The sequence below is a fragment of the Borostomias antarcticus genome (assembly GCF_949987555.1).
Source record: "Borostomias antarcticus genome assembly, chromosome: 16".
Lineage (NCBI taxonomy): Eukaryota > Metazoa > Chordata > Actinopteri > Stomiiformes > Stomiidae > Borostomias > Borostomias antarcticus.
In genome coordinates, this window is record NC_140249.1 from 4936561 (window position 1) to 5080739 (window position 144179).

The following is a 144179-nucleotide window of genomic DNA, read 5'->3' on the forward strand; positions in this document are numbered from 1 at the left end:
AATGGTGGTCTGACAGATGAAGATGGAGCTGTGTCAGTTGGAGCTGTGTCAGGTGGAGCTGTGCCAGATGGAACTGTGACAGACAAGTCTGTGACAGCTTCTCTCTTCATCATAGAGTCCGAAGTGGAAGTGGTCGATCCTTGAAAGTCTTCTTCCCACTTCTTGCGAAAATGCCTCCGATGGAGACGCACCACCAGATCACGCTTCCAGTGGCCTTCGGGTGATTGTGAAACGTCCGGCTCAGATCGGCCCTCTGAACTTTGGCCCTTGTGTGCAGAGAACACAACACCGACACCACTGGACAACATGTGGGTGGTTAGGCAGCTAGCGGGACTGTCTCCTTTATTGGTCCTGGTCATGGAGAATGGTGGTCTGACAGATGGAGCTGTGTCAGGTAGACCTGTGTCAGATGGAGCTGTGTCAGGTGGAGCTGCCCTCTTCATCAGAGAGTCCGAACTGGAAGTGGTCGTCCCTTGACAGACTCCTTCCCACTTCCCGCAAAAATTCCTCTGATGGAGACCCCGCTTCCAGTGGCCCTCGGGTGATCGTGAAACATCAGGCTCAGATCGTATCTTTGAACTTTGGCCCTTGTGTGCAGAGAGCGCAACACCGACACCACTGGACACCATGGGGGTGGTTAGGTAGCTAGTGCGGCTGTGTCCTCTACTCATCTGAGACCCGGCTGACGGCATGTCACCTCCACAGTCCGTCGGACCACAGTTGTTGCACGGGGTCGAGGCTCTGTCCAGCTGTGCACTTTTGAGATAAAATAAAATAAAAACTAAAATGACTTTTGATGATTTCGATACATTTAAATGTATAATCGAAATGCAGTTCTAGAACTAGGCCTACCTCAGTACTATATCTAGGCCTACTTCAGTAGTAGAACTAAGCCTACTTCAGTATTAGAACAAGGCTTATTTCAGTGCTAGAACTAGGCCACGATAAAAAATAATAAAATCGACAATGTCATCTTCATTGCAATTGCCAATTACGAATAAGGCCTGCAAATGTAACAACATAGAAGCTATACCTTCATACCGTTTCACAAAAATAAATTTGAAATAGTTAACGTTTAAACAACTTTCTGATAAGGCCGTCTGAGATCTCCATGTTAGCCTTTCCGCCTGAAATAATACACTGAAGGAGGTTTCATTCTAGTACTAGAGCAGGCCTAGTTCTAGGACTGAATGAGGCCTAGTTATAGGACTGGGGGAGGCCTAGTTCTAGTACTGAAGTAGGCCTAGTTCTAGCTCTGAAGGAGGTTTAATTCTAGTACTGAAGAAGGCCTAGCTCTAGTACTGAAGGAGGCCTAGTTCTATTACTGAAGTAGGCCTTGTTCTAGTACTGAAGTAGGCCTTGTTCTAAAACTGAAGTAGGCCTAGTTGAGTAGGCCTAGCTCTAGTACTGAAGTAAGCCTAGTTTTAGTACTGAAGTAGGCCTAGTTCTAGCACTGAAGTAGGCCCAGTTGAGTAGGCCTAGTTCTAGTACTGAAGTAGACCTAGGCTACTTGTAGGCTACCTTCCGTTGCAAGTGAAATTACTTACACACTCTACTGAGATTACTTGTACAAATGCATGTGAAACACTCCCACTCTCACATGTAAGAGCATACATACACATACACTTGCCAGGCCGCCTTTCTAAATAAGAACTTGTTCTTAAATGCTTGCCTGGTTAAATTAAGGTTAAATAAAAAATAAAAACATAACTGAAAAATGTGTGTGAGTAGTGTGTATGTGAGAGTGTCTCAGTAGTGTATGTATGTATGTATGTATGTATGTATGTATGTATGTATGTATGTATGTATGTATGTATGTATATGTGTGAGTGTCTCAGTAGTGTGTATGTATGTGTGAGTGTTTCAATAGTATGTGAATGTCTCAGTAGTATGTATGTACAGTGAATGTAAGAGTGTCTCAATATTTAAGTCCTACACGGACCCTCATAATCATGCCACACATTATACACAAACACACCTCACACAAACACACACACACACACACACTGTTATGGATACACTGAAAAATGCATTATAAACTTACCAATCAATGTCTTCATAGTTTTCATCCTGTATAAAGGAAATACCAGACGGATGTTGAGGTCATTAAGGCTTCACAAAGACAGAGCAGCTTCATTAATCGTTGAATTGTGAATTATTAAAGTACAATGAAACGTTGATTACCAACCTTGGTGTTTCCTTTAAGAATTCTCAATTGCCATAATAGCCAAGATATGATGAGGACCCGAGAGAGAGCAATCACAACTGTCCCGCAGATGAGTGTCACATGAAGATCCTGGGACAGCCTATTTGGCTCATTCAGGAGCGTCGCCTGACGATCATCGACCCTCTCTTGGGTTCTAAAAAACATCATTACTTGCACTAACCTACATATTGTAAGATCCACATCTTCATCAACATGTTAATCTGTCGCAGAAAATCACAGCACTGACGCTTATGCCCACTTGTTACATCTGACAACCTGCCGTTGTACGTGTAATTTCTACGTCATAATGCGAACACCCGTGATGTCAAAGACCGGATAGGACAGCTGTGGCTAGTCCAAGCGGCTAATTACAATAAATGTATGGCTAGGTTTAAATAGATTTGAGCTATTTTCTTTTAGCTTATTACAATTAACAGACTCAATCACGATCGTTTCGCGAACATTAAGGCAACGTGACCTATGGTAGCCTATACATATGTGACAAATATAAATAGCCACTCTCTAAGCGTGAGGGTTATCCCCAAAACATGTAATATATCACTCAACAGCAGTGACCCCCCCCCCCCCCACCCATGCCATATTAAATGAGGATAATCGATCTCTATGAATCATTCATATTATATATTACATATTATATTAAATATTTGAAACGAGCTCGAGACTAAGCGCTCCACTGCGCTCCTGACCCCGAGCACCCGAGTGCATAGCCCATGATCCGGTGAGAGATAAGCTATAAGATGTCACCGTGTGGCCTATTAAAGTGCCCCCCCGCCCCCCAGTTTGCGGAGGTGGCCCTGGGCTTCCAGCTGGCCATGCGCGTCATCGCTATGAGGATCCTGCACACACACAACAACTACCTCCCACCTGAGAGGCCACACCCCCAGCCGCAGAACTGCGAGAGAGGGAATGAGTGAATGCATTGTGGATTGAATAGTCAGGTTTGTGCTGTGCGTAAATAAATACCATCCGGCTTAATGTAACTAATTTCATGACTACATGCCATCATGCATTTGAGGTCTATTGCCAGTAGAGGGGGCGGTTGTGACACATCAGTTCTCCCAGGACAGGTACAAGAATATAACCTTTTATTCGCCATATAAAACCAGGTACAGGTACTCTACATTGGAATTCTTGTTATTGCTTGTTCTTACAATATCTTTTCAGCACTAATCAATTCCTCATTCCAGTTCCTATAGGTACAAAACCAGACATAAGGTTCTCAACCTGGCAATTTATTATCTGTAGTCTAGCAGTCTATCAAATTGACCCGCATCTACTGTACTTATTCCATCCAATCATGGATGACTGTGAGTGTAATATACCCAGAGAAGTAGTGTAGAGGGGGGGGGGGGGGGGGGGGGGGAGGAGAGGACCCAGGACAGACCCTTGTGGAACCCCCGTAGTCAGACTACATGGTTCCGACATCAAACCTCTCCATGTCACCTGATAGGAGCGGCCAGTCAGGTAAGATGCAAACAGGCAGCGTGCAGACCCAATGACACACAACAAAACTTTGTTTCCCCTTCACTAATAATGAGGCAGAAACTGTATTGGTATGCATCACTGTATGGATACATAAAACAGTTCTGTGCGTGTAAACGTAGGAGCAATAAATAAATCGAGATGTGTATTTTGACCAAACCACATCAATTCTGGTTGAGTAGAAATGACAGAATAACAACTTCTTCATTCTTAAAGCCATTTTATTGACCATTGAACATCCTTAAAATCTCAGATTCCACTTCCCTCAAGTTTTGAGATGGGACATAGGCTACAGTATTCCTCACTTCATAAGCCCACTTTTGCACTATATGAAACAAGATGCACCCAGTGCAAAATAATCCCAATTCACCAATCGTAACATAAACGTTGAAACTGTAGTTAATTCCCAAAGAAAACAAGAGAAAGAAAAGTAGAACGTCCGAATACTTGCAATCTTTGTTCACTTCAAAAATCCTTTTGATCACAAGCTCATTGATAAAGGGGCCCATGGTGACGCTTGCTCCGCTCCTCTGTCCACAGTAGCAGGTTGAGAGGAGCAGAGATCTAAAATCCCAGCAGCTCTTCAGGTGCACCCTCCAGGTCTGAGGGTCTGCCCTCTGGTCTGTTCTAGTTCAAGTCTCTGAAAGTTTGTTCTTTTGTGTGCAGATAAGATCATGCTCGTCATAATTAAAACACATTTACTGAGGAAATGAAGAGCAAAGAAACAGAGAAAAGCAGCAGTGAGATCACAGTACCTGCTAATACGACCAGAGGAATGATGACATGAAACAATGCTGTGTGCTTTTTTTTGTTTTGTTTAAAGCGGTGCAACCACTTCTGTACGTGACGTGTGTCCGTGTGTGTGTCCCCGTGTGTGTGTCCGTTCATAGCATGAGATATACCGATGCACACCAGCAGAGGGCAGTAGAGATTGCTCATAAACCTGCGTCGCTTACTTCACCACGTGGGTGTGATTTTGTTTGCTTTCCTGCTCAAAAGGCATGTGCAACCCAACCCAATCTCCTCGTCTTCCTCCTAGTCAATATATGTTCATTGGTCAAGTTAAAACAATGATGGAGAATGCCACTGTTGCAGCACTGACACCCTCCGACATCGAGACTAAAATAAAAAGATTGCTTGTTTTGTTTCTAAATGTTCAAGTATCCCAAGTGGAATAGAATAGCCCTGAAGGAAAATGTTTGATCTTAAATCTTCCTGTCCCCTCTCTCCTTCTCTTTCCACTAGTACACCCAATATATATAAGGGGTTTGTTTAAAAAGATAATAGTATTAAAGTGCCAATCACATTCATGGGGAATTCTCCCATTCACATATTAATTTATCAAACACCACCTAGCTTAGCCATAGTGGACATTCATTTGTAGCTGGTGGTGGTGGATCATACACAGGGTTGTAACGACTGAGCTCCTAACCTCACCATTGTGGAAGCAACTCTTCGGACAAACCCTCATCCTTACTGAATGTCTTTAAAGGTTACATTAGAGAAAGGTGTAGTTGTGCTTTCGGTTTTGTAGGTGTGAGAGTCTCAGGAGCAGAGAGAGAAGGGACAAATATCCTGTGGCCTACACCAGCCCCTACTTCCAACCCCCCCTAGACACTAGATCTGAGATGACGATGGGCCTAAGCAAGATGGTTTCATCTCCACCTTGCCCTCTAACAGGCAAGGGTGGAATCGCCTGCCATATTGCTTAGACCTATCGCATGCAGTCAGATCTACATTAGTGTCTAGACAGAGTGGGAGGCTAGGAGAACCAGGAGAGCCTCCCCAGAATGGCAACAAGCAGAGCGTCTTGCCACACCAGGCCAGAGTGGGGGAGGGTCTCCTGGGCAGAGCTGGGGGTTGCTGTGGGGGTCAGGAGCTAAGTGGCCCAGGCAGCTGGTCGCTTTTCAGACGTCACTTGATGTGACATAGGTTCTAGAATCAGTCGTGTTGGTTGTATTCAGTGCAAAAGTGCGACATCTAGTGGTAAATAGTGGTAATGTCAAACTCGCTGAGCAGTTCCGTTAATGTACTACCGCAAATAACAAAAGGTGGAGAAGAGGAGGGGCAAAGGGGAGAAGGCAAGGAAGATGTTATAAACAACTACAGGAGGAGAGGAGAGAAGGAGTGATACATAGATATAATAGAGAAAGCAATAGATGGGGAGAGATAGACGAACAGAGAAAGACTGAGAGAGATGAAGGAGACAGAAACACTTCATCCCCTCAGGGTTGAAGGCGTCTCCTGATTCGTCCTTCTGGCTGGAAGGGTGTGGCCCCAGGCTTTGCCCTCCCCACCTTCCACCACGATCTGTCTGTTTGACCCTGTCTGTCAGTCTACACCCTGTCAATCTATGCCCCTATCTGTCAGTCTACCCCTCTTTCTGTCAGTCACCCCCCTGACTGTCAGTCTACTCCTGATGGGAACACATTTCTGTACAGTGCAGCAGTTCAGTGGAATAAATTAGCCATGAATCTGAATGTTTCACTCAGCACATTCAAAAGGGTCTTAAAGACTTGGCTGCAAAATAACATGTCTTTTTTTATTACTTACCTCTAAGATTAGAAATGAACGGCCCTGCCACCTGTTACTTTCTATGTTGTTTGTATTGTCTTAGTTCGCTGTCCTGTTGATGCGTTCAGTTTAATTATTGAGCTATTTATTCATATTCATTTGTGATGTATCTTGTGTTAAGTGTTATGTTTAACCCAGACGACCACAATGGATATAAGCTTTAGGGCTTTATTGTTTTTTTTATTCTCGATTTTTAACAATTTCTGTATGTATTTAGTTTGTGTGCACGGTGTGAATCACCAAATAAAGTAAATCAATCAATCAATCAATCAATCAAACCCATGTCTGTCAATCTACGGCTGTATGGTATATAAAATTGTGCCCATGGTAAATGTATGACACAATGACCTCAATACAGGCCAGCTACAAACCTTGGCTGGTCATTAGCTGGTCTTGCTGGATTTACCCACTCTGTCTGGTCAGTCTCACCCTGTCAGTCTTAAGGGGGTGTAAACATAGGACTTTGTCTCATTGCTGCTTGCGGCTTTAATTTGATTTTTATTACACATTTTATTGCACAAATTCTCTCAGTCCACACAGCTCACTGAGAACAGCAGTGGGAGGGGCTCTGATTATCGTGTATCAGGATACAATGGAGATAAGACCCAAACACAGGCAAATAATGTTCAGAGACTTTATTCTCAAATGAAATCAGTACAAACAAACACAAGACATAATAACCTCACACTGAACAAACCTAATGTGGAGGCTACTGGGGTAGATAACAGGTGATGTAGATGATGGGTAGATGGTCTAGATGACTTTGTTTGTCATATGGAATCCCTAGATGCCATGGGGGTGGATAGGTGGTTAGCGGGGCTGTCTCCTCTACTGGTCCTGGTCATTAAGAGTGTTGGTTTGACAGGTGGAGCTGTGCCAGCTTGTCTCTTCACCAGAGACTCAGAGGTGGAAGTGGTCGCTCCTCGATAGACTCCTTCCAACTTCTCGCGAAAGAGCCTGCGATCACGAGACAGCTCTGGTCCCCGCTTCCAGTGGGCCTCAGGCGATCGTGGAATATTCAGTTCGGACTGTGCCTTTACCGCCAGACCACTAGACGCCATGGGGGTGGATAGGTGGCTAGCGGGGCTGTCTCCTCTACTGGTCCTGGTCACGGAGAGAGGTGGTTTGACAGGTGGAGCTGTGTCAGATGGCGCTCTGCCAGCTTGCCTCTTCACCAGAGAGTCCAAAGTGGAAGTGGTCGCTCCTCGATAGACTCCTTCCAACTTCTCGCGAAAGAGCCTCCGATCAAGAGACAGCTCTGGTCCCCGCTTCCAGTGGGCCTCGGGTGATCGTGGGACGTTCAGCTCGGACTGTGCCTTTACCGCCACAACCCTAGACGCCATTGGGGTGGATAGGTGGCTAGTGGAGCTGTCTCCTCTACTGGTCCTGGTCATGGAGAGTGGTGGTCTGACAGATGGAGCTCTGTCGGATGGAGCTGTGTCGGATGGAGCTGTGACAGGTTGATCTGTGACAGCTGCCCTCTTCATCATAGAGTCCGAGGTGGAAGTGGTCGTCCCTTGATAGACTCTTTCCCACTTCCCGCGAAAATGCCTCCACTGGACACGCACCGCCAGATCACACTTCAAGTGGCCCTCGGGTGATCGTGAAACGTCCGGCTCAGATTGGCCCTTTGAACTTTGGCCCTTGTGTGCAGAGAACGCAACACCGACACCACTGGACACCATGGGGGTGGTTAGATAGCTAGCGGGACTGTCTCCTGTTCTGGTCCTGGTCATGGAGAATGGTGGTCTGACAGATGAAGATGGAGCTGTGTCAGTTGGAGCTGTGTCAGGTGGAGCTGTGCCAGATGGAACTGTGACAGACAAGGCTGTGACAGCTTCTCTCTTCATCATAGAGTCCGAAGTGGAAGTGGTCGATCCTTGAAAGTCTTCTTCCCACTTCTTGCGAAAATGCCTCCGATGGAGACGCACCACCAGATCACGCTTCCAGTGGCCTTCGGGTGATTGTGAAACGTCCGGCTCAGATCGGCCCTCTGAACTTTGGCCCTTGTGTGCAGAGAACACAACACCGACACCACTGGACAACATGTGGGTGGTTAGGCAGCTAGCGGGACTGTCTCCTTTATTGGTCCTGGTCATGGAGAATGGTGGTCTGACAGATGGAGCTGTGTCAGGTAGACCTGTGTCAGATGGAGCTGTGTCAGGTGGAGCTGCCCTCTTCATCAGAGAGTCCGAACTGGAAGTGGTCGTCCCTTGACAGACTCCTTCCCACTTCCCGCAAAAATTCCTCTGATGGAGACCCCGCTTCCAGTGGCCCTCGGGTGATCGTGAAACATCAGGCTCAGATCGTATCTTTGAACTTTGGCCCTTGTGTGCAGAGAGCGCAACACCGACACCACTGGACACCATGGGGGTGGTTAGGTAGCTAGTGCGGCTGTGTCCTCTACTCATCTGAGACCCGGCTGACGGCATGTCACCTCCACAGTCCGTCGGACCACAGTTGTTGCACGGGGTCGAGGCTCTGTCCAGCTGTGCACTTTTGAGATAAAATAAAATAAAAACTAAAATGACTTTTGATGATTTCAATACATTTAAATGTATAATCGAAATGCAGTTCTAGAACTAGGCCTACCTCAGTACTATATCTAGGCCTACTTCAGTAGTAGAACTAAGCCTACTTCAGTATTAGAACAAGGCTTATTTCAGTGCTAGAACTAGGCCACGATAAAAAATAATAAAATCGACAATGTCATCTTCATTGCAATTGCCAATTACGAATAAGGCCTGCAAATGTAACAACATAGAAGCTATACCTTCATACCGTTTCACAAAAATAAATTTGAAATAGTTAACGTTTAAACAACTTTCTGATAAGGCCGCCTGAAATCTCCATGTTAGCCTTTCCGCCTGAAATAATACACTGAAGGAGGTTTCATTCTAGTACTAGAGCAGGCCTAGTTCTAGGACTGAATGAGGCCTAGTTATAGGACTGGGGGAGGCCTAGTTCTAGTACTGAAGTAGGCCTAGTTCTAGCTCTGAAGGAGGTTTAATTCTAGTACTGAAGAAGGCCTAGCTCTAGTACTGAAGGAGGCCTAGTTCTATTACTGAAGTAGGCCTTGTTCTAGTACTGAAGTAGGCCTTGTTCTAAAACTGAAGTAGGCCTAGTTGAGTAGGCCTAGTTCTAGTACTGAAGTAAGCCTAGTTTTAGTACTGAAGTAGGCCTAGTTCTAGCACTGAAGTAGGCCCAGTTGAGTAGGCCTAGTTCTAGTACTGAAGTAGACCTAGGCTACTTGTACCTTCCGTTGCAAGTGAAATTACTTACACACTCTACTGAGATTACTTGTACAAATGCATGTGAAACACTCCCACTCTCACATGTAAGAGCATACATACACATACACTTGCCAGGCCGCCTTTCTAAATAAGAACTTGTTCTTAAATGCTTGCCTGGTTAAATTAAGGTTAAATAAAAAATAAAAACATAACTGAAAAATGTGTGTGAGTAGTGTGTATGTGAGAGTGTCTCAGTAGTGTATGTATGTATGTATGTATGTATGTATGTATGTATGTATGTATGTATGTATGTATGTATGTATGTATGTATGTATGTATGTATATGTGTGAGTGTCTCAGTAGTGTGTATGTATGTGTGAGTGTTTCAATAGTATGTGAATGTCTCAGTAGTATGTATGTACAGTGAATGTAAGAGTGTCTCAATATTTAAGTCCTACACGGACCCTCATAATCATGCCACACATTATACACAAACACACCTCACACAAACACACACACACACACACACACTGTTATGGATACACTGAAAAATGCATTATAAACTTACCAATCAATGTCTTCATAGTTTTCATCCTGTATAAAGGAAATACCAGACGGATGTTGAGGTCATTAAGGCTTCACAAAGACAGAGCAGCTTCATTAATCGTTGAATTGTGAATTATTAAAGTACAATGAAACGTTGATTACCAACCTTGGTGTTTCCTTTAAGAATTCTCAATTGCCATAATAGCCAAGATATGATGAGGACCAGAGAGAGAGCAATCACAACTGTCCCGCAGATGAGTGTCACATGAAGATCCTGGGACAGCCTATTTGGCTCATTCAGGAGCGTCGCCTGACGATCATCGACCCTCTCTTGGGTTCTAAAAAACATCATTACTTGCACTAACCTACATATTGTAAGATCCACATCTTCATCAACATGTTAATCTGTCGCAGAAAATCACAGCACTGACGCTTATGCCCACTTGTTACATCTGACAACCTGCCGTTGTACGTGTAATTTCTACGTCATAATGCGAACACCCGTGATGTCAAAGACCGGATAGGACAGCTGTGGCTAGTCCAAGCGGCTAATTAAAATAAATGTATGGCTAGGTTTAAATAGATTTCAGCTATTTTCTTTTAGCTTATTACAATTAACAGACTCAATCACGATCGTTTCGCGAACATTAAGGCAACGTGACCTATGGTAGCCTATACATATGTGACAAATATAAATAGCCACTCTCTAAGCGTGAGGGTTATCCCCAAAACATGTAATATATCACTCAACAGCAGTGACCCCCCCCCCCACCCATGCCATATTAAATGAGGATAATCGATCTCTATGAATCATTCATATTATATATTACATATTATATTAAATATTTGAAACGAGCTCGAGACTAAGCGCTCCACTGCGCTCCTGACCCCGAGCACCCGAGTGCATAGCCCATGATCCGGTGAGAGATAAGCTATAAGATGTCACCGTGTGGCCTATTAAAGTGCCCCCCCGCCCCCCAGTTTGCGGAGGTGGCCCTGGGCTTCCAGCTGGCCATGCGCGTCATCGCTATGAGGATCCTGCACACACACAACTACCTCCCACCTGAGAGGCCACACCCCCAGCCGCAGAACTGCGAGAGAGGGAGTGAGTGAATGCATTGTGGATTGAATAGTCAGGTTTGTGCTGTGCGTAAATAAATACCATCCGGCTTAATGTAACTAATTTCATGACTACATGCCATCATGCATTTGAGGTATATTGCCAGTAGAGGGGGCGGTTGTGACACATCAGTTCTCCCAGGACAGGTACAAGAATATAACCTTTTATTCGCCATATAAAACCAGGTACAGGTACTCTACATTGGAATTCTTGTTATTGCTTGTTCTTACAATATCTTTTCAGCACTAATCAATTCCTCATTCCAGTTCCTATAGGTACAAAACCAGACATAAGGTTCTCAACCTGGCAATTTATTATCTGTAGTCTAGCAGTCTATCAAATTGACCCGCATCTACTGTACTTATTCCATCCAATCATGGATGACTGTGAGTGTAATATACCCAGAGAAGTAGTGTAGAGGGGGGGGAGGGGGAGGACCCAGGACAGACCCTTGTGGAACCCCCGTAGTCAGACTACATGGTTCCGACATCAAACCTCTCCATGTCACCTGATAGGAGCGGCCAGTCAGGTAAGATGCAAACAGGCAGCGTGCAGACCCAATGACACACAACAAAACTTTGTTTCCCCTTCACTAATAATGAGGCAGAAACTGTATTGGTATGCATCACTGTATGGATACATAAAACAGTTCTGTGCGTGTAAACGTAGGAGCAATAAATAAATCGAGATGTGTATTTTGACCAAACCACATAAATTCTGGTTGAGTAGAAATGACAGAATAACAACTTCTTCATTCTTAAAGCCATTTTATTGACCATTGAACATCCTTAAAATCTCAGATTCCACTTCCCTCAAGTTTTGAGATGGGACATAGGCTACAGTATTCCTCACTTCATAAGCCCACTTTTGCACTATATGAAACAAGATGCACCCAGTGCAAAATAATCCCAATTCACCAATCGTAACATAAACATTGAAACTGTAGTTAATTCCCAAAGAAAACAAGAGAAAGAAAAGTAGAACGTCCGAATACTTGCAATCTTTGTTCACTTCAAAAATCCTTTTGATCACAAGCTCATTGATAAAGGGGCCCATGGTGACGCTTGCTCCGCTCCTCTGTCCACAGTAGCAGGTTGAGAGGAGCAGAGATCTAAAATCCCAGCAGCTCTTCAGGTGCACCCTCCAGGTCTGAGGGTCTGCCCTCTGGTCTGTTCTAGTTCAAGTCTCTGAAAGTTTGTTCTTTTGTGTGCAGATAAGATCATGCTCGTCATAATTAAAACACATTTACTGAGGAAATGAAGAGCAAAGAAACAGAGAAAAGCAGCAGTGAGATCACAGTACCTGCTAATACGACCAGAGGAATGATGACATGAAACAATGCTGTGTGCTTTTTTTTGTTTTGTTTAAAGCGGTGCAACCACTTCTGTACGTGACGTGTGTCCGTGTGTGTGTCCCCGTGTGTGTGTCCGTTCATAGCATGAGATATACCGATGCACACCAGCAGAGGGCAGTAGAGATTGCTCATAAACCTGCGTCGCTTACTTCACCACGTGGGTGTGATTTTGTTTGCTTTCCTGCTCAAAAGGCATGTGCAACCCAACCCAATCTCCTCGTCTTCCTCCTAGTCAATATATGTTCATTGGTCAAGTTAAAACAATGATGGAGAATGCCACTGTTGCAGCACTGACACCCTCCGACATCGAGACTAAAATAAAAAGATTGCTTGTTTTGTTTCTAAATGTTCAAGTATCCCAAGTGGAATAGAATAGCCCTGAAGGAAAATGTTTGATCTTAAATCTTCCTGTCCCCTCTCTCCTTCTCTTTCCACTAGTACACCCAATATATATAAGGGGTTTGTTTAAAAAGATAATAGTATTAAAGTGCCAATCACATTCATGGGGAATTCTCCCATTCACATATTAATTTATCAAACACCACCTAGCTTAGCCATAGTGGACATTCATTTGTAGCTGGTGGTGGTGGTGGTGGATCATACACAGGGTTGTAACGACTGAGCTCCTAACCTCACCATTGTGGAAGCAACTCTTCGGACAAACCCTCATCCTTACTGAATGTCTTTAAAGGTTACATTAGAGAAAGGTGTAGTTGTGCTTTCGGTTTTGTAGGTGTGAGAGTCTCAGGAGCAGAGAGAGAAGGGACAAATATCCTGTGGCCTACACCAGCCCCTACTTCCAACCCCCCCTAGACACTAGATCTGAGATGACGATGGGCCTAAGCAAGATGGTTTCATCTCCACCTTGCCCTCTAACAGGCAAGGGTGGAATCGCCTGCCATATTGCTTAGACCTATCGCATGCAGTCAGATCTACATTAGTGTCTAGACAGAGTGGGAGGCTAGGAGAACCAGGAGAGCCTCCCCAGAATGGCAACAAGCAGAGCGTCTTGCCACACCAGGCCAGAGTGGGGGAGGGTCTCCTGGGCAGAGCTGGGGGTTGCTGTGGGGGTCAGGAGCTAAGTGGCCCAGGCAGCTGGTCGCTTTTCAGACGTCACTTGATGTGACATAGGTTCTAGAATCAGTCGTGTTGGTTGTATTCAGTGCAAAAGTGCGACATCTAGTGGTAAATAGTGGTAATGTCAAACTCGCTGAGCAGTTCCGTTAATGTACTACCGCAAATAACAAAAGGTGGAGAAGAGGAGGGGCAAAGGGGAGAAGGCAAGGAAGATGTTATAAACAACTACAGGAGGAGAGGAGAGAAGGAGTGATACATAGATATAATAGAGAAAGCAATAGATGGGGAGAGATAGACGAACAGAGAAAGACTGAGAGAGATGAAGGAGACAGAAACACTTCATCCCCTCAGGGTTGAAGGCGTCTCCTGATTCGTCCTTCTGGCTGGAAGGGTGTGGCCCCAGGCTTTGCCCTCCCCACCTTCCACCACGATCTGTCTGTTTGACCCTGTCTGTCAGTCTACACCCTGTCAATCTATGCCCCTATCTGTCAGTCTACCCCTCTTTCTGTCAGTCACCCCCCTGACGTTCAGTCTACTCCTGATGGGAACACATTTCTGTACAGTGCAGCAGTTCAGTGGAATAAATTAGCCATGAATCTGAATGTTTCACTCACCACATTCAAAAGGGTCTTAAAGACTTGGCTGCAAAATAACATGTCTTTTTTTATTACTTACCTCTAAGATTAGAAATGAACGGCCCTGCCACCTGTTACTTTCTATGTTGTTTGTATTGTCTTAGTTCGCTGTCCTGTTGATGCGTTCAGTTTAATTATTGAGCTATTTATTCATATTCATTTGTGATGTATCTTGTGTTAAGTGTTATGTTTAACCCAGACGACCACAATGGATATAAGCTTTAGGGCTTTATTGTTTTTTTTATCCTCGATTTTTAACAATTTCTGTACGTATTTAGTTTGTGTGCACGGTGTGAATCACCAAATAAAGTAAATCAATCAATCAATCAATCAATCAAACCCATGTCTGTCAATCTACGGCTGTATGGTATATAAAATTGTGCCCATGGTAAATGTATGACACAATGACCTCAATACAGGCCAGCTACAAACCTTGGCTGGTCATTAGCTGGTCTTGCTGGATTTACCCACTCTGTCTGGTCAGTCTCACCCTGTCAGTCTTAAGGGGGTGTAAACATAGGACTTTGTCTCATTGCTGCTTGCGGCTTTAATTTGATTTTTATTACACATTTTATTGCACAAATTCTCTCAGTCCACACAGCTCACTGAGAACAGCAGTGGGAGGGGCTCTGATTATCGTGTATCAGGATACAATGGAGATAAGACCCAAACACAGGCAAATAATGTTCAGAGACTTTATTCTCAAATGAAATCAGTACAAACAAACACAAGACATAATAACCTCACACTGAACAAACCTAATGTGGAGGCTACTGGGGTAGATAACAGGTGATGTAGATGATGGGTAGATGGTCTAGATGACTTTGTTTGTCATATGGAATCCCTAGACGCCATGGGGGTGGATAGGTGGTTAGCGGGGCTGTCTCCTCTACTGGTCCTGGTCATTAAGAGTGTTGGTTTGACAGGTGGAGCTGTGCCAGCTTGTCTCTTCACCAGAGACTCAGAGGTGGAAGTGGTCGCTCCTCGATAGACTCCTTCCAACTTCTCGCGAAAGAGCCTGCGATCAAGAGACAGCTCTGGTCCCCGCTTCCAGTGGGCCTCAGGCGATCGTGGAATATTCAGTTCGGACTGTGCCTTTACCGCCAGACCACTAGACGCCATGGGGGTGGATAGGTGGCTAGCGGGGCTGTCTCCTCTACTGGTCCTGGTCACGGAGAGAGGTGGTTTGACAGGTGGAGCTGTGTCAGATGGCGCTCTGCCAGCTTGCCTCTTCACCAGAGAGTCCAAAGTGGAAGTGGTCGCTCCTCGATAGACTCCTTCCAACTTCTCGCGAAAGAGCCTCCGATCAAGAGACAGCTCTGGTCCCCGCTTCCAGTGGGCCTCGGGTGATCGTGGGACGTTCAGCTCGGACTGTGCCTTTACCGCCAAAACCCTAGACGCCATTGGGGTGGATAGGTGGCTAGTGGAGCTGTCTCCTCTACTGGTCCTGGTCATGGAGAGTGGTGGTCTGACAGATGGAGCTCTGTCGGATGGAGCTGTGTCGGATGGAGCTGTGACAGGTTGATCTGTGACAGCTGCCCTCTTCATCATAGAGTCCGAGGTGGAAGTGGTCGTCCCTTGATAGACTCTTTCCCACTTCCCGCGAAAATGCCTCCACTGGACACGCACCGCCAGATCACACTTCAAGTGGCCCTCGGGTGATCGTGAAACGTCCGGCTCAGATTGGCCCTTTGAACTTTGGCCCTTGTGTGCAGAGAACGCAACACCGACACCACTGGACACCATGGGGGTGGTTAGATAGCTAGCGGGACTGTCTCCTGTTCTGGTCCTGGTCATGGAGAATGGTGGTCTGACAGATGAAGATGGAGCTGTGTCAGTTGGAGCTGTGTCAGGTGGAGCTGTGCCAGATGGAACTGTGACAGACAAGGCTGTGACAGCTTCTCTCTTCATCATAGAGTCCGAAGTGGAAGTGGTCGATCCTTGAAAGTCTTCTTCCCACTTCTTGCGAAAATGCCTCCGATGGAGACGCACCACCAGATCACGCTTCCAGTGGCCTTCGGGTGATTGTGAAACGTCCGGCTCAGATCGGCCCTCTGAACTTTGGCCCTTGTGTGCAGAGAACACAACACCGACACCACTGGACAACATGTGGGTGGTTAGGCAGCTAGCGGGACTGTCTCCTTTATTGGTCCTGGTCATGGAGAATGGTGGTCTGACAGATGGAGCTGTGTCAGGTAGACCTGTGTCAGATGGAGCTGTGTCAGGTGGAGCTGCCCTCTTCATCAGAGAGTCCAAACTGGAAGTGGTCGTCCCTTGACAGACTCCTTCCCACTTCCCGCAAAAATTCCTCTGATGGAGACCCCGCTTCCAGTGGCCCTCGGGTGATCGTGAAACATCAGGCTCAGATCGTATCTTTGAACTTTGGCCCTTGTGTGCAGAGAGCGCAACACCGACACCACTGGACACCATGGGGGTGGTTAGGTAGCTAGTGCGGCTGTGTCCTCTACTCATCTGAGACCCGGCTGACGGCATGTCACCTCCACAGTCCGTCGGACCACAGTTGTTGCACGGGGTCGAGGCTCTGTCCAGCTGTGCACTTTTGAGATAAAATAAAATAAAAACTAAAATGACTTTTGATGATTTCAATACATTTAAATGTATAATCGAAATGCAGTTCTAGAACTAGGCCTACCTCAGTACTATATCTAGGCCTACTTCAGTAGTAGAACTAAGCCTACTTCAGTATTAGAACAAGGCTTATTTCAGTGCTAGAACTAGGCCACGATAAAAAATAATAAAATCGACAATGTCATCTTCATTGCAATTGCCAATTACGAATAAGGCCTGCAAATGTAACAACATAGAAGCTATACCTTCATACCGTTTCACAAAAATACATTTGAAATAGTTAACGTTTAAACAACTTTCTGATAAGGCCGTCTGAAATCTCCATGTTAGCCTTTCCGCCTGAAATAATACACTGAAGGAGGTTTCATTCTAGTACTAGAGCAGGCCTAGTTCTAGGACTGAATGAGGCCTAGTTATAGGACTGGGGGAGGCCTAGTTCTAGTACTGAAGTAGGCCTAGTTCTAGCTCTGAAGGAGGTTTAATTCTAGTACTGAAGAAGGCCTAGCTCTAGTACTGAAGGAGGCCTAGTTCTATTACTGAAGTAGGCCTTGTTCTAGTACTGAAGTAGGCCTTGTTCTAAAACTGAAGTAGGCCTAGTTGAGTAGGCCTAGTTCTAGTACTGAAGTAAGCCTAGTTTTAGTACTGAAGTAGGCCTAGTTCTAGCACTGAAGTAGGCCCAGTTGAGTAGGCCTAGTTCTAGTACTGAAGTAGACCTAGGCTACTTGTACCTTCCGTTGCAAGTGAAATTACTTACACACTCTACTGAGATTATTTGTACAAATGCATGTGAAACACTCCCACTCTCACATGTAAGAGCATACATACACATACACTTGCCAGGCCGCCTTTCTAAATAAGAACTTGTTCTTAAATGCTTGCCTGGTTAAATTAAGGTTAAATAAAAAATAAAAACATAACTGAAAAATGTGTGTGAGTAGTGTGTATGTGAGAGTGTCTCAGTAGTGTATGTATGTATGTATGTATGTATGTATGTATGTATGTATGTATGTATGTATGTATGTATATGTGTGAGTGTCTCAGTAGTGTGTATGTATGTGTGAGTGTTTCAATAGTATGTGAATGTCTCAGTAGTATGTATGTACAGTGAATGTAAGAGTGTCTCAATATTTAAGTCCTACACGGACCCTCATAATCATGCCACACATTACACACAAACACACCTCACACAAACACACACACACACACACTGTTATGGATACACTGAAAAATGCATTATAAACTTACCAATCAATGTCTTCATAGTTTTCATCCTGTATAAAGGAAATACCAGACGGATGTTGAGGTCATTAAGGCTTCACAAAGACAGAGCAGCTTCATTAATCGTTGAATTGTGAATTATTAAAGTACAATGAAACGTTGATTACCAACCTTGGTGTTTCCTTTAAGAATTCTCAATTGCCATAATAGCCAAGATATGATGAGGACCAGAGAGAGAGCAATCACAACTGTCCCGCAGATGAGTGTCACATGAAGATCCTGGGACAGCCTATTTGGCTCATTCAGGAGCGTCGCCTGACGATCATCGACCCTCTCTTGGGTTCTAAAAAACATCATTACTTGCACTAACCTACATTTTGTAAGATCCACATCTTCATCAACATGTTAATCTGTCGCAGAAAATCACAGCACTGACGCTTATGCCCACTTGTTACATCTGACAACCTGCCGTTGTACGTGTAATTTCTACGTCATAATGCGAACACCCGTGATGTCAAAGACCGGATAGGACAGCTGTGGCTAGTCCAAGCGGCTAATTACAATAAATGTATGGCTAGGTTTAAATAGATTTGAGCTATTTTCTTTTAGCTTATTACAATTAACAGACTCAATCACGATCGTTTCGCGAACATTAAGGCAACGTGACCTATGGTAGCCTATACATATGTGACAAATATAAATAGCCACTCTCTAAGCGTGAGGGTTATCCCCAAAACATGTAATATATCACTCAACAGCAGTGACCCCCCCCCCACCCATGCCATATTAAATGAGGATAATCGATCTCTATGAATCATTCATATTATATATTACATATTATATTAAATATTTGAAACGAGCTCGAGACTAAGCGCTCCACTGCGCTCCTGACCCCGAGCACCCGAGTGCATAGCCCATGATCCGGTGAGAGATAAGCTATAAGATGTCACCGTGTGGCCTATTAAAGTGCCCCCCCGCCCCCCAGTTTGCGGAGGTGGCCCTGGGCTTCCAGCTGGCCATGCGCGTCATCGCTATGAGGATCCTGCACACACACAACTACCTCCCACCTGAGAGGCCACACCCCCAGCCGCAGAACTGCGAGAGAGGGAGTGAGTGAATGCATTGTGGATTGAATAGTCAGGTTTGTGCTGTGCGTAAATAAATACCATCCGGCTTAATGTAACTAATTTCATGACTACATGCCATCATGCATTTGAGGTATATTGCCAGTAGAGGGGGCGGTTGTGACACATCAGTTCTCCCAGGACAGGTACAAGAATATAACCTTTTATTCGCCATATAAAACCAGGTACAGGTACTCTACATTGGAATTCTTGTTATTGCTTGTTCTTACAATATCTTTTCAGCACTAATCAATTCCTCATTCCAGTTCCTATAGGTACAAAACCAGACATAAGGTTCTCAACCTGGCAATTTATTATCTGTAGTCTAGCAGTCTATCAAATTGACCCGCATCTACTGTACTTATTCCATCCAATCATGGATGACTGTGAGTGTAATATACCCAGAGAAGTAGTGTAGAGGGGGGGGAGGGGGAGGACCCAGGACAGACCCTTGTGGAACCCCCGTAGTCAGACTACATGGTTCCGACATCAAACCTCTCCATGTCACCTGATAGGAGCGGCCAGTCAGGTAAGATGTGATGTGATGGGTGTGATTTTGTTTGCTTTCCTGCTCAAAAGGCATGTGCAACCCAACCCAATCTCCTCGTCTTCCTCCTAGTCAATATATGTTCATTGGTCAAGTTAAAACAATGATGGAGAATGCCACTGTTGCAGCACTGACACCCTCCGACATCGAGACTAAAATAAAAAGATTGCTTGTTTTGTTTCTAAATGTTCAAGTATCCCAAGTGGAATAGAATAGCCCTGAAGGAAAATGTTTGATCTTAAATCTTCCTGTCCCCTCTCTCCTTCTCTTTCCACTAGTACACCCAATATATATAAGGGGTTTGTTTAAAAAGATAATAGTATTAAAGTGCCAATCACATTCATGGGGAATTCTCCCATTCACATATTAATTTATCAAACACCACCTAGCTTAGCCATAGTGGACATTCATTTGTAGCTGGTGGTGGTGGTGGTGGATCATACACAGGGTTGTAACGACTGAGCTCCTAACCTCACCATTGTGGAAGCAACTCTTCGGACAAACCCTCATCCTTACTGAATGTCTTTAAAGGTTACATTAGAGAAAGGTGTAGTTGTGCTTTCGGTTTTGTAGGTGTGAGAGTCTCAGGAGCAGAGAGAGAAGGGACAAATATCCTGTGGCCTACACCAGCCCCTACTTCCAACCCCCCCTAGACACTAGATCTGAGATGACGATGGGCCTAAGCAAGATGGTTTCATCTCCACCTTGCCCTCTAACAGGCAAGGGTGGAATCGCCTGCCATATTGCTTAGACCTATCGCATGCAGTCAGATCTACATTAGTGTCTAGACAGAGTGGGAGGCTAGGAGAACCAGGAGAGCCTCCCCAGAATGGCAACAAGCAGAGCGTCTTGCCACACCAGGCCAGAGTGGGGGAGGGTCTCCTGGGCAGAGCTGGGGGTTGCTGTGGGGGTTAGGAGCTAAGTGGCCCAGGCAGCTGGTCGCTTTTCAGACGTCACTTGATGTGACATAGGTTCTAGAATCAGTCGTGTTGGTTGTATTCAGTGCAAAAGTGCGACATCTAGTGGTAAATAGTGGTAATGTCAAACTCGCTGAGCAGTTCCGTTAATGTACTACCGCAAATAACAAAAGGTGGAGAAGAGGAGGGGCAAAGGGGAGAAGGCAAGGAAGATGTTATAAACAACTACAGGAGGAGAGGAGAGAAGGAGTGATACATAGATATAATAGAGAAAGCAATAGATGGGGAGAGATAGACGAACAGAGAAAGACTGAGAGAGATGAAGGAGACAGAAACACTTCATCCCCTCAGGGTTGAAGGCGTCTCCTGATTCGTCCTTCTGGCTGGAAGGGTGTGGCCCCAGGCTTTGCCCTCCCCACCTTCCACCACGATCTGTCTGTTTGACCCTGTCTGTCAGTCTACACCCTGTCAATCTATGCCCCTATCTGTCAGTCTACCCCTCTTTCTGTCAGTCACCCCCCTGACGTTCAGTCTACTCCTGATGGGAACACATTTCTGTACAGTGCAGCAGTTCAGTGGAATAAATTAGCCATGAATCTGAATGTTTCACTCACCACATTCAAAAGGGTCTTAAAGACTTGGCTGCAAAATAACATGTCTTTTTTTATTACTTACCTCTAAGATTAGAAATGAACGGCCCTGCCACCTGTTACTTTCTATGTTGTTTGTATTGTCTTAGTTCGCTGTCCTGTTGATGCGTTCAGTTTAATTATTGAGCTATTTATTCATATTCATTTGTGATGTATCTTGTGTTAAGTGTTATGTTTAACCCAGACGACCACAATGGATATAAGCTTTAGGGCTTTATTGTTTTTTTTATCCTCGATTTTTAACAATTTCTGTACGTATTTAGTTTGTGTGCACGGTGTGAATCACCAAATAAAGTAAATCAATCAATCAATCAATCAATCAATCAAACCCATGTCTGTCAATCTACGGCTGTATGGTATATAAAATTGTGCCCATGGTAAATGTATGACACAATGACCTCAATACAGGCCAGCTACAAACCTTGGCTGGTCATTAGCTGGTCTTGCTGGATTTACCCACTCTGTCTGGTCAGTCTCACCCTGTCAGTCTTAAGGGGGTGTAAACATAGGACTTTGTCTCATTGCTGCTTGCGGCTTTAATTTGATTTTTATTACACATTTTATTGCACAAATTCTCTCAGTCCACACAGCTCACTGAGAACAGCAGTGGGAGGGGCTCTGATTATCGTGTATCAGGATACAATGGAGATAAGACCCAAACACAGGCAAATAATGTTCAGAGACTTTATTCTCAAATGAAATCAGTACAAACAAACACAAGACATAATAACCTCACACTGAACAAACCTAATGTGGAGGCTACTGGGGTAGATAACAGGTGATGTAGATGATGGGTAGATGGTCTAGATTACTTTGTTTGTCATATGGAATCCCTAGACGCCATGGGGGTGGATAGGTGGTTAGCGGGGCTGTCTCCTCTACTGGTCCTGGTCATTAAGAGTGTTGGTTTGACAGGTGGAGCTGTGCCAGCTTGTCTCTTCACCAGAGACTCAGAGGTGGAAGTGGTCGCTCCTCGATAGACTCCTTCCAACTTCTCGCGAAAGAGCCTGCGATCAAGAGACAGCTCTGGTCCCCGCTTCCAGTGGGCCTCAGGCGATCGTGGAATATTCAGTTCGGACTGTGCCTTTACCGCCAGACCACTAGACGCCATGGGGGTGGATAGGTGGCTAGCGGGGCTGTCTCCTCTACTGGTCCTGGTCACGGAGAGAGGTGGTTTGACAGGTGGAGCTGTGTCAGATGGCGCTCTGCCAGCTTGCCTCTTCACCAGAGAGTCCAAAGTGGAAGTGGTCGCTCCTCGATAGACTCCTTCCAACTTCTCGCGAAAGAGCCTCCGATCAAGAGACAGCTCTGGTCCCCGCTTCCAGTGGGCCTCGGGTGATCGTGGGACGTTCAGCTCGGACTGTGCCTTTACCGCCAAAACCCTAGACGCCATTGGGGTGGATAGGTGGCTAGTGGAGCTGTCTCCTCTACTGGTCCTGGTCATGGAGAGTGGTGGTCTGACAGATGGAGCTCTGTCGGATGGAGCTGTGTCGGATGGAGCTGTGACAGGTTGATCTGTGACAGCTGCCCTCTTCATCATAGAGTCCGAGGTGGAAGTGGTCGTCCCTTGATAGACTCTTTCCCACTTCCCGCGAAAATGCCTCCACTGGACACGCACCGCCAGATCACACTTCAAGTGGCCCTCGGGTGATCGTGAAACGTCCGGCTCAGATTGGCCCTTTGAACTTTGGCCCTTGTGTGCAGAGAACGCAACACCGACACCACTGGACACCATGGGGGTGGTTAGATAGCTAGCGGGACTGTCTCCTGTTCTGGTCCTGGTCATGGAGAATGGTGGTCTGACAGATGAAGATGGAGCTGTGTCAGTTGGAGCTGTGTCAGGTGGAGCTGTGCCAGATGGAACTGTGACAGACAAGGCTGTGACAGCTTCTCTCTTCATCATAGAGTCCGAAGTGGAAGTGGTCGATCCTTGAAAGTCTTCTTCCCACTTCTTGCGAAAATGCCTCCGATGGAGACGCACCACCAGATCACGCTTCCAGTGGCCTTCGGGTGATTGTGAAACGTCCGGCTCAGATCGGCCCTCTGAACTTTGGCCCTTGTGTGCAGAGAACACAACACCGACACCACTGGACAACATGTGGGTGGTTAGGCAGCTAGCGGGACTGTCTCCTTTATTGGTCCTGGTCATGGAGAATGGTGGTCTGACAGATGGAGCTGTGTCAGGTAGACCTGTGTCAGATGGAGCTGTGTCAGGTGGAGCTGCCCTCTTCATCAGAGAGTCCGAACTGGAAGTGGTCGTCCCTTGACAGACTCCTTCCCACTTCCCGCAAAAATTCCTCTGATGGAGACCCCGCTTCCAGTGGCCCTCGGGTGATCGTGAAACATCAGGCTCAGATCGTATCTTTGAACTTTGGCCCTTGTGTGCAGAGAGCGCAACACCGACACCACTGGACACCATGGGGGTGGTTAGGTAGCTAGTGCGGCTGTGTCCTCTACTCATCTGAGACCCGGCTGACGGCATGTCACCTCCACAGTCCGTCGGACCACAGTTGTTGCACGGGGTCGAGGCTCTGTCCAGCTGTGCACTTTTGAGATAAAATAAAATAAAAACTAAAATGACTTTTGATGATTTCAATACATTTAAATGTATAATCGAAATGCAGTTCTAGAACTAGGCCTACCTCAGTACTATATCTAGGCCTACTTCAGTAGTAGAACTAAGCCTACTTCAGTATTAGAACAAGGCTTATTTCAGTGCTAGAACTAGGCCACGATAAAAAATAATAAAATCGACAATGTCATCTTCATTGCAATTGCCAATTACGAATAAGGCCTGCAAATGTAACAACATAGAAGCTATACCTTCATACCGTTTCACAAAAATACATTTGAAATAGTTAACGTTTAAACAACTTTCTGATAAGGCCGTCTGAAATCTCCATGTTAGCCTTTCCGCCTGAAATAATACACTGAAGGAGGTTTCATTCTAGTACTAGAGCAGGCCTAGTTCTAGGACTGAATGAGGCCTAGTTATAGGACTGGGGGAGGCCTAGTTCTAGTACTGAAGTAGGCCTAGTTCTAGCTCTGAAGGAGGTTTAATTCCAGTACTGAAGAAGGCCTAGCTCTAGTACTGAAGGAGGCCTAGTTCTATTACTGAAGTAGGCCTTGTTCTAGTACTGAAGTAGGCCTTGTTCTAAAACTGAAGTAGGCCTAGTTGAGTAGGCCTAGTTCTAGTACTGAAGTAAGCCTAGTTTTAGTACTGAAGTAGGCCTAGTTCTAGCACTGAAGTAGGCCCAGTTGAGTAGGCCTAGTTCTAGTACTGAAGTAGACCTAGGCTACTTGTACCTTCCGTTGCAAGTGAAATTACTTACACACTCTACTGAGATTATTTGTACAAATGCATGTGAAACACTCCCACTCTCACATGTAAGAGCATACATACACATACACTTGCCAGGCCGCCTTTCTAAATAAGAACTTGTTCTTAAATGCTTGCCTGGTTAAATTAAGGTTAAATAAAAAATAAAAACATAACTGAAAAATGTGTGTGAGTACACTCTTAGCCCGAATTAGTTGACATTACTAGAAAATTGCGTGGAAACCCGTTGCCTTAAACCACTTTAGTTTTTACACAAGGCAAAACTAAACAGGTTAAGTTGTATTAACATATAACCTTAATTGGATGCTGTTGACATATCATGTGAGTTTAAGTTTAATAAACTAACTACTTTAAGTTAAACATACTACATAAACTTATTTATCATTACTTAAAGTCATTTGTTAATATAATTAATGTATTTTCTTCTAATTTAATTATACTTTTTTGATTTTGAAGATTGCCTGAAATACATTATGCTTTAATAAAAATAACAAATCAAACAATCCATTTAAATGTTACACAATATATTTTATTTGACAATTTGAATTTGACATTGCAACCATCTAAAACTTTGCCACACATGACACAAATGACACAGCTGCATGAAAACTGGCAAGCCTCGAAAATGTGTGTGTCTGTGTTTGTGTGAGGATGCGTGTGTGAACTGTGTGTGTGAACATACACTTCTATTCCACTGCTATTAAATGCATTCTGCAATTAAATCAAATCTGCAAAGGATTGCAACAATCTAAAACTTTTCCAGACAACAGATGTGAATGACACATACAGAGCTTCATTAAAACTGGCAAGCCTCTAAAAACGTATGTGTGTATGCGTGTGTGTTTGTGTGAACTGTGTGTGAACATACAAAGTGTATCTCTTTACTGTACTAACTCTACATCTACATTTCTGTACTCTACATCTTTGTGACCTGACCACTTCATACGTGTACTTATCTATAATCAAACTGTAATTGCGGCCAATCTCTTTACGTACTGTACTCTACATCTACATTCTCTTTCACAATCTTTGTGACCTGACCACTTCATATATACATGTACTTATCTATAATCAAACTGACTGCGGTTGCACGGCGCGCCGCTGGAAAAACAAAACAAAAGCAGCCATGGCTTCTTACAGTAGACTTGACAGCATTTCTTTACATTGCAAGCTGGTTTTTCAATGTTTGTAACTTAGGTTTTAGTTCGCTGTGGCCCAGCGTGAGGAGTACCTGTTGGATGAACTGGAATGTGAGCTTCATCAACTTGGGGTAGATGAGATGCAGTGCGTATGCAAGTCCAAACAGAAGGCACATAGCTTTCGGCAGGTCTTCGATGTTGTCCACCACAACTGCTCCCTCAATGATGATCTTTACCGAGGCTGGACTGAGATGCAGGGATGAGAGTGCAGCACCTTCACGCTCAACGAGGAGGATTCCAATCCATGTGGCGGTATGAGTCATCATCATCAGAGTCCTTCATGAGGGCAAAATTATGAGATTTCTCATTAAATAACTATCAAGCAATATAGCCTAGTCATGGGACAGTCAGACAAATCACACAGAAATGAACTAGTTAGACAGATTATATGAGTGATAAGTGGAGCAACATCCTTATTCTGTGTGACTATGCTCAGAGTTTGCACACAGGGTTTATCAAAGACCGAAACTATCAATGTTGAAAATTCACGATTATGCCGTCATGGTCCTTTTAGATACTCTGAGAAAATAAGAGGTTACTTACAAAGCCAGCTTTGTAGAAGTCTGTGGTGTCCTCACCAAGGATAAGAGGAAGCCCTCTGAGCACCAGTGTCCGGATATCAGTTGGCCCTGTAGTCTTTTGGGGAGTAAAATGACCACATAAGTTAAATAGCTAGAATGACAGAAAATGAATGGTCTCTAAGAAAGCTGAACAACCAACCACAATTTTGATTGTATTGCACAACTTTTACAGTAGTACTTTCTGTGACGTTGTCATTATATAAGCTGTGAAAAACAATGCAAGTGCATAATGGGTATGGAGTGTGGACCAACCCTGGTCTGTTGTGTAAGCTCTGTCAACAGCTTCCCAACTTTCCCTCTCTTAGACTGGAATATCTCGACCAGACGAGGACTGTGCTGATCGATGCCTTCGTAGAACTCCTGCTTGAGGTTCTTGCCAGCAATCCTGTTGAACTCCATGTACACCTGAAAAATACACAAAAGGCAGAATCCACAATCCAGTATTACATTTAAAGACTAAAGAGAGCTGAAAAAAAAAATGAACTTTTTGTATTTGAAATGTCTTTAGTCTATTAATTAGACTCCTTGTTCCATCCCCAACCAACTACAACTGACCAATATCCCGCTCACCTAAATTCAGAAAAGATGACAAAAGGATATCCAGACATCAAATAATGGCATCAAATAATGATAACGATAAATGGATAAGGAAAAACATTTGAATCATCTCTCTCTTCAACATACCTGATCTTCTGTGAAAAGAGCAGGCCAGCATTCCGCCATCTTGCTTATGGCAGGTCTAGACTCCACCACCTCTTTTCTTCTCAATGCAAAAGTCAGGTCCATCTTCACAAGAACCTGTAAAACAGAACATAAAAAACGCTTTAGCTCAACAACTCAGTAAAATTAACTCCATTGTAAAATGTTACTTCTTTTTGAAAGTTACTACTATTGCATGCAACAAATCACTTATGTAATGTCAGGCTACAACTTAAACAAACACCATCGTGAATTTATATGAAAACGTTAGCTAGTCACACGCCCATGCATGCAACATGTGCTAGACAGAAGAGGCAGTTGGGTCTAGCTAACGTGTTTAGATAGCTAACTTTAAAAATGCAAAATGCTAGCTAGCCTCTTCTAATGACCAACTAATGACCCGGTCCTTTGAAATGTTCGCTAAATTATGCTTAAATGCAACAAAGCCCTCACGTGCAACTTTAACAGACACTCATTTGAATCTGTACATTTACCATTTGAACAGAGGTTAGCTAGTGGCTGGCTAGCTAGCTAGCTAATGCCAGCCTGGCTAATGCACATGGTGGCATGCAACAACATGTTATAGTAAACTGAATCGACAGGGGAAAACTAATGCCAGCAACACTAAGCTAACTTTAGCACTGAAAAACATTAACCAACCTCTTCTAATGACCAACTAATGACCTGGTCTTTTGTTTGACAAGTTAGGTTATTAGCCAAGTTAATGTCAACTGCTTTAAGCTCAGATCATCCAACAAGACGCGGTAACCTTATAACATAGCATAAGCTAACGTTACTTGTTGTCATCGGAGCGGCCTTTTTTCTAATCAATTTCCCCAGAAAGATATGTATGTATTTACACACTCACCATTCCATTTGGTGTAAAAGTAAGCTAATGTCGTCGTTCAAAAGGCCACAGCTTTCTAGCGCAGCAGAAGCAGGTGGAGAGTGACTCTTCAGGGCTCGTGCTCTTGCCCCTCCCGCCCCTTACAGAAACTTAACATACTAAGTTATCTCTGCTTAACATGACCATTGCACTGCATATTTCAGCTGACTATTACAAACAACTAACTTGATTTAGTAATGAGAACTTTTTTTTACAAAACATGAAAAAATAAGTAATGACCACTCAAAAGGTTAATTAAAATCAAATCCGGGTTTAGAGTGTAGTGTGTATGTGAGAGTGTCTCAGTAGTGTATGTATGTATGTATGTATGTATGTATGTATGTATGTATGTATGTATATGTGTGAGTGTCTCAGTAGTGTGTATGTATGTGTGAGTGTTTCAATAGTATGTGAATGTCTCAGTAGTATGTATGTACAGTGAATGTAAGAGTGTCTCAATATTTAAGTCCTACACGGACCCTCATAATCATGCCACACATTACACACAAACACACCTCACACAAACACACACACACACACACTGTTATGGATACACTGAAAAATGCATTATAAACTTACCAATCAATGTCTTCATAGTTTTCATCCTGTATAAAGGAAATACCAGACGGATGTTGAGGTCATTAAGGCTTCACAAAGACAGAGCAGCTTCATTAATCGTTGAATTGTGAATTATTAAAGTACAATGAAACGTTGATTACCAACCTTGGTGTTTCCTTTAAGAATTCTCAATTGCCATAATAGCCAAGATATGATGAGGACCAGAGAGAGAGCAATCACAACTGTCCCGCAGATGAGTGTCACATGAAGATCCTGGGACAGCCTATTTGGCTCATTCAGGAGCGTCGCCTGACGATCATCGACCCTCTCTTGGGTTCTAAAAAACATCATTACTTGCACTAACCTACATTTTGTAAGATCCACATCTTCATCAACATGTTAATCTGTCGCAGAAAATCACAGCACTGACGCTTATGCCCACTTGTTACATCTGACAACCTGCCGTTGTACGTGTAATTTCTACGTCATAATGCGAACACCCGTGATGTCAAAGACCGGATAGGACAGCTGTGGCTAGTCCAAGCGGCTAATTACAATAAATGTATGGCTAGGTTTAAATAGATTTGAGCTATTTTCTTTTAGCTTATTACAATTAACAGACTCAATCACGATCGTTTCGCGAACATTAAGGCAACGTGACCTATGGTAGCCTATACATATGTGACAAATATAAATAGCCACTCTCTAAGCGTGAGGGTTATCCCCAAAACATGTAATATATCACTCAACAGCAGTGACCCCCCCCCCACCCATGCCATATTAAATGAGGATAATCGATCTCTATGAATCATTCATATTATATATTACATATTATATTAAATATTTGAAACGAGCTCGAGACTAAGCGCTCCACTGCGCTCCTGACCCCGAGCACCCGAGTGCATAGCCCATGATCCGGTGAGAGATAAGCTATAAGATGTCACCGTGTGGCCTATTAAAGTGCCCCCCCGCCCCCCAGTTTGCGGAGGTGGCCCTGGGCTTCCAGCTGGCCATGCGCGTCATCGCTATGAGGATCCTGCACACACACAACTACCTCCCACCTGAGAGGCCACACCCCCAGCCGCAGAACTGCGAGAGAGGGAGTGAGTGAATGCATTGTGGATTGAATAGTCAGGTTTGTGCTGTGCGTAAATAAATACCATCCGGCTTAATGTAACTAATTTCATGACTACATGCCATCATGCATTTGAGGTATATTGCCAGTAGAGGGGGCGGTTGTGACACATCAGTTCTCCCAGGACAGGTACAAGAATATAACCTTTTATTCGCCATATAAAACCAGGTACAGGTACTCTACATTGGAATTCTTGTTATTGCTTGTTCTTACAATATCTTTTCAGCACTAATCAATTCCTCATTCCAGTTCCTATAGGTACAAAACCAGACATAAGGTTCTCAACCTGGCAATTTATTATCTGTAGTCTAGCAGTCTATCAAATTGACCCGCATCTACTGTACTTATTCCATCCAATCATGGATGACTGTGAGTGTAATATACCCAGAGAAGTAGTGTAGAGGGGGGGGAGGGGGAGGACCCAGGACAGACCCTTGTGGAACCCCCGTAGTCAGACTACATGGTTCCGACATCAAACCTCTCCATGTCACCTGATAGGAGCGGCCAGTCAGGTAAGATGTGATGTGATGGGTGTGATTTTGTTTGCTTTCCTGCTCAAAAGGCATGTGCAACCCAACCCAATCTCCTCGTCTTCCTCCTAGTCAATATATGTTCATTGGTCAAGTTAAAACAATGATGGAGAATGCCACTGTTGCAGCACTGACACCCTCCGACATCGAGACTAAAATAAAAAGATTGCTTGTTTTGTTTCTAAATGTTCAAGTATCCCAAGTGGAATAGAATAGCCCTGAAGGAAAATGTTTGATCTTAAATCTTCCTGTCCCCTCTCTCCTTCTCTTTCCACTAGTACACCCAATATATATAAGGGGTTTGTTTAAAAAGATAATAGTATTAAAGTGCCAATCACATTCATGGGGAATTCTCCCATTCACATATTAATTTATCAAACACCACCTAGCTTAGCCATAGTGGACATTCATTTGTAGCTGGTGGTGGTGGTGGTGGATCATACACAGGGTTGTAACGACTGAGCTCCTAACCTCACCATTGTGGAAGCAACTCTTCGGACAAACCCTCATCCTTACTGAATGTCTTTAAAGGTTACATTAGAGAAAGGTGTAGTTGTGCTTTCGGTTTTGTAGGTGTGAGAGTCTCAGGAGCAGAGAGAGAAGGGACAAATATCCTGTGGCCTACACCAGCCCCTACTTCCAACCCCCCCTAGACACTAGATCTGAGATGACGATGGGCCTAAGCAAGATGGTTTCATCTCCACCTTGCCCTCTAACAGGCAAGGGTGGAATCGCCTGCCATATTGCTTAGACCTATCGCATGCAGTCAGATCTACATTAGTGTCTAGACAGAGTGGGAGGCTAGGAGAACCAGGAGAGCCTCCCCAGAATGGCAACAAGCAGAGCGTCTTGCCACACCAGGCCAGAGTGGGGGAGGGTCTCCTGGGCAGAGCTGGGGGTTGCTGTGGGGGTTAGGAGCTAAGTGGCCCAGGCAGCTGGTCGCTTTTCAGACGTCACTTGATGTGACATAGGTTCTAGAATCAGTCGTGTTGGTTGTATTCAGTGCAAAAGTGCGACATCTAGTGGTAAATAGTGGTAATGTCAAACTCGCTGAGCAGTTCCGTTAATGTACTACCGCAAATAACAAAAGGTGGAGAAGAGGAGGGGCAAAGGGGAGAAGGCAAGGAAGATGTTATAAACAACTACAGGAGGAGAGGAGAGAAGGAGTGATACATAGATATAATAGAGAAAGCAATAGATGGGGAGAGATAGACGAACAGAGAAAGACTGAGAGAGATGAAGGAGACAGAAACACTTCATCCCCTCAGGGTTGAAGGCGTCTCCTGATTCGTCCTTCTGGCTGGAAGGGTGTGGCCCCAGGCTTTGCCCTCCCCACCTTCCACCACGATCTGTCTGTTTGACCCTGTCTGTCAGTCTACACCCTGTCAATCTATGCCCCTATCTGTCAGTCTACCCCTCTTTCTGTCAGTCACCCCCCTGACGTTCAGTCTACTCCTGATGGGAACACATTTCTGTACAGTGCAGCAGTTCAGTGGAATAAATTAGCCATGAATCTGAATGTTTCACTCACCACATTCAAAAGGGTCTTAAAGACTTGGCTGCAAAATAACATGTCTTTTTTTATTACTTACCTCTAAGATTAGAAATGAACGGCCCTGCCACCTGTTACTTTCTATGTTGTTTGTATTGTCTTAGTTCGCTGTCCTGTTGATGCGTTCAGTTTAATTATTGAGCTATTTATTCATATTCATTTGTGATGTATCTTGTGTTAAGTGTTATGTTTAACCCAGACGACCACAATGGATATAAGCTTTAGGGCTTTATTGTTTTTTTTATCCTCGATTTTTAACAATTTCTGTACGTATTTAGTTTGTGTGCACGGTGTGAATCACCAAATAAAGTAAATCAATCAATCAATCAATCAATCAAACCCATGTCTGTCAATCTACGGCTGTATGGTATATAAAATTGTGCCCATGGTAAATGTATGACACAATGACCTCAATACAGGCCAGCTACAAACCTTGGCTGGTCATTAGCTGGTCTTGCTGGATTTACCCACTCTGTCTGGTCAGTCTCACCCTGTCAGTCTTAAGGGGGTGTAAACATAGGACTTTGTCTCATTGCTGCTTGCGGCTTTAATTTGATTTTTATTACACATTTTATTGCACAAATTCTCTCAGTCCACACAGCTCACTGAGAACAGCAGTGGGAGGGGCTCTGATTATCGTGTATCAGGATACAATGGAGATAAGACCCAAACACAGGCAAATAATGTTCAGAGACTTTATTCTCAAATGAAATCAGTACAAACAAACACAAGACATAATAACCTCACACTGAACAAACCTAATGTGGAGGCTACTGGGGTAGATAACAGGTGATGTAGATGATGGGTAGATGGTCTAGATGACTTTGTTTGTCATATGGAATCCCTAGACGCCATGGGGGTGGATAGGTGGTTAGCGGGGCTGTCTCCTCTACTGGTCCTGGTCATTAAGAGTGTTGGTTTGACAGGTGGAGCTGTGCCAGCTTGTCTCTTCACCAGAGACTCAGAGGTGGAAGTGGTCGCTCCTCGATAGACTCCTTCCAACTTCTCGCGAAAGAGCCTGCGATCAAGAGACAGCTCTGGTCCCCGCTTCCAGTGGGCCTCAGGCGATCGTGGAATATTCAGTTCGGACTGTGCCTTTACCGCCAGACCACTAGACGCCATGGGGGTGGATAGGTGGCTAGCGGGGCTGTCTCCTCTACTGGTCCTGGTCACGGAGAGAGGTGGTTTGACAGGTGGAGCTGTGTCAGATGGCGCTCTGCCAGCTTGCCTCTTCACCAGAGAGTCCAAAGTGGAAGTGGTCGCTCCTCGATAGACTCCTTCCAACTTCTCGCGAAAGAGCCTCCGATCAAGAGACAGCTCTGGTCCCCGCTTCCAGTGGGCCTCGGGTGATCGTGGGACGTTCAGCTCGGACTGTGCCTTTACCGCCAAAACCCTAGACGCCATTGGGGTGGATAGGTGGCTAGTGGAGCTGTCTCCTCTACTGGTCCTGGTCATGGAGAGTGGTGGTCTGACAGATGGAGCTCTGTCGGATGGAGCTGTGTCGGATGGAGCTGTGACAGGTTGATCTGTGACAGCTGCCCTCTTCATCATAGAGTCCGAGGTGGAAGTGGTCGTCCCTTGATAGACTCTTTCCCACTTCCCGCGAAAATGCCTCCACTGGACACGCACCGCCAGATCACACTTCAAGTGGCCCTCGGGTGATCGTGAAACGTCCGGCTCAGATTGGCCCTTTGAACTTTGGCCCTTGTGTACAGAGAACGCAACACCGACACCACTGGACACCATGGGGGTGGTTAGATAGCTAGCGGGACTGTCTCCTGTTCTGGTCCTGGTCATGGAGAATGGTGGTCTGACAGATGAAGATGGAGCTGTGTCAGTTGGAGCTGTGTCAGGTGGAGCTGTGCCAGATGGAACTGTGACAGACAAGGCTGTGACAGCTTCTCTCTTCATCATAGAGTCCGAAGTGGAAGTGGTCGATCCTTGAAAGTCTTCTTCCCACTTCTTGCGAAAATGCCTCCGATGGAGACGCACCACCAGATCACGCTTCCAGTGGCCTTCGGGTGATTGTGAAACGTCCGGCTCAGATCGGCCCTCTGAACTTTGGCCCTTGTGTGCAGAGAACACAACACCGACACCACTGGACAACATGTGGGTGGTTAGGCAGCTAGCGGGACTGTCTCCTTTATTGGTCCTGGTCATGGAGAATGGTGGTCTGACAGATGGAGCTGTGTCAGGTAGACCTGTGTCAGATGGAGCTGTGTGAGGTGGAGCTGCCCTCTTCATCAGAGAGTCCGAACTGGAAGTGGTCGTCCCTTGACAGACTCCTTCCCACTTCCCGCAAAAATTCCTCTGATGGAGACCCCGCTTCCAGTGGCCCTCGGGTGATCGTGAAACATCAGGCTCAGATCGTATCTTTGAACTTTGGCCCTTGTGTGCAGAGAGCGCAACACCGACACCACTGGACACCATGGGGGTGGTTAGGTAGCTAGTGCGGCTGTGTCCTCTACTCATCTGAGACCCGGCTGACGGCATGTCACCTCCACAGTCCGTCGGACCACAGTTGTTGCACGGGGTCGAGGCTCTGTCCAGCTGTGCACTTTTGAGATAAAATAAAATAAAAACTAAAATGACTTTTGATGATTTCAATACATTTAAATGTATAATCGAAATGCAGTTCTAGAACTAGGCCTACCTCAGTACTATATCTAGGCCTACTTCAGTAGTAGAACTAAGCCTACTTCAGTATTAGAACAAGGCTTATTTCAGTGCTAGAACTAGGCCACGATAAAAAATAATAAAATCGACAATGTCATCTTCATTGCAATTGCCAATTACGAATAAGGCCTGCAAATGTAACAACATAGAAGCTATACCTTCATACCGTTTCACAAAAATACATTTGAAATAGTTAACGTTTAAACAACTTTCTGATAAGGCCGTCTGAAATCTCCATGTTAGCCTTTCCGCCTGAAATAATACACTGAAGGAGGTTTCATTCTAGTACTAGAGCAGGCCTAGTTCTAGGACTGAATGAGGCCTAGTTATAGGACTGGGGGAGGCCTAGTTCTAGTACTGAAGTAGGCCTAGTTCTAGCTCTGAAGGAGGTTTAATTCTAGTACTGAAGAAGGCCTAGCTCTAGTACTGAAGGAGGCCTAGTTCTATTACTGAAGTAGGCCTTGTTCTAGTACTGAAGTAGGCCTTGTTCTAAAACTGAAGTAGGCCTAGTTGAGTAGGCCTAGTTCTAGTACTGAAGTAAGCCTAGTTTTAGTACTGAAGTAGGCCTAGTTCTAGCACTGAAGTAGGCCCAGTTGAGTAGGCCTAGTTCTAGTACTGAAGTAGACCTAGGCTACTTGTACCTTCCGTTGCAAGTGAAATTACTTACACACTCTACTGAGATTATTTGTACAAATGCATGTGAAACACTCCCACTCTCACATGTAAGAGCATACATACACATACACTTGCCAGGCCGCCTTTCTAAATAAGAACTTGTTCTTAAATGCTTGCCTGGTTAAATTAAGGTTAAATAAAAAATAAAAACATAACTGAAAAATGTGTGTGAGTAGTGTGTATGTGAGAGTGTCTCAGTAGTGTATGTATGTATGTATGTATGTATGTATGTATGTATGTATGTATGTATGTATGTATGTATGTATGTATATGTGTGAGTGTCTCAGTAGTGTGTATGTATGTGTGAGTGTTTCAATAGTATGTGAATGTCTCAGTAGTATGTATGTACAGTGAATGTAAGAGTGTCTCAATATTTAAGTCCTACACGGACCCTCATAATCATGCCACACATTACACACAAACACACCTCACACAAACACACACACACACACACTGTTATGGATACACTGAAAAATGCATTATAAACTTACCAATCAATGTCTTCATAGTTTTCATCCTGTATAAAGGAAATACCAGACGGATGTTGAGGTCATTAAGGCTTCACAAAGACAGAGCAGCTTCATTAATCGTTGAATTGTGAATTATTAAAGTACAATGAAACGTTGATTACCAACCTTGGTGTTTCCTTTAAGAATTCTCAATTGCCATAATAGCCAAGATATGATGAGGACCAGAGAGAGAGCAATCACAACTGTCCCGCAGATGAGTGTCACATGAAGATCCTGGGACAGCCTATTTGGCTCATTCAGGAGCGTCGCCTGACGATCATCGACCCTCTCTTGGGTTCTAAAAAACATCATTACTTGCACTAACCTACATTTTGTAAGATCCACATCTTCATCAACATGTTAATCTGTCGCAGAAAATCACAGCACTGACGCTTATGCCCACTTGTTACATCTGACAACCTGCCGTTGTACGTGTAATTTCTACGTCATAATGCGAACACCCGTGATGTCAAAGACCGGATAGGACAGCTGTGGCTAGTCCAAGCGGCTAATTACAATAAATGTATGGCTAGGTTTAAATAGATTTGAGCTATTTTCTTTTAGCTTATTACAATTAACAGACTCAATCACGATCGTTTCGCGAACATTAAGGCAACGTGACCTATGGTAGCCTATACATATGTGACAAATATAAATAGCCACTCTCTAAGCGTGAGGGTTATCCCCAAAACATGTAATATATCACTCAACAGCAGTGACCCCCCCCCCACCCATGCCATATTAAATGAGGATAATCGATCTCTATGAATCATTCATATTATATATTACATATTATATTAAATATTTGAAACGAGCTCGAGACTAAGCGCTCCACTGCGCTCCTGACCCCGAGCACCCGAGTGCATAGCCCATGATCCGGTGAGAGATAAGCTATAAGATGTCACCGTGTGGCCTATTAAAGTGCCCCCCCGCCCCCCAGTTTGCGGAGGTGGCCCTGGGCTTCCAGCTGGCCATGCGCGTCATCGCTATGAGGATCCTGCACACACACAACTACCTCCCACCTGAGAGGCCACACCCCCAGCCGCAGAACTGCGAGAGAGGGAGTGAGTGAATGCATTGTGGATTGAATAGTCAGGTTTGTGCTGTGCGTAAATAAATACCATCCGGCTTAATGTAACTAATTTCATGACTACATGCCATCATGCATTTGAGGTATATTGCCAGTAGAGGGGGCGGTTGTGACACATCAGTTCTCCCAGGACAGGTACAAGAATATAACCTTTTATTCGCCATATAAAACCAGGTACAGGTACTCTACATTGGAATTCTTGTTATTGCTTGTTCTTACAATATCTTTTCAGCACTAATCAATTCCTCATTCCAGTTCCTATAGGTACAAAACCAGACATAAGGTTCTCAACCTGGCAATTTATTATCTGTAGTCTAGCAGTCTATCAAATTGACCCGCATCTACTGTACTTATTCCATCCAATCATGGATGACTGTGAGTGTAATATACCCAGAGAAGTAGTGTAGAGGGGGGGGAGGGGGAGGACCCAGGACAGACCCTTGTGGAACCCCCGTAGTCAGACTACATGGTTCCGACATCAAACCTCTCCATGTCACCTGATAGGAGCGGCCAGTCAGGTAAGATGTGATGTGATGGGTGTGATTTTGTTTGCTTTCCTGCTCAAAAGGCATGTGCAACCCAACCCAATCTCCTCGTCTTCCTCCTAGTCAATATATGTTCATTGGTCAAGTTAAAACAATGATGGAGAATGCCACTGTTGCAGCACTGACACCCTCCGACATCGAGACTAAAATAAAAAGATTGCTTGTTTTGTTTCTAAATGTTCAAGTATCCCAAGTGGAATAGAATAGCCCTGAAGGAAAATGTTTGATCTTAAATCTTCCTGTCCCCTCTCTCCTTCTCTTTCCACTAGTACACCCAATATATATAAGGGGTTTGTTTAAAAAGATAATAGTATTAAAGTGCCAATCACATTCATGGGGAATTCTCCCATTCACATATTAATTTATCAAACACCACCTAGCTTAGCCATAGTGGACATTCATTTGTAGCTGGTGGTGGTGGTGGTGGATCATACACAGGGTTGTAACGACTGAGCTCCTAACCTCACCATTGTGGAAGCAACTCTTCGGACAAACCCTCATCCTTACTGAATGTCTTTAAAGGTTACAGTAGAGAAAGGTGTAGTTGTGCTTTCGGTTTTGTAGGTGTGAGAGTCTCAGGAGCAGAGAGAGAAGGGACAAATATCCTGTGGCCTACACCAGCCCCTACTTCCAACCCCCCCTAGACACTAGATCTGAGATGACGATGGGCCTAAGCAAGATGGTTTCATCTCCACCTTGCCCTCTAACAGGCAAGGGTGGAATCGCCTGCCATATTGCTTAGACCTATCGCATGCAGTCAGATCTACATTAGTGTCTAGACAGAGTGGGAGGCTAGGAGAACCAGGAGAGCCTCCCCAGAATGGCAACAAGCAGAGCGTCTTGCCACACCAGGCCAGAGTGGGGGAGGGTCTCCTGGGCAGAGCTGGGGGTTGCTGTGGGGGTCAGGAGCTAAGTGGCCCAGGCAGCTGGTCGCTTTTCAGACGTCACTTGATGTGACATAGGTTCTAGAATCAGTCGTGTTGGTTGTATTCAGTGCAAAAGTGCGACATCTAGTGGTAAATAGTGGTAATGTCAAACTCGCTGAGCAGTTCCGTTAATGTACTACCGCAAATAACAAAAGGTGGAGAAGAGGAGGGGCAAAGGGGAGAAGGCAAGGAAGATGTTATAAACAACTACAGGAGGAGAGGAGAGAAGGAGTGATACATAGATATAATAGAGAAAGCAATAGATGGGGAGAGATAGACGAACAGAGAAAGACTGAGAGAGATGAAGGAGACAGAAACACTTCATCCCCTCAGGGTTGAAGGCGTCTCCTGATTCGTCCTTCTGGCTGGAAGGGTGTGGCCCCAGGCTTTGCCCTCCCCACCTTCCACCACGATCTGTCTGTTTGACCCTGTCTGTCAGTCTACACCCTGTCAATCTATGCCCCTATCTGTCAGTCTACCCCTCTTTCTGTCAGTCACCCCCCTGACGTTCAGTCTACTCCTGATGGGAACACATTTCTGTACAGTGCAGCAGTTCAGTGGAATAAATTAGCCATGAATCTGAATGTTTCACTCACCACATTCAAAAGGGTCTTAAAGACTTGGCTGCAAAATAACATGTCTTTTTTTATTACTTACCTCTAAGATTAGAAATGAACGGCCCTGCCACCTGTTACTTTCTATGTTGTTTGTATTGTCTTAGTTCGCTGTCCTGTTGATGCGTTCAGTTTAATTATTGAGCTATTTATTCATATTCATTTGTGATGTATCTTGTGTTAAGTGTTATGTTTAACCCAGACGACCACAATGGATATAAGCTTTAGGGCTTTATTGTTTTTTTTATCCTCGATTTTTAACAATTTCTGTACGTATTTAGTTTGTGTGCACGGTGTGAATCACCAAATAAAGTCAATCAATCAATCAATCAAACCCATGTCTGTCAATCTACGGCTGTATGGTATATAAAATTGTGCCCATGGTAAATGTATGACACAATGACCTCAATACAGGCCAGCTACAAACCTTGGCTGGTCATTAGCTGGTCTTGCTGGATTTACCCACTCTGTCTGGTCAGTCTCACCCTGTCAGTCTTAAGGGGGTGTAAACATAGGACTTTGTCTCATTGCTGCTTGCGGCTTTAATTTGATTTTTATTACACATTTTATTGCACAAATTCTCTCAGTCCACACAGCTCACTGAGAACAGCAGTGGGAGGGGCTCTGATTATCGTGTATCAGGATACAATGGAGATAAGACCCAAACACAGGCAAATAATGTTCAGAGACTTTATTCTCAAATGAAATCAGTACAAACAAACACAAGACATAATAACCTCACACTGAACAAACCTAATGTGGAGGCTACTGGGGTAGATAACAGGTGATGTAGATGATGGGTAGATGGTCTAGATGACTTTGTTTGTCATATGGAATCCCTAGACGCCATGGGGGTGGATAGGTGGTTAGCGGGGCTGTCTCCTCTACTGGTCCTGGTCATTAAGAGTGTTGGTTTGACAGGTGGAGCTGTGCCAGCTTGTCTCTTCACCAGAGACTCAGAGGTGGAAGTGGTCGCTCCTCGATAGACTCCTTCCAACTTCTCGCGAAAGAGCCTGCGATCAAGAGACAGCTCTGGTCCCCGCTTCCAGTGGGCCTCAGGCGATCGTGGAATACTCAGTTCGGACTGTGCCTTTACCGCCAGACCACTAGACGCCATGGGGGTGGACAGGTGGCTAGCGGGGCTGTCTCCTCTACTGGTCCTGGTCACGGAGAGAGGTGGTTTGACAGGTGGAGCTGTGTCAGATGGCGCTCTGCCAGCTTGCCTCTTCACCAGAGAGTCCAAAGTGGAAGTGGTCGCTCCTCGATAGACTCCTTCCAACTTCTCGCGAAAGAGCCTCCGATCAAGAGACAGCTCTGGTCCCCGCTTCCAGTGGGCCTCGGGTGATCGTGGGACGTTCAGCTCGGACTGTGCCTTTACCGCCAAAACCCTAGACGCCATTGGGGTGGATAGGTGGCTAGTGGAGCTGTCTCCTCTACTGGTCCTGGTCATGGAGAGTGGTGGTCTGACAGATGGAGCTCTGTCGGATGGAGCTGTGTCGGATGGAGCTGTGACAGGTTGATCTGTGACAGCTGCCCTCTTCATCATAGAGTCCGAGGTGGAAGTGGTCGTCCCTTGATAGACTCTTTCCCACTTCCCGCGAAAATGCCTCCACTGGACACGCACCGCCAGATCACACTTCAAGTGGCCCTCGGGTGATCGTGAAACGTCCGGCTCAGATTGGCCCTTTGAACTTTGGCCCTTGTGTGCAGAGAACGCAACACCGACACCACTGGACACCATGGGGGTGGTTAGATAGCTAGCGGGACTGTCTCCTGTTCTGGTCCTGGTCATGGAGAATGGTGGTCTGACAGATGAAGATGGAGCTGTGTCAGTTGGAGCTGTGTCAGGTGGAGCTGTGCCAGATGGAACTGTGACAGACAAGGCTGTGACAGCTTCTCTCTTCATCATAGAGTCCGAAGTGGAAGTGGTCGATCCTTGAAAGTCTTCTTCCCACTTCTTGCGAAAATGCCTCCGATGGAGACGCACCACCAGATCACGCTTCCAGTGGCCTTCGGGTGATTGTGAAACGTCCGGCTCAGATCGGCCCTCTGAACTTTGGCCCTTGTGTGCAGAGAACACAACACCGACACCACTGGACAACATGTGGGTGGTTAGGCAGCTAGCGGGACTGTCTCCTTTATTGGTCCTGGTCATGGAGAATGGTGGTCTGACAGATGGAGCTGTGTCAGGTAGACCTGTGTCAGATGGAGCTGTGTCAGGTGGAGCTGCCCTCTTCATCAGAGAGTCCGAACTGGAAGTGGTCGTCCCTTGACAGACTCCTTCCCACTTCCCGCAAAAATTCCTCTGATGGAGACCCCGCTTCCAGTGGCCCTCGGGTGATCGTGAAACATCAGGCTCAGATCGTATCTTTGAACTTTGGCCCTTGTGTGCAGAGAGCGCAACACCGACACCACTGGACACCATGGGGGTGGTTAGGTAGCTAGTGCGGCTGTGTCCTCTACTCATCTGAGACCCGGCTGACGGCATGTCACCTCCACAGTCCGTCGGACCACAGTTGTTGCACGGGGTCGAGGCTCTGTCCAGCTGTGCACTTTTGAGATAAAATAAAATGAAAACTAAAATGACTTTTGATGATTTCGATACATTTAAATGTATAATCGAAATGCAGTTCTAGAACTAGGCCTACCTCAGTACTATATCTAGGCCTACTTCAGTAGTAGAACTAAGCCTACTTCAGTATTAGAACAAGGCTTATTTCAGTGCTAGAACTAGGCCACGATAAAAAATAATAAAATCGACAATGTCATCTTCATTGCAATTGCCAATTACGAATAAGGCCTGCAAATGTAACAACATAGAAGCTATACCTTCATACCGTTTCACAAAAATACATTTGAAATAGTTAACGTTTAAACAACTTTCTGATAAGGCCGTCTGAAATCTCCATGTTAGCCTTTCCGCCTGAAATAATACACTGAAGGAGGTTTCATTCTAGTACTAGAGCAGGCCTAGTTCTAGGACTGAATGAGGCCTAGTTATAGGACTGGGGGAGGCCTAGTTCTAGTACTGAAGTAGGCCTAGTTCTAGCTCTGAAGGAGGTTTAATTCTAGTACTGAAGAAGGCCTAGCTCTAGTACTGAAGGAGGCCTAGTTCTATTACTGAAGTAGGCCTTGTTCTAGTACTGAAGTAGGCCTTGTTCTAAAACTGAAGTAGGCCTAGTTGAGTAGGCCTAGTTCTAGTACTGAAGTAAGCCTAGTTTTAGTACTGAAGTAGGCCTAGTTCTAGCACTGAAGTAGGCCCAGTTGAGTAGGCCTAGTTCTAGTACTGAAGTAGACCTAGGCTACTTGTACCTTCCGTTGCAAGTGAAATTACTTACACACTCTACTGAGATTACTTGTACAAATGCATGTGAAACACTCCCACTCTCACATGTAAGAGCATACATACACATACACTTGCCAGGCCGCCTTTCTAAATAAGAACTTGTTCTTAAATGCTTGCCTGGTTAAATTAAGGTTAAATAAAAAATAAAAACATAACTGAAAAATGTGTGTGAGTAGTGTGTATGTGAGAGTGTCTCAGTAGTGTATGTATGTATGTATGTATGTATGTATGTATGTATGTATGTATGTATGTATGTATGTATATGTGTGAGTGTCTCAGTAGTGTGTATGTATGTGTGAGTGTTTCAATAGTATGTGAATGTCTCAGTAGTATATATGTACAGTGAATGTAAGAGTGTCTCAATATTTAAGTCCTACACGGACCCTCATAATCATGCCACACATTATACACAAACACACCTCACACAAACACACACACACACACACACTGTTATGGATACACTGAAAAATGCATTATAAACTTACCAATCAATGTCTTCATAGTTTTCATCCTGTATAAAGGAAATACCAGACGGATGTTGAGGTCATTAAGGCTTCACAAAGACAGAGCAGCTTCATTAATCGTTGAATTGTGAATTATTAAAGTACAATGAAACGTTGATTACCAACCTTGGTGTTTCCTTTAAGAATTCTCAATTGCCATAATAGCCAAGATATGATGAGGACCAGAGAGAGAGCAATCACAACTGTCCCGCAGATGAGTGTCACATGAAGATCCTGGGACAGCCTATTTGGCTCATTCAGGAGCGTCGCCTGACGATCATCGACCCTCTCTTGGGTTCTAAAAAACATCATTACTTGCACTAACCTACATATTGTAAGATCCACATCTTCATCAACATGTTAATCTGTCGCAGAAAATCACAGCACTGACGCTTATGCCCACTTGTTACATCTGACAACCTGCCGTTGTACGTGTAATTTCTACGTCATAATGCGAACACCCGTGATGTCAAAGACCGGATAGGACAGCTGTGGCTAGTCCAAGCGGCTAATTAAAATAAATGTATGGCTAGGTTTAAATAGATTTGAGCTATTTTCTTTTAGCTTATTACAACAGACTCAATCACGATCGTTTCGCGAACATTAAGGCAACGTGACCTATGGTAGCCTATACATATGTGACATAAATAGCCACTCTCAGCTCAGCCGTATATCATGACTTTTCGTTCTGAGGAAAACGAAATATAAATCTATGGAAACGTTCTGCACAGAACGATTTTCTTCAAAAATTCGTCAAAACTAGCTGGCGAAACTAGCAAGCAACAACGTTTTACAAGCAACTAGCAAACATTACTACTAGCTTACGGTCATTATTATTAACTAGCAAACAACACTACTAGCTTACGGTCATTATTATTAGCTAGCATTAGCTAGCTCGTATTCTAACGCTAGCTAACGCAAGGATGCTAGCTAGCTAGCTATTCACAGTGTACACAAGCAACATCCACATCAACACAGGGGATAGACGTGGACACAGGGATCAGGCTAATTTACGAAACTGGACCCAGGAGTGGAGCTAACTGGACCCAGGAGTGGAGCTAACTGGACCCAGGAGTGGAGCTAACTGGACCCAGGAGTGGAGCTAACTGGACCCAGGAGTGGAGCTACTCGGACGGCGCTTTGTGGGCGCGCTCCGCATATCACTATACCCCTGCGCGGGCACCACGCCTCTATGCTCGCTGGCACCCCAAAGTCGCTTACGTGCATTATACCTGCCTTGTACAGTCGCCTCACAGCTGGACTTTGCATGTTCTCCTGAAAAAAATAGATGCTCTTCACTCCGTCCGGTCCCTGACCAGGACTTGGTCCTCGGGCGCCATGAACGATGGCTGCCCCTGGAGGATGGAACACTTCTTCTCGCAAGCCATCCGACACCTGAATGACTCAATCTAGAGCATCCCGTGTACATAACATAAGCACAAATGCAAACGTCAATCCCTCGGGATTATTTATTATAGCTGTAGCATGTACATAACACGCCCCATGCCCTCCGTGGCAGAGGTCTAGGGAGAACATACGCGGACGTCGCGGGAATGAACGAAGTGGCGCGAAGGGGTTCGCATGGTTATCGGTAGGCTACGTTCAAGCACTGAGCGCAGATCTCGGCGTCTCCCCGTAACGGGGCCGGCTGCGGCTGATAGAAGTGGCTGATTTCCGATGGAAAACAGAGGAGCTCGGGGCGCGGCTTGGGGCGAAACTCCAACACAGATCATATATGGTAAAAGAGAAGAAACAGTAAAAACATTAAAAGGGAGTATAAAATAAACACATTTTAGTTAAAACAGGTAAAACTACATGATACAAACGAGATTGTAAAGGTAGGCTATGTCTTAAGATCTCGCTTAAAAGTTCCCACAGTTTCAGCCATTCTTATGCCTTAAATTCTGGGAGGGTATTCCAGGGCCTGGGGGCATAAAAACTGAAGGCAGCCTCCCCATGTCTTGGTCCTGGCTCCAGGAACCGTTAATAGTTCAGTGCCAGAGGATCTCAGGGACCTACTTGGTGTATGCCGTACAAGCATGCATTCAGGTGCATGACTATGGAGAGCATTAAAATAGCCTAATCTTAAAATCTATTCTAAAACTAACCTCAGCCAGTGTAGCGATTGTAAGACTGGCGTGATGTGTGCCCTCCTGGTCTTAGTGAGGACACGTGCTGTAGCATTTTGTATCGTTTGGTGTTGACTGATAGCTTTGTTTGGTAGACCAAACAACTTCTACTGATAAAAGTATGCATTAGTCTTTCAGTGTCAGCTTGGGAGAGAAAAGGTTTGACATTAGCAATGTTTCTCAGGTGATAAAAAGATGTCCTTGTCACATTCTTAATATGGGCCTCAAAATTAAGATCAGAATCAAACATGACACCAAGGTTACTGACTTGGCATTTGGTGTTCAGTGTCAGTATTTTTAAGCGCCCAGATAGTCTTTCAAGTAACCTTTCAACTTTACATCACCAATGGTCAACACATCTGTTTTGTTGTGGTTTAACTGAAGGCAATTCTGTGACATCCATGCATTTATATCAGCAATGCATTCTACCAAGTGGTCAACTGAGCTGTAGTCATCGGGCGTCACATAAATATAGAGCTGGGTGTCATCTGCATGGTAGCTAATATTGTGCCTCCTAATGATGTCACGTAGGGGAGCATACTGTGTACAGACTGAAGAGTAAGAGCCCTAGAATTGATCCTTGTGGGAGCCCACATGTCACTGACATGTCTTTCGAACTGTGATCCCCAAGGGCGACAAAAAACCAACCCAGTTCTCAAGTCTTCCAATAAGGATGTCATCATCAACATTGTCAAAATCTGCACTCTGGTCCAGAAGGACAAGGACAGAGAGCTTTTTGTCATCAGCGTTGATTCTGAGGTCGTTTACAACCTTGACCTGTGCTATGATGAGGCCGAAAAACCAGACTGAAAAGTACCAAGGATACAATTTGCATCTAATAAGTCATGTAACTGTTTGAATTTTTTTTTCTTCTAGAATTTTACCTTAGAACGTGAGGTTGGATATCGGTCTAAAATTACTGAGGACTGATGAGTCTAGGTTATTTTTCTTTAAAAGGGGTTTTACCAGGGCAGTTTTAAAAGCCGATGGGAAAAAGCCTGTACTGAGGGAGCAGTTAACAATGGTTAAAGTGTTCTCAGACACAGGGCTAAAAATAGTCTTAAAAAACTTGGTCTGAATAGGATTGAGAGGGCATGTAGGTGACTTAAGCTGTGACACCACTTTGCTCGGTATCTCTGTGTCAACCGCTGCAAACAAGCTCATACCACTGCTCCGTGGAGCAGAAGGGGGGTCAGCAAGCAGAATATTTGGTCTTGCCTGGGTGATATTCATCCTAATGTCGGTTATCTTATCTCTAAAATATGCTACATATTCCTCAAACTTGGAAGTAGAGAGCATGTTGACAGGATGTGTAGGGTGTGGGACTTGTCACGCTGTCAATCGTTGAGAAAAACACCCTGTAATTCTTATGATTTCTGGAGATCAATTTCAAGAAGTGATCTCTCCTAGCATCCTGTAATACCTTATTAAAGGCATAGAGATGTTCTTTGAGAATGTCATGGTGAACCTGCAGCTTTGTCTTCCTTCCTGTGCTCTCAGCTCTTCTGCATGTTCTCTTAAGTTGATTGATCTCCTCATTCCTCCATGGAGCTTTCTGTTTGGCCGCAAGCTTTTTCAGTTTCAAAGGTGCTAGAGTCAATGGCAGCATTCAATTTGGTATGAAAAGTGGCCACTAGATTATTGAGATGTGAAAGCCCCACTTCCAGGGTTGTTACACTATTTGAGTTCATCAATATTTGCTGCTACCGAGTTTGGAAAGCGTTGTGTGCTAATCTCATCTTTGGCAATCGGTGCTGTGAAGAAAATGCAAAAGTACTCTGAAACGCCAAGGTCACTGATAGAAGATACCACAGTCGTCAGACCCCTTTGTGATCACAAGGTAAAGGGTGTGACCTCAGTTGTGAGTGGGTCCAGTAACGTGTTGACTAAAGTCCATATGAATGACTAAAGTCCATTCATATCCATATATAGCATGTACATAATCCATCCAGACCGGTATCTATCCATCTTACCCCTTTTATACTGTATAGAAATTTTATATATATATAATTGTATTTGTATTTACTGTGTTATTTGTACATTTGTAACTTACACATTTGTAAATTGAGTATTGCAGTGTATCTGTTATTGAGCATCATCTTGGAGTCGGCAGCAACATTTCACTGTGACTGTACACGTAGGCCTACGTTACATGTGACAAATAAAGGAATCTTGCATCTTGATTCTAGGGCAATCACATTAGGGGTGTAACAATATATCGTGCCACAATATATCGCGATACAGAAAGGTCACAATACGTATCGTCAAGGTGAAAACAATATCGTGATATGTTTATTGTATATCAGTGAACACTGGCTACACAACGCTGGTAACAAACACGTCTTTTGTCTCTAGGCCTATCCATGATATTACAACAGTTAAGCTCTTAATTCAAAGTGTATTTGAGTAGAAATGTGGAGAAGTGCACTATTGGTGTGAACAGCAGCACTACTGCAACGCTTCACACCTGCCCTTAGTGTATCGTATCGTATTGTTATCGTCAACCCAATATCGTGTATCGTATTGTGATCACTTGGTTTCAGTAGATAAGTTTACAGTACACACCAAGGACTTGGTCAAGCATGATCTTATTGAAATAACGAAAACAACAAATACGAGCAAGCCGTTTGGTCATTGTTGTCATAGTTTTTCAGGAGAGAAACTAACCATGTAGTTTCCCAATATGTAGTGAGTTTCAAAATAACAGCTTCCGAGTTCACTTCCAGGGTCTGCCAGCTTGTCCGATCGAGTGTGCTTGCATCAAGCACCATGAATTGTTTGATTACGCATGCAGTAGGCTACTATACTGCAGTTGGGAGACCAAATGAACCCTGTCACATCACATCCCGCAATACAACTCGCAATGAATGTACTGCAACTAATGTTACGATTATTCCTGTATTGTTAGCTGTATCAAAATAGCTAAGGGACGTGAATCATCATTGTCATGTTAGCTAAACCACCGACAACTACCGTTATGTTATGGAAGCTGCTGCTAGTTGTTGGAGTCTTATTGTGTTGAAGCATTGGAACCGTTGTGACCAGATGACAAGACCTGCTAATACCAGTTACAGTGCATCGGGAAAGTATTTATATCCCTTCACTTTTTCCACATTTTGTTATGTTACAGCCGTATTCCAAGATGGATTACATTCTTTTTTACCCTCAAAATTCTACACACTACCCCATAATGACAAAGTGAGAAAAGCTTTAGAAATTTTTGCAAATGTATTACTTTAACTTAAAACGTTACAATACTTTGATGAAGAACCTTTGTCAGCAATTACACCCTCAAATCTTCTTGAGTATGATGCTACAAGCTTAGCACACCTATTTTTGGGCAGTTTCTCCCATTCTTCTTTGCAGATCCTCTCAAGCTCCATCGGGTTGGATGGGGAGCGTCGGTGCACAGCCAATTGCAGATCTCTCCAGATATGTTCAATCGGGTTCAAGTCTGGGCTCTGGCTGGGCCACTCAAGGACCTTCACAGACTTGTCCCGAAGCCACTTCTTTGTTATCTTGGCTGTGTGCCTAGGGTTGTTGTCCTGTTTGAAGGTGAACCTGGGTGTGGAGGGGTGTGTGGAGACTGTCTCTCAGGACGGTGGAGATGAACCAGCAGTCAGAAGCTTTCAAATACAGAGTCTCTCCCTGCTGCTGTTCTGACAGATCCACAGAGGAGGAGCAGGAGAGCTCCAGCCTGAGCTGCAGAGCCCTGAGCAGCTCTGCTGATAATGCTGCTGCCCCCTGCTGGTCAAGAGAGGCAGCGCAGCAGTGGAGTAACCTCAGCAGCAGCTTCCTGTCAACACTGGTAGACAACAGGAGACAGACAGAGAGGTACCAGGTGCCTTGGTCACAACAGCTTTATGGGTAATACAACACTATACTTCACTAACATTAGCAACATTAAAGCTGCAATAAGTGATTTTATTCACGTCAAAACTAATTAAGACCAACTGATATCAGATGGTTTCATTCACGCAAAATACAGACAAGTATGTGAACAACGCCGCTAGCGACGCAGCCGCTTGTCTACCCGTACGCGTTGTTAAAAAGCAAGTATATTGCTGTCTTTACCTCTTCATAACCAGCCTGTGCAGGATAGGAAGAAGATCTGAGCTTGTTCTTCCTGAGGTCCACCTGTGCAGGGTTGTTCTGTGTCGACTGCGGCAGGAGGTAGTATAGGAGAACCTCCCAGTCCAGAGAGCAGGAGGTCAGGTCTCCGACAAGCTTCTCCAGGAACGACTGAGTCAACTCCTCGTCCTGAGCTTCAAACACAACTACAGCCAGCTGCTGCACAGCCTCGGAACACAGTCTGAGGAAGACAGAAATGACGCAACATATATTTAAAAGAATATAAAGAAAGTATGGGTGACATTTTCAGTGCATTAGGCAAAGAAGAAATAACAAACCTAATATGTGAGAGAGAGAGAGAGAGAGAGAGAGAGAGAGAGATCTTGCTGGGTGTGAGAGTGAGGTCCACTCTGGAGGCACAGAAGCTCAGGACGCTCCCCACAGACCAGCAGGATTGTCTGGGTAACTCTCCTCTCAGCACATGGGTAAAGCCCTAGACCTGGAGGAGAGGGACCAACTGGTGGGCCTCCTCTCTGGATCTCACAGGGACGGACCCACACACACTTTGGAAAAACCCAGCTTCACAGTTGAAATGCATAACAACATTGGGGACATCATCAATCAGAACCTCAGATACTCTATGTTCAGTCACTAGCCTTACTTAATTTGAATACGTTCATCAGATGCACTCACCTGAGCTTTCAGATCAAGAGCAGGCACTTAAGGGAGCTTCTCACTTCACTCTCTTCACCTGACCAGGCCTTTAGCAATACTGGTTTCTTCTCTGGTTGGAGTTCCAGCACTTCTAGGAGGAGGGAGGCCTTTCTCTCTGAGAGGTCTATGAACCAGACTGCAGGAGCTGCTACCTGGTAAACTGGCTGTAAAGCTGGAAGGACACTCCTGCATGTTTGAATCTCACAGTCCTTCACATGGGAGCACAGGTCCAACAGGAAATCACATTGGTACTGTTACTCCACATCCCCATTATCCCAGTCATGGAGGGGGGAAGCTCTGTAACTGAACACTGATGACAGCAGCTTCAGAGCCTTCTCTCCTGTCTGCTCCTCCCACCCACTCTGCTGCTAGAGACAGGAGATCCACCAGGAACATGATCTGCTTTGAGCACTGTCTTGATAGAAACTGTAACAAAAACATACATTAAAGAACAATTTTACTTGTATATTTCACATTTAAACACATTCTAAATCTAGTGGTTATAACACTCCACTGGTTCTGAACATATGTTACCTAAGAGAGTAGGAGGAAAACAATGGGGTTGCTTGAGTTACATTTGCCTCTTACAATCTGAATGTTCAGAGCCAATCACTTGAGCCGTGTGCTATAGGGCAGACACTGAAGGAAACTCCTCACTGCACTCTCTTCATCTGACCAGAACCTTTTTGACGTGGTATTAAAGATGTTTTCAAAAGATGTTATCATTGCAGATTTTTTGTGTGCCCTTTCAGTAGTAATTCTGGCTTGGTCTTGCCCCTATCGGTTCAATTCTAACTGATTAACTGTTAAATTTCATTGAATGAAATACGCAGCCTTGCCGATGGTGTGGTAGCCTACCGCTCCACGTGAATGTTTTTTTTTATTTTTTATTTAATGAAAAGAGGCCAGGAAAAGGCTGAAATTGAGCAGCATCTTACTAAGAATGATTTCTTAAGTGTATTTCACTCAGAAAAGTATGGAACGTATGACTTGGAGAATACACAATCCTGAGTTGGTGGGGGACGGGGCAGTCATAATAATTCAGGATTGCTAAGGCTGGAGTAGGAGGAGAGAGGTCGGGGCACGCGTGTGCGAGACGGCTGGTGCTGGTGGACACTCAACGCTGGTTCTGCCAGACATGCGGGCCTCATTACAGAAACCTGCTGTCTGAAAGCCTGTCTTATCTCAGTTTAGGACCACATTTAGGATTTTTGCTATTACAGAAACCTGTTTACAATAACAATGTGCCCATTAGCAATGTTTATCGTTGCTAAGCAACCTCATACCAGCTGATAGTTAAGCACAGGTGCAACAGAAAGCTAGCTTTATTAACTAACACTATAGGATATATAATGTTACATTGTTCTGTTCTTGTGTTTCTTTGACAGAAGAAACAACAACTGACGAGTTGTAATCAGACCAATCGAAAGTCCACTGTGAGCAGTGATGCTTTCACAGATGTACAGATATAAATGATCATCTGAAAACAAAAAAACGGACTACCAGGCCGTCTGTACACCCCACTAATGTTTGGCGCATTGCATGCAATCCTTCCGCCGCTGCAGGATTCCCACCCTCCCAAACCTACCTGCAGCTTTTCGCGGAAGGAGAGGAGAGGCAATGCCTTAACTTCACCCAACAGTAGCTGTACTCGTGACCTGGTAATCACAAGTACATTAGCTCAACTCAGCTGTATTTATACCACACATATAGCAACGCAATTATGGGTCACGGTTGGTAGTAATAATTGTCATTTTTACTCATGAATCAAATAAAAGCCATTACATTCTTTTGAAATGCAGCATTGCATAAATAATTGTTTTATCTGAACGAGTGAATTGGATGAATTTGAACTTTATAATCGGCAAACGAAATGGATGCCGGGTAATTAAACGTCGTCATCATAATCATAATCATAACTTATTAACGATGCTGATTTTTCGTAGGCTTGATCTTAATCAATGGCAACAGACAGGTGGCCACTTTATATTCAACACCTGTCTAAAACGTTACACTAGCTAGCTAGATAACTAACAACAAACACCAACACTTGACTGCGTTAAGAAGTTATCTGACAGTGTCAAACAGTCAAACGTTAGATGGCTAGCTAGCTAAAGCTAACATGCCCATGGCTACCTAACGTTACATAAAACACGTGCTAGCTAGTTGGCGTAACGTTAACAATATCTCGTATTTATGTGCTTGCGCTGCTAAAGAAAAGATTTAGCTATAAATCGTCCGACATGTAGGCCCACATGATTGATATGGAGTGATTGCCGGGGCGGCACATAGGGCCTAGCTCGGGAGGTAGAGCGGCCGGTTGGGGATCGCAAAGTCCCCGGTTCGTTTGGAAGTGTCCTTGAGCGAGACACTGAACCCCAAAGTCGCTTACGTGCATTATACCTGCCTTGTACAGTCGCCTCACAGCTGGACTTTGCATGTTCTCCTGAAAAAAATAGATGCTCTTCACTCCGTCCGGTCCCTGACCAGGACTTGGTCCTCGGGCGCCATGAACGATGGCTGCCCCTGGAGGATGGAACACTTCTTCTCGCAAGCCATCCGACACCTGAATGACTCAATCTAGAGCATCCAGTGTACATAACATAAGCACAAATGCAAACGTCAATCCCTCGGGATTATTTATTATAGCTGTAGCATGTACATAACACGCCCCATGCCCTCCGTGGCAGAGGTCCAGGGAGAACATACGCGGACGTCGCGGGAATGAACGAAGTGGCGCGAAGGGGTTCGCATGGTTATCGGTAGGCTACGTTCAAGCACTGAGCGCAGATCTCGGCGTCTCCCCGTAACGGGGCCGGCTGCGGCTGATAGAAGTGGCTGATTTCCGATGGAAAACAGAGGAGCTCGGGGCGCGGCTTGGGGCGAAACTCCAACACAGATCATATATGGTAAAAGAGAAGAAACAGTAAAAACATTAAAAGGGAGTATAAAATAAACACATTTTAGTTAAAACAGGTAAAACTACATGATAAAAACGAGATTGTAAAGGTAGGCTATGTCTTAAGATCTCGCTTAAAAGTTCCCACAGTTTCAGCCATTCTTATGCCTTAAATTCTGGGAGGGTATTCCAGGGCCTGGGGGCATAAAAACTGAAGGCTGCCTCCCCATGTCTTGGTCCTGGCTCCAGGAACCGTTAATAGTTCAGTGCCAGAGGATCTCAGGGACCTACTTGGTGTATGCCGTACAAGCATGCATTCAGGTGCATGACTATGGAGAGCATTAAAATAGCCTAATCTTAAAATCTATTCTAAAACTAACCTCAGCCAGTGTAGCGATTGTAAGACTGGCGTGATGTGTGCCCTCCTGGTCTTAGTGAGGACACGTGCTGTAGCATTTTGTATCGTTTGGTGTTGACTGATAGCTTTGTTTGGTAGACCAAACAACTTCTACTGATAAAAGTATGCATTAGTCTTTCAGTGTCAGCTTGGGAGAGAAAAGGTTTGACATTAGCAATGTTTCTCAGGTGATAAAAAGATGTCCTTGTCACATTCTTAATATGGGCCTCAAAATTAAGATCAGAATCAAACATGACACCAAGGTTACTGACTTGGCATTTGGTGTTCAGTGTCAGTATTTTTAAGCGCCCAGATAGTCTTTCAAGTAACCTTTCAACTTTACATCACCAATGGTCAACACATCTGTTTTGTTGTGGTTTAACTGAAGGCAATTCTGTGACATCCATGCATTTATATCAGCAATGCATTCTACCAAGTGGTCAACTGAGCTGTAGTCATCGGGCGTCACATAAATATAGAGCTGGGTGTCATCTGCATGGTAGCTAATATTGTGCCTCCTAATGATGTCACGTAGGGGAGCATTCTGTGTACAGACTGAAGAGTAAGAGCCCTAGAATTGATCCTTGTGGGAGCCCACATGTCACTGACATGTCTTTCGAACTGTGATCCCCAAGGGCGACAAAAAACTCTCGGCCAATTAGGTAGGTCCTGAACCAATCAAGGACTGGACCGGAGAGGCCGACCCAGTTCTCAAGTCTTCCAATAAGGATGTCATCATCAACATTGTCAAAATCTGCGCTCTGGTCCAGAAGGACAAGGACAGAGAGCTTTTTGTCATCAGCGTTGATTCTGAGGTCGTTTACAACCTTGACCTGTGCTATGATGAGGCCGAAAAACCAGACTGAAAAGTACCAAGGATACAATTTGCATCTAATAAGTCATTTAACTGTTTGAATTTTTTATTCTTCTAGAATTTTACCTTAGAACGTGAGGTTGGATATCGGTCTAAAATTACTGAGGACTGATGAGTCTAGGTTATTTTTCTTTAAAAGGGGTTTTACCAGGGCAGTTTTAAAAGCCGATGGGAAAAAGCCTGTACTGAGGGAGCAGTTAACAATGGTTAAAGTGTTCTCAGACACAGAGCTAAAAATAGTCTTAACAAACTTGGTCTGAATAGGATTGAGAGGGCATGTAGGTGACTTAAGCTGTGACACCACTTTGCTCGGTATCTCTGTGTCAACCGCTGCAAACAAGCTCATACCACTGCTCCGTGGAGCAGAAGGGGGGTCAGCAAGCGGAATATTTGGTCTTGCCTTGGCCGCAAGCTTTTTCAGTTTCAAAGGTGCTACAGAGTCAATGGCAGCATTCAATTTGGTATGAAAAGTGGCCACTAGATTATTGAGATGTGAAAGCCCCACTTCCAGGGTTGTTACACTATTTGAGTTCATCAATATTTGCTGCTACTGAGTTTGGAAAGCGTTGTGTGCTAATCTCATCTTTGGCAATCGGGGCTGTGAAGAAAATGCAAAAGTACTCTGAAACGCCAAGGTCACTGATAGAAGATACCACAGTCGTCAGACCCCTTTGTGATCACAAGGTAAAGGGTGTGACCTCAGTTGTGAGTGGGTCCAGTAACGTGTTGACTAAAGTCCATATGAATGACTAAAGTCCATTCATATCCATATATAGCATGTACATAATCCATCCAGACCGGTATCTATCCATCTTACCCCTTTTATACTGTATAGAAATTGTATTTACTGTGTTATTTGTACATTTGTAACTTACACATTTGTAAATTGAGTATTGCAGTGTATCTGTTATTGAGCATCATCTTGGAGTCGGCAGCAACATTTCACTGTGACTGTACACGTAGGCCTACGTTACATGTGACAAATAAAGGAATCTTGCATCTTGATTCTAGGGCAATCACATTAGGGGTGTAACAATATATCGTGCCACAATATATCGCGATACAGAAAGGTCACAATACGTATCGTCAAGGTGAAAACAATATTGTGATATGTTTATTGTATATCAGTGAACACTGGCTACACAACGCTGGTAACAAACACGTCTTTTGTCTCTAGGCCTATCCATGATATTACAACAGTTAAGCTCTTAATTCAAAGTGTATTTGAGTAGAAATGTGGAGAAGTGCACTATTGGTGTGAACAGCAGCACTACTGCAACGCTTCACACCTGCCCTTAGTGTATCGTATCGTATTGTTATCGTCAACCCAATATCGTGTATCGTATTGTGATCACTTGGTTTCAGTAGATAAGTTTACAGTACACACCAAGGACTTGGTCAAGCATGATCTTATTGAAATAACGAAAGCAACAAACACCAGCAAGCCGTCTAGTCATTGTTGTCATAGTTTTTCAGGAGAGAAACTAACCATGTAGTTTCCCAATATGTAGTGAGTTTCAAAATAACAGCTTCCGAGTTCACTTCCAGGGTCTGCCAGCTTGTCCGATCGAGTGTGCTTGCATCAAGCACCATGAATTGTTTGATTACGCATGCAGTAGGCTACTATACTGCAGTTGGGAGACCAAATGAACCCTGTCACATCACATCCCGCAATACAACTCGCAATGAATGTACTGCAACTAATGTTACGATTATTCCTGTATTGTTAGCTGTATCAAAATAGCTAAGGGACGTGAATCATCATTGTCATGTTAGCTAAACCACCGACAGCTACCGTTATGTTATGGAAGCTGCTGCTAGTTGTTGCAGTCTTATTGTGTTGAAGCATTGGAACCGTTGTGACCAGATGACAAGACCTGCTAATACCAGTTACAGTGCATCGGGAAAGTATTTATATCCCTTCACTTTTTCCACATTTTGTTATGTTACAGCCGTATTCCAAGATGGATTACATTCTTTTTTACCCTCAAAATTCTACACACTACCCCATAATGACAAAGTGAGAAAAGCTTTAGAAATTTTTGCAAATGTATTACTTTAACTTAAAACTTTACAATACTTTGATGAAGAACCTTTGTCAGCAATTACACCCTCAAATCTTCTTGAGTATGATGCTACAAGCTTAGCACACCTATTTTTGGGCAGTTTCTCCCATTCTTCTTTGCAGATCCTCTCAAGCTCCATTGGGTTGGATGGGGAGCGTCGGTGCACAGCCAATTGCAGATCTCTCCAGATATGTTCAATCGGGTTCAAGTCTGGGCTCTGGCTGGGCCACTCAAGGACCTTCACAGACTTGTTCCCGAAGCCACTTCTTTGTTATCTTGGCTGTGTGCCTAGGGTTGTTGTCCTGTTTGAAGGTGAACCTGGGTGTGGAGGGGTGTGTGGAGACTGTCTCTCAGGACGGTGGAGATGAACCAGCAGTCAGAAGCTTTCAAATACAGAGTCTCTCCCTGCTGCTGTTCTGACAGATCCACAGAGGAGCAGGAGAGCTCCAGCCTGAGCTGCAGAGCCCTGAGCAGCTCTGCTGATAATGCTGCTGCCCCCTGCTGGTCAAGAGAGGCAGCGCAGCAGTGGAGTAACCTCAGCAGCAGCTTCCTGTCAACACTGGTAGACAACAGGAGACAGATAGAGAGGTACCAGGTGCCTTGGTCACAACAGCTTTATGGGTAATACAACACTATACTTCACTAACATTAGCAACATTAAAGCTGCAATAAGTGATTTTATTCACGTCAAAACTAATTAAGACCAACTGATATCAGATGGTTTCATTCACGCAAAATACAGACAAGTATGTGAACAACGCCGCTAGCGACGCAGCCGCTTGTCTACCCGTACGCGTTGTTAAAAAGCAAGTATATTGCTGTCTTTACCTCTTCATAACCAGCCTGTGCAGGATAGGAAGAAGATCTGAGCTTGTTCTTCCTGAGGTCCACCTGTGCAGGGTTGTTCTGTGTCGACTGCGGCAGGAGGTAGTATAGGAGAACCTCCCAGTCCAGAGAGCAGGAGGTCAGGTCTCCGACAAGCTTCTCCAGGAACGACTGAGTCAACTCCTGGTCCTGAGCTTCAAACACAACTACAGCCAGCTGCTGCACAGCCTCGGAACACAGTCTGAGGAAGACAGAAATGACGCAACATATATTTAAAAGAATATAAAGAAAGTATGGGTGACATTTTCAGTGCATTAGGCAAAGAAGAAATAACAAACCTAATATGAGAGAGAGAGAGAGAGAGAGAGAGAGAGAGAGAGAGAGAGAGATCTTGCTGGGTGTGAGAGTGAGGTCCACTCTGGAGGCGCAGAAGCTCAGGACGCTCCCCACAGACCAGCAGGATTGTCTGGGTAACTCTCCTCTCAGCACACGGGTGAAGCCCTAGACCTGGAGGAGAGGGACCAACTGGTGGGCCTCCTCTCTGGATCTCACAGGGACGGACCCACACACACTTTGGAAAAACCCAGCTTCACAGTTGAAATGCATAACAACATTGGGGACATCATCAATCAGAACCTCAGATACTCTATGTTCAGTCACTAGCCTTACTTAATTTGAATACGTTCATCAGATGCACTCACCTGAGCTTTCAGATCAAGAGCAGGCACTTAAGGGAGCTTCTCACTTCACTCTCTTCACCTGACCAGGCCTTTAGCAATACTGGTTTCTTCTCTGGTTGGAGTTCCAGCACTTCTAGGAGGAGGGAGGCCTTTCTCTCTGAGAGGTCTATGAACCAGACTGCAGGAGCTGCTACCTGGTAAACTGGCTGTAAAGCTGGAAGGACACTCCTGCCTGTTTGAATCTCACAGTCCTTCACATGGGAGCACAGGTCCAACAGGAAATCACATTGGTACTGTTACTCCACATCACCATTATCCCAGTCATGGAGGGGGGAAGCTCTGTAACTGAACACTGATGACAGCAGCTTCAGAGCCTTCTCTCCTGTCTGCTCCTCCCACCCACTCTGCTGCTAGAGACAGGAGATCCACCAGGAACATGATCTGCTTTGAGCACTGTCTTGATAGAAACTGTAACAAAAACATACATTAAAGAACAATTTTACTTGTATATTTCACATTTAAACACATTCTAAATCTAGTGGTTATAACACTCCACTGGTTCTGAACATATGTTACCTAAGAGAGTAGGAGGAAAACAATGGGGTTGCTTGAGTTACATTTGCCTCTTACAATCTGAATGTTCAGAGCCAATCACTTGAGCCGTGTGCTATAGGGCAGACACTGAAGGAAACTCCTCACTGCACTCTCTTCATCTGACCAGAACCTTTTTGACGTGGTATTAAAGATGTTTTCAAAAGATGTTATCATTGCAGATTTTTTGTGTGCCCTTTCAGTAGTAATTCTGGCTTGGTCTTGCCCCTATCGGTTCAATTCTAACTATCTGAATGAAATACGCAGCTTTGCCGATGGTGTGGAAGCCTACCGCTCCACGTTAATGTTTTTTTAATTTATTTTTTGAATGAAAAGAGGCCAGGAAAAGGCTGAAATTGAGGTTGAGATAGTCACCCTCAGTTCTGAGGGGATATCCCTGGATGGCCAGTAGAGGGAGCACAGAGCCCCTGTAATCATCAGACAAATGGGTTTGGAGTAGATAGCACGTCTATGAGCTGGTAATTGATAACTTGCTAGATTCTGACCGTGTGCCTGTGAGACAGGAATATGACATTTACTCTACATTAAACACGCTGCCCCGATGATGATAGTAGGCTACAGCATCTTACTAAGAATGATTTCTTAAGTGTATTTCACTCAGAAAAGTATGGAACGTATGACTTGGAGAATACACAATCCTGAGTTGGTGGGGGACGGGGCAGTCATAATAATTCAGGATTGCTAAGGCTGGAGTAGGAGGAGAGAGGTCGGGGCACGCGTGTGGGAGACGGCTGGTGCTGGTGGAAACTCCACACTGGTTCTGCCAGACTCATTACAGAAACCTGCTGTCTGAAAGCCTGTCTTATCTCAGTTTAGGACCACATTTAGGATTTTTGCTATTATAGAAACCTGTTTACAATAACAATGTGCCGAATAGCAATGTTTATCGTTGCTAAGCAACCTCATACCAGCTGATAGTGAAGCACAGGTGCAACAGAAAGCTAGCAGCTAACTTTATTAACTAACACTACATAGGATATATAACGTTACATTGTTCTGTAATTGTGTTTCTTTGACAGAAGAAAAAACAACTGACGAGTTGTAATCAGACCAATCGAAAGTCCACTGTGAGCAGTGATGCTTTTACAGATGTTGTATAATAAATGATCATCTGAAAACACAAAAAAAGACTACCAGGCCGTCTGTACACCCCACTAATGTTTGGCGCATTGCATCCAATCCTTCCGCTGCCCTAATACCTGAGGTGTCAAACAGTCAAACGTTAGATGGCTAGCTAGCTAAAGCTAACATGCCCATGGCTACCTAACATTACATAAAACACGTGCTAGCTAGTTGGCGTAACGTTAACAATATCTCGTATTTATGTGCTTGCGGTGCTAAAGAAAAGATTTAGCTATAAATCGTCCGACATGTAGGCCCACATGATTGATATGGAGTGATTGCCGGGGCGGCACATAGGGCCTAGCTCGGGAGGTAGAGCGGCCGGTTGGGGATCGCAAAGTCCCCGGTTCGCTCGGAAGTGTCCTTGAGCAAGACACTGAACCCCAAAGTCGCTTACGTGCATTATACCTGCCTTGTACTGTCGCCTCACAGCAGGTCTCCGGGCCTTTCTCTTTGGACTTTGCATGTTCTCCTGAAAAGAACAGACGCTCTTCACTCCGTCCGGTCCCTGACCAGGACTTGGTCCTCGGGCGCCATGAACGATGGCTTCCCCTTGAGGATGGGATAAACACTTCTTCTCGCAAGCCATCCGACACCTGAATGACTCAATCTAGAGCATCCAGTGTACATAACATAAGCACAAATGCAAACGTCAATCCCTCGTGATTATTTATTATAGCTGTAGCATGTACATAACACGCCCATGCCCTCCGTGGCAGAGGTCCAGGGAGAACAAACGCGGACGTCGCGGGAATGAACGAAGAGGCGCGAAGGGGTTCGCATGGTTATCGGTAGGCTACGTTCAAGCACTGAGCGCAGATCTCGGCGTCTCCCCGTAACGGGGCCGGCTGCGGCTGATAGAAGTAATTGTCCGTTAATTCAAACTTGCAATTTCTAACTTAGTATAAAAGCTATTTGGCAAAAGTTTGCTGAACGCTGATTGGCTGAAGGTGTTTTTCTGTCAAGGCAAGTACACCCACCCACGAAATCGCTCTCTATGGGGCGGAGGCCAGACCGATATTGCGGACCCAAGCAGTGAGCTCGCTAGATCGGGATGGTCATACCAGGCTAGCAGCAGGCTATAAAGTAGGTGTTATTTATTTTATATATTTTTTATATATAGATATATAGTTTTTAATGTTTTGTCTATACCTGGCCTGGACATTTACTGTGAGCTTAGTGAAGGGTATGGATTGTCACTGACCTTTAAATCCTGTGAGACACACTTACAGTAGGCTACCTGTCCTTCATGCCTTTGTAGGTTCAACTTTATTAGACTCCTGCAGCAGCTGCACTACACTGGTGAGATGTACATTTAGCAGTCATCAATAAGATAAGAACACGCTTGGTTCAGTAACCATCAGTTATATTTATTTTTGCATTACATAATAATAAACTTTTCAAATGTCGGCACAGACAAACAAGTATCGGTAAATCCATTATAGTGAAAATTGTGATGTGTATGAAAATAAGTGCATGCATTTTGGATAATTATATTACTTGGGTTGTTAATAAGAATCTCATATATGTGATCAGCGTTAAGTGACAAATGTGGAAAAAAAACATCTATTCTATTTCAAATCATAGCCAGGTGCTCTCTCCCTACTCTTCTGTGTGCATCTCATCCAGCCCGTCCTTAACGGACGAGGACGACATGGGCGTGTCCCACTCTAATAGGATGCTCCTCTTCCTGAGGGCGTGACTTAGCCGGTCCCTCCCCTGGGCTGTCAGGGTCCACCGCTGCATGCCCAGACGAGCCAGCGCCGCGAGGCGTGGCAGAGCGCAGAGCAGCGAGGGGAGCCAGGTCGTAGCGGGGGCAGAGGCCAGAGGTCGTAGGCTGAGGTCGAGCTCCTCCAGTGACCCCAGGCCCCCGCCTGCCCCGAACAGCGCCGCCCAGCCCTCGTCCCTCACCTTGCCGTTATAGGAGAGGTCCAACACGCGGAGGGAGGAGAGACAGCCCCGCCTACCCACGGCCGCTGCAGAGACAGGAGGAAGATGGGAGGTGGAGAGACACGCGAGATTAGAGTAGCGGAGACTAGAACGAATGTTGAAGAGTGTGTGTGACTGGGTGTGTGCGTTGTTGAGGAGTGTGTGTGACTGGGTGTGTGCGTTGTTGAGGAGTGTGTGTGACTGGGTGTGTTCGTTGTTGAGGAGTGTGTGTGACTGGGTGTGTGCGTTGTTGAGGAGTGTGTGTGACTGGGTGTGTGCGTTGTTGAGGAGTGTGTGTGACGGTGTGTTCGTTGTTGAGGAGTGTGTGTGACTGGGTGTGTTCGTTGTTAAGGTGTGTGTGTGACTGGGTGTGTGCGTTGTTGAGGAGTTTGTGTGACTGGGTGTGTGCGTTGTTGAGGAGTGTGTGTGACTGGGTGTGTGCGTTGTTGAGGAGTGTGTGTGACTGGGTGTGTTCGTTGTTGAGGAGTGTGTGTGACTGGGTGTGTGCGTTGTTGAGGAGTGTGTGTGACTGGGTGTGTGCGTTGTTGAGGAGTGTGTGTGACTGGGTGTGTTCGTTGTTAAGGTGTGTGTGTGACTGGGTGTGTGCGTTGTTGAGGAGTGTGTGTGACTGGGTGTGTGCATTGTTGAGGAGTGTGTGTGACTGGGTGTGTTCGTTGTTGAGGAGTGTGTGTGACTGGGTATGTTCGTTGTTGAGGAGTGTGTGTGACTGGGTGTGTGCGTTGTTGAGGAGTGTGTGTGACTGGGTGTGTTCGTGTCACCTAGCTGATGCAGGTCGCTGGTGGTGAGGTCACAGCTGCTGAGGCCTAGCTCCTGGATGACCGACGGTTGCAGGGAGCCCAACAGCAGCGCGAGGCGTCCCCCCACCACCTTACACCAAGAAACATCCACCGCTCGCAGATGTGGTACTGCCAAGGCTGTCACACACACACACACACACACACACACACACACACACACACACACTGATATGAGATCTGAAGAATATGTATGTTGTTGAGACACATCTGTAGCATATTACGTAAATCCAGGTGCTTGGAGATCTTTGAATAAGTCTGAAAATAATTCAGACATTGCTAGGTGAGTACCGAGTGCGGTGAAGGAATCCTCGTTTAGGCAGCAGCTGTTGTGTGGGAGGCGTCTCATCTGTAACAGCGGTAGGGTGGAGACCAGAGTGGACCGCCCCTCCGACCTCCTTATTGGACGACACATCCAGCTCTGTCAACTCTGAGAGAGAGGGGAGCACCTGGACTACAGACCAAAACAATAGGCTTGCTCACATATGAGTGTTCATTCGAAGGGGGAAGTTTTGGTACATACACATACAGACTTTCTCTTTCACAGAGGCGCACAAGCGCACACACACACACACACACACAAACACAAGCGCACACACACACAAACACACAAACCAGACTCACTTAGGGAACCCAGGTCTGCGTTTGTGAGACAGCAGAGGTGTAGGTTGAGGCTCTCAAGGTGTGTGAGGTGCGCCAGGTGAGGGGTAAGAAGTGACAACCCTCCTGCCAGGTACTTGTTACTGGACAGGTCCAACTCCCGCAGGGAGGGGAGGCAGTGGAGCGAACCACCTTTGTGAAAGTGGGGCAAACAACATCCGTCACAGCATTTTAGGATTACTGAGGCTTTCCTATCTATACATTTATAATATAAGAGGATTCATTCATACTCTCAAACACAGAATAACTGGCCCCTTACCCAGAAAGTTTAAGGTGTTTGGTGTCAGGCCACAAGCGTGTAATCGCAGAGTTGTGAGCGAGTGAGAGTGAGAGAGGAAGGAGGCGAGCCCCCCCACACCCCAGCATCTCCGTCCTCTGTCTCAACCAGTAGAGGGTTACAGGACACGTCTAACACACACAGGTCGGGAAAACCACTTCCCATACCACCTAGATCAGGAAGAGAGAGAGAGAGAGAGAGAACGGTTGATACTAGATATACATTATAGAGATCATTAACCATACAGCTTGAGAAAGAAGAGCAATGTCCTGTGCTGGTCCTTACAGGTGATACACAGTAGATAACGCTCTTATATAGACAATCATAAATTCAAAAAATTAATTAATTTATAAAAACTCTAACAAGACTAGTATTAGGAAACATGATCGCTCCCGACACAGAGATACCGTGTGGGTACCAACGGTGTAACACTATTGGCTAACAAGCCTTGTATCTCAGACAGATAAACACAACATTCATACTGGACCTGTCCATTTTTTTTAAATGATTAATAGTCAAGCATTTCTTGGGGGGGGAAAGCAATACTTTTATTCCAATTCTTTCTAAATGCTCTATTCTCTAAAAGCTCTGTGGATTAAAGAAAATCTATATTTATATATATTTTTTAATGATTAGTCTACATAAAAATGTTATCTATATCACATTTAAAGCAATGTGACATTTTGGCTTTCATGTATATACCCAAGTAGGTTCGGGTCTCCTACCCAGTGCTGTTGTGTCAGCTGCAGTGAGTTGGCAGGCCACCAGATGGAGCTCTCTCAGAGATGGGGGGAGTTTACCCAATAAGCCTGGCAAAGTCCCGCCCCCAACACCAATGTTCCAGGATAGGTCCACAGCCTCCAATAAAGGGACATATTCCAGAGCATCCCCTACACACAGGCGCACACACGCGTGCACACAGACACACACGTGGGTTTATCCACATGCAAAGACAATTTTATGCCGTCAATTAAACATGTTATGTAAAAGTGTGATCAGAGTTTTTAGCCCCACCCAGAGCACTGATGTCATCATCATTCAGCCTACAGCTGCAAAGCCTCAGCGTTCTGAGCCCGCCCACACTCTGGAGGTGAGAGGTCACGGCCCGCAGTGAACCTCCAACCAGTTCATTCCAGGACAGGTCCATCTCTTCCAGCTGAGGCAAGAACTGGAGTAGCGTAGCTGAGAGAGGAGGAGGAAACAGAGCACAAATGATGAGTAAAGTCTGGCTAGAAAACTTTATTTGAAGACTGTCATGACACTGTCATAACCATGACATGACCCATGTAGGAATCTTCTGATATGGAAATATGCACGAAAACAGCCACGATCATTGTGCAATCGCGTTTTTTACTTGCACACTCTTGCATGTGCAACCATTATGGTCACAGTCTCAAGCCCTGTTGTGGGCATGAATCGTTCATGTGCACGGTTTGCCTCACGCACGCGCACAAAAAAAGTGTCATATCAGTCTTATGCACACACCTTCAAATAAAGAGTTATCGAAAACATATTAACGCGTGAAACTAATGTATGACTCTTGTCCTGTATGTATATGTGTGTGTGTGTGTGTGTACATAACTCACCCAGCTCCAGTGTGTCCGTAGCAGTGAGGTCACAGTGAGCCAGACTCAGACTCCCGCTGTCAGCTTTCTTCCCCAGCCTCTGGACAAACACACAGACACGCCCCCATCCTCTGGCGTAAACACTCTCCTGTGAGTCCGCCTCGTCCGGAGAGACACCTGGGACACATGGACGAAATATGACTGATTGTCGTGTATAATCAGAGCTTGTATGATAATCCCATAATTCAGGACACTATCACTTCTCCCTTCTCTCCTCCTCCCTCCTCCTCTCACCTGTCCCCTCTCCTCGTTCTTTCTCCTCCGCGTCCTCAGGAAGCGCTCCGCCCTCCGCCAGGCGGGACAGGAAGCGGCCGGAGGAGGAGGGCGTCTTCCTGTCAGAGCTGGGGCGCTTGCGGCGGATCTGGTTCACGATGAGGTCGAAGGGAGAACGCTTCTGGCCCGCCTCCTTCCCTCGCTGCCCATCTGACCAGTTAGACGAGCCCATCACAAATCACGTGACTGACCTTGACAACGGCACAGACCCTGAGGTGATGGGGGTGTATGGAAGCAGTTGCTTTTGAGTCCGTTTTTCCACACTATGAATTTGGAATGATTATGATGACGTAGACAGTTGTCTAAGAGCAAAGAGAGAGCACTCGTTATCCATGGAGGGAGGTGCTGGTCAAAGCAAGCACAAATCAAAATATGAAGACTTAAATCTTCATAATATTCATAGCACAAGGAAGGTTTAACTCTTCTTATTTTTGAAGAGTTCAACATACCTGCAGACTCCATTCTCCAACCTCCACCTTGGCAGCGCCCTGCAGCGACAACACCAGCATTTGAATCTCTCACTGTAGCCTAGGCTACAGAATGTTTAAAAGTGTAGTGACAATATTGAGAGCATCTGCACACAAACCAGGAATTAAAAGGTCATAAAAAACATCAGAGACCAGTAGTCAGCTGAACCTGTTTCGCTGTTTCTTCGGTACTCGTGCAAATCGGACTTTGATGCCGTAACCGCGCACGCCTGCACTGAGCCCAGTAACAGCCAAGTCGGATAAGACAAAACTAGCGTCAAATAGCCTATAATGCATGAATCAAGTACCTCCACGGGTGAATTGAGCGTGCAATTTTTTCCAAATATGGACAAGATGATCAGCGGTAACGTTAGTATCAAAGAGCGAACAGAGCTTCTTCACCAGTGACGTCGGCCCGTCTCGTGCTCCTCAGGTGTATCCTCCCGGAAGTGTTCAAACTTCTCAACTCCTTTGGTAAACAACCATGGCGGTATGTAAATAACGGGACCACCTCACGAATATGATTGTCAAAATAAAGAAAAATATATTTTATAGACGATTCACAGAGCTGGACAGACCACAAAGACAGACATTTCTTCCAAATGTATTTTATTAGATTCCACTGAAAGCTGTAGACAGCACAGCATAAAGAGCACTGGTTCCCCTCTCGTCTGTGTTAAGTAGAAACCAGACCATAGGCCTACACTGGTGGGTGCAATGTTACAGAACATTTGGATAGAAATGCAGCATAATAGTAGAACCGATACAATTCTCATGCAGAATAAATGGTGAATAATATAGGCCCTATAAGCTGCATTTCGGTCCAATGATGTGAGCGTTGCTTCCAACAGAGTAGGCCCAAGCACTGCTTTGGGAGATACTCCTCCTAAAAACCCAGGACCTGCCATACACCCCCCTCCTGAGGGAACATCTCAATAGTCGTGGGTGGCCTCCTCAATTTGTCTACTCCTTCCTGGACTTGTCCGAAAACACAGGACAAGTGAAAGCAACCTAGCCTAGAGTCGGCGGAATTGATTCCGAGCCAGTCTGTGATGCTTCAAGCCTGATGCAGGAATGGAGACAAAGCGAGGAAACCGCTGTAGACTACTGAGAAAGACCCTCGCGTTTCCGCCCTCCCTCCCCCCTACGTCCGTCGGCAGCAAGAATGAAGAGTGTGAAGATGGGTGTGTCATTCCGTTGAAAGGTGCGTCGCCATGGTGACACAAACTCCCTGATTGGCTACTCAGTCATCGTCCACTGTGGGTGTGATGGTCACGTCCCTCCTGATCTGGCCCCAGCCAATCAGACTAGAGAGTGAGGAGAGGGCCAATGAGACACAAGCATGAAAAGGACTCAGGATACTTCTATAAAAATTGTGTCTATACATCAGTGTGTGTGTGTGTGTGTGTACAACATTGTGCCCAAGTTGAATTGTATGAAGAGGCCTCTCCCTCTTAGACTCACAGCCAATGTTTCTCCACACGGCGGCTGAGGGCGATCTTCTCGCCCACCTCGGTGCAGACCGGGTTGGTCAGTACGATCTTGCCGAGGTCGGCCTTCACGGCACTGACGCGGCCGCCTGTTGACAGTGAGCCGATGTTCACCATCAGCACCTCGTTTTTAGACAGCTTCTGGACCTGCAGGGGCACACGCGCACACGCACACACAGTGAGAGCTGCTCAGCCTCTCAATCCCTCTCTACATCCATCTGCCTCATTCAGAAACCAGAAGAACCACTCACAAAACCCCCAAATTGTACTCCTTCTCCTTTTCAGAGAAATCAGAGTATACATGCACATCTCTTTTCCAGGTGCCGAGTCAAAAAAGGCAACTGATGTCATGCAGGAAGTCTCGCAACGATGTTGGCAGCTCCCAATTTTTTTTTGTTTAATTCTAACATTTCGAAAAATATGTTTGGAGGCCTCGCAGGCTCTTCTTCATGTGCTTCAAGCCCTCACAGGCTCATCAATCAAACGACTTCAGATCCCAGGATGCACCGCTCACCTTGGCGGCCTTTTTGTCCCCCTCCGTGCGGACTCCCAGCAGCCTCCTGAGCAGGAAGTACGAGATCTCCAGCTCGGTGAATATCTCTGGCAGCGCCCCGACCGCGCCCAGCACCTGGCCCACCATGCGGTCCGCTCGGCACAGCGTCGGGTCGATCTTGGTGCCCACGCCTGGAACACACACAGCGACTTAGAAGTACACATCCACGCAACTGAACCTGGCATCCCACCAGAGCATACACACGGGAATCACAACCCCGCAGAACGGCAATCAGCAGAAAAATCCCAGACTGCACCCAGAGATGCACCTGTCATGCGTAATGATCAGACAGACAGACAGACAGAGAAAAGACAGACAGACAGAGAACTCGTACCGATGAGTCCCCCTGGTGCAGCGTACTGCAGGTCGTTGTGCTCGGCAAACAGAGAGACGATCTTGGAGAAGATGGGTTTACACATGAGCTTCCCCTTGTGGTCTTTGGACACGATGCCGGGACGCACCTCCAACTCCTGACCCACCTGGGGGACACCGAGACAGAGAGGCAAGTTTAAATAAAATAAAAAATGTTTTTTTAAAAGGGTGCCTGAAATGAAATCCCTACTTTTGTGACTGTCCAGGGGAAGAGTGATCTCACCTTCAACACACCCTTCAGAATACTGCCTCCTGCCACGCCCCCTTTCAGGTCATCCACCTCACATCCCGGCTTGTTCACGTCAAACGATCTGATCACTACAACACACGCATTCCATAAGCTTCCAAGACACGCAGTAGTGCAACAAAGTACTACAACAATCCTCCCACCTAAGCACTTATTATATTATATTGCACTGTACTTTAGATTGTGATTCTTGCACTTTGCCTTCAGCACTAGATTATGCTCTTAGTCACTTGTTTGTTTTAGAAAGAAGATGCACTTGTGAGTTCTGGCAAGTAGTAGTACATTGGCTCTTCCTACGTTAAATGCAATTATTGTTAGTCGCTTTGGATAAAAGCGTCTGCTAAATGACTGTAATGTAATGTAATGTAACAAAACATGCTTCATAAATACATTTTGATTTGATTTAGTAGACGGGTACTCGGCTGACTGCGCGCGCACACACACAGGTTCTTACCGATGAGTCTGGGCTCGGAGGTGAAGTCTCTGATGGGCACTGGGATCTTTTTGACGATGTACTCGCACACCACCTCGATGTTGTATTTGAGCTGGGCGGAGATGGGAATGATAGGAGCGCCCTCCGCCACGGTCCCTGCGGAGAGAGTAGACGGAGGTGACGGGTTACACGCGTGCGCAGACGAGCGCGGCGGCGGCGGTTTCGGTGCGGCCGCCCTCCCCCCGGGGACCTGCGGTTGGCGCCCCGGTCTCGCCAGATCCGAGTGTGGCCGCTCCCTGGGGATGGTTAGTCTGACCTCGGCTCGAGGGGTTGGCTGCGCTACGGCGACCCTGTCTGGTGGTGGAATCACATGAGCTGAAAGAGTCGTCTCTCTCCTTCGCATCCCCGACACCAACAACAGTTAGTAGTGGGGGGAGGATTGTCAGGGTCAATCGGCTAGAAAATTGGGTGAACATGGGATAAACAAAGCATGGCAGAGAGGAGGCATGCACACAAAGAGCAGTGTTTCAATGAGAAAGGCCTGGAGTGAGGGGGCAAGCATACTCAAAGGTAGGGATGGCAAGCATACTCAAAGGTAGGGATGGCAAGCATACTCAAAGGTAGGGATGTTAAAGGTTACATTAGAGAAAGGTGTAGTTGTGCTTTCGGTTTTGTAGGTGTGAGAGTCTCAGGAGCAGAGAGAGAAGGGACAAATATCCTGTGGCCTACACCAGCCCCTACTTCCAACCCCCCCTAGACACTAGATCTGAGATGACGATGGGCCTAAGCAAGATGGTTTCATCTCCACCTTGCCCTCTAACAGGCAAGGGTGGAATCGCCTGCCATATTGCTTAGACCTATCGCATGCAGTCAGATCTACATTAGTGTCTAGACAGAGTGGGAGGCTAGGAGAACCAGGAGAGCCTCCCCAGAATGGCAACAAGCAGAGCGTCTTGCCACACCAGGCCAGAGTGGGGGAGGGTCTCCTGGGCAGAGCTGGGGGTTGCTGTGGGGGTCAGGAGCTAAGTGGCCCAGGTAGCTGGTCGCTTTTCAGACGTCCTTGATGTGACATAGGTTCTAGAATCAGTCGTGTTGGTTGTATTCAGTGCAAAAGTGCGACATCTAGTGGTAAATAGTGGTAATGTCAAACTCGCTGAGCAGTTCCGTTAATGTACTACCGCAAATAACAAAAGGTGGAGAAGAGGAGGGGCAAAGGGGAGAAGGCAAGGAAGATGTTATAAACAACTACAGGAGGAGAGGAGAGAAGGAGTGATACATAGATATAATAGAGAAAGCAATAGATGGGGAGAGATAGACGAACAGAGAAAGACTGAGAGAGATGAAGGAGACAGAAACACTTCATCCCCTCAGGGTTGAAGGCGTCTCCTGATTCGTCCTTCTGGCTGGAAGGGTGTGGCCCCAGGCTTTGCCCTCCCCACCTTCCACCACGATCTGTCTGTTTGACCCTGTCTGTCAGTCTACACCCTGTCAATCTATGCCCCTATCTGTCAGTCTACCCCTCTTTCTGTCAGTCACCCACCTGACTGTCAGTCTACTCCTGATGGGAACACATTTCTGTACAGTGCAGCAGTTCAGTGGGATAAATTAGCCATGAATCTGAATGTTTCACTCAGCACATTCAAAAGGCTCTTAAAGACTTGGCTGCAAAATAACATGTCTTTTTTTATTACTTACCTCTAAGATTAGCAATGAACGGCCCTGCCACCTGTTACTTTCTATGTTGTATAAAATTGTGCCTATGGTAAATGTATGACACAATGACCTCAATACAGGCCAGCTACAAACCTTGGCTGGTCATTAGCTGGTCTTGCTGGATTTACCCACTCTGTCTGGTCAGTCTCACCCCGTCAGTCTTAAGGGGGTGTAAACATAGGACTTTGTCTCATTGCTGCTTGCGGCTTTAATTGGATTTTTATTACACATTTTATTGCACAAAGTCTCTCAGTCCACACAGCTCACTGAGAACAGCAGTGGGAGGGGCTCTGATTATCGTGTATCAGGATACAATGGAGATAAGACCCAAACACAGGCAAATAATGCTCAGAGACTTTATTCTCAAATGAAATCAGTACAAACAAACACAAGACATAATAACCTCACACTGAACTGACAGGTGGAGCTGTGCCAGCTTGTCTCTTCACCAGAGGCTCAGAGGTGGAAGTGGTCGCTCCTCGATAGACTCCTTCCAACTTCTCGCGAAAGAGCCTGCGATCAAGAGACAGCTCTGGTCCCCGCTTCCAGTGGGCCTCAGGCGATCGTGGAATATTCAGTTCGGACTGTGCCTTTACCGCCAGACCACTAGACGCCATGGGGGTGGATAGGAGGCTAGCGGGGCTGTCTGCTCTACTGGTCCTGGTCACGGAGAGAGGTGGTTTGACAGGTGGAGCTGTGTCAGATGGCGCTCTGCCAGCTTGCCTCTTCACCAGAGAGTCCAAAGTGGAAGTGGTCGCTCCTCGATAGACTCCTTCCAACTTCTCGCGAAAGAGCCTCCGATCAAGAGACAGCTCTGGTCCCCGCTTCCAGTGGGCCTCGGGTGATCGTGGGACGTTCAGCTCGGACTGTGCCTTTACCGCCACAACCCTAGACGCCATTGGGGTGGATAGGTGGCTAGTGGAGCTGTCTCCTCTACTGGTCCTGGTCATGGAGAGTGGTGGTCTGACAGATGGAGCTGTGTCAGATGGAGCTGTGTCGGATGGAGCTGTGACAGGTTGATCTGTGACAGCTGCCCTCTTCATCATAGAGTCCGAGGTGGAAGTGGTCGTCCCTTGATAGACTCTTTCCCACTTCCCGTGAAAATGCCTCCACTGGACACGCACCGCCAGATCACACTTCAAGTGCCCCTCGGGTGATCGTGAAACGTCCGGCTCAGATTGGCCCTTTGAACTTTGGCCCTTGTGTGCAGAGAACGCAACACCGACACCACTGGACACCATGGGGGTGGTTAGATAGCTAGCGGGACTGTCTCCTGTTCTGGTCCTGGTCATGGAGAATGGTGGTCTGACAGATGAAGATGGAGCTGTGTCAGTTGGAGCTGTGTCAGGTGGAGCTGTGCCAGATGGAACTGTGACAGACAAGGCTGTGACAGCTTCTCTCTTCATCATAGAGTCCGAAGTGGAAGTGGTCGATCCTTGAAAGTCTTCTTCCCACTTCTTGCGAAAATGCCTCCGATGGAGACGCACCACCAGATCACGCTTCCAGTGGCCTTCGGGTGATTGTGAAACGTCCGGCTCAGATCGGCCCTCTGAACTTTGGCCCTTGTGTGCAGAGAACACAACACCGACACCACTGGACAACATGTGGGTGGTTAGGCAGCTAGCGGGACTGTCTCCTTTATTGGTCCTGGTCATGGAGAATGGTGGTCTGACAGATGGAGCTGTGTCAGGTAGACCTGTGTCAGATGGAGCTGTGTCAGGTGGAGCTGCCCTCTTCATCAGAGAGTCCGAACTGGAAGTGGTCGTCCCTTGACAGACTCCTTCCCACTTCCCGCAAAAATTCCTCTGATGGAGACCCCGCTTCCAGTGGCCCTCGGGTGATCGTGAAACATCAGGCTCAGATCGTATCTTTGAACTTTGGCCCTTGTGTGCAGAGAGCGCAACACCGACACCACTGGACACCATGGGGGTGGTTAGGTAGCTAGTGCGGCTGTGTCCTCTACTCATCTGAGACCCGGCTGACGGCATGTCACCTCCACAGTCCGTCGGACCACAGTTGTTGCACGGGGTCGAGGCTCTGTCCAGCTGTGCACTTTTGAGATAAAATAAAATAAAAACTAAAATGACTTTTGATGATTTCAATACATTTAAATGTATAATCGAAATGCAGTTCTAGAACTAGGCCTACCTCAGTACTATATCTAGGCCTACTTCAGTAGTAGAACTAAGCCTTCTTCAGTATTAGAACAAGGCTTATTTCAGTGCTAGAACTAGGCCACGATAAAAAATAATAAAATCGACAATGTCATCTTCATTGCAATTGCCAATTACGAATAAGGCCTGCAAATGTAACAACATAGAAGCTATACCTTCATACCGTTTCACAAAAATAAATTTGAAATAGTTAACGTTTAAACAACTTTCTGATAAGGCCGTCTGAAATCTCCATGTTAGCCTTTCCGCCTGAAATAATACACTGAAGGAGGTTTCATTCTAGTACTAGAGCAGGCCTAGTTCTAGGACTGAATGAGGCCTAGTTATAGGACTGGGGGAGGCCTAGTTCTAGTACTGAAGTAGGCCTAGTTCTAGCTCTGAAGGAGGTTTAATTCTAGTACTGAAGAAGGCCTAGCTCTAGTACTGAAGGAGGCCTAGTTCTATTACTGAAGTAGGCCTTGTTCTAGTACTGAAGTAGGCCTTGTTCTAAAACTGAAGTAGGCCTAGTTGAGTAGGCCTAGTTCCAGTACTGAAGTAAGCCTAGTTTTAGTACTGAAGTAGGCCTAGTTCTAGCACTGAAGTAGGCCCAGTTGAGTAGGCCTAGTTCTAGTACTGAAGTAGACCTAGGCTACTTGTACCTTCCGTTGCAAGTGAAATTACTTACACACTCTACTGAGATTACTTGTACAAATGCATGTGAAACACTCCCACTCTCACATGTAAGAGCATACATACACATACACTTGCCAGGCCGCCTTTCTAAATAAGAACTTGTTCTTAAATGCTTGCCTGGTTAAATTAAGGTTAAATAAAAAATAAAAACATAACTGAAAAATGTGTGTGAGTAGTGTGTATGTGAGAGTGTCTCAGTAGTGTATGTATGTATGTATGTATGTATGTATGTATGTATGTATGTATGTATGTATGTATGTATGTATGTATGTATGTATGTATATGTGTGAGTGTCTCAGTAGTGTGTATGTATGTGTGAGTGTTTCAATAGTATGTGAATGTCTCAGTAGTATGTATGTACAGTGAATGTAAGAGTGTCTCAATATTTAAGTCCTACACGGACCCTCATAATCATGCCACACATTATACACAAACACACCTCACACAAACACACACACACACACACACTGTTATGGATACACTGAAAAATGCATTATAAACTTACCAATCAATGTCTTCATAGTTTTCATCCTGTATAAAGGAAATACCAGACGGATGTTGAGGTCATTAAGGCTTCACAAAGACAGAGCAGCTTCATTAATCGTTGAATTGTGAATTATTAAAGTACAATGAAACGTTGATTACCAACCTTGGTGTTTCCTTTAAGAATTCTCAATTGCCATAATAGCCAAGATATGATGAGGACCAGAGAGAGAGCAATCACAACTGTCCCGCAGATGAGTGTCACATGAAGATCCTGGGACAGCCTATTTGGCTCATTCAGGAGCGTCGCCTGACGATCATCGACCCTCTCTTGGGTTCTAAAAAACATCATTACTTGCACTAACCTACATATTGTAAGATCCACATCTTCATCAACATGTTAATCTGTCGCAGAAAATCACAGCACTGACGCTTATGCCCACTTGTTACATCTGACAACCTGCCGTTGTACGTGTAATTTCTACGTCATAATGCGAACACCCGTGATGTCAAAGACCGGATAGGACAGCTGTGGCTAGTCCAAGCGGCTAATTAAAATAAATGTATGGCTAGGTTTAAATAGATTTGAGCTATTTTCTTTTAGCTTATTACAATTAACAGACTCAATCACGATCGTTTCGCGAACATTAAGGCAACGTGACCTATGGTAGCCTATACATATGTGACAAATATAAATAGCCACTCTCTAAGCGTGAGGGTTATCCCCAAAACATGTAATATATCACTCAACAGCAGTGACCCCCCCCCCCCCACCCATGCCATATTAAATGAGGATAATCGATCTCTATGAATCATTCATATTATATATTACATATTATATTAAATATTTGAAACGAGCTCGAGACTAAGCGCTCCACTGCGCTCCTGACCCCGAGCACCCGAGTGCATAGCCCATGATCCGGTGAGAGATAAGCTATAAGATGTCACCGTGTGGCCTATTAAAGTGCCCCCCCGCCCCCCAGTTTGCGGAGGTGGCCCTGGGCTTCCAGCTGGCCATGCGCGTCATCGCTATGAGGATCCTGCACACACACAACTACCTCCCACCTGAGAGGCCACACCCCCAGCCGCAGAACTGCGAGAGAGGGAGTGAGTGAATGCATTGTGGATTGAATAGTCAGGTTTGTGCTGTGCGTAAATAAATACCATCCGGCTTAATGTAACTAATTTCATGACTACATGCCATCATGCATTTGAGGTCTATTGCCAGTAGAGGGGGCGGTTGTGACACATCAGTTCTCCCAGGACAGGTACAATAATATAACCTTTTATTCGCCATATAAAACCAGGTACAGGTACTCTACATTGGAATTCTTGTTATTGCTTGTTCTTACAATATCTTTTCAGCACTAATCAATTCCTCATTCCAGTTCCTATAGGTACAAAACCAGACATAAGGTTCTCAACCTGGCAATTTATTATCTGTAGTCTAGCAGTCTATCAAATTGACCCGCATCTACTGTACTTATTCCATCCAATCATGGATGACTGTGAGTGTAATATACCCAGAGAAGTAGTGTAGAGGGGGGGGGGGGGGGGAGAGGACCCAGGACAGACCCTTGTGGAACCCCCGTAGTCAGACTACATGGTTCCGACATCAAACCTCTCCATGGCCGTGTCCGAATTGCATACTACTTGCTATATAGTAGGCGAGATGCAGCATGCTGCATCAAAACTGTGCATACTGTATTTCGCCTACTATATAGTAGGTACTATATAGTAGGCGAAATCGGCGAAAAGATGGGCGTAAATGTAGCATAGTCCAGAGCATACTGTTCCGGAAGTCGAGACGTGAGACGTCACTGGGCAGTGAGAAAAATAAAAAAAGATGGCGAACGAAGAGATCTCCGGGACCGCAGCGGGAGTTTTCAAATGTAAGTATTGACTTAATTTGTCGATGGAAAAATTATTTTTTCGAACAGATATCTTAGTTATAACGACACAGAGCTACAAATGCAGTTTTGTGTATATAGGTGGGGTAGAAATGACATTTCGAAAAAGAACGTCATGATAGCTAGCTGCTTGCATTGATCTCTGTGGTGGACGTTACGTTAGCTAGTTAGCCCAGCCAACGTTAATAGGCTAACGTTACAGGTGTTCAGACGGCTCTTGCTCAAAACGTATTCATGTCAAATCTTAGATGTTTCTATAGCTAGAATCAAGACAAACAGAGTAACATGTCCATGTAATATGACCATGATCGCTTAAGAAATGTGCAAGAAATGTCGAAATTGTGATGAGTTGTTAAATGGCAAACCTAAGCCACCGAGCCTAACGTTACTTGAAGTTGTTTAAACAATTGTCTGTTCATTCCATGATTTAAACGAGTTCAACTGTTCATATATCATATATTAATATTCATTGTCCCATAATACTTCTGGATGTATTACAGGGACCAACGACCACACCAGGGACGATGATCCTCTGGAGGACGGCTGCATGGGTGGCCCCCATCGCCTCTTCCAAGACCCCGTACCACTTCCACGAAGCGGCTGTGGCCTCCCCTCCCTCTGTGCTGACCCCAGTTCTGGGGCTCTTTAGGTCCTATGAGGTTAGATAACAGTTTTCTAGTGTCATACAAACTGTGAGTCCCTATCAATATATTTGCTATCATGTAGCCTGTAGATCAAAATCACCTTGTACATGGCTACAAGGTTTTGTGCTTTATCCAGGCTGTCTCCGTCTTCCCCTGCAGCCCAGCTTCTAAGATGTAGGTCCTACATAAATCAATATCCAAAGTAAACAGACCGCTGGATTGCTTCTGAACAACAATGCATACGTTAGTTAACTTACTCCAAGCCTTTCAGCGTGGTGTTTCTCTTCCCCGTAAACAGGGAAGAGTTGGCCGTCCTCCAGAGGGAGGACCGGCTGATGTTGAACGGGGGAGAGAGAAGGCAGAGATGAAGGCTGAGTGGAGGGAGGAAAGGGGGTTGTTTAAGGAGAGGGAGGACCGGCTGATGTTGCTTCTAGAAGCCTCAGTCAAAAAAAACTGTTTTATCTTGTTCCATTATTGTTTTTGTTATTTTTTATTAAATGTATTTTCTTGAATTAAATTGGTGTTTGTGTGTCATTCCTTGTAATGTCTTCCCAGTCAAAGAACAAATGTCACTATACCTAAAACCAGTCATTAGAGTAAAAGAACATTCCTAATGGACATTGTAGTTTGCAATTAGGCATAAAAGACGGAACACACATGTTGGTTCACAATGCTTCATTGGAATTATTCAGAGACGGTTATGAAAGCTTCACTGTTTAATGTGTCTGACTAACGACTACTTGATAAGGGAGTTACATGTCCAAAGCGCTCTGCGTGTTGTGTTAAGACCTTCCAAGTTACTGTACATGACCTGTAGACATATCAAGACAATGTGTCTGATGTGTAGATATTACACTTTGTTGAAATGTTAATACATCAAGAAGTAACCTTTACATGTATAATGGAAGAAACACAACCATAAACATTTCTTGGATATTTTTATTACACAATGGTCTTCAAATATACTTTTGACTTGTTTATATTTGGTCAGATCATTAGCTTTCCTTGCAAAAGGTACTGACAGGAGAACGCTGATCTGTTGTCTCCCCCCAAAATACTTAAACTGATTACTATGTACAGTGTTACACATACATTTAAATACAAATACATTTAAACAAATGCCTCAAGGCTGCCTATAACCAACTGATCGGTGTTTAAAGCCTCAAGGCTGTCTATAAGGAACAAGGCAAAGCACACTCATGAACTGATAGACTGACTACTTATGGCAGGATGGGGGTAGTCGTGCTCACCAAGAGCTGCAATCCAGGCAGCTTGTGCTGGTGCTGCCGCTGCGAGACACTTTCTGAGGCCATCTCCAGGGTTGGGATGATCTGCAGCAGCAGGACCATGGCCACCATCAAGGTCTTCAACCTTTAAATGGTTAAATGCAATTAGGCCTACTGTAAGTCGCTTAGCAGACACACAAAAGTGTCTGCTAAATAAATGACTAAGGTAATGCTGGACAAAAGTGTCTGCTAAATGACTGATGTAATGTTACCTCCAAAGACTAGCACCTGTGTGTGAATGACAAGACCATTGTAAAGGGTGAGTACTGAGAAAAGCTCTAAATGCAATGAATTATTATTATTATTGCTATTATTAGCACCTCCATGGTCTTGCCCCATCCTCCTAACCATCACCAAGGTTCCTCTGTGTCGATTTTGACAATCTGAAGTCCCTCCTTGTGTCCGTGCCGTCAAAATAGGTCCTCAGCAGGGACGTGGAGGTTGACTTGGTGAGGACCTCTGTCTTCCATGTGAGCCTACAGGGGGAATATTATTAGGGCAAACTTTAACTCATTTGTGCGTATGGCATATACTTGTCTTTACAATATGATAATAGATAGATGTCATTATCTGTAGAGCTAAAATGTAACATTACAAAGCAGGCGTGTAGTGATGAGTAAACCCAGGTAAACTCAGTTACCCACCTCTTTAAAATGAGTTGAGTTTTATTGTTTTGCTTACCTGCCCCTCAGAATCTATTTAATATAACATCCCTGGTACAAATGTAACAGTATAGCCCCAAGCCAGCACATGCGGGGCTATCAACTAACCTAGCTAACTAGCGTAGCTAGCAAGCTAACGTTCAATATTTACCTCAACTACAAGCATGTCGAGAAGATCTCATGACGGCTCTTCTCCTTGCAGCGTTAACACGACTTCTCCTGGCGGCAGCAGCAGCCGCACATCCCATGCCAGGAAAAGGCTACATTTTTGTGGATAATACCCAAAATGATCACAGAAAACACTGGATAATTGTACCACAGCTTCGCGGGAGTAAACAGTATCGTATCCCGTCACTTCCGCTGGATGGCTCGAGTAGCATGCTGTATTTTCTCGCATACTACACGCGTTTTGTGGAACAGTAGGTACTATATAGTATGCAGTATGCGTACTATATAGTGCCTACTATATAGCATGTAGCAGGTAGTATGCATTTCGGACACGGCCCATGTCACCTGATAGGAGCGGCCAGTCAGGTAAGATGCAAACAGGCAGCGTGCAGACCCAATGACACACAACAAAACTTTGTTTCCCCTTCACTAATAATGAGGCAGAAACTGTATTGGTATGCATCACTGTATGGATACATAAAACAGTTCTGTGCGTGTAAACGTAGGAGCAATAAATAAATCGAGATGTGTATTTTGACCAAACCACATAAATTCTGGTTGAGTAGAAATGACAGAATAACAACTTCTTCATTCTTAAAGCCATTTTATTGACCATTGAACATCCTTAAAATCTCAGATTCCACTTCCCTCAAGTTTTGAGATGGGACATAGGCTACAGTATTCCTCACTTCATAAGCCCACTTTTGCACTATATGAAACAAGATGCACCCAGTGCAAAATAATCCCAATTCACCAATCGTAACATAAACATTGAAACTGTAGTTAATTCCCAAAGAAAACAAGAGAAAGAAAAGTAGAACGTCCGAATACTTGCAATCTTTGTTCACTTCAAAAATCCTTTTGATCACAAGCTCATTGATAAAGGGGCCCATGGTGACGCTTGCTCCGCTCCTCTGTCCACAGTAGCAGGTTGAGAGGAGCAGAGATCTAAAATCCCAGCAGCTCTTCAGGTGCACCCTCCAGGTCTGAGGGTCTGCCCTCTGGTCTGTTCTAGTTCAAGTCTCTGAAAGTTTGTTCTTTTGTGTGCAGATAAGATCATGCTCGTCATAATTAAAACACATTTACTGAGGAAATGAAGAGCAAAGAAACAGAGAAAAGCAGCAGTGAGATCACAGTACCTGCTAATACGACCAGAGGAATGATGACATGAAACAATGCTGTGTGCTTTTTTTTGTTTTGTTTAAAGCGGTGCAACCACTTCTGTACGTGACGTGTGTCCGTGTGTGTGTCCCCGTGTGTGTGTCCGTTCATAGCATGAGATATACCGATGCACACCAGCAGAGGGCAGTAGAGATTGCTCATAAACCTGCGTCGCTTACTTCACCACGTGGGTGTGATTTTGTTTGCTTTCCTGCTCAAAAGGCATGTGCAACCCAACCCAATCTCCTCGTCTTCCTCCTAGTCAATATATGTTCATTGGTCAAGTTAAAACAATGATGGAGAATGCCACTGTTGCAGCACTGACACCCTCCGACATCGAGACTAAAATAAAAAGATTGCTTGTTTTGTTTCTAAATGTTCAAGTATCCCAAGTGGAATAGAATAGCCCTGAAGGAAAATGTTTGATCTTAAATCTTCCTGTCCCCTCTCTCCTTCTCTTTCCACTAGTACACCCAATATATATAAGGGGTTTGTTTAAAAAGATAATAGTTTTAAAGTGCCAATCACATTCATGGGGAATTCTCCCATTCACATATTAATTTATCAAACACCACCTAGCTTAGCCATAGTGGACATTCATTTGTAGCTGGTGGTGGTGGTGGTGGATCATACACAGGGTTGTAACGACTGAGCTCCTAACCTCACCATTGTGGAAGCAACTCTTCGGACAAACCCTCATCCTTACTGAATGTCTTTAAAGGTTACATTAGAGAAAGGTGTAGTTGTGCTTTCGGTTTTGTAGGTGTGAGAGTCTCAGGAGCAGAGAGAGAAGGGACAAATATCCTGTGGCATACACCAGCCCCTACTTCCAACCCCCCCTAGACACTAGATCTGAGATGACGATGGGCCTAAGCAAGATGGTTTCATCTCCACCTTGCCCTCTAACAGGCAAGGGTGGAATCGCCTGCCATATTGCTTAGACCTATCGCATGCAGTCAGATCTACATTAGTGTCTAGACAGAGTGGGAGGCTAGGAGAACCAGGAGAGCCTCCCCAGAATGGCAACAAGCAGAGCGTCTTGCCACACCAGGCCAGAGTGGGGGAGGGTCTCCTGGGCAGAGCTGGGGGTTGCTGTGGGGGTCAGGAGCTAAGTGGCCCAGGCAGCTGGTCGCTTTTCAGACGTCACTTGATGTGACATAGGTTCTAGAATCAGTCGTGTTGGTTGTATTCAGTGCAAAAGTGCGACATCTAGTGGTAAATAGTGGTAATGTCAAACTCGCTGAGCAGTTCCGTTAATGTACTACCGCAAATAACAAAAGGTGGAGAAGAGGAGGGGCAAAGGGGAGAAGGCAAGGAAGATGTTATAAACAACTACAGGAGGAGAGGATAGAAGGAGTGATACATAGATATAATAGAGAAAGCAATAGATGGGGAGAGATAGACGAACAGAGAAAGACTGAGAGAGATGAAGGAGACAGAAACACTTCATCCCCTCAGGGTTGAAGGCGTCTCCTGATTCGTCCTTCTGGCTGGAAGGGTGTGGCCCCAGGCTTTGCCCTCCCCACCTTCCACCACGATCTGTCTGTTTGACCCTGTCTGTCAGTCTACACCCTGTCAATCTATGCCCCTATCTGTCAGTCTACCCCTCTTTCTGTCAGTCACCCCCCTGACTGTCAGTCTACTCCTGATGGGAACACATTTCTGTACAGTGCAGCAGTTCAGTGGAATAAATTAGCCATGAATCTGAATGTTTCACTCAGCACATTCAAAAGGGTCTTAAAGACTTGGCTGCAAAATAACATGTCTTTTTTTATTACTTACCTCTAAGATTAGAAATGAACGGCCCTGCCACCTGTTACTTTCTATGTTGTTTGTATTGTCTTAGTTCGCTGTCCTGTTGATGCGTTCAGTTTAATTATTGAGCTATTTATTCATATTCATTTGTGATGTATCTTGTGTTAAGTGTTATGTTTAACCCAGACGACCACAATGGATATAAGCTTTAGGGCTTTATTGTTTTTTTTATCCTCGATTTTTAACAATTTCTGTATGTATTTAGTTTGTGTGCACGGTGTGAATCACCAAATAAAGTAAATCAATCAATCAATCAATCAATCAAACCCATGTCTGTCAATCTACGGCTGTATGGTATATAAAATTGTGCCCATGGTAAATGTATGACACAATGACCTCAATACAGGCCAGCTACAAACCTTGGCTGGTCATTAGCTGGTCTTGCTGGATTTACCCACTCTGTCTGGTCAGTCTCACCCTGTCAGTCTTAAGGGGGTGTAAACATAGGACTTTGTCTCATTGCTGCTTGCGGCTTTAATTTGATTTTTATTACACATTTTATTGCACAAATTCTCTCAGTCCACACAGCTCACTGAGAACAGCAGTGGGAGGGGCTCTGATTATCGTGTATCAGGATACAATGGAGATAAGACCCAAACACAGGCAAATAATGTTCAGAGACTTTATTCTCAAATGAAATCAGTACAAACAAACACAAGACATAATAACCTCACACTGAACAAACCTAATGTGGAGGCTACTGGGGTAGATAACAGGTGATGTAGATGATGGGTAGATGGTCTAGATGACTTTGTTTGTCATATGGAATCCCTAGACGCCATGGGGGTGGATAGGTGGTTAGCGGGGCTGTCTCCTCTACTGGTCCTGGTCATTAAGAGTGTTGGTTTGACAGGTGGAGCTGTGCCAGCTTGTCTCTTCACCAGAGACTCAGAGGTGGAAGTGGTCGCTCCTCGATAGACTCCTTCCAACTTCTCGCGAAAGAGCCTGCGATCAAGAGACAGCTCTGGTCCCCGCTTCCTGTGGGCCTCAGGCGATCGTGGAATATTCAGTTCGGACTGTGCCTTTACCGCCAGACCACTAGACGCCATGGGGGTGGACAGGTGGCTAGCGGGGCTGTCTCCTCTACTGGTCCTGGTCACGGAGAGAGGTGGTTTGACAGGTGGAGCTGTGTCAGATGGCGCTCTGCCAGCTTGCCTCTTCACCAGAGAGTCCAAAGTGGAAGTGGTCGCTCCTCGATAGACTCCTTCCAACTTCTCGCGAAAGAGCCTCCGATCAAGAGACAGCTCTGGTCCCCGCTTCCAGTGGGCCTCGGGTGATCGTGGGACGTTCAGCTCGGACTGTGCCTTTACCGCCAAAACCCTAGACGCCATTGGGGTGGATAGGTGGCTAGTGGAGCTGTCTCCTCTACTGGTCCTGGTCATGGAGAGTGGTGGTCTGACAGATGGAGCTCTGTCGGATGGAGCTGTGTCGGATGGAGCTGTGACAGGTTGATCTGTGACAGCTGCCCTCTTCATCATAGAGTCCGAGGTGGAAGTGGTCGTCCCTTGATAGACTCTTTCCCACTTCCCGCGAAAATGCCTCCACTGGACACGCACCGCCAGATCACACTTCAAGTGGCCCTCGGGTGATCGTGAAACGTCCGGCTCAGATTGGCCCTTTGAACTTTGGCCCTTGTGTGCAGAGAACGCAACACCGACACCACTGGACACCATGGGGGTGGTTAGATAGCTAGCGGGACTGTCTCCTGTTCTGGTCCTGGTCATGGAGAATGGTGGTCTGACAGATGAAGATGGAGCTGTGTCAGTTGGAGCTGTGTCAGGTGGAGCTGTGCCAGATGGAACTGTGACAGACAAGGCTGTGACAGCTTCTCTCTTCATCATAGAGTCCGAAGTGGAAGTGGTCGATCCTTGAAAGTCTTCTTCCCACTTCTTGCGAAAATGCCTCCGATGGAGACGCACCACCAGATCACGCTTCCAGTGGCCTTCGGGTGATTGTGAAACGTCCGGCTCAGATCGGCCCTCTGAACTTTGGCCCTTGTGTGCAGAGAACACAACACCGACACCACTGGACAACATGTGGGTGGTTAGGCAGCTAGCGGGACTGTCTCCTTTATTGGTCCTGGTCATGGAGAATGGTGGTCTGACAGATGGAGCTGTGTCAGGTAGACCTGTGTCAGATGGAGCTGTGTCAGGTGGAGCTGCCCTCTTCATCAGAGAGTCCGAACTGGAAGTGGTCGTCCCTTGACAGACTCCTTCCCACTTCCCGCAAAAATTCCTCTGATGGAGACCCCGCTTCCAGTGGCCCTCGGGTGATCGTGAAACATCAGGCTCAGATCGTATCTTTGAACTTTGGCCCTTGTGTGCAGAGAGCGCAACACCGACACCACTGGACACCATGGGGGTGGTTAGGTAGCTAGTGCGGCTGTGTCCTCTACTCATCTGAGACCCGGCTGACGGCATGTCACCTCCACAGTCCGTCGGACCACAGTTGTTGCACGGGGTCGAGGCTCTGTCCAGCTGTGCACTTTTGAGATAAAATAAAATGAAAACTAAAATGACTTTTGATGATTTCGATACATTTAAATGTATAATCGAAATGCAGTTCTAGAACTAGGCCTACCTCAGTACTATATCTAGGCCTACTTCAGTAGTAGAACTAAGCCTACTTCAGTATTAGAACAAGGCTTATTTCAGTGCTAGAACTAGGCCACGATAAAAAATAATAAAATCGACAATGTCATCTTCATTGCAATTGCCAATTACGAATAAGGCCTGCAAATGTAACAACATAGAAGCTATACCTTCATACCGTTTCACAAAAATAAATTTGAAATAGTTAACGTTTAAACAACTTTCTGATAAGGCCGTCTGAAATCTCCATGTTAGCCTTTCCGCCTGAAATAATACACTGAAGGAGGTTTCATTCTAGTACTAGAGCAGGCCTAGTTCTAGGACTGAATGAGGCCTAGTTATAGGACTGGGGGAGGCCTAGTTCTAGTACTGAAGTAGGCCTAGTTCTAGCTCTGAAGGAGGTTTAATTCTAGTACTGAAGAAGGCCTAGCTCTAGTACTGAAGGAGGCCTAGTTCTATTACTGAAGTAGGCCTTGTTCTAGTACTGAAGTAGGCCTTGTTCTAAAACTGAAGTAGGCCTAGTTGAGTAGGCCTAGTTCTAGTACTGAAGTAAGCCTAGTTTTAGTACTGAAGTAGGCCTAGTTCTAGCACTGAAGTAGGCCCAGTTGAGTAGGCCTAGTTCTAGTACTGAAGTAGACCTAGGCTACTTGTACCTTCCGTTGCAAGTGAAATTACTTACACACTCTACTGAGATTACTTGTACAAATGCATGTGAAACACTCCCACTCTCACATGTAAGAGCATACATACACATACACTTGCCAGGCCGCCTTTCTAAATAAGAACTTGTTCTTAAATGCTTGCCTGGTTAAATTAAGGTTAAATAAAAAATAAAAACATAACTGAAAAATGTGTGTGAGTAGTGTGTATGTGAGAGTGTCTCAGTAGTGTATGTATGTATGTATGTATGTATGTATGTATGTATGTATGTATGTATGTATGTATATCTGTGAGTGTCTCAGTAGTGTGTATGTATGTGTGAGTGTTTCAATAGTATGTGAATGTCTCAGTAGTATGTATGTACAGTGAATGTAAGAGTGTCTCAATATTTAAGTCCTACACGGACCCTCATAATCATGCCACACATTATACACAAACACACCTCACACAAACACACACACACACACACACTGTTATGGATACACTGAAAAATGCATTATAAACTTACCAATCAATGTCTTCATAGTTTTCATCCTGTATAAAGGAAATACCAGACGGATGTTGAGGTCATTAAGGCTTCACAAAGACAGAGCAGCTTCATTAATCGTTGAATTGTGAATTATTAAAGTACAATGAAACGTTGATTACCAACCTTGGTGTTTCCTTTAAGAATTCTCCATTGCCATAATAGCCGAGATATGATGAGGACCAGAGAGAGAGCAATCACAACTGTCCCGCAGATGAGTGTCACATGAAGATCCTGGGACAGCCTATTTGGCTCATTCAGGAGCGTCGCCTGACGATCATCGACCCTCTCTTGGGTTCTAAAAAACATCATTACTTGCACTAACCTACATATTGTAAGATCCACATCTTCATCAACATGTTAATCTGTCGCAGAAAATCACAGCACTGACGCTTATGCCCACTTGTTACATCTGACAACCTGCCGTTGTACGTGTAATTTCTACGTCATAATGCGAACACCCGTGATGTCAAAGACCGGATAGGACAGCTGTGGCTAGTCCAAGCGGCTAATTAAAATAAATGTATGGCTAGGTTTAAATAGATTTGAGCTATTTTCTTTTAGCTTATTACAATTAACAGACTCAATCACGATCGTTTCGCGAACATTAAGGCAACGTGACCTATGGTAGCCTATACATATGTGACAAATATAAATAGCCACTCTCTCAGCTCAGCCGTATATCATGACTTTTCGTTCTGAGGAAAACGAAATATAAATCTATGGAAACGTTCTGCACAGAATGATTTTCTTCATAAATTCGTCAAAACTAGCTGGCGAAACTAGCAAGCAACAACGTTTTACAAGCAACTAGCAAACATTACTACTAGCTTACGGTCATTATTATTAACTAGCAAACAACACTACTATCTTACGGTCATTATTATTAGCTAGCATTAGCTAGCTCGTATTCTAACGCTAGCTAACGCAAGGATGCTAGCTAGCTAGCTATTCACAGTGTACACAAGCACCATCCACATCAACACAGGGGATAGACGTGGACACAGGGATCAGGCTAATTTACGAAACTGGACCCAGGAGTGGAGCTAACTGGACCCAGGAGTGGAGCTAACTGGACCCAGGAGTGGAGCTAACTGGACCAGGAGTGGAGCTACTCGGACGGCGCTTTGTGGGCGCGCTCCGCATATCACTATACCCCTGCGCGGGCACCACGCCTCTATGCTCGCTGGCGCCCCAAAGTCGCTTACGTGCATTATACCTGCCTTGTACAGTCGCCTCACAGCTGGACTTTGCATGTTCTCCTGAAAAAAATAGATGCTCTTCACTCCGTCCGGTCCCTGACCAGGACTTGGTCCTCGGGCGCCATGAACGATGGCTGCCCCTGGAGGATGGAACACTTCTTCTCGCAAGCCATCCGACACCTGAATGACTCAATCTAGAGCATCCAGTGTACATAAGCACAAATGCAAACGTCAATCCCTCGGGATTATTTATTATAGCTGTAGCATGTACATAACACGCCCCATGCCCTCCGTGGAAGAGGTCCAGGGAGAACATACGCGGACGTCGCGGGAACGAACGAAGTGGGTCGCGGGAATGAACGAAGAGGCGCGAAGGGGTTCGCATGGTTATCGGTAGGCTACGTTCAAGCACTGAGCGCAGATCTCGGCGTCTCCCCGTAACGGGGCCGGCTGCGGCTGATAGAAGTGGCTGATTTCCGATGGAAAACAGAGGAGCTCGGGGCGCGGCTTGGGGCGAAACTCCAACACAGATCATATATGGTAAAAGAGAAGAAACAGTAAAAACATTAAAAGGGAGTATAAAATAAACACATTTTAGTTAAAACAGGTAAAACTACATGATACAAACGAGATTGTAAAGGTAGGCTATGTCTTAAGATCTCGCTTAAAAGTTCCCACAGTTTCAGCCATTCTTATGCCTTAAATTCTGGGAGGGTATTCCAGGGCCTGGGGGCATAAAAACTGAAGGCAGCCTCCCCATGTCTTGGTCCTGGCTCCAGGAACCGTTAATAGTTCAGTGCCAGAGGATCTCAGGGACCTACTTGGTGTATGCCGTACAAGCATGCATTCAGGTGCATGACTATGGAGAGCATTAAAATAGCCTAATCTTAAAATCTATTCTAAAACTAACCTCAGCCAGTGTAGCGATTGTAAGACTGGCGTGATGTGTGCCCTCCTGGTCTTAGTGAGGACACGTGCTGTAGCATTTTGTATCGTTTGGTGTTGACTGATAGCTTTGTTTGGTAGACCAAACAACTTCTACTGATAAAAGTATGCATTAGTCTTTCAGTGTCAGCTTGGGAGAGAAAAGGTTTGACATTAGCAATGTTTCTCAGGTGATAAAAAGATGTCCTTGTCACATTCTTAATATGGGCCTCAAAATTAAGATCAGAATCAAACATGACACCAAGGTTACTGACTTGGCATTTGGTGTTCAGTGTCAGTATTTTTAAGCGCCCAGATAGTCTTTCAAGTAACCTTTCAACTTTACATCACCAATGGTCAACACATCTGTTTTGTTGTGGTTTAACTGAAGGCAATTCTGTGACATCCATGCATTTATATCAGCAATGCATTCTACCAAGTGGTCAACTGAGCTGTAGTCATCGGGCGTCACATAAATATAGAGCTGGGTGTCATCTGCATGGTAGCTAATATTGTGCCTCCTAATGATGTCACGTAGGGGAGCATACTGTGTACAGACTGAAGAGTAAGAGCCCTAGAATTGATCCTTGTGGGAGCCCACATGTCTTTCGAACTGTGATCCCCAAGGGCGACAAAAAACTCTCGGCCAATTAGGTAGGTCCTGAACCAATCAAGGACTGGACCGGAGAGGCCGACCCAGTTCTCAAGTCTTCCAATAAGGATGTCATCATCAACATTGTCAAAATCTGCGCTCTGGTCCAGAAGGACAAGGACAGAGAGCTTTTTGTCATCAGCGTTGATTCTGAGGTCGTTTACAACCTTGACCTGTGCTATGATGAGGCCGAAAAACCAGACTGAAAAGTACCAAGGATACAATTTGCATCTAATAAGTCATTTAACTGTTTGAATTTTTTTTTCTTCTAGAATTTTACCTTAGAACGTGAGGTTGGATATCGGTCTAAAATTACTGAGGACTGATGAGTCTAGGTTATTTTTCTTTAAAAGGGGTTTTACCAGGGCAGTTTTAAAAGCCGATGGGAAAAAGCCTGTACTGAGGGAGCAGTTAACAATGGTTAAAGTGTTCTCAGACACAGAGCTAAAAATAGTCTTAACAAACTTGGTCTGAATAGGATTGAGAGGGCATGTAGGTGACTTAAGCTGTGACACCACTTTGCTCGGTATCTCTGTGTCAACCGCTGCAAACAAGCTCATACCACTGCTCTGTGGAGCAGAAGGGGGGTCAGCAAGCAGAATATTTGGTCTTGCCTGGGTGATATTCATCCTAATGTCGGTTATCTTATCTCTAAAATATGCTACATATTCCTCAAACTTGGAAGTAGAGAGCATGTTGACAGGATGTGTAGGGTGTGGGACTTGTCACGCTGTCAATCGTTGAGAAAAACACCCTGTAATTCTTATGATTTCTGGAGATCAATTTCAAGAAGTGATCTCTCCTAGCATCCTGTAATACCTTATTAAAGGCATAGAGATGTTCTTTGAGAATGTCATGGTGAACCTGCAGCTTTGTCTTCCTTCCTGTGCTCTCAGCTCTTCTGCATGTTCTCTTAAGTTGATTGATCTCCTCATTCCTCCATGGAGCTTTCTGTTTGGCCGCAAGCTTTTTCAGTTTCAAAGGTGCTACAGAGTCAATGGCAGCATTCAATTTGGTATGAAAAGTGGCCACTAGATTATTGAGATGTGAAAGCCCCACTTCCAGGGTTGTTACACTATTTGAGTTCATCAATATTTGCTGCTACCGAGTTTGGAAAGCGTTGTGTGCTAATCTCATCTTTGGCAATCGGTGCTGTGAAGAAAATGCAAAAGTACTCTGAAACGCCAAGGTCACTGATAGAAGATACCACAGTCGTCAGACCCCTTTGTGATCACAAGGTAAAGGGGTGTGACCTCAGTTGTGAGTGGGTCCAGTAACGTGTTGACTAAAGTCCATATGAATGACTAAAGTCCATTCATATCCATATATAGCATGTACATAATCCATCCAGACCGGTATCTATCCATCTTACCCCTTTTATACTGTATATAAATTTTATATATAATTGTATTTGTATTTACTGTGTTATTTGTACATTTGTAACTTACACATTTGTAAATTGAGTATTGCAGTGTATCTGTTATTGAGCATCATCTTGGAGTCGGCAGCAACATTTCACTGTGACTGTACACGTAGGCCTACGTTACATGTGACAAATAAAGGAATCTTGCATCTTGATTCTAGGGCAATCACATTAGGGGTGTAACAATATATCGTGCCACAATATATCGCGATACAGAAAGGTCACAATACGTATCGTCAAGGTGAAAACAATATCGTGATATGTTTATTGTATATCAGTGAACACTGGCTACACAACGCTGGTAACAAACACGTCTTTTGTCTCTAGGCCTATCCATGATATTACAACAGTTAAGCTCTTAATTCAAAGTGTATTTGAGTAGAAATGTGGAGAAGTGCACTATTGGTGTGAACAGCAGCACTACTGCAACGCTTCACACCTGCCCTTAGTGTATCGTATCGTATTGTTATCGTCAACCCAATATCGTGTATCGTATTGTGATCACTTGGTTTCAGTAGATAAGTTTACAGTACACACCAAGGACTTGGTCAAGCATGATCTTATTGAAATAACGAAAGCAACAAACACGAGCAAGCCGTCTAGTCATTGTTGTCATAGTTTTTCAGGAGAGAAACTAACCATGTAGTTTCCCAATATGTAGTGAGTTTCAAAATAACAGCTTCCGAGTTCACTTCCAGGGTCTGCCATTGGAACCGTTGTGACCAGATGACAAGACCTGCTAATACCAGTTACAGTGCATCGGGAAAGTATTTATATCCCTTCACTTTTTCCACATTTTGTTATGTTACAGCCGTATTCCAAGATGGATTACATTCTTTTTTACCCTCAAAATTCTACACACTACCCCATAATGACAAAGTGAGAAAAGCTTTAGAAATTTTTGCAAATGTATTACTTTAACTTAAAACGTTACAATACTTTGATGAAGAACCTTTGTCAGCAATTACACCCTCAAATCTTCTTGAGTATGATGCTACAAGCTTAGCACACCTATTTTTGGGCAGTTTCTCCCATTCTTCTTTGCAGATCCTCTCAAGCTCCATCGGGTTGGATGGGGAGCGTCGGTGCACAGCCAATTGCAGATCTCTCCAGATATGTTCAATCGGGTTCAAGTCTGGGCTCTGGCTGGGCCACTCAAGGACCTTCACAGACTTGTCCCGAAGCCACTTCTTTGTTATCTTGGCTGTGTGCCTAGGGTTGTTGTCCTGTTTGAAGGTGAACCTGGGTGTGGAGGGGTGTGTGGAGACTGTCTCTCAGGACGGTGGAGATGAACCAGCAGTCAGAAGCTTTCAAATACAGAGTCTCTCCCTGCTGCTGTTCTGACAGATCCACAGAGGAGGAGCAGGAGAGCTCCAGCCTGAGCTGCAGAGCCCTGAGCAGCTCTGCTGATAATGCTGCTGCCCCCTGCTGGTCAAGAGAGGCAGCGCAGCAGTGGAGTAACCTCAGCAGCAGCTTCCTGTCAACACTGGTAGACAACAGGAGACAGACAGAGAGGTACCAGGTGCCTTGGTCACAACAGCTTTATGGGTAATACAACACTATACTTCACTAACATTAGCAACATTAAAGCTGCAATAAGTGATTTTATTCACGTCAAAACTAATTAAGACCAACTGATATCAGATGGTTTCATTCACGCAAAATACAGACAAGTATGTGAACAACGCCGCTAGCGACGCAGCCGCTTGTCTACCCGTACGCGTTGTTAAAAAGCAAGTATATTGCTGTCTTTACCTCTTCATAACCAGCCTGTGCAGGATAGGAAGAAGATCTGAGCTTGTTCTTCCTGAGGTCCACCTGTGCAGGGTTGTTCTGGGTCGACTGCGGCAGGAGTAGTAGAGGAGAACCTCCCAGTCAAGAGAGCAGGAGGTCAGGTCTCCGACAAGCTTCTCCAGGAACGACTGAGTGAACTCCTCGTCCTGAGCTTCAAACACAACTACAGCCAGCTGCTGCACAGCCTCGGAACACAGTCTGAGGAAGACAGAAATGACGCAACATATATTTAAAAGAATATAAAGAAAGTAAGGACACTCCTGCCTGTTTGAATCTCACAGTCCTTCACATGGGAGCACAGGTCCAACAGGAAATCACATTGGTACTGTTACTCCACATCACCATTATCCCAGTCATGGAGGGGGGAAGCTCTGTAACTGAACACTGATGACAGCAGCTTCAGAGCCTTCTCTCCTGTCTGCTCCTCCCACCCACTCTGCTGCTAGAGACAGGAGATCCACCAGGAACATGATCTGCTTTGAGCACTGTCTTGATAGAAACTGTAACAAAAACATACATTAAAGAACAATTTTACTTGTATATTTCACATTTAAACACATTCTAAATCTAGTGGTTATAACACTCCACTGGTTCTGAACATATGTTACCTAAGAGAGTAGGAGGAAAACAATGGGGTTGCTTGAGTTACATTTGCCTCTTACAATCTGAATGTTCAGAGCCAATCACTTGAGCCGTGTGCTATAGGGCAGACACTGAAGGAAACTCCTCACTGCACTCTCTTCATCTGACCAGAACCTTTTTGATGTGGTATTAAAGATGTTTTCAAAAGATGTTATCATTGCAGATTTTTTGTGTGCCCTTTCAGTAGTAATTCTGGCTTGGTCTTGCCCCTATCGGTTCAATTCTAACTGATTAACTGTTAAATTTCATTGAATGAAATACGCAGCCTTGCCGATGGTGTGGTAGCCTACCGCTCCACGTGAATGTTTTTTTTTATTTTTTATTTAATGAAAAGAGGCCAGGAAAAGGCTGAAATTGAGCAGCATCTTACTAAGAATGATTTCTTAAGTGTATTTCACTCAGAAAAGTATGGAACGTATGACTTGGAGAATACACAATCCTGAGTTGGTGGGGGACGGGGCAGTCATAATAATTCAGGATTGCTAAGGCTGGAGTAGGAGGAGAGAGGTCGGGGCACGCGTGTGCGAGACGGCTGGTGCTGGTGGACACTCAACGCTGGTTCTGCCAGACATGCGGGCCTCATTACAGAAACCTGCTGTCTGAAAGCCTGTCTTATCTCAGTTTAGGACCACATTTAGGATTTTTGCTATTACAGAAACCTGTTTACAATAACAATGTGCCCATTAGCAATGTTTATCGTTGCTAAGCAACCTCATACCAGCTGATAGTTAAGCACAGGTGCAACAGAAAGCTAGCAGCTAACTTTATTAACTAACACTATAGGATATATAATGTTACATTGTTCTGTTCTTGTGTTTCTTTGACAGAAGAAACAACAACTGACGAGTTGTAATCAGACCAATCGAAAGTCCACTGTGAGCAGTGATGCTTTCACAGATGTACAGATATAAATGATCATCTGAAAACAAAAAAACCGACTACCAGGCCGTCTGTACACCCCACTAATGTTTGGCGCATTGCATGCAATCCTTCCGCCGCTGCAGGATTCCCACCCTCCCAAACCTACCTGCAGCTTTTCGCAGAAGGAGAGGAGAGGCAATGCCTTAACTTCACCCAACAGTAGCTGTACTCGTGACCTGGTAATCACAAGTACATTAGCTCAACTCAGCTGTATTTATACCACACATATAGCAACGCAATTATGGGTCACGGTTGGTAGTAATAATTGTCATTTTTACTCATGAATCAAATAAAAGCCATTACATTCTTTTGAAATGCAGCATTGCATAAATAATTGTTTTATCTGAACGAGTGAATTGGATGAATTTGAACTTTATAATCGGCAAACGAAATGGATGCCGGGTAATTAAACGTCGTCATCATAATCATAATCATCATCATAACTTATTAACTATGCTGATTTTTCGTAGGCTTGATCTTAATCAATGGCAACAGACAGGTGGCCACTTTATATTGAACACCTCTCTAAAACGTTACACTAGCTAGCTAGATAACTATCAACAAACAACAACACTTGACAGCGTTAAGAAGTTATCTGAGGTGTCAAACAGTCAAAAGTTAGATGGCTAGCTAGCTAAAGCTAACATGCCCATGGCTACCTAACGTTACATAAAACACGTGCTAGCTAGTTGGCGTAACGTTAACAATATCTCGTATTTATGTGCTTGCGGTGCTAAAGAAAAGATTTAGCTATAAATCGTCCGACATGTAGGCCCACATGATTGATATGGAGTGATTGCCGGGGCGGCACATAGGGCCTAGCTCGGGAGGTAGAGCGGCCGGTTGGGGATCGCAAAGTCCCCGGTTCGTTTGGAAGTGTCCTTGAGCGAGACACTGAACCCCAAAGTCGCTTACGTGCATTATACCTGCCTTGTACAGTCGCCTCACAGCTGGACTTTGCATGTTCTCCTGAAAAAAATAGATGCTCTTCACTCCGTCCGGTCCCTGACCAGGACTTGGTCCTCGGGCGCCATGAACGATGGCTGCCCCTGGAGGATGGAACACTTCTTCTCGCAAGCCATCCGACACCTGAATGACTCAATCTAGAGCATCCAGTGTACATAACATAAACACAAATGCAAACGTCAATCCCTCGGGATTATTTATTATAGCTGTAGCATGTACATAACACGCCCCATGCCCTCCGTGGCAGAGGTCCAGGGAGAACATACGCGGACGTCGCGGGAATGAACGAAGTGGCGCGAAGGGGTTCGCATGGTTATCGGTAGGCTACGTTCAAGCACTGAGCGCAGATCTCGGCGTCTCCCCGTAACGGGGCCGGCTGCGGCTGATAGAAGTGGCTGATTTCCGATGGAAAACAGAGGAGCTCGGGGCGCGGCTTGGGGCGAAACTCCAACACAGATCATATAGTAAAAGAGAAGAAACAGTAAAAACATTAAAAGGGAGTATAAAATAAACACATTTTAGTTAAAACAGGTAAAACTACATGATAAAAACGAGATTGAAAAGGTAGGCTATGTCTTAAGATCTCGCTTAAAAGTTCCCACAGTTTCAGCCATTCTTATGCCTTAAATTCTGTGAGGGTATTCCAGGGCCTGGGGGCATAAAAACTGAAGGCAGCCTCTAGAGCCGGGGCTGAAGTGATGGTGCCGGGGCTGAAGTGATGGTGTGTTAGATGTACGAGTGTGTAGTCTCAGTACAGGCGAGCTCAGGACTAGCCTACTGGCAGAGTCCAATGCCAGAAGGCTCGTTCAAGAGGAGAGATAGTGGAGCGGGCCATCCCTCATCAACTAAAAAAAAGTCTTAGCCTTCATAGGCTATAGGCTACCCGTGTCTGCCTCGGGAAATCAGATTGATTATCTGGAAAGAATCAAGGATGAGAAAATGGCTTATGAAATACGAATTGGGGGGCTGAGATACATTGAAAAGCCTCCTATAGGCTATGAATTTCTTAATACATTTTAAAATTACTTTTATTAGGTCTTTGCTAGGGATGCACCGATTGCAAAATTCTGGACCGATGCCATGTTTAAAATAACAATTCAGCAATTTAATTTGTATTCCCCCTTTTGTGCCAGGGAAACAAAGAAATGAAGTGTTTGGTTCCAAAAGCCGATTTTTATTTCACTTTAATTTGAAAGCAAACTACACGTGCGTTTGCGGCGTTACTTCACGGATCTTCTCTGAATCTGCAGCTGGGTAGGCTACGTTTTGCAACAAAAAAAGACATAATTGTTGCGACATAACATCGGCCACTCCCATCGGTGAATGTCATTTTATTTGCCGATGTGCCGATGGCAGTCAACAAGGCCAACATCGGCCGATGCCGAGGCCAACATCGGCCGATGCCGATGTTCGGCCGATACATCAGTGCATCCCTAGTCTTTGCTATTTTCTGAAAATTCAAATGTGCTTATTTTTAAAAGAAAAAATCTAAAAATGTTACTGGTTGATTGTTCTTGTAATAAAGATATGTTTGATTATGTAGCCAACTGCATGGCATAGGCTATTAGACAGCATATATTGAGAATTAATAAGCTTATTTGATTACAAATTTTATATAATTTTATTCATTTATTTCAATTTCGGAAGCCGACAGGGTCTCACTCTGCAGCGCCCAAATTAAAAGCCATACAAAAGCTGTGCTTAAAGCCCTGGGGCCTCATTTATCAAAGAGCGTGTAAATTCTGGTGTAAAAGAGGGCGTACGACGAAAACGCGGAAAATGCGAAATGTAGCGTACGACGAGAATATTTACACGCTTTTCGGATCTATCAAAAATGTCGTACGCCCTTTCCTGCACGAGAAATCCGAGACTGGCGGGGAAGAGAGCGTACGCGCACGCGCCCCGTGTTCCGCCCTCTCCACGCCCAAATTCAACCATATATGGTTAAAACTATGACAGCGCACAACGTGGATACCCCGGAAGGAACCGACATAATATAGCGTGGAGCATAGGAAAGACAAATACGTTTATGGAAAAACGCGGAAAGAAGAGAAACTTTTCGGAGACGGAGGTGCATGTGCTTGTTGGTGAGGTCCACGCGAGGAAACAAATCATCTTCGGAAGGTAAGCTATTTGTACGAGCCTACATTTGTCTGATTGCTCCTACAGTTTAGGTAGCCTACTGTACGTTTCGTGCATCCTGTATGTGGCGTAGGCTACACGGACATTCTGTATCATGTGGCTGTGAGGAAAGCAAACATTCCACACATTCTGTGGTAGGCTATGATTGATTTAGGACCACCACTTCATAATGTTAGACCACATTAAACATTTTCCCCGCTGGGAAATTAAGACTCTCATCTAAATCACCTGGTAAATCACACTTAAGCATTTATTTGGCTGCCAACAGAAAAACATATCAATTGAATATGGCTACACAATAAAATGTTTAATGCATAATCAAGTTAACAGACAAACGAAAAAATTTTCAAAGAAAATGACTGAAATTGTTTCTCCAGACTCTGACGTGGGGTGGGACTCAGAGGAGGGGGAGTCTGCAGTGGTCCTTGACCTGACGGTCGTGCCCCCGCCGGTTGCAGCCTCTACATCCAGCGCCACGACCTCCAGTGCCTCCACCTCCAGCACACCGGCCTCCACCTCCAGCGCCTCCGTCTCCCGTCTCCACCGCCCACGCCACCACCTCCGGCTGCCAGCGTCCCTGCCTCAAGGGTCCCTGAGGGCTGGGCTTCCTCTCAGACGCTGTGCTGGAGGCTCATGACCCTAGAGGCCCAGAGGGAAATGGCAGAAGGGATTGGGGCAGTTGTGGGGCAGTTGTGCAGCAGTTGGTGGAGGTCACCACACTACACCACCAGAGCCAACAGGACATCCTCATTGCACTTCATTCCCTCACACATGCTGTCACGGACCTCACACTGTCACTCACTACCACACTCACGGACCTCACACAGTCACTCACTACCACACTCAAGGACCTCACACAGTCACTCACTACCACACTCAAGGACCTCACACAGTCACTCACTACCACACTCACGGACCTCACACATTCACTCACAAACGCACTCACACACCTCACACAGTCACCCACCAACAGACAATAAAATGGTAGAAATGTGAACCTTACTTGTTTGTGTCTTCATAGCTGGCGCATGAGCTCAGTGTGGGCCCTTTGGCCCCGCTGGTAAACCTCATGACGGGGAGGGGGCTGAGGGCTTGGGTCCTCATTTTGTGGTGGGGTCTTGACTGGTTCTCATTCTTATCAGCTTTGAATATACATCTTGGCAAACATAACAGAATGATGTACAAGGAGGGGACAGATACCTAGTGAAAGTACTATTGGTTGCTAGTAAAAAGACAATAATGAGGGCTTGGTATAAGGTGGAACCCCCAACCAAGGAGCAGTGGTGGGTGTTGTGGAGGAGATTTATGAGATTTATTTATGCATTGAGGATGCAGGAAGGAAAGTTTGAAGGGAGATGGGAAAAATGGATGGATTATAGAAGGAAGTGTGATGATACCACTAGTATTAAAATGGTCATATTTGAGTAAGAAAAAAAAGCTGCATGGATGGAAGTACCCATAAGCTGTTATTGTAAGTTTTTATGTTTTATTGTATTGTCGTTGTATGGATGGAAAATGCTAATAAAGATTAAAGTAAAAAAGACAAAGAATATGTATCTTGGCTATGCACACACCAACAAGCCAGCCGTCACGCGCAGCGCCTGCCTCCAGTCTAGCCCCTACCCTGCTGTGCGCCAGGGTGAATGAGTCATGCGTGGAGCCAGGCCACCGTGCCACTACACTTGTGATGAGCATGTCGGCGTCACATATGATTTGGGTATTTATAGTGTGCACATTTTTGCGATTCCCATAGACGTATTAATTCACTGATGGTACCCTTATGTGGGTGCAGTCGCCATCGCCGTCACCTCTTTGGAGTTCTATCTCGGCCAGTAGGCCGAGTAGCGCCGGATTCATTTAGGCTCGCATTACGCACAGGAGGACTGTCATTTATATGCTTACCAAACAGCAAACAGGTCCACATGATCACATATTAATGACAATCTAATTGGTCAATTATTGCCGTTTGATGGAGTGCCTGCATTAGGTGTGTGACATATAGCGCGGAAAGGTTTGGGACAGCGCATAGGTTCAGTTTGGGGAACAAATCCATATCGGACCATTAATGAGCCGGTTAGAGGACACGTCTAATCTTGCATTGCGATATATGTTGGTGCTGAATTGGGCTATTAGCCTACATGATTGTGCGTTCATGAACTGTCGCTCTTATTCTCTCCGTCAAACATAGTAATTCACCGACGCACCACCTGCGTCGCCAGTTCCCCCTGTGTTCAAAAAGGGCGTAGAACACCGTGTAAATCGGTAGGACAAGTTGAGAGGTGTCCTACAAAAGCGCGTAGAAAGGCGACTAAATTTTCGCCCTTTCGGCTTGATAAATCGCAATGTGGGGGGGGGGGAATGGCGTACGCCTGAAATCGCGGAAAAGACCGTGTAAAAGAAGGCGTACCTCAATGATAAATGAGGCCCCTGGGGGGAGCTCAGCCCCAACAAAACAAAGCAAAACGTTTATTGTAATGGAACACCCTACTGGTTGGGTAACATAAAACGTGTCTTTCAATCCAGAAACAGTGCACATCGTTTTCAGATTGAGCCCACCCCTGTTCTCAATATCTGTTGACCAATGAGCTCAGGTAGTGTGCCAAATCCTCCAATGGGATTACACAAACTCAGACTGTTGAGAAGCCCCGCCTCCCCCCTAGTGTATCAGTATGAAAGGCATGCCGTTAGCGAGGCGGCTGGACTCAGGACCTGAGGCGACATATCAACACTGAACTGAAATATCAGCTTGAGTCGAACAACCGCACTGTCAAAATGGTTGATGCTTTCTGCGCCACATGGAAACTGATAGACAGTCAGAACTTTGATGAATACATGAAGGCACTTGGTGAGTCTAAAGATTGATTGATTGTTTGATTGATTGATTTGATTGAGGGATGCATCTAACCTTACCAACTTGCAAAATATAAAAATAAAATAAAAACTATATATATATATAATTTATCTTGCAGGTTGATAAGGTTATCCTTGTCAAGCATGGTCCTTCACTTTAACAGTTATAGAGATGTCCATCGTCAGCCTCAAAGGTTTGCATTTAAATAGCCTATGTTTTACAGGTGTTAGTTTTGCTACCAGGCAAGTGGGCAACGTCACCAAACCGACCATTGTCTTCAGTCAGGACGGAGACAAAGTGGTTCTGAAGACTCTGAGCACGTTCAAAAACACTGAGATATCCTTCAAACTGGGAGAGGAGTTTGACGAGACTACTGCGGATGACCGCAACGTCAAGGTATGTAGCTGACATCATCTGCACTGGACGCTCTGTCTTCTCTAGAGCACTGGAAGGTCTCTGCACATCCTAACACCTAGATCTGACATTCTTCAAGTGGTCAAGCATGAGCATAAGTAGGCTAATGATCTAGCATGGATATGAAACACTGCTAGAGTGTATCGATCAATAATCAGTTGCAATAGTCATACTTGGTATTCATAGTTGTAAAAGAACTGCTTTGACCTCTGCTTGCAGTCCACTCTGACCATGGAAGGAGACAAGCTGGTGCATGTGCAGAAGTGGGAAGGCAAGGAGACAAAGTTTGTCCGAGAAATCAAGGATGGGAAAATGATCATGGTGAGATAGATGTCAGTACAACTCGATAGACTGATCTGTGACTTGATAAATGTCATATACTAAGTTAAAGCTTGCATCATTTTGTATCCTGGAGTGAGTGAGTGAGTGAGTGAGTGAGTGAGTGAGTGATATTAATATTGCCATGAATCGCTTCACGTGCTAACTCCGAACTTTTTTCCCCCCAGACCTTGACTTTTGAAGATGTCCAGGCTATTCGTACATATGAGAAAGAATAACATCCCCACAGACGATGACCAGATGACTCACCCCAGCACTGAGCCATTCTACGTTCATGTTTTGTTTTTATTATATGCGCATAATTGCACATCCATCATCTTAACATGACACAAATGTGTTTTTTGTAAGATCTTTTGTATGGAATACCCACACTGCCGTAGTCATATTTTTGGATTGACCTTAATTGTTTCATACAGCTTCACCATTTGTTACAGTACATCTGTGAAAAGGGATAAATAAATTACTTGACTGAAAGGCCCTCTGTGTCTTTTTTTTATTGTCTATAGATCAAAACCATGCAGCAATTTCAGCAGTACTCTATTTCTTAATCTCAGATTTTTGATACATTGAGGTTTTCAGCTTGTGTGTGAATTCTGTGCTATGGAACTGCTTCATTCGGTGTGAAAATGTGTCGGTCTGACAGAGCACAATGCTAGCATTGTCTGGCCTCAGTCCCAGGTGACAGCTGGGAGGACGGCCTAGCGTGGACCGGGCTGTCCACTGCTGAGCCCACTATCACCAGGCCACGAGAGGGAACGACCTGGAGTAACCTTAGAGAGACAGGCCACAGGGAGGTTAGGGAGGAGGAGGAGTGTCACTCCCGACACCCAGAGATAATCTGTTTTAAGTCATGGTGTCATTACGTAGGAGCATCATTCGATAGGCTCGACCAACCGTGGTTGAACGAAGCACCTGGCATGACAAAGACATAAGGAGGACAACAGGCAGCTGGCCTACATTCGCTAATGTACACACTGTAGTCTCCTCTGATAAACACTTCCATGGTGAATGTGCGAATGTGCGTCAGGGTGGCAAACACTCATAGTCTCTTGAACTGACACGTTTGACAACCTAAATAAACAAGTCACATTTAGTCACATTTTAGCACACACTTCAAATTGTAAATGGTTCTATAAACTTATATTTATATTTCCATTGTGAACAGAGCCCCAATACAGTTGATCTTTATGCAGTCTGTTTAGCTTTGGAGAGCAAAACTGCCCTTATCTCCCCCACCTGCTCCTAGAACTAGCCCCAGTTTTCCAGCTAGCTTTGTGTGCTGTCTAGCTTACTGAATACTGGGACTACAAGTGGCCATTCTTCTCACTTCAACACACTGGCTGCCAAGTCGTTGACGGCTTTGAATGGACTGAGTATCGCAAAACCATGGTAACTGGAGTGGAACTTACTCGACTATTGTCTCCCGCATTAAAATCACACCAATGTCTCTGCATGCTTCATTTAAAATATCCCCAAATTACAACACAGTAATCTTACAGTACTCCAAACCGTCTCAATGTAAAGATCAATTGTATTGCAAGTCAGTTTGAGTGACAGCCACTGACCTCCAGCTATCCTGTACAGACAACAGTAGCAAGTAGAATTATTTAAAAAATGACAGCCATATTTATAAACAAACGTAGAAATGTAGAAAATGCTAACTGAACTGAATGCTAAATGAACTCCAATGTTCAAGCAATGTCATCCCTTCGACTAGTATCATCTAATCTTAAATAAAGTATATAAAATAAATAAATGAATAAATAAATAAATAAACAACAGAATAATAGATACAATGAGCTTATCATTCCACCATTATTATTATTATTATTATTATTATTATTATTATCAGAGAAGGACTTCATTTTTCTGCAGAGCTCTGCTCAGTGAATTGTTATGCCGTTAGCAGTGTGAGTAGAGTCCTCGCACACCTCCCAGGAGAGCTGTGGGATTGTCCCCTCTCTATGGAATGTGTGTCAGTGGCTCTGGAAGGCCCAGAGTAACCTTCCACTTCTGCTGGGTACAAGGTGAGCCTCATTAGAGAGGCACAGTTAAAGGCCTACAGTACAACACATCCTTATCCCTGTCAATTACGCCTGCCCGCCTCTCTCTCCCTCTCTCTCTCTCACACACACACACACACACACATACACACACACACACACACACACACACACACACACACACACACACACACAGATAGACAGTGACAGACAGAAGGAAATAGGTATATTGTAGGTGCTTATTATTCATATTCCTATCATTAGAGAGAGAGCGAGAGGAGGGTGGAGGAAGAGCGAAGGGATGGAGAGAGAGGGATAGAGAGAGAGAGGCAGGGAGAGAGACACAGAAACAGAGAGAGACCAACTCTTCATCCTTCTCCTGCCTCATTCCTCATTCATTCAACATTCCTGTTGGCCTTCAGATCTCGTTGGGAATATGGCAGTGGTTCAGAAATCTCTCTCTCACACACACACACACATACACATACTCCTCTGTCTCTCCCACTCTTTCTCTCTAAGATGATTGTACCCTTCTACACCAAAGCATCTGGAGAGAGAGCTTCCTCTTTGCCCCTCATTTGAAAAGGGGGGAACAATATTTTCAGAGTCTGGGAAAGTATGGATGTCCACCAGGATTACCATGGGAACCACAAACAAGGGAGAGAAAAAACACATCAAAAGGCCGATTCTAACATGGCAGCTGCCCACTGTCCAGGAAAGAGAGAGAGAGTGTGGAGAGAAAGAGGGATCTACAGTATAAACTAATGTTTTAATTAATTTCCTTCATCTGATAAAATGTATACTTACTGTACACATTGATTGTAATCAACATAAAATTGTTGAATCTCAAAAGTACAGTATATTTTCAATTTACCCAACATTCAAAGATACATACAGTACCACTCTCTGAAACATTTTGCATAATTATTTATTAAGGCTCAATACACAGTTTCAAAACAAAAAATGATATCCTTATAAGGGATCTGATAAATTAAGTTTTAGTTAAGGACATTGAACACATTTGTTAATTCTCAGGCAAAAAACTCAGATAAAGATACAATTTGTTTTCAGGAACAAAAAATAAATTTCTATTTACACAATGATTTGCACACTGAATATACATGTTGCTAATAACCATAAGCTTACAGTCAAATGAACATTTCTTGCGCTATAATGCCACACAAATAACTTCAACAGGTTTGATGCTGTTCTGGGTCTTTGAGAGACAGGGTTTCTCTCATTCTTAGTCAATACTTCACTTGAAAAACAACAAAGATGATCAGTGACAGACGATTCACTAGAAAGACAGAGCTCTTGAAAATACTGTGTAGATATCAAGCACACTTCATGCACAGGGGCTAAAACGTGGTGTGCTACAGAACATCAATTCAATGAAATAGGTTATTTAACAAAGAGATGACGTCATGACGTACATCACTTTAGTAGCATAGTCAAGTACAGCTTTGTCCAATTTCCTGATTACATTAAACACAACATTTTATAATTCTGAGATTTGCTTTACAGTCATGCATTTTCATCATAAATTCAAAATTTAATTTCAAAATTTCAACTTCATTATAGAGGATGCCATTTTCTGATGAAAAATAAAATCAAAATATAAACAAGACAAACACTCAGTTTGAAAGATAAAAAGACTTTAGGGAGGAATAAAGGAATTGTTCCTCTCATTAGTTGGGTCACACCATTCAAAACAAAGATTAGCGAATTTGCATTCTTAGTGAACTCAGCATAAAACAATACCACAAGCTGTCATATCTGTGCTCTAGACAGCATATGCAGCACAATGTAAAGAGCCATATTGTAAACGACATCTGCTACAGGCCTAGTGGGACACGTAAGACACATCCCAAAGAATAACTCTTCTTCTGCCACAACTAAGGATCTAATATATGTTGTGTATGCAGAGGTACTTACTGAAAGATGTTAGTTTCAAACTGACAAATATTTTACTTAGTCAATATTCAGGTTGTCAAGTAAAACAAGACGGCAGAACATTTGATTAGCAAAGGAGGTTTACATGTTAACTGTAAACACTCATTCCTTTCAGAGATGCCGAAGTACTGCTGAGCAATCTGAGCCAGTTGATTCACAAGACAATCACTGACCAAACTGTACGCAGTATTCAAAATCAATCTGAACATAGACACATCTCCATACCACAATGTAATATGATACCACAATACTGTACAATGACAGTTACTGACTTAGATTTACTATTAGTGTTATCATATTCACCATTCATCATATTAATTATTGTAGAAATCTTTCTTATCATCGTATCAAATACAATATATTACATTGTGCTCTTACTATACAACATGAACATGCTGTATAGTGTATAAGTATATCATAATAATTCCAGATAGTTGAACTGGAAGTGTTTCCCTTGAATCTTGACCAACCACAACCCAGCTCACTAATCTGTTGGCAGAAAGTCGATACAGCGAATGGAAATGACATTACACTGACAGTACTAGTGCTGGATACCTTTTGAGAATAAGCACATAGAGCTGCTGTATAGTAAGCTAGATTAGTTCAAAGGCAAGTTTGGTCTATCAATGAATAGATGTGGGCTACGACAAGCATCTACAATATGCTGCTGACTGCCATATTGTATCACGAGCCCTTTCAGTGGCTTCCATACCCTTCCATACTAATGTTCCAGTTGGTTTAAAGTCATTGATTACAGCACAGTAATCCAGTGCAAGAAAAAAGTGACTTCAGAGTCACATAGGCATAACATGGGTAACACAAGATTCAGATGTCTTCAGCTCAGTATCCGAAATGGATCATCACACAGAATGAAATCCTTGCAGAACCCATCTACTGTTCCATGGAGTGCATTCCGACTACAGTATTCCAAATTCATCTGTTACGGCATGTTACCCATTCAAAATGTAAAGTTTCCTCCCAAACCTCATTCTGAGAGATTAGATGATGGAATGCTAACAATCAGCACCCTTGTCAAAATGAGGACCATTGTTGGTTTGTTTCATCACATAGAAGTAGAATACAGATGGTTCATACTAGCCTGATATCAGACAGAATTGTCAACTCATTACACTCCGTTGAGATCTTCAAGAATCAGTCAACTTCGGTGGAGTGGGTGGATTTACAAGTCTGGACCCAGGCTAGGTTCATACAGGTAAGACTTCATCATGTCACCAAGTCCGACTCGCCACTCATGAATCCTGTTGGCCAGGTGGAGTTTATCTCCACCTACCCCTGGATGAGTGGTCCGACATCGGTCTGCTTGATGTGTGTTAGAGGGAGCTTTCACAGGGACAGGCAGTGCTTGGTCATTCCTTTCCAGACATGTTAAAAATACAAGGTGATTATAGATTAAAAAACAAGACAAATGTTGGTGCTGTATAAGGAGGAACAACAGTTAAAATATGAAAATAGGATGAGGTCCCTATGAAATTGACAGCTCCTGGCCTCCTCATTAAAATCACAGAAACAGCCGTAAAAGCCAAATGGAAGAAAATGCGAGCATTTGTAGTATCCTGAAATGTGGAAGATATATAAATAACATAATTAGCTACAATGGAATCAACTCATCTGGCCATTAAAAAGGAGGTACAGAGAGCGTTAAGAGGTAAGCAGACACTGAAAGAAACTAAGATGCATTGAAAGACTTTGAGTCCTCTTCAAGTGAGAACTTGGTGCTGGAGAGTTGGAGGTACATCCTTGTGTGGCAAATTAGAGTTACAAATATGTGCCTTCAAAGTTGCTACACGAAACGGTGCTATAATTCTAATCTCTAGTTCATGTCTGGTGCTCATGAGCCAAACATGATACCTGGAAATATGTACAACGTCAACCCAAACACATGCCAGGTGCTCACAGTTTGTGTGTCTCAACCTCATTGGACTGAATAATCTTTCAAACAGCCATGATTGGATATCAATTTTCGCAACCCATCCCAAACAACCAAACAACCAAAGGTTTGACGTTAGAAAATTGTCAACTCAGCGTGTTAATCCTCCATGTAGCATCTTTGAGTAACTATATGCCCAGTGATATTTCTTTTAAAATGCTAAATTTTGCTTGGTTTTAATCTACATTAAAAAAAAAATAATACATAAGAAATACAAACCCAAAGAGGGTAGTCTGATAAGTAGGTTCGTCATAAAAGAAATATTGTTCCATTTAAAATAAATATACATTCACATCTATACCCTCACAATGTACAGTATCAACATTTCAAAACAACAATAAAAATCTAAATTGGAAAGGAATGACACTGGCTGCCTGTTTCTGCTACAAGAACTCAACCTATTCAGTTAGTATAAGAACTGCCCATCACTCTGGCTCCTCCGTCGTCTGAGGTTTCGTGTGAAGACTGGACCGTTGGACGCAGGCCGTGTTGCGGCGCCGGAGACCTTGTGGGCCATGTCGTAGTCCTCTTTGGTAAATCGACCCAACACTAAAGGCGTGGTCTTTAGTGTTGAGTCACGGTTTGTTCAGACCCTGCGCTCGGCGGTGAGGGGGCCCCTCACATCTGGAGTGGTGAGAAGGGGTAGAAGGGATACTGCGTATCGTCCTCATCCACGAAGAAGCAGTGGAAGTAAGGCATCTCATCTGTCAAACACCGGAGAGAGCAGTTCATGACAACAGTCCAAATGGCAACACCAGCTTGCCTTGAGTCATGGCACAGTGGTACAAATGAGACGTCGGTACTGTCCATTGACTGTCAATGGACAGTCATTTTCTACATAAATTAATGACATGTTTAATAACATTGGTATGACACATAGATAGAGATACTGCAAGATGGCATGGAGATGGGACTTGCCTTCCGGGTATAAGGTCTCTGGTACAACAGGCTCTTCTGACAAAGAAAGAAGAGTTTATGTCAAAGTCAGATCATTAAATCCACTGAGATCACATGCTGACCATTCAGTTTCGTGCAGAGTTGAATATACCTTTCTCCTTCTCTACTTTGTCTGGTTTCTTCTCAATAGATTTATCTGATAATGGAAATTAAGGGATATTGTCAATAAATAACGCCTCTGTAATTATAGTTTTACTGCATGTGTCCCTCATATAAACTCTAATGTAATTACATAGTGTTACTATACTTTACAGTACTGGTACTGTATGTGTCCCTCAGGTACCTTTTCTCGTCGGTGCCAGAGGCTGCTTCTCCTTAAGAACTCCTCTGTCCTCTGTAGGTACATAATGTAAATGTAATTATCATGATGAACTGTCAAGATAATAACACAGTCCTTGTCCTTCAGATTAAAATGCTTTGTGGTGAGCTGACAGCCTTGACTACAGCAGGTACAGCATGAGCTGGATAGATTATGATTGCTTTACCTTTCTTCACTGCAGCTGGTTTGACCTTCTCTTTTGGAACTTCAGGCTCTGATTGGATAAGAAGAGAGGAAATTCAGCAGGGAATGTACTGGTTAGCCAGATGGATTTATAGAGTGAAGTGGGAAGCTTTTCCTGATATAACTTGGCCCCAGCAGCCATATGCAAATAAATCAGCTTTATTTTTCTCCCATTGATTGAGTGAATATGGACTTAGAAGAAGTACTACTTGGAGGTGCTATGCAAATATTTTGAGATTTTATACAAAAGCCATGCACCAGAAGCCTAGACATGTTGTAACAATAATGTAATGTATTAACATTTTGATTGTTATTTTGACATTTGATTGTTACATAACTGAACACTACAGATACCTTTCTTTGCTGGGGCTGGTTTGGCCTTCTCTTTACGAGCATCTGGTTCTACAGTATATCAAAATAAATTGTTTCCAGCAATATGTGTTTGATAAGTGGTAAAGAAATAAACTGGAATGTGGGATAACACTCACCTTTCTTCGCAGATGCTGGTTTGACATTCTCCTTCTCAACCTCTGTATTGACAAAAAATGATAAAATGGTTTATGATCAATGCTGTGGGTTAATAACCAATGAAAGGCACATTGTGCTTTTAAAATGAAAGATGCAATATAGCTGTAATTGCTTAGGGTGCTCAGACATATTGTACATTAAAGCATTTATTTACAAGCTGAAACCTTTGCAGGGGCCGGTGCAAACTTTTACAATACCATCTAACTGTCTAATACCATCTGTCCATCTGTCAAACACTGCATCATTCAAAACAGTATGCAGTGTTCCCAGCACTACACACCAGACATGTGGCTAAATAGTATATTGTTTCACAACACTTTGGCCTCTGGTTCTAACATGAACAAGAATCAAGGTCAAATAACAATCAGCACATTATAAAGTTTGTGAAGAATGCCAGAAAAAAAGCATTTAAGAATTTCATCAGTCACAGAGAAAATGTTGACGAAGCACTAGGAGTATGTACCCCATGGTTACTCAAGACTAGGTGCTCTAGAGCTGCCAAAGCAAGTACAAGTGCTCTTCATCAGCACAATCATACACAAATGTGTTTTTTAATCAATATGTTTGGTTTGTGGAATCTTTTTGTGATCAATACAACTGTGTACTAATACATCATGATTCTCTTCCTGTTTACCTTTCTTCACAGCTGCTGGTGCGGCCTTCTCTTTTGGCTTTTCAGCTTCTGTATACAAACACATGATTTGAAGCAAATATAATTATCTTACAATACATTAAATTAACAAGCTGGTGGACAGATACGTTGGTTGAGCTGATGCTGAGAAAGAAGGAAATAAGGAAACTCACCGAGTGGTCACCGGTGTCCATTGATGTTCTGACCAAAAAATTGCCACAAATTATGCTCATTGTGTTTCATTGAGCCATTGTGTCATTATGAATAAACACCCCATGGAAAGCATACTTTGTGGCAATTTTTTGGTCAGAACATCAATGGACACCGGTGACCACTCGGTGACCACTCGGTGACCACTCGGTGAGTTTCCTGTCTTTGAAAACAAGAGTTTATGGTGTTTTGAGGGATTTTGTCTATGTACCTCTGGATTCATTGGGTGTATTAGTGACGACAGGCTATGTCTCGAGAGTGCACCGTTTGACGAAACGTTGATATCGGCCGTTGTATATGATCGTAAATAACCTCATAACATGGCTTATAATGCTAAATTCCGAACCTGTCCTTTAAAAGCAGAGCACCAAAGTGCATGCAAACACCCACCATACAACAAGTGGAAGATGGATTTCTTCATACCTCCCCTTACAGGGACTGGTTTAGCTTGGGCTGCTTGAATTACTTACAGAACATATCAGACTTCAAGGCTAAAATAATTAGTGAGGTAAACACAATTATCGCTAGATTATATATCCCACCTTTCTTCACAGGTGTTGGCTTAGAAACCACATTTCTACAGCTGCTTTAATACTACGTCAATGTCTCTCTACAGTATATGACCTGACTTGTGTTTGCTTTGACAGAATCTGCTACTGTAGAATATCATGTTTGAAACCAATCATGTCTGTCTAATGCCCAATGAAATTGGTAAGCACACATTAATCAACAGAACGATGAACTGCACACCTTTCTTCACAGCTGTGGGTTTGGTCTTCTCTTTGGGAGTCTCAGGTTCTGAAACAACAGTTGTGAGACAGTAGGCCTACACTTGGAGTATGAGAATATATAAAACCTGCAAGTCTCCAAGTAAAAAAATATTACATGATCAGTAAATTATCAGAAAATTGTTAGCAACTAAAAGCAATATTTGCTTATACTTTACTGATTAAAATAGTTTACAAAATATTTTTATAGTAAATTCATTATCTACAAATGTTTTTTTTAAATGGCTAATAGAGGATAATTGTTAGTGTAAAACAAAAGCCAAAATTATTTTCTACCTTTTTTCACAGCGACTGGTTTAACTTTCTCCTTTGGTGTCTCTGGTTCTGAAACAACACAGTATGCTTGGACCATTAGTATGAGCATGAGTATTAGTATAAAAGCTGCATAAGTCTGAAGGTACAGTAAAGGTTTTATGCAACTGATTGAGGACAAAATAAAAAACCTAAACAGTTTCCCACCTTTCTTCACAGCTGGTTTGGCCTTCTCTTTCATAATCTCAGGCTTTGAAACTATGTAGAGATTAGACTTAAATCAACAGAACATTTGGAAACCATCACGAAACAAGCACAGGTCGCAAACACTGAGGGGGCTGTAACAAAAATGTACTATAAAAATCAAGCTGTACAGCAAGGTCCTACCATTCCTTGCAGATATGGGTTTAACCATCACTCCAGGAGCCTCCGGTTCTGAAACTACAAGTTAAAGAGATTTACAGTGTATTAAAATGTATAAATACCATGTACTGATAAGCAGATATCTTTTTCTTATGGAACCTTCTTGTTCAGCATTACATAAAGAATACCTTTCTTCAAAGGCACAACCTTGACCCTCTCTCTGGTAAGCGAGACATTTTTGTGAGAGATTTCGACTTCTGCATAAAAAACAAAGACAGTTTTATATGATTAAGTCTAATGACAAAACTTAGAAACTGAGGCTACTAACAATGTAAACTTCCCAGTGACAATTATTATTTTTTATTTTGTCTTTTATTTATCATTCATTTTTCTTTTCTTTATACATATCATATATTTAAATTAAATATTGCATGGTGGTCCCCTAGTCTTATTGTAGTTACAGAGAGACATTGTGATGAAGACTAATCTAAGCTTGGGGGTGCTAAGGAACATGATTGGAGCTATAGCATCTACAGTATTCAAGGAACAGTACTTTCCTTCACAAGGGCTGGTCTGGTCTTTCTTTTTAGGTGTATCTGGCTACAGATGTATAGGGGACCACTATGTAAGATTTAGTTTAAATATATAATATGTATAAATAAAAGAAAAATAAAGGATAAATAAATTGAAGAAACTGAAAACAAAAAAGAAAGTTGCACACTCATTTGTCTCCTCTCTGCTGTTTATTGTAACCAACGTTTGCCTTCTTCAGGGTGAATACCAGAGTGAACAAGAGCAACCCTTTTAATAGGGTGTGTCAGGTAATCAGCAGTACAACATCAGCTGAGAAAGGGTCAGTTCTCTTAAAGATACAGGATGCATTTTGAGTACAAGTTCAGGTTCAGGTTCTTAGAGTACATTACAACATATTCAAATAGCTCACAGTAGGGTTGTGTTAAAATTAAAACTAAATATTGTACTTTACAACCTCATAAAGCACAATGATTAAGTGACAACAGGCTACCATGATAGGCTATAGATATATATTAAAAATAGGGAGATAGCCCTTCAAAGGTAATCAAATAGCCTACTCTGGCAATATAGTAAAAACAGCAACATTTTAAATATACATTAGTAAGAAATATAATTTTTGATATATTCTTTTTTTTTTTATGTTTTGTTTATAGGAACGGCCTAAGGTCATAATCGACATTCAACCCATAAGGGGTAATTGTATTTCATTTGTACTGACAATATGCCTCCCGTTGATGCAATCTACGTTGCAGGTCCCCCCCCTCTCCTCGAAATGGTCACATGCTCCACAGAAGTATATCTCAGTGACGAGATGGAGTGCTTAGCCTCCATGAAGTGGACTGCTACTGGTGATGTGACATCTTGCCTCCTGATGGCGCTACGGTGCTCAGCGATTCTCTGTTTGAGTTGCTGTTTAGTTTGTCCAACATATCTCTTCCCACAGCTACATGTCAGTAAATAAATCACTCCCTTGGTGATACAGGTGATGACACCCCTAACAGGAATCTGTCTGCCGGAGTGTGGGTGAAGGAAGTAATGACTTCTTTTGGTGCTATTGCACTGGGCACATGCCCCACATTTATAATTACCATTAGGTATGGGAGTTAGAACTGTTTGGGATGGATTAGGTGTTGGAGGCAGATCTGAAGCTGTGAGCATGTCACCTAGGTTGCGGCCATGTTTAAAGACCACTAGAGGGAGCTCTTGATACAGATGTTGTATTTGTCTATCTGAGGTCAGAATATGCCAATGTTTAATAAGAACTCCTTTATATTGTTCTGATTGCTTTGTATATTTAGTGCTAAAGACTATTGAGTTTGATTTTGTTTTTTCTCTGGCCATCTTGGATGCATTTCTCTCATAGTCAGTGTCTTTGCTACAGATGCGTTTTACTCGGCATAGCTGACTGTAAGGAAGGCTGTTCTTCAAGGGTAGTGGGTGATGACTGTCCGCTTTCAAAAGTGTGTTGCGGTCTGTTGGCTTGGTGTACAGATCTGTGTAACTGATTTCCATCTTTAATTATCCATAAGTCCACGAAGTTTATTCTATTGGCATCAAACTGCATTGTGAAATTAAAGGAGTAGTAAAGGGAAAAATCATGTTTAGCCCTGTTTTAAGGTTACTTATGATCATATACAATGGTTCAGATCAAAACGTTGACAAAACTAGCACTTTTGAGAAAGTTGATAATTGCTCTACCACCGTTTAGGTCATACAATGGATGTGGGTGGGCACCTTGAAAAATCATTCAAAAACATGTTAAACTCTCGATTTCAAAGACGAGAAGCTCACCGAGGGGGTAATTAATAGCCATGAAATCATATTCCTTCTTAGTGATTTCACCTGATTCACAAAATGACCAGTTCTGACATGAAGCTGTCTTGAAACTCTGAAGTGGGATCATGATGGAGTTTTCTATAAAAACTTCATTAGATAGTTGTATGTGACCTTATTTCACATAATCAACTTTATCCAGTACCACTATTCCACCACCTTTATCTGCCTTCTTAATTATAATAGATGAATCAATTCTCAGATCATTTACAGCATCTCTTTCCTCAACAGATAGATTATAAAATATTTTTTTATTATCACTCTTCACTAGGAGTTGAACATCTGCTTGTACCAGTCTGCAGAAAGTATCAATGGATGCATTACGCTTATCTGGTGGTACAAAGTGACTCTTTGCTCTAAATTTGGACCTCCATGTGCTGTATTGTCCATCAACCATGCAACGTAGATTTCATCAATGGGAGGCATATTGGCAGCACAAATTAAATACAATTGCCCCTTATGGGTTGAATGTCGATTATGTTCTTAGGCCGTTCCTGTGATTTATAAACAAAACATAAAAAATGTAAAAAATATAAACATTTATATTTCTTACTAATGTATATTTTAAATGTTTATATTGCTGTTTTTACTATATTGCCAGAGTAGGCTATTTGATTCCCTTTGATGGGCTATCTCCCTATTTTTAATATATATCTATAGCCTATCATGGTAGCCTGTTGTCACTTAATCATTGTGCTTTATGAGGTTGTAAAGTACAATATTAAGTTTTAATTTTAACACAACCCTACTGTGAGCTATTTGAATATGTTGTAATGTACTCTAAGAACTTGAAAATGCTTTGACTCAAAATGCATCCTGTATCTTTAAGAGAACTGACCCTTTCTCAGCTGATGTTGTACTGCTGATTACCTGACACACCCTATTAAAAGGGTTGCTCTTGTTCACTCTGGTATTCACCCTGAAGAAGGCAAACGCCGAAACGTTGGTGACAATAAACAGCAGAGAGGAGACAAATGAGTGTGCAACTTTCTTTTTTGTTTTCAGTTATAAGTTCAGTCAGTCTGCACCTCTAAAATGTATTTGGGTGTCCTCTACCTTGTATATAAATAAATAAAAGACAAAATAAATAATAATTATCATTGGGAAGTTAATATTGTTAGTAACCTCAATTATCTTTGTTTATGAAGCTGTACCATAGATAACTATCAATAGCAAAACAATTGTGTGGATAGAAAGCATTGAGCTGCACAATTGGATCTTACCTTTCTTGATAGCTGATTTGGGCTTCTCAGACTCTGGATAAAACAGAATATAATGTTCTGATAAGATCAGTAATATTAAATTTTACATTTCACTCATCAGTCTAAACACAGATTAATCTGACAATGTAACAATTATTCTTAAACAAACACCCAGTCAACCTTGACAGGTCACGCAGTATATCATTTGTTACCTTTCTTCACAGGCTCTGGTTTAGTCTTCTCCTTTGTTGCTTCGGGCACTAAAAATAAAAAACATGATCAATCACACATTTAACATTAAATGCTGCAGAAATACTGCAATGCCCAGAAAACACTGTAATAGATGTATAGAGGATAGAGGATTTACAATGTGCAGGGTGTTAAATGATGCTGATGTGTTACCTTTCTTTGCAGGAACTGGTTTTGCCTTCTCTTTTGCAACATCGGCATCTGCATCAAATAGAAAATGAATTTGAATGAGGGCCTGCATGTTTGAATTCTGCAAAAAAAAGCATTTTAGTCCACCCTTACCCTTACCCTAACCTCTTCAGAAACATACCTTTCATCATAGCAGCTGGTTTGGCCTCTTTCAGAGCTTCTTGTTTGGCCTTCTCTTTGAGGACTTCTGGTTTGGCCTTCTCTTTCAGAACTTCTGGTTTGGCCTTCCCTTTCAGAACTTCTGGTTTGGCCTTCTCTTTCAGAACCTCTGGTTTGGCCTTCTTTTTGAGGACCTCTGGTTTGGCCTTCTCTTTGAGGACTTCTGGTTTGGCCTTCTCTTTCAGAACTTCTGGTTTGGCCTTCTCTTTCAGAACCTCTGGTTTGGCCTTCTCTTTGAGGACCTCTGGTTTGGCCTTCTCTTTGAGGACCTCTGGTTTGGCCTTCTCTTTGAGGACCTCTGGTTTGGCCTTCTCTTTGAGGACTTCTGGTTTGGCCTTCTCTTTGAGGACCTCTGGTTTGGCCTTCTCTTTGAGGACCTCTGGTTTGGCCTTCTCTTTGGGGACTTCTGGTTTGGCCTTCTCTTTCAGAACCTCTGGTTTGGCCTTCTCTTTCAGAACCTCCTCTGGTTTGGCCTTCTCTTTGGGGACCTCTGGTTTAGCCTTCTCTTTGATGACTTCTGGTTTGGTCTTCTCTTTGAGGACATCTGGTTTGGCCTTCTCTTTGAGGACCTCTGGTTTGGCTTTCTCTTTCAGAACCTCCTCTGGCTTGACCTCTTTGACAACTTCTGGTTTGGCCTTCTCTTTGAGGACCTCTGGTTTGGCCTTTTCTTTGGGGACTTCTGGTTTAGCCTTCTCTTTGAGGACTTCTGGTTTGGTCTTCTCTTTGAGGACATCTGGTTTAGCCTTCTCTTTGAAGACCTCTGGTTTGGCTTTCTCTTTCAGAACCTCCTCTGGCTTGACCACTTTGACAACTTCTGGTTTGGCCTTCTCTTTGAGGACCTCTGGTTTGGCCTTCTCTTTGAGGACTTCTGGTTTGGCCTTCTGTTTGAGGACTTCTGGTTTGGCCTTCTCTTTGACAACGTCTGGTTTGGCCTTCTCTTTGACAACGTCTGGTTTGGCCTTCTCTTTGAGGACTTCTGGTTTGGCCTTCTCTTTCAGAACCTCTGGTTTGGCCTTCTCTTTCAGAGCCTCCTCTGGTTTGGCCTTCTCTTTGAGGACTTCTGGTTTGGCCTTCTTTTTGACAACTTCTGGTTTGGCCTTCTCTTTGAGGACTTCTGGTTTGGCCTTCTCTTTGACAACTTCTGGTTTGGCCTTCTCTTTGAGGACTTCTGGTTTGGCCTTCTCTTTGAGGACCTCTGGTTTGGCCTTCTCTTTCAGAACCTCCTCTGGTTTGGCCTTCTCTTTCAGAACCTCTTCTGGTTTGGCCTTCTCTTTGACAACTTCTGGTTTGGCCTTCTCTTTGAGGACTTCTGGTTTGGCCTTGTCTTTGAGGACCTCTGGTTTGGCCTTCTCTTTCAGAACCTCTGGTTTGGCCTTCACTTTCAGAACCTCCTCTGGTTTGGCCTTTTCTTTGAGGACCTCTGGTTTGGCCTTCTCTTTGATGACTTCTGGTTTGGCCTTCTCTTTGACAACTTCTGGTTTGGCCTTCTCTTTGAGGACTTCTGGTTTGGCCTTGTCTTTGAGGACCTCTGGTTTGGCCTTCTCTTTCAGAACCTCTGGTTTGGCCTTCACTTTCAGAACCTCCTCTGGTTTGGCCTTCTCTTTCAGAACCTCTGGTTTGGCCTTCTCTTTGAGGACCTCTGGTTTGGCCTTCTCTTTCAGAACCTCCTCTGGTTTGGCCTTCTCTTTGAGGACCTCTGGTTTGGCCTTCTCTTTGAGGACTTCTGGTTTGGCCTTCTCTTTCAGAACCTCTGGTTTGGCCTTCTCTTTCAGAACCTCCTCTGGTTTGGCCTTCTGTTTGAGGACCTCTGGTTTGACCTTCTCTTTGAGGACTTCTGGTTTTGCCTTCTCTTTGACAACTCGTGGTTTGGCCTTCTCTTTGAGGACTTCTGGTTTGGCCTTCTCTTTGAGGACTTCTGGTTTGGCCTTCTCTTTGACAACTTCTGGTTTGGCCTTCTCTTTGAGGACTTCTGGTTTGGCCTTCTCTTTCAGGACCTCTGGTTTGACCTTCTCTTTCAGAACCTCCTCTGGTTTGGCCTTCTCTTTCAGAACCTCCTCTGGTTTGGCCTTCTCTTTGAGGACTTCTGGTTTGGCCTTCTCTTTCAGAACCTCTGGTTTGACCTTCTCTTTCAGAACCTCCTCTGGTTTGGACTTCTCTTTGAGGACTTCTGGTTTGGCCTTTTCTTTGAGGGCTTCTGGTTTGGCCTTCTCTTTCAGAACCTCTGGTTTGGCCTTCTCTTTGAGGACCTCTGGTTTGGCCTTCTCTTTGAGGACTTCTGGTTTGGCCTTCTCTTTCAGAACCTCTGGTTTGGCCTTCTCTTTCAGAACCTCTGGTTTGACCTCTTTCGGAACGTCTGGTTTGGCCTTCTCTTTGAGGACTACTGGTTTGGCCTTCTCTTTCAGAACCTCTTCTGGTTTGGCCTTATCTTTCAGAACCTCTGGTTTGACCTCTTTCAGAACTTCTGGTTTGGCCTTCTCTTTGAGGACTACTGGTTCGGCCTTCTCTTTCAGAACCTCTTCTGATTTGGCCTTCTCTTTCATAACTTCCTCTGGTTTGGCCTTCTGTTTGAGGACTTCTGGTTTGATCTTTTCTTTCAGAACATCTGGTTCTGAAACAAGCAAGACGAAAATACACGTGTAGTCGTTTAGCTTTTATCCAAAGCAACTTATACAAGCAAGTATTGGGGTTCATTGCTGCATACACAATGTTATTTTGAGAACAGACGTGAAGGAGAAATGGGGGTTGTGATTCTATGTTTCGAACTGCAAACTGAAACTGACTAATACAACCTTAAAAGTAGTAAAATAAGGAAACAAATCATTGGCACCTTCCTTAACAGCTGTTGGTTTGGCCTTCTCTTTGGGAACCTCGGGCACTATGAATGGAAACAATTCATATTTTCACTAAAACACAATTCCTATATGAATCACACATGACAGGAATGCAATCTACTGTATTTCTACTGTAATACTACTTTGCAATAGGTAAGATCTACTGTTAGATCTATTGTTTTGAAAAGCAACTAGCCAGATCAAGGTTAGTAGCTACTAGTGTTATACAACTACTGACACTTATCAATAGTTCTATATAACATAAAAGTAGTGCATTTGAAGAGTTTTGCAAATGCAGACTATAACTATCACACTAAATACAGTACCTTTCTTTTTAGCAACTAATTTGGGTTTTCCCTTGGAAACCACAGGTGCTAAAATGACAAGTTTGATTTCATGAATTTTAACACAGACCTAGGATAAGATATGCCTACTGACGTTACTGAAATAGTGTTGTGACAAGATGCTCTGTTTAGGTCTAAGCAAATACCAAACTATCTATAACCAAACTATGTTAGGGAAATAAAAGTTACCTTTCGTAGGGGTCACTGGTTTGGCTTTCTCTTTAGGAGTTTCTGGTTCTAAAACAAGAACAAATTAACAAATGGTAAGGTTTGATCAATGAGATGTTCAATACCCTTGCAAACGGATAAGATACTACAACAACTAACCAATGCTAAGGGAAATGTCTAAAGCTCGTTTCACAAACAACAGCCAAAGCAGTTAAGCAGTTTCAGAATAGAATGTTGGCTTTGAAACGGCCTTAAGCCTAATTTATACTTTGTGAGCCGTGAGCCACAGTTTTGGCTCATTGACATCATTTGGAACGTCTCGCAGGCTGTGAGCCGCTTGGCTCGTACCACCTCAAATTTCTAGCGGCTCACACCACGTCATTATATGTCGCACATATTTGATTGGTTGACTGGCCTGGAGAGACGAAACGTTCTGTGTTGCTAGGAGATGAGAAAAAATTTATTGTTTGGTAACAACATAGCATGATTGTGTTACATGGACACAGCAGGACACGGCTCATTGAGTATAAATGCACAGAGTTGTGAGCCATGAGCTAAAAAATGTGGCTCATGGCTCACAAAGTATAAATTAGGCTTTATCAATTATAATCTTGCAGTTATAAAGATTTGACAAGAGGAAACACTCCAGTAGAACATAGAGCCATTCTAGAACTACACATTCTAAAACTGCTTTATCTTGGCTGTTGTATGTGAACGAACTCAGCTTTATCATTAGTAAAAAAATTAAAATAAAAAATTAAGTGGCTGGGACTTGGCTTTGATGGGTTCTAGTGTTTAACGATACAAAAAGTACATTTTCCCCTGGAGACATTTAAGCACATTAATAATGAAATAATAAATGTATAATAACTTTATGTTAAATTTTCATATTAGAAGTTATTTCCAGATAAGCATCTTAGATGACAGGGCAATAATTTAAGGCAGTAGCGAGACACGTAAATCTCTTTGCCTTTCTCTGCAGAAGCAGGTTTGGTCTTCTCTTTAAGCAAATATTCTAAATAAAAAGGAGCAAAAGATGCGTTTCACTGCCTGTCTGTACACCCTGTTTACCTTTAGGAGGGGCTGCGGGTGTGGCCCTTTCCTTTGGAGCCTCAGCTTCTAAAGAATGCCAAGAGATTGTCAAAAGTTGAGAGGGTGTTGAGGAATGTTTCTCATCTTACCAGCAGATGGCATACTTGTAATAATGAGTACAGATTGCTGGGATACATATTGAATCAAATGGGACCTCTAGATCTCTTAACAAAATCAGTTTTAACTAAGTTTTTAATTTCTTGATATTCTTATACTATCAGAGCTATAAAGACTGTAGGACTCATTGCCTTTCTTTGAAGGGGATGGCTTGGCCTTGTCTTTCAGGGGAGACTCTGAATCAAAAGTAAACAAATATACATTTTCACTGATAGCAAATGACAAGTGGTTGGTTCCAGAAAGTATGAATGGGACAGGAATTGAAATCAGCGATTTTTAAATATGTGATTATCTACCTTTCACTGGAGCCGCAGGCTTGGATTCCACTTGAAAGGGGATGGTAAATGGACAAGAAAGGGGACGGTAAATGGACAGACATTGCATTAGCAGCAAATAAGCATGAAGATGATGTGGGGGAAAAATACACATGTACACAGATAAATAATTTAATGATTGTAACAGCGACTATTAGGACTCCGCACCTCTCTTTATGGGCACAGCCTTGACCTTCTCTTTGGTGAGAGAGACATTTCTGTGGGAAGCCTCAGCCACTGTGTAAAAAAAGACATCCATATCATCCATAGTACATGGTGAAATTCTAGTGATTTGTTTATATTAACATGATGTGGTAAATCTTTGTTCATACCTTTGATTATTGGGGCCGGTTTAGCTTTCTGTGCCACTGGTTCTACATGAATACACAGAATGCAAAAAGCACGCCCAGGTGGTGAAGAAAGCAGTGCATGGTTATAAGCAATTTCTACTGCACTCTGCTGGTGTGCAATGGTATTGGCTATTCCTGATTGGTCTAAATCTCATGCTACGAATGAACACATACACACACACACACACACACACACACACAGACGGACACAGACTGACACACATGGATGGACACACATGAGGTATAGAAACAGCTGCAATGCTAAAAAAAAACAAAAAACTTGTGCCTAACCTTTCTTCACTGGAGCTGGAGCTGGAGCTGGAGCTGGAGCTGGAGCTGGAGCTGGAGCTGGAGCTGGAGCTGGAGCTGGAGCTGGAGCTGGAGCTGGCTTCTCTTTAGGCGCCACAGGTTCTGACACAAACAAACAGAATATGTGACATACAATACCTTCAGTCAAAAACATTTTCATCCCAATTGTTCACATTTTGACCCAAGAATGATAATTACACATAGAGCCTAAAGAAGAAACAATGACTATCATGCTGCTATTGCACTGCTACTACCATCATGCTACTGTCTACAGCACTACAGTCTATGCATTCTACCGAAGCCAATAGCTCTGAGGGAGCCTCAGATTCTTAACAAAACAAGAAACCGTTACTGAAATAGAAAATCTCTGTTTACATTTCTACAAGAGATCATGTTTAGTGTACAGTATGCCTTGCAGTACCTTTCTTTATGAGGCTTGGTTTGGCCTTCTCTTTGGACACAGCAAGATCTAAAACACAAACCATTCAGATCTAAAAACTGAACATCAACAGGAGTCAATTTAAGAGGTTAGGTTGGTTGTTAACTAAAATAATGAAGTATAACACTGAACATAAAACAAATTGAAAATGACTACCTTTCTTCATGGGCACAACCTTTACCCTCTCCTTGGTAAGAGAAACATTCTTGTGAGTTCCCTCAAGTTCTGTCAAATAAAAATAATGATTGTGACACTTGGAACTGCCCTCCTGGTCTGGGACTACAGAGATATCCCCTGGCTTGGAACTAGATAGATAACTATAAAAATTACTTTCTGACCTTTCTTTTCGATGACTGGTTTGGTCTTTTCTTTAGGAACAGCAGTGTCTGCAATAGAAATATTAATATCACCACTGGTATCTTCTATCGTAAATGGCATCAATGGTTTGAAATTCGATTGCTGTCTGTAACCCACAGACTGCATAATTTAAGGGCTTAGTAATTAGTGTGTAAAAAATGTGTATTATTAGGCCTAATGCACCTTTCTTGGCAGGGGCTGCCATGGCCTTCTCCTTAGGAGCTCCACGCTCTGAATTATAAATAGGATAAATAGTGTTAGATCATTATACCATCTGCAAGCTGCTCCGCCTACTGCCGGAGAGGCACATGGTCAGCATGATCATGGAGCTTGTCCGAAACCGCAGCTTCACCCTCACCACCGGTAGCGGCAGCGAAGCAGGTTGCGACGGCTTAAGAACGGCATCCCCCAGAGATCTATCCTGGCCCCCCTCCTTTATAACATCTACACCTACGACCTGCCGATCACAGTCTCCAGTCTCTTTATGCTACGCATAGGACCTTGCGCTGGTGTACTCAGCTGGAGACTGGCAGGCCGTGGAGGAGACCTTGAGTCAGGACATGCAGACACTAACGGCAAACCTCCGGAAATGGAGATTGAAGCTCAGTGAGGCAAAGACGGTGTCGGCGGCCTTCCACCTTAACAACAAGGAAGCCAAACGTGAGCTCCGAGTGCACGTCGATGGAACACTCCTGCCATGCTGTGCCGAACCAACCTATCTCGGGGAACCAACCTATCTCGGGGAACCAACCTATCTCTGGGGAGCCGGCGCAAAAACACTGCGGACGGCAGCCCTAGCCCTGGTCTACTCGACCAGTGAATATTGCACACCGGTGTGGTTTTGCAGTGCTCACACTCGCCTCATCGATCCGCCTAGCAACGAAGCCTTGCGCATCGTGACAGGATGCCTGCGTCCCACTTCTGTGGACAACCTTCCCCTCCTTGCAGGCATCCAGCCCACTGGCCTCCGCCACACAGGAACCACAGCATGTCTCACCTGCCGGGCCGTGGAGCCTAACCACCTGCTCCATGACAGGCTCACTGCAACAGCGGAGGCTTCCTGGCGTCTTAAGTCGAGACATCCTTTTGTGCCTGCAGCACGGGATCTGCTGCAGCAATGCAGAGATCTTAACATCAGCGAGGCAGGATGGGCGGACCACACCTGGCGTGCGGAGTGAGAGGCAAACACCTGCAAAAATCTGTGATTTTATCCCGGCCGCTGGTCCTTCCCCTGCCGGGATGGACCTACCCAGACTGGCGTGGGTGAGGCTTAATCGTCTCCCGACCGGCGTCGGACACTTCCGTCAATGCACAGATGGGGCTTGGCATCCCGTGCGGCGTGCGAGTTTAGCGCAGAGGAACAAACCGCAGACCATGTCATCCAGGACTGTCCAATATATGGACACCCAACGGAATGCGTGGCCTGACGGTTGTGAATGATGAAGTGGTGACATGGCTCCTCGAGTTGTGCTCGGAAATATAGCCTGGGTGACCCCTCACCCAGGCTCGGGGTGGTAAAAGGATAGCCCCTCGGCCCCTAGCCTGGGGCAGAGAGGAGAGACAACTGAACTAAACGAAGAAGAAGATCCTATCTGCAAGCTTGAATATTACTAAAGGTGTACAGTATTTTGTCCGTAGTGTATTTAAGAAGGTGTTTGTGTTTTTGTTATTTTGGACAATGTTGAGTTGATAGTGTCTGTGTATACTGCACCTTTCTTGGCAGGGGCTACCTTGGCCTTCTCCTGTGGAGCTTCTGGTTCTGGTCAGAAATACCAGGAGCAGAAATTGAGATTGTTTGACAATTTGTCTGTTATGACTGATTTACTGTACATTAAATTAGGTGACAGCTGTACCTTTCTTTGTGGCTGTCATTTCGGCCTTCTCACCCTTTGGTGGAGCTGCTTTGATGAGCTTTTCTTTGGCAACTTCTGCATCTGGACATAACAAAAAGGGCAATTATCATTAAAGTACAGGAATTTGTTTAGTGGCAGTGTGAATAAAGACAGTACTGGTTGTGATGCATGTAAAATGCAGGCTGGTTTGGCCTGTTCTTTGGAAACCTCAGCTTCAAAAACAAGTAAATATGGAAGAGAATGATTGATTGGTTGAATTAATGATTGATTTATTGATTGATTGATTTGTTGATTGATTGGTTGGTTGATTGATTGGTTGATTGATTGAATCATAATTCAGATTGCAGAAGAAAAATTACATAATCACACCTGTCTTGGAAGGAGTTGGTAGGTCCTTCTCCTTCACTGCTTCAGTTTTTATGTAAATAATTGTCAAAAAAATGTTTCACAATGAATCCCCTACAGTGGTAATGCTGTCTCGGCAACATACTGTACGTAAAAAGCTTTCCAATTACCTTTCTGAATAGCTGCTGGCTTCGTTTTTTCTTTGGAAACGTCAGGTCCTAGTCAATATTATAAGACATTTAAAAAAAAATTTTTTATTGAGCATGGAAGAGAAACATATTTATAAATATACTGAAAACTGCCCAGATTTTTCCAAACAGTTTTGATTCTGAAAGTTGCTAATTCAAACAGAGTTTTGATACCCTTCTTGGTTGTAGTGGGTTTGGCCTTTTCTTTGTCAACTTCAGCTTCTAAAACAAATAGCACATCCAGTTAGAGTGACAGGTGACAAACCAAAAGCATGACAGTGAGAATAAATACAGAAGGGAGTTAAAAGTAGATAATACCTTTCTTTGCTGGAGTAACTTTGGCTTTTTCTTTTACAACTTCTGCTTTAAAATAGTAATGTGACAAGGACAGTTATCATGATCAAATATCAACAACCATTCGAGCATTACATATTGATTGCAATATACCTCAACTTCCATTTAACCCAAAAGGTGCCATCATTACCTTTCTTCTCAGGTTCTGGTTTGGCTTTCTCCTTGGGCTCCTTGGCTTTTGATTCCTTAGGCTCTATTCAAACCAGAATAAAATCAATTGAGGCTGGAAATCAATCAGAACGTGACATTGTAAAAAAAAAAAAAAAGTATCTCATGGTTCAGAAAAGGTCTCAATCAAAAACAATGCATGTGTACTCAACACACCATAATGTTGATTTGCAAACTGAAACTGAAAATACCACTGACAAACTAGAAATGGTGCTCATTTAAATATTTGTGTTCATAAAGGTGTATACTGACCTGTTTTCTTGATATCAATGTGTGTCTTTTTCAAGGTTGGCTCTGCCACCTCCTTCTTGGCCTTGACCTCCGTCTTGTCAGCCTTGACCTCCTTCTTGTCGGCCTTCACCTCCTTCTTGTCGGCCTTCACCTCCTTGGTCTCAGCCTTCATCTCCTTGGCCTTTACCTCCTTCCTGTCGGCCGTCACCTCCTTCTTCTCAGCCTTCACCTCTTTTTTGTCGGCCTTCACCTCCTTCTTGGCCTTCACCTCCTTCTCGGCCTTCATCTCCTTCTCGGCCTTCACCTCCTCCTTGGCCTTCACCTCCTTGGTGTCAGCCTTCACCTCCTTCTTGAGTTCCGCCTCCTTGGTGTCGGCCTTCACCTCCTTCTTGGGCTTCACCTCTTTGGTGTCGGCCTTCACCTCCTTCTTGGCCTTCACCTCCTTGGTGTCGGCCTTCACCTCCTTCTTGGCCTTCACCTCCTTGGTGTCGGCCTTCAACTCCTTTTTGTCCGCCTTCGCCTCCTTCTTGGGCTCTGCCTCCTTGGTGTCAGTCTTGACCTCCTTCTTGGCCTTCTCCTCATTGATGTCGGCCTTCATCTCCTCGGCCTTTACGTCCTTCTCTGCCCTCACCTCCTTCTTGTCGGCCTTCACCTCCTTCTTCTCGGCCTTGACCTCCTTCTTGTCGGCCTTCACCTCCTCCTGCTTGGCCTTCACCTCCTTCTCGGCCTTGACCTCCTTCTTGTCGGCCTTCACCTCCTTCTCGGCCTTCACCTCCTTCTTGGGCTCTGCCTCCTTGGTGTCAGTCTTGACCTCCTTCTTGGCCTTCTCCTCATTGATGTCGGCCTTCATCTCCTCGGCCTTTACCTCCTTCTCTGCCCTCACCTCCTTCTTGTCGGCCTTCACCTCCTTCTTCTCGGCCTTGACCTCCTTCTTGTCGGCCTTCACCTCCTCCTTCTTGGCCTTCACCTCCTTCTCGGCCTTGACCTCCTTCTTGTCGGCCTTCACCTCCTTCTCGGCCTTCACCTCCTTCTTGTCGGCCTTCACCTCCTTCTTGTCGGCCTTCACCTCCTTCTCGGCCTTCACCTCCTTGACAGATTTCTTGAGTTCATCGTCTGCGGGACAGAGGACAGTTTCAGAACAGTAATGAAAATCATGACAGTAAATGTGTCAAATGAGGAGGAATATACTGTATGTTATAAAATATTATATACCAGGTATTTTAACATCAGGGGTTTTCTCCTTCAGAAGCGACTCAATATCCACCTTTGTCTCCTCCGTTTTGACCTCTTTCTTGGTTTTGGGTTCCTCCTCAACTTTAACACATTACATAACCCATTTAATGACATCATATAGGCCTACTTTAACAAGCAGTGTTACTTCTAAATAAGCAGTCATGCCCAGTCTGTATGGTGTGGGCCCACCTCTCTTTCTAGTCTCAGGAGCCATTTCCTTTTTCAGAGGTTGAGTTTCTGTCTCTTCTTTGCCAGGCTTCCTCTTTGACTCTTCTAAATGTAACAACACACACATTCGGATGGAATGATGTGTGACGGTGTGCTTGTATATGTGTGTATGTATGCGTGTGAGTGTGGGTGTGTGTCTGAATGTGAGTGTGTGCGTGTGCGCGCCTGTGTGCGTGCGTGTTTTCGTGTCATGTGCTTCATGATGTTAAAATGGGAAATGGAACAGGCAAAGGCAGGCAGCACATAGGCAAAGCAAAGAACATGAGATTAACGATGATAGTGCAGCATGAAACCAGGACTGCATGTCCAAAGTGGTGCATAAGTGTACGTGAGTGTGTACAGCTGCAGCCTAGCTGCGTCTTGATGTTGCAAACACAAGTGCAGACGCCTCAATGCATTAAAGCATATTACCATTGGGTTCTGGCTTCACACTGGGCTTGGCCTCAGGCTTGGCCTTCTCCACAGCTGGCTCCTCCCCCAACTCTGTCTCAGCCTTTCTCTCAGGTGTCACAGGCCTCTCCTCGTTTTTCTCTTCCTTCTCCTTCCTCTTCTCCTCTCTCTCCAGTTTCTTGGCCTGTGCAGCCCTGATATCTACGAGCAACAACAAGCTGCATTTGAAACCAGGTTCTTGACAGAAGTCACACATCAAATCATTGGGTATCACAAAATCTAATTTGAACACTACAACGTAGCTCTGGAAATGGAATGGTACAGTAGTTACCTTTAATAACGTCTTCTACCTCCTTCGCTGCTCGTCTTTCTGCCGACTCTCTGAGAACTACATAACATTATCAAAATATAAAGTTCAGAGGTGAGGGTATGGCTGTGGTATACATGTAGTGCTAGTGTAATTGGAAATAGATGCACAGGAGGCTAAAGAAAACGAAACGCATTAACATTATTAATCAAACAATGTACTGTAATGCTATGGAAAAATGAAATCAACCTCTTATGAATGATACAGAAAATCATACTAAGTACACACATCATCATACTAAGTACAGACATCATTATACTAAGTACAGACATCATCATACTAAGTACACACATCATCATATTGAGGATGCCAGTATCCACACAATTCTTAGTTCTTCTGAGGGTCCCTCCTCAGCGTCAGAGCAACAGCACAATAGCCAGCTGACTTTAATGTCCTCAGTCAGAAACTGATCTCAGTGCAGCCTCTCTGTGCTGTAATAAGTCTCTCTGGCACTTTGACAAACAGCCCAGCTGCCTTCAGTGCAAACAGCAACAGCATTCTGCCAAGGGCTATCGTTGCATACTCTGAATGAGGTCACTATACACAGCGGAGGGGGGGGGGGGGACTGGCTGAGAGTTTAGTCTCTAGTGGGTCATCATTAGAAATGGTGACAAAGGCTTACTGTACTATACTGTACTGTATGTGTGCTGCTGTGTTGCCATAATTGTGTTACTAAGCCAAGTTGGGTGTTTTTCTGAGTGATCTGTGAGAAATAAACACAAGTGTCAAGATACTGACTGGACTAGTACATTTTCTGACCAGTCAACAAAACTTTCCATTTTCTCTCAAAAGCTATCACACCTTCAATAAGTAGCTCCACAGAAAATGGCAAACATTTTGGAATGACAATGGATAGCTGATTTCTCTAGAGTGAAAGAGGCTGTGTCAGCCGAACCCTGACAAGGCATCCATCCAAGATTAGTATGGGATCTCCTTTCTCTTCTGCTATTCACACCTCCAATAAAGTAAGCCTCTCTTCTAAATAAAACTGTGCAAGATAAGTACCACAGGCCACTACGGACCCAATGCCCAATGCTCCCTCTACTTGCTCAGTGCCGGCGCAAAAATAACTACGAATCAAAAATCATTCTGAAGAAGCATGTCACAGACATGAAACTGGCTCACACTGATATTGAAGATGTCATCTGGAATCTTGTTCCATATTAATCAAAAAAGTAAATAAAAGCTAGGGTATCCAGTCAGTTGGCACATGCAAAACATTAGCTAAACTCAATACAGTCATGCAAGACATACAGTATTATGGATGTTCATCAACCCCTGATAACTTGCCACAAAACTATCATAACTATGCTACTCGATGCCATTTTGGATTAAAAACAACCTTCCTCAGAAACAAATGTTACAGATGGGCAACAAACATACTGTATGTGCTTTCATTATTTCACACATTCACCATTCATAAAACCCTTGACGATAATCTTTGCAGATTTAAATGATTTGATGATAATATGAAATGTGTATACTCTAAAATGACCTGATGATATTATGCAATGTGTACAGTATAGCCTACTTTAAAATGACCTGATGGGAATATGAGATGTGTATACCTTTAAAATGACCTGATGATATTATGAAATATCTATACGTTTAAATTGGCCTGATTATATTATGAAATATGTCTAACTTTAAAATGACCTGATGAAAATATGACATGTATTTAAAATGACCTGATAATATGAAATGTGTATACATTTAAAATGACCTGATAATATTATGAAATATGTATAACTTTAAAATGACCTAATATTATGAAATGTGTATACCTTTAAAATTACCTGATGATATGATGAAATGTGTATACCTTTAAAATGACCTGATATTATGAAATATGTATAACTTTAAAATGACCTGATGAAAATATGACATGTATTTAAAATGTTTTTTAAAAAAAAGATTTTTTTTTTCTTTGTGTAAATGAAATAAATATTTCATTTTGTAAATTTGGTGTACTGTATTTTGATCAGATCCGAACAACCCTCTTTCCCGATGGGTTTGGGTCTCTGAGGTTCTACTGTACCTTTAAAATGGCCTGATGATTTTATGAATGTGTATACCTTTAAAATGACCTGATGATATTATGAAATGTGTATACCTTTAAAATGACCTGAATGTGTATACCTTTGTCGTCCTCAGTGTCTTTGTCTTGGTCATGTTCCTCCTTGGGGGCCTCTTCATCCAGTTTGAGAGTGGCTCTTGATCCGGCTTTCTTGACGCGCTCATAAGGAATATGGACAATCCTTTTGCGTTTAGGTTCAGTTTTCTTGCTTTCGCTGTTGTTGTTATTTTCATCGTCATCATCAACTATGTCAGAGTAATCTTCTTCATCAGTAAGAGGAGTTATTGTTTCCTCCTCCTCCTTCTCCTTCACAGGCTCAATGCTAGCCACAATGATGTCAATATCACGCTTTTCAGCTGCCATGACATCAAGGTCATCATCATCTTCATCTAATAGGTAATGTTCCTCTTTCTCCTCCTCTTCCTCTCCCTCCTCTTCCTTCACCTCCACTTTTGCTTCCTCCTCCTCCTTGGCTGGCTCCTCTACCTCCACCACCTTCTCCTGGGCTGGCTCCTCCTCTGCCACCTCCTCCTTCTCTGCCACGCCCTTCTGGGCTGGTTTCTCCTCCTCTGCCTCTTCCTGGCCTGGTTTCTCCTCCTTGGCTGGCTCGTCCTCCGCCACCTCCTCCTTGGCTGACTCCTCCTCCTCCTTGGCTGGGTCTTCCTCCTCTTCCTTGGCTGGCTTTTCCTCCTCCTCTTCCTGGGCTGGCTCCACCTCCTCTGCCACCATCTCCTTGGATGGCTCCTCATCCTCCTCTTCTTCTTGGGGTGGCTCCTCCTCCTTCTCTTCCACCTCCTCGGCTGGCTCCTTTTCGTCTTCCTGGGTTGGCTCCTCCTTCTTCTCCTCTTTCTCCTCCTCCTTCTCTGCCTCCTCTGCCGTCTCCTCCTCACCATCGCCGGTCTCTACATCTTGACCTTCGATGTCGAGCTCAGCTGTCTCCTCCTTCTGTCCTTCCTCCTCCCGTTTCTCCTCATCATCAAAGTCTTGTTTGTCATCATCTTCCTGGTCATCATCTCCAGCCTCAACACCCTCCTCCAAGAGATGATACTTCTCCTCTTCTTTGATTTCCGTCAGCAACTCTTCCTCCTCCTCTATCTCCTCCGCCTCCTCCACCTCAGGTTGCTCCTCTAGGCCTCCTTGGGCCTCCTCCTCGTCATCCTCATCGGAATCTTCTTCATCTAGTGGCTCTCCGCGGACAGTTTCTCCAGCGGCTTTGTCTACATCGGTGATGTAACAGTAACAAATTAAAGTGTCGTAATCCCTCTACATTATCTTGTCAAAAGCTGAATGAAACATCACAGATGTAAACCTAAATTGTAAACCATGTGAAATGTTATCACTGAAATACCATGGTCCTCCTTTGCCTCTTTCTCGTCATCCTCGGAGGCTGAATCTTCCTCCTCTGTTGTCTCTGGAGCGGGAGCAACCTCTTCTTCGCTGGCCGTCAGTTCTGCAACTGCGTCATCAAGTGACTTTGTCTCTGTTACTGGCTTTTACCACTCCAGATACAGCATCATCAGCACTCGTCACAGGGGGGGCAGGTTGCAGATGCAAACACGGTTTACGACACCGAGGCGAGGGGGTTACAAGGGGGTGAAAATGGCAACCACGTCGGACGTTCTTAAGGTTAGTCGTACAGGACAGACAGTACAGTACACAGAGGATCTGATCACTGCCAGTCCAGACCTGCTGCTGACGGGTCAAAAACATTTTGGTGATTTTCTTGAACACCTCCCAGTCCTGGGGCCAATTAAATGTTCTCAACAGCTCATTATGTGATTTCATGTTCAAAAATATAGAAATTCTTTTAAACAATCTGAAAACTTTTGGAGATACAAGGTTTTGACCTGACAGCAGTGAAATAAGATATTCCAAGGAAAACATAAAGAAAAAATACCATAGAGCATACAGATGAGGGTTAAATGGTTGAACTCCACAGATGGCACTTCTCAGTCAGTTAAACATAGGTTACTACGGTTTCCTTCCCACAGAGGCCTCTCATGCTGAACAAAAAAGTCCCAAGGACTGATATGAAAACAGTATGAACATAAAACGATGTGAGTGAATCAACTGCAACCTTGGCATGAAACTGAGTGCAAAATCACGGAGCGCCAGAAAAGTTAACACGTTTTATTGCATTGTACATGTAATACAGTGTTAACATAAAATGATGAGCATGTTATGACATATTTATCAGTTAACTTATCATTAAACATACAAAGATTATTTGACTTGGGAGATCGATGTTTGCCCATGCAGTCATGCATTTTGATAACTGAATGTTCAATTGATGTATTCAGTCCTAAATTAACAGGCCAAAATGTTTATAGCACTTGTTATAGCACATTTATGCTGCTTTACAGTAGCTTTTTATTTTTAAATATGCTTATGATGACGATGTGTCGATTTAGCTGCTGACCAGTCATTATTATTGTGCTATACAGTATGTAGGTCTTTGTTGTTGTTGTTTTTACTGTTTTAATTCTTGCTGCAAAATCAATTTCAAAGTTGAAAGTTGAAACATGATTAACAACAAACATGAGACAGCAAACACCAGTCTCCCCCAATCACACTGAACATGATGTCATTGACTCAAACAGGAAAACAAACCATTTCACTCCATGATCAGACAGAGTCAAACACAATGCAAACAAACAGATCTCAAGCGTCGCAAATATCCACCATTTGTCTCATACACACAATACTTTGTCAGTTAACTTTTGGTGGAAGAACTTACCTTGTTCCAAAGGTGGCAGAAACTCTCCTAGGATTGGAAGTGGAAGGGATATCAATCAATAATCAATGGAATGCGAAATGCATGAGCAATTGACCTTAAAAGGTTTATGTTTTCGATTTACAAAAAAGACAAAGCTACACTCCACTCCAAAGCATGTGCTATATAGAATTATTTGTAACTTTCTACAAAAAAAAGGTTCTAGAAAGACCTGTAAGGTTCCAGGTTATTTCTGAATTTAAAAAAAAAGTTCTTCAGAGGGTTCTTCAATTGTTAAATGGCCCTATATACAGTAGAATCATTTTTACAATGTGTTTTTGAAAGAGAACAAATACTAACCTTTTCTCCTAAAGACATTTATCTCTGATGGTGCACGCTCGCCTGCAGGAACAGATATGTTTGAGTACTTTTTGTGTTCCTGGCCACACAAACATGATGAGCGATAGAGTACATGACAAGCATTTCCTTTGCGTTGTGTAGAGGGACGACATATTATGTATTATCATCACACATACTGTAGTCCAGCCAGGAACATACCTTTGTCACTCATGACCATGCTGAACAGGTAAGCCAGGAACATGTCCTTCTTGTCGGAGATCTCCACCACTGCGTCTGAGACCACCTTCATTGGGTCAGGGAAGGACATCTCTGGAATGATCTCTGCAACATCAAACATCACCTGGTAAGCTGATATCAGCTGTATACCAGACAATGGAAGCAATATATTCTTCACTAGTTAAGTGGTTAGCTTGACAAGCTAGCTGATGACAGGTAAGCCAACGTCAGGTACCTTTTCCATCCATTAACAGGTTGTAGAAGTATTCCACGAGCATGTTCTTCTGTTCCACGATGGCGTTCACTATTCTGTTGATAAACTTCATGGTACCATCGCTCACGGCTTGAGGAAGGCCTAGCAGACGGAGAGAGAAACAGATGCGTCGGGGCGTGTGCATAGACCAGCCAGCCTCACAATCAAAACATCATGAATAACTTTGATGGTGGCAAAGCAAATTGCAGTGAACATGTTTTGGAAAGTTAAGGGAAGTATACAGTTATAGGAAGAACAGACTGCATATAAAGTTCTAGAATGTGTCACTGAAAGTTACAGAGCCCAATAGAATGTTCCGGAATGTTCTAGTGCCATGTACCTTGCAGAAGGTCCCATAGGTGGGGCCCATGCGAAGGCATCCAGTCAGTGAGTGGACTTATCCATTCAGACACAGCGTCTCTCACTATCTTTGGGTTAAAGCTGACCATTTGAAGAGCAGCTGAACAAAAGTAGTATTTATGTTGACATTAAAATTAAATTTTAGTCATTAGTCAGACATGGTTATTCAGAGCGGCTTATAAGTGGCCTACGTTCAAGTTAAATAAATAAGCAATTTGGTCTGTTACCATGTGTTTGAGTGCTGTATTTACCTGACAATTAATACATGTCCACATTACTGGCCATACAGTATATGACACAATCTAGGCATAACATCATATACAGTACTATACATATGTTGATGAATAACCATAACCCTAGGTTAGGTACTGTACCTCTCAGGACATCCAATATGGTGTCCAAGACGTCACAGAGCATGTTGCATACGTTGCCCACCATTCCACACATATAGTCGTTGGTCACTTCAAAGACATCTCTGCCTATAACCACAGGGTTGATGTAGCTCAAATCGATCTTTCCTGTGGAAGAACAAGTGTAGCCTGTGGGTGAGGTAGGGATTAAACAACTGACTTTCCGCATGTAAATGGTACATTTATATCCAAAGTGCTTTACAATGGCCTCTCATTCATCCATTCACACGCACATTCACACACCAATGGCGGCCAGCTCCCATGCAAGGTGCCAGCCTGCTCATGGAGAGTAATTTGGGGTTTAGCGTTTTGCTCAAGGACACTTCGACATATGGATAGGAAGAGCCGGGAATCAAACCGCCGACCCTGCGGTCATTGGATGACCTGGTCTACCTCTTGAGCCACAGGTGCCCGAAATGCGAAACCAAACATCTACTGCTACACCAAGATGTAGAACAACTTACCAATATGTGGACTCATATTGAGAGATCAACAATTTGTCTGTTACCAAATGTTTTTAGTAATATATATACCATACAATTAATATCTGCCCACATTTCAGTTCATACAGTATGACACAATGTAAGCATGACATCACATGACATGACAACACTCAAGCAGGACTAGATACCTTTCAGGACAGCCAATATGGTGTCCATGACGTCACAGAGCTTGTCTCGTACGTTGCCCACCACTCCACACATGAAGTCATTTGTAACTTCAAAGGCATTTCTGCCTATGACCACAGGGTCGATGCGGTTCAAGTCGATCTTTCCTGTGGAAGAACAAGTAACAGGTGGGGATTAAACTAGCAACCTTCAGCAAGCATGGGAACCAACTACCGCTAGACCAAAGAGGGATCCCTCAACATCCAGGTGTGATGTTTGGGGTTTTCAGTCGACATGCAGGACTACTCACCACATGAACATTGTTCTAAATAACATCTGCAGCATTCTTTTTTCCTTTATTATTATTATTTTTTTAACTTACTGTATTTTCTTTTTAGCATTGTACATACCAGACCATTATTATCAATCCACATTGCTGTCCATTACAGTGTGACACAACCTACACATAATCTTAAGTGGATAGGTACCTTTCAGGAGATTCAATATAGTGTCCAAGACAACACAGAGCAGGTCTCGTACGGTGATCGCCACCTCATACATGATGTAATTGGCAGTTTCAAAGACATCTCGGCCTATTACCACAGGATCGATGCTGCTCAGGAAGAAGTTTCCTGTAGAAATCAAGGATATTATGTATGTCAGCTAACCCTAATCAATTCATTCTAAAACCTACAGAAATAATAAGGTATGTTTGCTATGAAATACCTTCTGCGTCAGAGAGGTAGCCCACAAATCCATCTTTCACCTCAGTTATTTCCTCAGCTGCAAAATTAACGACGTCCATAGGATCCAGGTCCACATCAGAAACACGATCTGAGAACATGGGAAGAGAACATGTTAGAACACAAGGAGGACATGTTAGAACACAGCAAGGAGAATGTGTTGGAACACAGGAAGGAGAATGTGTTAGTAGAACACAGGAATTAGAATGTGTTAGTAGAACACAGCCAGGAGAACGTGTTAGTAGAACACAGCCAGGAGAACGTGTTAGTAGAACATAGGAAGGAGAATGTGTTGGTAGAACACAGGAAGGAGAATGTGTTAGTAGAACACAGGAAGGAGAACGTGTTAGTAGAACACAGGAAGGAGAACATGTTAGTAGAACACAGGAAGGAGAACGTGTTAGTAAAATACAGGAAAGAGAACGTGTTAGAAGAACACAGGAGAATGTGTTAGGAAATATTACATCTGGGGCACTTGTTCTTACTGAAGGCTTTACTGACGATGACTGAGATGTACATTCGGTTTACTTGCTCTAGACCAGGGGTGCCCAATAGGTCGATCGCGAGTCATTCACAAAAAAGTAATAATTCATTGATAAACAAATACCTGTGATTTGCTCCGGCAGAGAGTCATTCACAAAGAAAGACAGTGATCAAAGATTGTGCAAGGCACATACAGTATAGCCTACAACAGATAATGTATGTTCCATGGACTTCCAGTGTGAAGTATTTAGTAGTTTGATTAATAGATTTATTAAATACATTAATAAATGTATTCTTTGATTTTGAAACAGTAGTCTTAATGTTGTTGTTATTTCACACTTTATGTTAATTTTATGTACATTTTAGTTGGTGGAGCTGGTCATTTCAAAAGTAGCTCCCAAGCCAAAAAAGTGTGGGCAGTGGGCACCCCTGCTCTAAACAAATGTAGCCTACTTATTGCAAGTCGTTTTGGATACATGTTTCTGCTAAATGTAAAGGTAAATCAAATAAACACTCATTCTCCACAGAATGTCTCTCAAATGTACCTTGAGCCTTGTTGAACAAGTTAGAGATTTCATCCACGGCCTCATTGACAGCTTTCATGGGATCCATTACTATTTCCTGAATTTCTGAGAAGAGCATACATACACAGTTACTTCAAATATAGGCCTACAGCACACAGTATGTCTTTAAATCATCCAAATTAAATAATCCAGCTATTAGAGTTTGTATTGTTGCTTGTGTTGTATGTTTAAATAAAGGATTAAATAACAGCAATGAAGTAAGAAAGGACAACATTTTGACACAGACAATCCAACTAACCGGTGACTCCCTTATATTCTACAATGTCGAACATCATGACCCCGGCCGCTATCCAGGAGAAGAAGAGGCCCAGGGTCAGCAGCAGCTCCACAGAGAAGCTCAGCTTCCTGATCAGTCCGAAGCCCTGGGCCTTGGGAGGGAGGGGGGCCGCATTCCTGTTGGGCCTACCCCCCGCAAGACCTGGGGACGAGACAGAGAGGGTCTTCACAATCCTCGTATGCCCCATCATCAAAAATGAAAATGTAACTACAGTGTACGTACTCTTCTTCTCAAATACATTCAAATGAATTGGCTTGCAGTTTTTTTTTTTACTATTATTCAGGCAAAGACCACACGTTGGGCTCCTCTTGTGAGTGTGTTTTCATTGATATGGACAGGGGAATGTTTTTAACAGGGCACAGTGGTATCCAACACATCACAAGCCGCTGTTCATCATCCAGGACACATGCAGCCAACCTCTCTGGACAGCTGAGAAGGATTTTCCCTCGGGAGCCCATGGATTTGGAGACAACGCAGCGATCAAGACATTATTCATGTCAAGCTATTGTGTTATTTTTATATGGCAAGGCTTATATCATATTGCATGCTGTACTGTAGGTATTGCACCTCCTTCCTTACTGGTGGCCCGGATTCGTTTGACAAGTTTGATGTTTATTTTATGAGTCATCCTGAGTCACTATCCTCCAGTCTATGAATGCTGTCTGTGTCCTCAAAAGCAATTAAAACCACTTCAAAAGGTAAATCGTACCAATTATTTAATTGAAAACATGTCAGTCATTCATCCTCCCACTCTGTGTCTGGTCGAATTGCAATGTCTTTTGTCTTCAGTGAGTGAATGTTGAATACTATGTTTGTGATATTGATGTCCTTGGCTGTCATGCACAGGGAATGCGGTCTGCCAGAGAGTTCAGGTGTCACACCCTCCCTCCAAGAGATCAACACTAGGCCCGAGTACACTGATTCACTTCCTCCAGTCAGAAAAGCATGATGGATCAGGAGGAGAAGGTATCACATATTCAATTCAGCAATACTGCTTCTACAGCTGGTTTCACGGCTGTACCACAATCTTTGTTGTCATATGCAGACAAAATGCATTCTGCAGTAGGCTACATTATTTAACCACTTGTTTAATCAGTTATCAAATCGTCATAATACTCACTGTGCTTTCTATCTTTATAAATTCTATGTTTTTTGGAATGTGTTGTGCCAAGGAGGTGGACAGAGCTAGAGAGGAGTGTAACCACTATGGTAAGAGCCAGTGCCCTCCCAGTACAGGCTTGTTACAGGGAGGTTCTGCTAATTCTCAGGCTACATTATATGAGGTATTTATAGCAACCATCTTTCATCACATTTTCCAAACAGGAGGTATCACAGAAACAACAATGGTATCCACATCGTACAGTTTGTATCATGACAGAAATGTTCGATGTTGTAAACAACTCTGTTCCAGTAGCCAGAAAGGTGTGAAAGCCGTACAGTACGTACCTTTAGCGGCCTCGACCATAGTGCTGGTGAAGACTCTTGTTTCAGGTACAATCCTTTTGGGTCAGAGGGAAGTAGCCTAGTCTTTGAATCCCGTTCAGCATCCACTGATGCCGATTTAGATTCTGACCAAATCAAAATGAATATTTAGATTCCATTCCATCAAAATTTCGATTAAGTGAACGCGAAGGTGAATTCCTTTTTGGTCTCAGGTCTTATAAATCCACACGTTGAACTTCAGAAATCTGTGTTGGTTGAAAAAGCTGTGGTTCACAGGTGTTGGGGCGTGCGGGGCAGCCGGACGGGGGTCTGGGGGAGGCGAGACGAAGCAGAACTGAACAGGCAGGGAGATGACCGAGCCGAGCCGAGCGTCGGCTGGGGTTCGGTAGGCTAGGGGGAAGAGACAGCAGACCCAAGCCTGTATTAACGGGTATAGGTCAGAACACAGCACAGGGGGGGGGCTTCAAGGTAACCTTATCCCCCTCTAGCTGGGGTTTATTATTAGCTGGGGGGGGGGGGGGGGTCCGCGCTCCAGCTCAGCTCAGTCAGACCTTTTTAGGCGGTCGGGGGTGTGTGATCCACCATCGCCAGGCTGACAGGGGAGCCCTGCTAGGGGGTGGGAGGACACACTCGGACTCAGGTGTCAAGGGTCAGATGACAACCGCCCCCCCCCCCAATCCAGGGGAAAAGAACAACAATGCAGCATAATTTGACAGGAGGGAGGTAAGTATTTTTAAAGCAAAAAGTAATTTTTTTATTTACCTATTTATTTGTTTATTTATTGATTTATTTGTTTATTTATTTATTAATGTATCTATTTATTATTTATTCTTACTTTGTATTGTCTTGTGCTGATATTGCAGTGCGTTCCAAAAATACAACTGGGTTACTATTTTGTCCTTCCCGAGGTTTTGACGTCAAACCAATCTTCTCTCTTTAATTAAATCTGTGAAATTGTTTACTAATCTATGGTTTCAGATGACTGTTCCAAAATAAACATGCGTTCCCGTCTATTTATAACAGAGCTTGGCAAGCGTCCGGCTCCGTCTGAGAGGAGCTCGGGAACAGCACTCCCTCACGCTACTGTACCTCCGGGGCTCAACAACACAATATGAACTTTCTGCTCTCCATGATTCACACAGAGACAACCAACACTGTTTGTGTACAATGAATGTGAATATGATTCAAGATCCAGTAGACTTGTGTAAATATACATGCTAAGTAAACAGTGTAGGTTGTGTATAAAATGAAGTCTAGCCTACTGCAACCCTTGTATCATGTCTCACTATGAAGAAAGAGTGGATCCAGAGCTTGGTGAGGTGAAGAGGACTATCCTGTTTCATGAGCAGAGGGCCAGTCACAGGTTAGATAGGAAATCCCTGCCCCCACATACTGACAGTGACGGTGTCAGAGAAAAGGGATGTAGAGAATCCGAATAAAACACCCCAGAGAGAATGGTAAATGGACTGCATTATATAGCACTTTACAATGAGGGCCTCTCATTCACGCATTCACACACACACACACCACCACCACCACAGCAGCTGCCATGCAAGGTGCTAGCCTGCCCATTGGGAGCAATTTGGGGTTCAGCGTCTTGCCCAAGGACACTTCGACATGTCGTCAGGAGGAGCCGAGATTCGAACCGCCAACGATCATTGGACGAGCCACTTTACCTCCTGAGCTACAATCGCCATGTCTGCACGATGGGTCGAGACAATCAATACTTATTAAAACAAAATGATTAAGATCTGATTAAAAATCACAACATATTTATTATTATTTTGAATGTCATGTTTAATTCTCAAATGTTATCCACAATAAGAACAGAATAAGCTTTTTGAGGATAATTTAGTCAGAAAATAATTGAAAAGTGAATGAAACATGAATGTAACAGTACTATTGTATCTGTATTCAACTCAACTGGTTTCATTAAATGCACCCTTTCAACATGCATGATTCATTCTCATAGACAGAATTAATGAGTCATGTCAAAATACAATATGCCCCAAGGACATCTACATGATGTACAGGCACTCCTGTAGACACACGCTCACATACACACACACACACACACACACACACACACACACACACACACACACACACACAGTCTCATAACACACACACTCACACCCACTTGCACACACACACACACACACACACACACACACACACACACACACACACACACACACAAACAAACACACTCTCATAACACACACACAAACAAACACACTCTCATAACACACACAAACACACACTCACACCCACTCGCACACACACCCACGCACACACACACACACACACACACTCTCACACACACACACAGGCACCGGCACTCTGTCAGTAATGACATCGGGGCCAACGAGCTGCAGGTGTTCAGAGGAGGGTGGCGGGGGCGCTGAGGGAGACGGGCCTGATGATGAGGGTGAGCTCCGTGGGCACGGGCGGGGCCACGTACCTCTCCTCCCTCAACAGCCTCAGCAGAAGGTCCTCGCTGTCCCGGGGCCACTGGTACACACGCGTGTTCTGGAGCCAACCTGGGACATGCCTCTGACACGTGTGTGTGTGTGTGTGATAGAGAGAGAGAGAGAGGGTGAGAGGGAGGGAGAGAGATAGAGAGGGAGAGGAAGAGGGAGGGAGGGAGCGGGAGGGAGAGGGAGGGAGGGAGGGAGGGAGGGAGGGAGGGAGGGAGGGAGGGAGGGAGGGAGGGAGGGAGGGAGAGGAGAGATAAAAAGGGAGGGAGAGAGAGCAGGAGGGAGAGAGAGGAAGGGACGGAGGGAGAAGGAGAGAGGTAGAGAGGGAGGGAGGGAGGAGGAGAGAGGGAGGGAAAGATAGAGAGGGAGGGAGAGATAGAGAGGGAGGGAGAGGGGGTGAGAGAGAAAGATAGAGTGGGAGGTTGAGACAGAAGGGAGGGAGGGAAAGAGAGGGAGGATGGGAGGGAGAGAGATAGAGAGGGAGGAGCACTTTTACCATTTTAGCATTACTTCCTGACACTGGTTTCTCATGACAGCTGTTGCTCCCCTTGTCTGTCCTTACCTGGGTTGCACTGAGGAAAAGAACGGGGACAAATCTGAAATTCAAGCTGCCTTGTTGGATGAACTCATTCTGCATCTGTGTAACAAACACAATGGAGAAACATTGAGATCATAAGCAAACATTTCATTGATGATTAGCTAGACATTATACACATGTACTGTAAGTATGGTTATCCTCTGGTTATACAACAATGTAACATCAACTTTTAAGGTTTTGTTCCATTGTTTGTTGTTGCTTCTTTTGTTGTTGTTGTTCCTCTCACCATAGAGTAGATGTACTTGGTGTGCAGGCCGCGTCCGTCCGGCCGAGGACTCTCTATGTCGGCTTTGTACTTGGGACTGATGGCTATGATGATGAGCACAGACCGCTGGGAAGAGTGAAAGCACAGCGGTGCCCTGTAAATATCACAGTCCAAATACAAAGTTCAACGTTTTCAAAGTAAAATAGTACACTAATAGGGTCAAAGTCCTGAAATTCAAGATTCAACATTCCTTTTGTTCGTCACATGTAGTGTACGGTGTACAGTCACAGTGAAATGTTGCTGCCGGCTCCAAGATTATGCTGCAGATAAACTCTAATACTCAATTTCCTGACTTGGGCAGGAGCTCACTGGAGCTGGGTACTGGCACCTCAAATTCTACTGCGTCACCTCCTGCACCCTCCGCTCGCAAGTATTGTGGAGCAGAGATGTGGAGCACCCAGATATAAACCGTACTGTTGAGTTTCGGCACCTATTTCAGTCAAGTCAAGCAGTGTTCACAATCACTGCCAAATAACACAATCAGATCAGAAGCAATATTAAGTATATTAAGTCACACGTAGAGCTGATGAAGGTCAGACGACAGAAACGTTATCAGTAACTTGATTGACTGCAAGTGAGAAAGACAATTTGCATCGTCCCTCGGTTCTCTCCGACGCAGCTGTCAGAGAGAACGGCGGCTGTGGCTCAGGAGGTAGAGCGGGTCATCCAACGATCGTTGTGTCGGCTGTCCACATGTCGAAGTGTCATTGGGTAAGACACTGAACCCCAAATTGCCTTGCATGGGAGGTGCCGCCATTGGTGTGTGAATGTGTGTGTGTGTGTGTGTGAATTTAGTAAAGATAAGAAAGATAGGAAATTTAGAAAGTAAGAGTAAACGAGAGGCCATTGTAAAGCGTTTTGGATAAAAGCGCTATTTAAGCGCAGTCCATTTACCATTACCATTTATCTGTCACGCTACAGATGTGCAGACGTTCTACAAGTAGAGCTGTAAAATATGACAGACTATTTCTGATTCTATGTCTGAATCAGCTTCGCCTGGTGTACTCACATCTTCCAAGTAACTGTCCATCCACTTGTTAATATCCATTCGTCTAACTGGGTTATCAAATATGTTGATCTGTGAAAATCAGACAAAAGCTGTGATTACGATTTTCAGAATCAGAATCAGAATTAGTTTATTGCCATGCAGTTTTTCAACGTACTAGGAATTTGCTTTCAGTCGTTTGTGTGTAACAGTGAGACAACATGGGACAGGGTGCAGGTACGAGACAGGACAGTGCAAAGGTCGACTACTAAACACCAGTGCAAGAAAGGATAAGATAAGAAAAAGAACAATATACAAAAAGTAGTGCAGTCAGTGTATACACAGTTGGGCTGGGTTTAAAAAATCGATTAACCGATTCTGAATCGATTCTGAATCAAATGATTCAGAATCAATTCATGAATCCCAAAATCGATCTTTTATTTAATGAATGAATGAATAAATGAAGGAATGAATAGTTCATTAATTCATTCAATGATTCATTCATTCATTCATTTTTGGAAATCAGTATCGATACCCAGCCCAAGTATTGATGTGTTGCATAACTTGGCAGTCATGTAATTAAGGTTACAGCTAAAAAAAATAAAAAACAGGTTTTAGTAACACTAACCGAATCGATATTGAATCGAATCAAATTGAATCGTGATAATCGATTCCGAACCTTGTGAATCTGAATCGAATCGATTCTTGAAATTCGACTCGATACCCAGCCCTAATACACAGGGAGTATGCCGAGTGTAATGTGTGTGTGTGTGTGTGCATACAGTAAGTGTGTGTGGCGTGATATGTGAGTGCGGTGCATCCTATACAGTACATTCATTTTGATGCGCATGGTGACACTTTGTCTGAATCAATTATCAAAAGGCAACTCTAAGCTGAGTCTAACTCAGCAAGGAGGACTCACTGTTGGTCGGAATCCTTGCTTAGAGAGGAACTCTGCGAAAGGAACCATTTCAGGGGCCGCGTCCTCAGAGTAGGTGACAAAAATGTTTCCTGGAAAAAAAGGAGTTATTTTATAATGAATGCATTCATACAAATAGTGAAGAGGTTGCATACATCCACAAAACTAAACTTCAAGGCAGGTGCTGGACCAAAGAACATAGTATGAAAGAAAGAAAGAAAGAAAGAAAGAAAGAAAGAAAGAAAGAAAGAAAGAAAGAAAGAAAGAAAGAAAGAAAGAAAGAAAGAAAGAAAGAAAGAAAAAAAGAAAGAAAGAAAGAAAGAAAGAAAGAAAGAAAGAAAGAAAGAGAGAAAGAATCCATACATTACAGTGGATGAACTCGCCATTGTAAATCATGTCCACAAAGCACAAAGGCTGTAAATATGTTTAAACACAGATTAAATTAAATTGTAACTTAGATCTAAGCCGTTTTGACCTGTTTAACATTGAGACGCTGATGTGCATCAATGACTCACGACATTCGTCTGGCAGGCTGATGGTCTTCCTCCTCTCCTGTGGATCGGACACGCCCCCCGCTGGGCTGGCCCGGGGCCCCGGGCCCTTCACACTGACCTGAGAAACGCCCTCTACAGGCAGAGTGGAGAACTGCGGCATGTTGACCGAGTAAGAAGCCCCCGGTGCGCAGCAATCGTTCATGAACCTGCCATGAGGCTGCGGGATCCTTCAGGGTGAAACACAGAGGGGTGCGAGGTGAGTTGCAGGCATGTCACTCACTCCCGTGTTCTTCTGGCCCAGTCAAAATACAAATACAGTGAAGGAACATTCCTTCTACCCCCCTCCCCCCGCCCCTCTAAAGCCCAGAAGGATCAGGCCATTCTAGAAGTGACGACGTGACATCCTGGAAAACAGATTGTGTGCATTCCCTGGTTCAAAACAATTCCCTCCTTTTCTCTACGGCAGAAGGTTCATTTGACGCGTGCTGCTCGGTGTGTGCTCAGGGCTGAGGGCAGAGAATGACTGTGGTTGTGTTTACCATGGGGGCGGGGCGGGCCAGGCTCTGTGGCCGTGCCAGGGTGCGAGACAGCCGCAGGGGTAGGCTGGGTAGTCACACCGCTGTTCCACCCACACGCTACACCCACCGTCTGCTGGGCAGTACAGCCTGGCGCCCATGGAACCATGGTCTTTGGGCAGAAGAAGTGAAAAGAATGCGTAAGAGTGAAGTATTTACTTACTGCATTTATTAATAGGGTTGCAAAAATCAGGGAATATTCACTAATTTCCAAAAGGAATTACCAAGGATTTATGGGAATTTACTATCCTCGTCAGGCCATCTTGATCTGCGAAGCAAACCATCTGGGACGTTAGGGTTAGAAATTAACAATAAACTAAATATAAACTGGAAAACATAATGTATTCCCGTTAATTTCCATTGATTGCCATACATTTCCCATTGGTTTGTGAATATTCCCGGAGTTTTGTAGCACTAGTCATTTACAGCGCTGCACTTAGGCAGTGGGCTAGCTCATCGGAGCTGAGCAGGCTACTGGCATCTCAAATGTTCTACTGCTTGAGCTCCTACACCTGAATATGAACAGCACCGGTGAGCACCAGCACTATACTATACCACTAAATGAGATTTTATTGGGTTACACTCTAGATAATAGTCTCTTGCACACCTGAAACAAGTCTCTGTGACAGGATATGCAGGCAGAGTCTATAATGAACAGGGGTATAGTGGTAAATACAGAGGTAGGTCAATTCGGTCCAATGCAGAGTTTACTTGTTTTCCCTCATTGATTAACACCGATGATCAGAAAAAAGGTGAGTACACCTGGTTACAAAGGAAACAGAAGTCTTCACTTGCTCAATTGAATCTGTTTAAAGGGCAATGCTCGTTTTTGACAACCTGGACCTTATTTACGACATATTATAAGAAGTTTGACTCACCGAGATCACTTTGGTGTAGTTCGGAGGCCGGTAGAAGAAATTTAAAATCCAGCGCGAGCCAGTATATCCATGTAATGACGGTGATCGGGGCACCGAGAATGCAGTTTCTCAAAATCTATTTTCGGCCGCTAAACGGTTGTTTTCATCAATCAGATTGGATGAATCGACAGTTGAGATTCCTCAACGCGAGGCCTTGTTGTGGTTTTCAAATACGGGGTCTTTAGCCTCTGTAATATGATCATTACACGCCTTTCCCCACTTGCTCCAGCACGCATGCGCACAGGCCAGCGCGCAGACTGGCTATTCTCCGGCTCACATTCTCTGCGCTACGATCGTTGTTGCTGACGAATGACGACGACAATATTCTCGTCAGCAACAACGATCGCAACCACAACAAGGCCTCGCGTTGAGGAATCTCAACTGTCGATTCATCCAATCTGATTGATGAAAACAACCGTTTAGCGGCCGAAAATAGATTTTGAGAAACTGCATTCTCGGTGCCCCGATCACCGTCATTACATGGATATACTGGCTCGCGCTGGATTTTAAATTTCTTCTACAGGCCTCCGAACTACACCAAAGTGATCTCGGTGAGTCAAACTTCTTATAATATGTCGTAAATAAGGTCCAGGTTGTCAAAAACTAGCATTGCCCTTTAATGTATAAGCCAACCCCCCTGGGGGTTATTAAAGTTAATATCCTCTTATCATCTTAAAGACTTTCTTTAGGCGTATGATATAGTATGTGGGTACTTCTGTTTCCTTCATATTGGGTTACACTCTACCATTGATAGAAGTATAGACAGTAAAAATGTATCCTAGTTTTGTGTGGCAGGTCCTCACTGTAGGGGTGTGTGTAGGGGGGGCCGTAGGCCTGCACGGGATATCCCACGTCAGAGCAGAGGGGTCGGGGACGATCTGGGTCCACGTCCTCCTCCTCCGGGCATTGGGTCTCGCAGTCTGCGTCTCGTCTGGACGGTCCTGAAGGTCCAGCCTGCTCTCCTGCACCAACATCCCATCCTCTACAGTTGCACGCCTGTCTGTCCTCCACGCCAGACGTCGCGGTTTCGGGGTGTACTACTCGTTGATGACGCAGCGTATTCTGCTGAGTTGGAGCCGGTGGAACGGGCTGTTGTTGGGGACGGCGCCCGGGGACCGGGGGCTCTCCGTGATGAGTGCACGGACCGATGTAAAGAGCCGTGGGTTGACGGACGACGTGGTCTCCGGTCCTACAGCGGTCCCCTACTGGACGGTCGCGCACATCAGCCCGGGCTGCCTGGTTCACCGTCACCGCGGGGAACATGTGGCATCCGCCAAAGCCCTCAGGCTCATGGGTGTTAAACATTTTCAACTTTGACTTTCGACAGGGATGCTTCCATGAGGCCAGACACCTAAGGCCAATAAAAGGTTCACTGGGTTACTGCTGGAAAACACTGATTCTCCCAACATAGTGTATTCATTTGACTGAGCATCAGCGAGGGGAAGGTTGTACTTTAAAATGTAACTAGCCTGTACATCACAATATCGTTGACTTCAGCTTGTAATGTTACTAAATGAA

The 144179-nt window shown here is 44.2% G+C and overlaps 3 protein-coding genes across 3 annotated transcripts; 1 reads left to right on the top strand and 2 right to left on the bottom strand.

The window, feature by feature from the left end:
- Positions 1-38060: 38060 nt before the first annotated feature.
- On the bottom strand, positions 38061-65087 carry LOC311319490 (uncharacterized protein; the record flags this gene model as incomplete). The annotated part of the gene is given in 19 exon segments (XM_084451049.1): positions 38061-38177; positions 45435-45592; positions 48374-48591; positions 48820-49098; positions 53477-53729; positions 56152-56366; positions 56595-56873; positions 60653-61022; positions 61755-61910; positions 62082-62167; positions 62169-62244; positions 62415-62582; positions 62710-62802; positions 62805-62897; positions 63453-63617; positions 63742-63909; positions 64314-64469; positions 64587-64775; positions 65075-65087. Coding segments are annotated over 19 exon segments (3252 nt in total).
- A 607-nt stretch (positions 65088-65694) lies between these two features.
- On the bottom strand, positions 65695-91117 carry LOC311319491 (eukaryotic translation initiation factor 2 subunit 3-like; the record flags this gene model as incomplete). Its single annotated transcript, XM_084451050.1, has 10 exons — positions 65695-66399; positions 66557-66729; positions 67097-67266; positions 67470-67614; positions 67731-67825; positions 68209-68343; positions 87393-87632; positions 90122-90339; positions 90609-90845; positions 91083-91117. The coding sequence occupies 10 exons, from the start codon at positions 91115-91117 to the stop codon at positions 66336-66338; spliced, it is 1512 nt and encodes a 503-aa protein (XP_084307176.1). The 3' UTR covers positions 65695-66335.
- A 6973-nt stretch (positions 91118-98090) lies between these two features.
- On the top strand, positions 98091-99140 carry fabp7a (fatty acid binding protein 7, brain, a; the record flags this gene model as incomplete). The annotated part of the gene is made up of 4 exons (XM_084451051.1): positions 98091-98163; positions 98393-98565; positions 98803-98904; positions 99090-99140. The coding sequence occupies 4 exons, from the start codon at positions 98091-98093 to the stop codon at positions 99138-99140; spliced, it is 399 nt and encodes a 132-aa protein (XP_084307177.1).
- Positions 99141-144179: the final 45039 nt, after the last annotated feature.